Here is a 144,179-nt window from a genome sequence, read left to right on the forward strand (position 1 = left end):
TGAGTCAAGGCCAAATTTGCAGGGATTTCCACTCCTGGGCAGATTGCCAACTGTCTTGAATATGTTCCACTCATGAATAATCTTTCTTACTGTAGCAACAATTCCTTCTCTAAGATCTTTACTGGTGTCTTTCCTCTTTGGCACTGTGCTACCATACGCCTGAATGCTACAGACCAAACCAGCAAAACTTGTGCTTTTATAGAGCACAATCTGAGATTGTATTTAACTAATTACATGACCTTCTAAGGACCGGGTTATCTTTATTATGTCCTGATACATAAAACATTACAACTGAAAGTGGGGGTACTTTCTCATGACTCTATACTTCAGAGAAATATCCAAATTTAAATGACAAGGCCAATTTTTCCTACTGATCTTTGATAATTTATTTTTATCTGTTAATAGAGGTAAAGTTAAGTGAAGCTTTAGCTTTTTAAAACAAATTGAAGTAAATTTTAGTATGTTGCAGGAACTCTACAGGGAGTGCAGAATTATTAGGCAAGTTGTATTTTTGAGGAATAATTTTATTATTGAACAACAACCATGTTCTCAATGAACCCAAAAAACTCATTAATATCAAAGCTGAATGTTTGTGGAAGTAGTTTTCAGTTTGTTTTTAGTTTTAGCTATTTTAGGGGGATATCTGTGTGTGCAGGTGACTATTACTGTGCATAATTATTAGGCAACTTAACAAAAAACCAAATACATACCCATTTCAATTATTTATTTTTACCAGTGAAACCAATATAACATCTCCACATTCACAAATATACATTTCTGACATTCAAAACAAAACAAAAACAAATCAGCGACCAATATAGCCACCTTTCTTTGCAAGGACACTCAAAAGCCTGCCATCCATGGATTCTGTCAGTGTTTTGATCTGTTCACCATCAACATTGCGTGCAGCAGCAACCACAGCCTCCCAGACACTGTTCAGAGAGGTGTACTGTTTTCCCTCCTTGTAAATCTCACATTTGATGATGGACCACAGGTTCTCAATGGGGTTCAGATCAGGTGAACAAGGAGGCCATGTCATTAGTTTTTCTTCTTTTATACCCTTTCTTGCCAGCCATGCTGTGGAGTACTTGGACGCGTGTGATGGAGCATTGTCCTGCATGAAAATCATGTTTTTCTTGAAGGATGCAGACTTCTTCCTGTACCACTGCTTGAAGAAGGTGTCTTCCAGAAACTGGCAGTAGGACTGGGAGTTGAGCTTGACTCCATCCTCAACCCGAAAAGGCCCCACAAGCTCATCTTTGATGATACCAGCCCAAACCAGTACTCCACCTCCACCTTGCTGGCGTCTGAGTCGGACTGGAGCTCTCTGCCCTTTACCAATCCAGCCACGGGCCCATCCATCTGGCCCATCAAGACTCACTCTCATTTCATCAGTCCATAAAACCTTAGAAAAATCAGTCTTGAGATATTTCTTGGCCCAGTCTTGACGTTTCAGCTTGTGTGTCTTGTTCAGTGGTGGTCGTCTTTCAGCCTTTCTTACCTTGGCCATGTCTCTGAGTATTGCACACCTTGTGCTTTTGGGCACTCCAGTGATGTTGCAGCTCTGAAATATGGCCAAACTGGTGGCAAGTGGCATCTTGGCAGCTGCACGCTTGACTTTTCTCAGTTCATGGGCAGTTATTTTGCGCCTTGGTTTTTCCACACGCTTCTTGCGACCCTGTTGACTATTTTGAATGAAACGCTTGATTGTTCGATGATCACGCTTCAGAAGCTTTGCAATTTTAAGACTGCTGCATCCCTCTGCAAGATATCTCACTATTTATGACTTTTCTGAGCCTGTCAAGTCCTTCTTTTGACCCATTTTGCCAAAGGAAAGGAAGTTGCCTAATAATTATGCACACCTGATATAGGGTGTTGATGTCATTAGACCACACCCCTTCTCATTACAGAGATGCACATCACCTAATATGCTTAATTGGTAGTAGGCTTTCGAGCCTATACAGCTTGGAGTAAGACAACATGCATGAAGAGGATGATGTGGACAAAATACTCATTTGCCTAATAATTCTGCACTCCCTGTATGAGGCTTTAGTAATCGCAGCAGTGGCACTGCACTCATGTGATGATGTTTAGTATGCTAATATGCTAACATGTGATGATGTTTAGCATGCTAACATTGACTACTTGGAACCAACACAAAGCATAGCTGAGGCTGATGGAACTAACATTTGCTTTTCAACTGCAAGACTTGGAAGTCAAGGCATAAAACTCAAAAACAGCTTTATTGTAAGCTCTAACAAAAACACAAAACAATAATACTTGATAAAAAAAAACACAGGACACGGAGGGACACAACTAAGAGGGACAACACAGCAAAGAACAAAGGAAGAGTAAGACTATATGTAAACACCAGGTAATTAGGGAGATGGGAAACAGCGGGGAACACAGCTGAACGGAATCTGACTAACACGACGAGGGAAGCAAAACTAAGAACTCATACAAGACAAGAGCCTATCAAAATAAAACAGGAAGTAACAAACACCAAGACAAGGACTAAGAAACCAAATAGGGACACGACTGGGTAGACAGAGAGGTAATGTTCCATAGCAGACGCAGAGAACAAGACACCGAGACAAAGTTGAGACTGACATTATAACACAAGAAACTATGATAAAGGAATCTAGACAACAAACTCAGAGGCACTTATGAAGCACTAACTAAAGACTAAAGAGTACAAAGTATAAACTTGAATCATCTCTTAATGCAGAAGAAAGAATCACAAGATCGCAACAAAACTCAAAACATCCCAAAACTATGATATTAATATGATATATTACCATGATATTAAATGTATATAAAATTGTGGGAAAAGTGATTTACAAAGAGCAGGTTGAAAGTGAGCTAAGTGAGGTAAGTGATATCACATATAAAGCTGACAGAAGGAGGCCAGAACATTTCATTTTAAAGGTCAGTCCTGTGAATCCAGTCCGCGATGACTAATCTTTTGGGAGGTTTAAATCCGCTGCAATCATGCAATAATGCTTTAGTCATGTGTATTAAACCACAACTATTTCCTTTGTAGACGAGTCAGTTGGTTTCAAAAAGGCAAGTGAGGATGGTGGACGTCAAATTCAGTTGGTGCTCTGCCATGTTAACTTACTGGAAGTGACCTAAATACACTTTCCAGTTTTCTCCTCCCACTTGCCCATTTTTGCGTCAATGTATCATCTACTTCAAAAACAAAGTATTTCCATCTGCACTATGTTATTTCTGTAATACAAAGGAGCAACGTGGAGTACATATTATGATACGTACCATCTCAATACATTACCAACAATGGGACTTTTTTTGCATCTAGCACAACTAGGCATCAGCAACTATAGGATCGGCTTGGTATGACCTCTGAGTTTAAAGGGAGATTGTCGCATGATGGCAAATCCAACCAAGCTGTGCTTGTGAAAAGAAAAGAAAAGTGAACAAAGCAAAAAAGAAGAATCTGTTTAGTGGAATATGTCATATAAATTATCCACTTTTCTGTCTGGAAAAGATGGGGAAAAATTACCTTTATATACCACAAATATTTGTTAGAAAATAAGACAGAAAATTGCATAAATACGCTTAATTATGGAACAGGTCTGATTTTGAGTCTCTCAACCTTGTCTTTTAGTTTCTCTAGGTGAATTTAGGTTCCTTGCCTCATTATTATTAATAAAAAAGTGCCAGGCTGTTTTCATTGGACTCTCACACCAATTCAAACCAGCAACTTTATTAGAACTATATAAGAAGTCCACTGAAAAAAATCCCTTTTTGTTATTTTCTTTTTAATTTTCTTTACTGTAATATTTTTCTTCTTGCTAACAGAGAAAGTTTCTACCAACAAAGGATGACTCGTCTGTTTGAACCAGAGTAGAAAAAATGCTTTTTTCTGAATACTTTTTTTTTTTAAATCAAGCTCATGGTTACTTTGCTATCCTTACTGTTAAGCCAACAATGAAGGATGTTTTAAGAAGTAAGCTAAAGTGAATGTGCAGGTTTAGCAGGGTTTTATTAGGACAGGGGTGAACAAAGATATTGTTATTACCCACATTTTCCTAAACCTGCAAACCCGGTAAGTTCTGCTCCAACTCGCAACTTAAATATTTAGACTAAAGCAGATATCAAATGCTTTTATTTAAATATCTGAAACACTCTATTGCCCAGTTCTTTTTCTAGACCCCGCACACAAATTTACTGATCAGCCAGAGAAGTTTTCAGTGCATTAGGAACAAGTCATATGCATGTGATGAAGATTTTCCAATTAGTTTTTAATTTAATTTTATTTTGACATTTACTTTTCAGTTCAATTCATTTAGGTTTAGCTTCAGTTAGTTTCCAGAGTGAGTGCTTGCTTCAGTTTAGTTTCTAATTGTTTGAAAATGTTTAGTTTAAGTTAGTTTAGTTTAAAATCAGCACAGACAATAAAAACACAGACATTTTTGAAAACAGTTGATTCAGAGTCTCAATAAATACATACACCAAAGCCTCATCGGGCAAGTTTTCATAAAATCGTTACAGAATTAACAAATATTAAAACCAAGCATATTTACACATTTTTTAATTAGTTTTCCAAGTTCACAAAATCAGTCCAGTTAGTTTTAACCTTTTTTAAACTTCTACTTTTGAGTTTTATTTCAGTTAACTAAAATCTTTTTTCACATCTTTTTAGTTTTAGTTTTCGGTTTAGTTTTAGTTAACTATAATAACTTTGACAAGAAACTAGGAAATATCTGAGGAAACTGGAAAGAAAGCAACTGGACTTTTGAAAAGGAACCTAAAAAAACTTAAAGAAGACAAGCTGCTTTCTTTCCAATTTCCTCAGATATTTCCTAGTTTCTTGGAGTTCTTGGTAGTGCACGTGCTGGCTCACTGGATTGTTTACAGTTATAAAGAAAATGATTCATTGTGAATTAAATTAGTTACAGACATGCTATCCCTGCAATGACGCATCTGACTTACAAAAAGTGTGTTCTGTTGCAATTTCTCGCTTTTTCGGTTTTAAGCTATTGTTGTGTGGTACATAAAAAGAAGTATAGGTATATTTACAGGTATAGAGAACACAATTCATTGTGAATTAAATTAGTTACAGACATGCTATCCCTGACTTACAAAAAGACGTTCTGCCATGACCTGAGAACTTAACTGAGAACCCAAAAAGACAACCCAGAAAATAGCTTGTCAACATGTAAAATAGCTATCAAAAACGAAAACAAACACTGAAGCAATCAGATAAAATGGTCTATTTACCTCGACGGTACCCTGTAAAGGTTTAAAATCCAAGATTTTAGTGGTTTTCCAGTCATCGGCAGATTCAAAGGTTTCAGTGTTCAAGGGTCTTCCACACAGTTTTACTTAACTCTCATGCCGTCACTGGTTTTTATTACTGATCCCATTTCTGATCACGGCTAGTGAACTCTCAGTGAAGTGAAGCCCTGACTGAAGACAAAGTCTTATATTCCTGATAATGGTAAAATGAAAAGAATGAACAGAATGTACTCCCACACACGCAGATGAGTCACAGTAACACCAAGACAACATTCAAAATTCAAAATCATACCGATATACCGTTCTTTGTTTCCATTTAAGAGGTTTACTGCATCAAATTTTTTTCCAGCAGACATTTTGCAACTCATAACTGTTTATCACAAATATTAGAACAAGAGCTGATAAGGATGACTCACTTATACTAAACGAGAAGAGTTCAAATAGCACTACATACGTATTTTCTTTTAAACAGCTGTACTGCATGCACTCTGCACAGTCTGCCTACACATTTTCCAGTACCTCAAAGTTAAGATTGAAGTGTTACATTAACAGCTGGCTTATACTAACATTATTAATGATCATCTTAGGGGGAAAAAAAATAAGAACACATGTGTCTGAGTCAGAGGGATCTGTTTTCTTATTGACATTTAATGTGAATTTCCTTTTTAATCAGTGCATGTTAAGAAGTTGACCTGCAAGGGTCAGACTTAGGTTTAAGATGTATCATGGGGGGGATAGAGGAGGAGAACAGACCGAGGCAAGACTCAAGTTCAGGGCAGACTATTTAAATGTTGGAAACTTGCAAAGAAGCCAGTTAGAGGAGGACATTTCAAGAAATACAGGTAAGAGATTTGATTTTTTTCCCCACACTAAATGCAAAGAATATCCAGAGGAAGACATTATTTAAGTTATACTTTATTTTTTTCTGCATGTTTTTATTATGTCTTTGTTTATATGTCTTTTTTCTTTTTGTCTATTTAATGAATTCATTTTTCTTTTTTAGAATGCGTAACATTCTGGCCCTTCTCTGCGTCTTTCTTATGGCAGCTGATCAGAACACTATTCTTCTCACAAAGGGAGAATCCATCAAAAACACCATACACAACATTATAAACATTGCTCAGATAACCCTTGTCCACATTAAGAAACTAAAGGTACCAATATATTGATTATTTTTATGTTAATGAGATTTACTGTTTGTTTTCATTGCATTGTATACTGTTTTCTGCCTAAATTTTCTCATTGAGGAATGTTTTTATTCAATATTAAACTAAGCTTACGTATTATTTTTTATTCTTAGTTGCCGGCTACACCGACAGAGGTTCCCACTCCTTCCATTGATGGACTAAGTAGTATAAGCCATGATCTTGGAGTTTTGGATAATGAACTGCAGCACCCTTTCCTCATCCAGATTCAGGCTGATGTCTCCAGCTTGGAAGGAAGGGTGCGCTCCTTCGCCTTATCAATGGAGTGTCCCCTTAAGCCCAAACCAGCAGTACAGACGGATGAGAGTGTGTTCCCAGACAGCCGCCTTTACATGACAGTGGCTAAGGTGCAGCACTACCTAGAGAAACTTATTCTCAACAAGGGCAAACTCAAGCTCTGCTAACAAATTTAAGCTTGATGCATATATAGTAAGCCAGGACTTGCTATATATCGGGACAAATAACTCAGTGTAGGCAAAGGTTAATTTGTCTTTGCAATGCATATTTTCTATATATATAATTACTACATGGACAACTGTCACAGTCATTAAAAGCATGCAAAGCGGCAAAAAGAATTAAGTTTGGTTTTTATTATAAAATGTAGTTTTCAGCCATCATGGTTTTATTTTATTTTATTTTATTTTATCACATCAAGCTGACTACTAGGATAATAATATATTTACAAAAAAAACCCCAAACAATCCTTTGCTTAAACTTTAAAGAAAAAAGTTTCTACTAAATTTAATTTAAAAAAACAAAGAAACAAACAGAAAAACAAAATTTAACCCTCTAATTTTACTGCTATTAAACCACACTAAGCAGAGTATGCTACACGTTTTGAAAATGTTAAAAACTCTGTACCTTATAATGGAAATGTAACACAAGTCACCACAAATCGATGATGAATAATCACAGTGCCAGTGTGTGTGTGTAATGTGAAACACTAACATATAAAAGTAAACAGAGTTGAAATTCAAGAACCTTGATAAGGTTTTACAAGGTAAATCAACAGTAAATTCTTACAGATCCACTCTTTTACATTCTAGGGAGTCAGTTCTTCATACTATTTAGACATGCAATAAAATATTACTACATACCTAAAATGATGGCTAAACACACAAGAGGCGGTGCTTGTAAGCATTTTACGGTAAGTCTGCTTTTTGTGTATTCCAGCTGAGTTACATGAGATTCCAAAGAAAGTCTAATGATAACATTATAGGATTAAGATGTGTTTAACATAGATTTGTTGGTGTTCCTCGCCTTTACAGTTATCTACACTTGGCCTTCCTCTGAAAGACAAATGAGTGCCAGAAATATCTGTGTGATATGGAGGTGTTTTAGAGCAGTTTGAAAGCCTGTTTATTCTATTATTTTTTTAATTTCCATTGATAACTTAGTAAAATTCTCTTTTTTTGAATCATACTGTGCTAACAGAGTGTTTAATTGTTATTTCCTGGCGTGAGAGAAGCTACTGTATTTAGAGAGGAAATGCAGGGTTATTTTTGTGTTAGATAACAGTGGCAGGGAGGAAACCGTGGCTTACTACTAACAGCTGTACTGAAATGAGGTATATACTGCTGTGGACCTGTTTTTTAGTGCTTATATTTATTTTAGCATTCTTAACTTTACATTGGAGTTTCTCAGTTATCTGGTCTAACGTGCCTTTGCTACACAACAACAGCAACAACTGTAAGCTACTAAGATCATACTACAATAAGAGTGAATAACATTATGACTATTTATCAGAGAACATCTGGGATGATGTAGAACATAGTTTTATGAACAATGCCAGGAAATTACCAAGCACTTCTTGTTCACTTCTTGTGAGAGTGGCCCCAATACAGTGGCTTGCAAAAGTATTCGGCCCCCTTGAACTTTTCCACATTTTGTCACATTACAGCCACAAACATGAATCAATTTTATTGGAATTCCACGTGAAAAACCAATACAAAGTGGTGTACACGTGAGAAGTGGAACGAAAATCATACATGATTCCAAACATTTTTGACAAATAAATAACTGAAAAGTGAGGTGTGCGTAATTATTCAGCCCCCTGAGTCAATACTTTGTAGAACCACCTTTTGCTGCAGTTACAGCTGCCAGTCTTTTAGGGTATGTCTCTACCAGCTTTGCACATCTACAGACTGAAATCCTTGCCCATTCTTCTTTGCAAAACAGCTCCAGCTCAGTCAGGTTAGATGGACAGCGTTTGTGAACAGCAGTTTTCAGATCTTGCCACAGATTCTCGATTGGATTTAGATCTGGACTTTGACTGGGCCATTCTAACACATGGATATGTTTTGTTTTAAACCATTCCATTGTTGCCCTGGCTTTAGGTTTAGGGTCGTTGTCCTGCTGGAAGGTGAACCTCCGCCCCAGTCTCAAGTCTTTTGCAGACTCCAAGAGGTTTTCTTCCAAGATTGCCCTGTATTTGGCTCCATCCATCTTCCCATCAACTCTGACCAGCTTCCCTGTCCCTGCTGAAGAGAAGCACCCCAGAGCATGATGCTGCCACCACCATATTTGACAGTGGGGATGGTGTGTTCAGAGTGATGTGCAGTGTTAGTTTTCCGCCACACATAGCGTTTTGCATTTTGGCCAAAAGTTCCATTTTGGTCTCATCTGACCAGAGCACCTTCTTCCACATGTTTGCTGTGTCCCCACATGGCTTGTGGCAAACTGCAAACGGGACTTCTTATGGTTTTCTGTTAACAATGGCTTTCTTCCTGCCACTCTTCCATAAAGGCCAACTTTGTGCAGTGCACGACTAATAGTTGTCCTATGGACAGATTCCCCCACTTGAGCTGTAGATCTCTGCAGCTCGTCCAGAGTCACCATGGGCCTCTTGGCTGCATTTCTGATCAGCGCTCTCCTTGTTCGGCCTGTGAGTTTAGGTGGACGGCCTTGTCTTGGTAGGTTTACAGTTGTGCCATACTCCTTCCATTTCTGAATGATCGCTTCAACAGTGCTCTGTCGGATGTTCAAGGCTTGGGAAATCTTTTTGTAGCCTAAGCCTGCTTTAAATTTCTCAATAACTTTATCCCTGACCTGTCTGGTGTCTAAATCCAATCGAGAATCTGTGGCAAGATCTGAAAACTGCTGTTCACAAATGCTGTCCATCTAATCTGACTGAGCTGGAGCTGTTTTGCAAAGAAGAATGGGCAAGAATTTCAGTCTGTAGATGTGCAAAGCTGGTAGAGACATACCCTAAAAGACTGGCAGCTGTAACTGCAGCAAAAGGTGGTTCTACAAAGTATTGACTCAGGGGGCTGAATAATTACACACACCCCACTTTGCAGTTATTTATTTGTCAAAAATGTTTGGAATCATGCATGATTTTTGTTCCTCTTCTCATGTGTACACCACTTTGTATTGGTCTTTCACGTGGAATTCCAATAAAATTGATTCATGTTTGTGGCTGTAATGTGACAAAATGTGGAAAAGTTCAAGGGGGCCGAATACTTTTGCAAGCCACTGTATATTAACAACTCTGAGTAACTGCAGTACATATCATTCCTCAAATGTAACTCACACAGAAGTGAATGAAAAGAACTCAAAACACCATTATAAGCTCATTTTCAGACAGAAAGGGTTGCAGACTGAAATTTTAAAAAAGAAATTCACCTAAAAATATTAAAGTTTTACAAATGTTTATCTTTGTGTTTTCCTAAAATAAACAGCAAGGGTTGAAAACAGACATACCCACTTCAAAGATGGTTGGAAAGAAGTTAAATGACATAGGTTTTTATGGAGTTTATGTTTTACTTACCAAGAGTGATTGTGCTTTCATAATGTGAGTTCATGTGAATGTTTGAATTACACTGAAAATAAAACAGAAAAGACTAGAAAACAGGTCTAATCCTAAGCAAAAGTTATTGTAAGTCCAAATTGCTAAAATAGATTAAAAGATATGGTTGGAATAAACACATGTAGATAAGCTAAACTAGCTGAGATGATAAAAAAAAAAATCAAATAGACTAAATATCATTATAATAAAAATAAACTAAACAAATGTATATGTGTATAAAAGTAATTAAAATGACTTAAATGATAAACCAGTTACAAGACTTCCAAGTAATTCTTTTTTAACTTTATTAGATGGACACAGTGTAGAGAGGACAGGGAGGTGGGGGCAGAGAGAAGATATGGGGCAGAGAGAAGATATGCGGCAAAGGGCCGCGGGTGTGACTCAAACCCAGGCCGGCCGCTCTCAGCCGTATGGCATGTGGCCGCCCGCTCAACGCACTGAGCTAAACCGACTTTCAAGAAATTCTTAATAGAAGTGAGACCATGTTGGTAATTTTTTACATGGAAAAAACCCACAAGTAAAAGTCCTGTTTCAAGCAGCGCAATTGAAATATTTTATTTCACTCAATGTGCAGCAACCACATCTCTGGTAAGAGTACCAACAGTTTATCAACTAAAGCTTTTGAATTGTTTAAAGTGCAAAATAATCCATAACATAAGCACACAGGTAAATAACATCGGTTAGTTTTTTGTTTGTTTGTTTGTTTTTAAATAACTTAAAATACAACCTTACTTAACAGCAAGCAACAAAAATTCAAACAATGAATATGCAAAAGAGAGAAAAAAATACTTTAAATTTTAATTAATGACAAAGCTAAAGGAAAAAAATCAAAGTGCATTCTTTTTTAAATCATAAAGCTTATTTTGTTTTTTAATATTTGGTGGTGGTGTATTTTTACCTCCCCACTTATTTAGATTGTCTTTTTACAGGAGGCAATGGGCAGCGAGTTCAAAAAGTGTTGCAGGGTGGAGAGGTAATCATCTGGGTGGCAGCGCAAGTGGGCCGCATGTATCGACTTCTTCCACTTTCTGCTGTGCACGTCCACTCCTCTCTGTCTCCAGACGTCAATCAGCTTTTCCATCACTGCAGTGTTGCACATTGCATCGTTTTCACTGAAGAAGAAGAGAGCGGGAGCGGTAACTGGGCTGTTGTGGAACACTTGGATGCTGGTCTCGTAGAAGTCTGCCGTGTGGGTTTTGAAAAGCCAGAAGTAAAGCATGGCAGTGCTTTTGACGAAGCTCTCAAAACGTGGCACCAGAGTTCTACCAATGCCTGAATAAAAAATGTAAAAAAACCAAAACAAAAAACATAAATAGTTTAGAGTTTTAAAGCTTCACATATACACACTCTTATGTAGGGTGTGTATCAAAAATCACCAACTCCTATCTAGACCTATGTAGCGAAGTCCTAAAATGGCCAGCTGTAGGGCAAAATCAAATACTATTGCTAGAGATGGATCGGTCCGATACTGACGTAAATTACTGGAGAGAAATAAAAAATGTAATCCGATCCATTAAATATCAAACAAGCACCTCACAAAACTTGCGACACGGCGTAACTCGGCTCATAACCGTAGCAGGTAGGAGTAGTGTGCGTCACGTGCTAGAGCGGCTGTTTGTAGCCTCGCTAGCAATCCGGCATTTCATCTCCGAGGAAGTTATCCCAAGTAAAGCAAGTGTGTAAGTTCATCTCTGAATGTTTGTAAAGCATTCCCACGTTAAGCTTAACAACCGATATATGGAGCGACTGCCTCTCTCTCCCTCCGTCTCCTGCTGCTACTTTAGTCATGAAACTGCTTAATGATCAGCTGATCGGCTTTTCTGTCGCGAGTCCGTCTCTCTTCTTTGTTTTTGGCCCACTTTGCACCAGAAAGAGGAAACCAGCGGCTGAACAACAGCAGCACGTTTAAGCTTGATAAGCTGTTGTTAGAATTTATTTAATATTACTTTCTAGACCAGGATCCTTTTCTACATAGCTGACGGCTGGTAACTGTGCAGGGGCGGATCTAGCAAAGTTTAGCCAGGGGGGCCGATAGGGCATTAACAGGGAAAAGGGGGCACAAAGACATACTTTTTTTTTTCTTATTCTTATTTAAAATGTCTAGCTTTTAATAAATAATTATCTGAATCTTACACCCAAAGTTTTAATCTTGTGTAAAATATATAGAAGTCCATTACTGTATATAGTAACTATTAAGTCTAATATACCCTAGTAAGCTAGTACTTTTTCCTTTGGGAAGGTACCATCTGTGCAGTCTGCAACTCTGTTGAAGAAAGATGTTGAATCTATTCAATTTTTCTTGAAAAATAATTTATTTCTGTGCATTTTTTTTTCACACTGCATCAAATTAAAGTTGATTACATCGATTAAGCATCATGAGGCGGAGGGTGGGGGGTGGTTCCCTATTTTTTTTTTTTGCTGGGAGTTGGCAAACCTATTAGTTAGGTTGCTTAATATTTCTGCTAAGTACTCTTTAAAATACCAGAATAGGAAGGATGGAGTAGGTTTAAGTTTATTAGATTGATCAGTATTGCTGAACTATGAAATATTTTGGGTGCAGTGTATTTTTTACATACAGGTATAACAGAATAGCTTTAGTGTTTTGTTTTTTTAACTTGAGTATGAACTTATACAAAATGCAGCAAGATATTAAAAAAACAGTTTTATTGATTGAAAAACACACTATATCGGATTCATATCGGTATCGGCAGATATCCAAATTTATGATATCGGTATTGGACATAAAAAAGTGGTATCGTGCCATCTCTAATTATTACCTCCTTTTGAGTGCTTTTGTTGTGTTGATGATCCAATCCAATACCTGACAGGTAATGTCATGGCTTACCCTGTAGTGAAACACACCAACAAGTCTGTGCTCCAGTTCTTCTGATTGTAATTCTAGCATTTTCTTTGTAACCTCTCTAATCACCAGGTGCTTTGTGTCCATGCTGTCAGAAGTTTACATGCATCATGGGCATGAATTTGATGGAAATTTTGCACTTCTAAAAGGCTTTTGATTTCTTCAAAATGTTCTTCTTCCTCTTTGGAATGATTGCACAGCATACATCTTTAAGGACTTCAAAAAAACAAAAGAAAAGAATTGGGTGCACATGTTTGAATTTATTTTAATTTAAATAAATGAGGTTTTAGATGGTAGTACAGTAACTACACAGTGTGAATGCCAGTTTATTTTTAGAAAACTAGACGGAACTAGCGGTTTAGTTAGAACCTGATAAAAATGCCAGATGTTGAATGGATAAACTGTTTGCAGACACAGCCCTAAAGCAGATTAAAACAAGCAGCTAGAGAGAACTCCTGACAAACTGGAGCAGTGGGTCGATCGGCTAATAAATTATGTAAAGATCTGACACACGTATCCAACACAAAAGTGAACTGCAACCCAATATACTGGATCACTCTCACTCACCTATGGCCATGTGCTCCAGAGTGCCGACCACTAAGCTGTCATAGATGTGCCCCATCATCCTCTGTGCCAGGCCTGCATGTTTTTTTGGTTCTTGGACAATGTGGGTGAGGATTTGAGTGAAAGTGTAGCCACCGATGGAAGAAGCATGAACCAGCATCACCCTCCCTGCGAAGGGAGGGTTCTCCAGAATTTTCAGAACCTCCAATCCATACTCGAGCCCCCATCGAGGCCACAGGAAGTGCATCACACTGCTCTGAACCAGGAGGACATCCATGCCACGGTCCAGATAAAGGTCCCGGTACTTAGCCATTCCCCCTGGTTGGGCACCAAGCCAGGAGAAGAAAAGCAGAAGTGGACGAGAAGTGGACGCAGAATATGATTGGTTTTGGGAGGAGACAGATGTGTTTGACGGTGAATCTGAGAGGAGTGTAGAAGAGGAGGCCCCTGCAGATGGTGAAACAGGGAACGTGGGGCAAACAGCTGCAGAGTCTTGACATTTTTTGGCAAGACATTCTGTACCGGTGAGTGGAGTGTAATAATAGGTTATGCCATTGCAGATCGTTTTGGCTATTAAATGTCGTCTGTTAACTTGATCCGACTTGGTTGCATCAGTCCTTATGAGGCTGAAAAAGAGGCCAGATTGAAACATGAATACTTTCCACAGTTCACCAGAGAAACAGCACAGAACAGACTATAACATTCGCTTGGCTAAGGATTTGGAAACATATCCTCCGAGGACCCAGAGAACTTAAAGACTGATTATTGTCATTATCTCTTGTGACTGTCATCACAAACAGTAATTCAATGGAGAATTCTTCAAGCTTAAACTAACTTTAATTCCCATCGTAGGACTGAAATTATGGACAAACAAAATGACTATAATAAAGTCATCAGTATGGTTTTAAATTTGGAAGGAAGTTTATTTATTGTGCCAGATGGCCATTTGTTTAACTTCAATGTAAAATCATTTTACCTTATTTAATGCCATCATTTCCATTTTGATGACATTATCTTACATAGCCTGTGAGTGCAGTGGTTCACATGATCAATTTTCCATGCATTAGACTCATCAGACTGTTTATTAACATGCATTTTTAAAAAGACTTAATTTATATTGGAAACATGTTTACTGTGTTAAGTTTTATTTCTTGATGATGGTGTTGAAGCCATGTAATCATCATTAGTGGACTACATGCAGCTGAGATGCATAACAGGCCAAGGTTTTTGCGTGTCAGTGTGCACTTCCTATTTAAGTCTGGCCCATTTTATGTGTAAAATTATGTAGTTTTAAAGGAAATAATACAAGAGAACAAATTCCTTATTGGAGGTTGTTTGCTACTGTGGATGATGGAAAGGAAACGTCAGCTGTAAACCATCTTCTCGCTTCACCTGAATCAGTGTAACTTTACCATCTTGTTAATTTGACCTACACAGAAAACATCTGATTAAAGTGACACATTCACCCCTTTATTTCATCAATGGATCCATTTCCGTGATCACAAAAACTTCCCGCATGGCATTTAGCTACATATCTGGCTTTATTGTGTCACTTCCTTGTAGTTGTACTTTTTTTCAACACCTTAGACTTTTATAAACAGTAGTTTAAGTCAATAGTGCACCATCTTTCTTGGCTCTTTACTGGTGGTGCTCTATAGCGACACGCTGGCAAAACGAACGCGTGACCTTGGTTGTTAATATTCTTACTGCGTTCTTGACGCACACCTAGAGCTCCACGCCGATCCACTGATTACCATATTGTTTGAACATGTGATTAACAGACTTTCGGAAAAATGAGATGATCCACACATAGCTTTACAGCTTGCTTTATACCTCTGCTGCTTTTACCCACGCATGCACTGAGTGAAGTGAATCCTGGGGGATAATTTCAGAGCATTACCGGGTCACGCGAGGACACGTCACATCTTCTGTCTACCTTTGTTTCAGTGGATATTCATGCAAAGAGCAGAAAGCAGGGCATGCACAAGCAATGCCAAAATAACGTGATGTATCTGTCTATATACACACATATGTATATATTTATATTTTACCCTGTGGAGAACAGCAGGTTTCCCATTCTGAGAGACTTAGGTGTGCCCGTCTCCTCCTGGTATTCTGAAAAAAATTACTTCTGAGAGTCGTTTAGATCCGCTAAGGCGTTATATCGTAGCAACGGATAACCCCGGATGTTTGACTGACAGTCAAGAGTCCGCCTCTCTTCCACCGGCTCTCACCGCCCCTTTAACTCCCGCAGTCCTCCGTGAGCGGTTTCTTGACCGCGTGCTGCAGTACGTCTGCTCGGTCCCATCAAACAAGCTGAAACAAAGCGCATAAAAGATCGCCTAACGGATAAGGCACAATGTGAAAGCAACAACTGTTAGTGATGAATAATATAAAACGAGGTGTTCAATAAAAATTCTTGTTTGACCCTTTAACATCGGAACACGGAGGTATTTATAGCGTCAAGGGCTCAGTGCACCTGGATCCCGTGGCGATAACGCATAGGGCCTGGTGACCATGCTCTGGTCACACTGACCCGACAGGCTTCATGCGGCTAAATAGGGAAGCACAGAAATCCACGAGGTTATTTGTTCTGACATACCAACCAGTTAACTCCAAAACGTCTGAGGGGCCACGAGATGGAGCCAGAGAGCCACATAGATTTCAGAGAATCAACTTTGGGCTGATGCACTGACAGCAAAAATATTAAATATATATTAAATATTCCCCGCCACTTCATGTTGTGCACGCTTAGTTGTATGTGCTGTGTTTTTCTATTGTGTGTATCATGATGTTAGTTTCCTGTTCGGTACTTTCCTGTTTAATTTTGTAATTCTTAGTCCATTTACACGCTTGCCAGTTTTGCTTCCTGTATTTGTTGTGTTTTTCCCCCTTTTCTGATCGTTTGTCCTCAATATCTGTCACCTGAGTTTAGTCTCCCTCACCTGTTCCCTATCAGCTGATTGCTCACTTGGGAATAAATGTACTCCCAGTTTTAATTTGTTTACTGTGGAAACTCCCCTCCCGTGTGTTAATTTTTTTGTGTGTGTGTGACCTCTGGACTATGTCAGGGAGTTTACCTTTTGCCTGCTCATCATTTTGATTGTTTGCTACATTATATGATTCCCCGTGTATAACCTTTGCCTGTTTTTTTTTTTTTAATTATAATTATTTGGACGTTAAACTTTAACTCTGTTCTCTGTGTGCCCTGCATTTCCATCCTCTTCCTCCATGTCTCTCAGAATAACCTGCTATATATGTTTATTATGTGTTGTCGTCTTTGCCTTTCTTTACGACAAATTGTTCTTACAGCAAAATCTAATTGTGTAGAGCTGTTTTAGACAGTGGGGAATTCCAGAATCTAGAAAGCTATGCCAGCAACATGTTTCAGTACTTTTGATGTAATTCATCCTTTAAGAAGCTTCCAGATTAAAATTGTTTCATCCTGCACAGTAAGACAGTATTATATATGTTTTATCTATACCAAATATAACAGATATACCAAACTCAGGCATAAGTGCCTGAATTCTAAATTATGTAGAGTTCAAGAATCTGAGTCTGTGTTCTTAACTTTAAGTTTACATTTGAGATCGTCTCAATGGGAATCGCAGAGAAAGTGAGTCATGGCTGTGCTGACAGTGTTTTATATGTAGGTAATTTTAAAATGTCACATTTATGATCAAATATTTCCATTCTGTCAGGCAGCAGTGAGTTTTAGGTAATTTTCTACAGTTATTACCCCACCAACACACACACACACACACACACACACACACACACACACACACACACACACACACACAACCCCGTTCAGCTATCTCAGTGAGGACCTTCATTGACATAATGGTTTCCCTAGCCCCTTACCCTAACCCTAACCATTAAAAATGGATGCCTAACCCTAACCCTAACCCTTACCCTAAACCTAACCATAACCTAATTGTAACCCTGACACTAAAACCACGTTTTGAGCCTCAAAAATGGCTTTAAATGCCTTCAAAAATGTGAGGACCGGGTTGTGTGTCCTCACAAGTGACTGCTGGTTCTCACAAGTATAGTAGAATGCAGATTTCGGTCCTCACAAAGATAGCTAGACAAGAACACACACACACACACACACTCACCCCTACAACACCTTTAAATTTTCCAGGATTTCTGCTTATGTTTGAAACCCTGGTTTGGGTGTGTTTACTTGTGGATTACTCTAATATTCCCATTATTATTGTCCCTTTGAGCTAACTGACTATGAATGGCATGTAACAAACAATGTGAGAAAATATTGCCTTAACATAACTGTAATCAGTCAGAGCAGGGTGGTAAATATAGTCCATGTAAATAGAAAACAAATTCATTCATCCTCAACTACTGGAATAACTTCCCGAATGGCAGAAACACCAGAAATCTATTCAATATTAAAAATATAAACACACTCAACTAAATACCTGAGTTTCTCATCTGATGGCAAAATATTAATATAGGATTTTTGTTCACTTTTACGGACAGCTTTCTTGTTTTTGGCAAACAAGTAAGCAAACAGTTGTCTGCTTATACAGAAGGCAAACATGGAGCAACATTAGTTTCATTTTGCTAAATATATACCTGTGATCAGAAGCTAGTCCCTAATTTTCCCAATAGACTCTTTATTCCTGCAGCAAGTGGTTTCATTAGAGTTTGTTTGTTGAAACGAAAGCTGCCTGCTGTGACTGGAACTGAAACCAAAACAGTGAAGCTGTAGGCCACAAAGGTCAATGAGCTGAAATATATATTTAAATTCCAGTACATAAGAAAGAAATTACCTTCAGGAGTCATCAGGAACAACAGATTGGACTTATAATTCTCTACTCAATTAACTGCACTGACTTCAAATTACTCACACTCAATAGTTAATATAAAAATATTGATTAATGCAGTTTTAATTTCTGCTCTGTGTGTGAAAACTTGTGTGCAACAGAAAAAGGCTGCATTGCTTTTCCTGCCTCAGCACGATCACTTTCAGGCTCAGTCAGGCAGAAAAATGTTTGAGTCCCACAAAAACATAACCCTCACCCCCTAGGCCATGTGTCCGTGGTATTCTCATCACTAGCTGGCCTCCATCTACCCTACACCTCTCGTTCCCATCTAATGACATCCTCTCAGGACCCCACCCCCCTATTCCTGCTGATTTTCTATAAGTTCCCCCTCCCCAAAACTCTCCCTATACATAAAAAGAGGTTTGCTAGGACCACCCCCTATTGCAGCCATACAGATTCCCGGCCTTCCCTTTCTGAATTGTTTCACCATGGGCTCTATTGTCCAAGCAAAGACAGAAAGTTGGGAGGAAGAAAGAGAGTGAAGAAAGGGGAGAATGTGCCCTCTCTATTCTTTGGGTTGGAGGCGTCCACCCACATCAGGGTGTGGAAATTCCGTTTCAGCTTCCTGCTTTCTCTCCAAGCCCTTTCCTTTTAGTCCCCTCACTCAGTCATCTCTGTCATGTTTTCGCTTGGTTTTGTGGAATGTCCAGATTTTAATGGAAAGCATTCTCTGAGGATAACCCAGGAGCATTTTTACTCTGAGTAGGTACGAACATGTGGCAACATCATTCAAAGCTAAACGATCACAACAGAAAAACAACGCAGAGTTAAGCAAACTGAATACTTATAGGGAAACCTGTATTTTTCATATATACATATATAGATATATATATCTATATATGTATATATATATATACCTGTCTGGAGCTAGCAGGTGTAACACATCATCATAACCCCAACCCAAAGTTGTGTAGTGTTGTTTAATGATAGCAACAAGATAACTACAAGTCCTTTTTTATTCATAAACCCTATGTTGTATTAACTATAAATGATCATTTTTGATCAGATTTTCAAAAAAACAGCACAACCTCATTATTTTCGGATAGACATGTCTGGTCTTTTGGCCAATATTCACTCTCATTTTGAGTCTTTCTTGGCCACTGCCAGCCTCCTAGGGAAATATCCAGCTCTTTAGTTTGTTTGGTTGCTAATTTTGTCTGCTCTTTGGTACAGGGCAGGCTGCGGGTAATGAGTTAACGAGTAATAAGGGTGAAACAAACATTAAAGTTATGGGCAACAGAACCAATGAGCTGAAAGATGCTAAAATGTTCTATAGGCCTGAGGGGATTGGTGTAATGATCATATTGGTTGCTACCTCCGTGGTGCAAGTTTTGTTACTTAATCCATGATTAATTTTGCCAAGAAAGCTGTGTTAAACAATATGAACCCGTATTTCTCATTCCTTAATTTCCATCAGTCTCACTCTCCCACCCAGGCCTTCCGGCTTTCAAGATTCTTGAAGACTGTGATTTGCATTCACGCCATGCCCAAAGGATGTTATGGTCACGGCTGTGATGTGAGACACCTGTCCTCATTAACCAATTACATACCAAGAACCAAGGACGTTTGATGGGTCTTCCTCGCTGGTATGGAAACCATGTGAAATCTTCAACACTACAGTCACTGATTACAGATACCCAGCAAACAATGAGTACAGCAAAAAATATTATCCATTTAAAGCTTCTTGCTTGTGGTTTTTTTTTTTTTTTTTTCAATTTAAATCAGTACTATATTGTTAATTTAGCTGCTAAAAACTATAAAGTCAAAACATTAACAGGAACTCTTCCAAATTCTTAATACTACCGAATACCTAGTATGAGGCAGTTGCAAATGATAGTGAGTTACATGAAGCTAAACTTGACCCCTATCAGCAGTCATTACCTTTGAAAAGTAATCTCTCACTTTCCCCTCCTGTCCTGTCTTTCAGCCATTGTAAGTTTGCCTAGCAGGCATACTGTGAGACATGCTGCACAGAAACAGTTTGTGTTTGCTTATACTTTATATTACTTCACCACTTTAAAAACATACTCTCTTTATCTTCAGACAGGTTGCTAAGTGTTTGCTAACATTAGCCTTGTTGCAGTGCCTTCAAGTGTCCATAAAATCAGTTGTCGTTAAATGTAAATTGAATTCTGGAATGGATGCGACTGCATATGAAGTCTAAAAGATTAAAAGTTGTGAACAGATGGGGCATGGAGCTATATGGCTCCAGGAGGAAAAGCAGTCTGGTTGATAATGACACTAAAATGGGAGAATTAAAAGTTCTGGAAACAGCCTGAGTACAGACTGTATATAAAGAAGTACAAAACACCATGATAACAGCAGCTGCTGTTTTCAAACCTACAGTTAGCATCTTTGGTTGCTTCCATCTTGCACTTTTGAAACCAGATGGTGCATGAAAGAGTAGACCTGATTAGCTAATGCTAACACAAGCTAGATAGCTTAGCTAGCTGTCGCGGTAGACGTCAAGTTTTGGCTGGTAAAAATGAAACATACCCTGTTTAATGGGAAAACTGTAACCATGCAGAGAGCAAGCAAGGCTTAATCTGACTGACAAATCAAGCCTATGTAGTAACACATAGCCTGCCTTATTATCTATTTTACTTGTTACAAACTAAACACTTATTAAATATGACTTGAAACTACTTACTGCGGCCATAAACATTAATTAGTTCTTTAATAAAAAGAAAGAAAATAATAATTTTAGCCATATATGCAATGAGCACTTGGGGTATTTTCAAACTTCTATCCAATCAACCTGATTACACTGGTTTCACCTCCAGTCCTTGGGACTACATTAGTCTTTTGTAGACATCACACTGGCACAAATTGTTTGCTAACTAGTCTGCCCCAACCAATTTGTTTACAATAAATACGTTTTTCAATTGCTTCACTTTAAGCGATCTTTAAATTGTTGATGTTCTTCTGATTGTCCCAAATGCTTTGCCAAGGGCATACATTATAATTCTGTGAGTGCCCCAGTGAAAGTGAAGATAACACATTATTTATCCCACAGGCTTGTAGCAAGGAGTGATGATTTGTCCGCCAAGGTCATCTCCAATGCTCATCTAACAGCTCTAATCAGCCATATCAAATCTGGAGCAAAAACTGTGAACATCATAAGAACACACATGAGGATTGCACACAAGCACACACACACACACACACACACACACAGAGCTTGATTATAGGTTGTATTGCATATTGGGCGGCTTTATATTGGATTTTTCCCTCAGTCAGATTGTCTTTATGGATTATTTCAAAGGTTGTACTTCATCAAGACTCCCGCTGTTCCCCACATTGTCTGTTTTTTAATTTCAGCGAATCGCTGATGACAGTGAGAAAAATGTGAAGCATTATTATCAAAGACGGGGTAAAAACATGCTAACAAAATACACATAAAACATTCTTTTAGCAGATAAGCTCAAAATAAGCTCTAAATTCAGTAATTGTTTATGTGACGGTTTAGGGAGCTTTAAGATCTTGACCTTGGCGTGTAAACACACCAAGGAACCTGGGCTGGGTCTGTGCAGATGGTAGAGCCTCTAAACTACTCAGAGTGTCAATTGTTTTCTTTTTTTATGAGACAAAGAAACTTTCTTTGACTCTCACAAATAGCTATTGTCCGGCATTTTCCGCCTGCTGGAGCCAGCAGACTGGTCAAGGAGAGGACCTCAGTTTGCAGTAACATGCATAACACTCTGAATTTTGAGTATTTTTAAAACACAAGCTAGGCTTGGAAAGAGACAAACCAGTCCCTTTAACACACTGAAGGTCACTATCATTAGCACAGGAATATGTGTAAAAGTACATGATGCTGAGAGGTTATCTTAAATTGGAAAAGGAAGAGTATTTCGGTATCACAACAGGATACTGACAGACACTTAAAGATGCAACAACAATGGACAAAGCGGGAATAAATAATCTGAACTTACACAATTTTTATTGTTATGAATTTCTTTTATCAAGTAATTTTCTGATTACAGTTAACTAGTAGCAAAATTGTAGAGTATGGTTAAGAATTCCTTTTAAAATTTCCTGGCAGGCAGAGAAACATCTTCACGTCTTATAAAAAATATGGTTTACGGTCATATTAGTTTTATGTTAGACCTTATTTTGCCTTTGCTTGCTTTAATTCTTTGTCATTTAGATTCAAGAAGCATTCCTCTGAGATTTTGGTTCATTTTGACATTTTTAGAACCTCATTTAGTTGCTGCAGTTTTGTCAAGATTTGCTTTGTATAATAATATAATAATAATAATGTTTCTAAGGGGCCCAAAGTATGCCAAGAAAATATTCTCCCTGCCCTTACATTACCATAACCAGTTTAAACCATTGCAACACGACTTACTGTTCTTCGCGGACAGGACTGGTGCAGGTGTGGTCTTCTGCTGATGTAATTCATCTGCTTCAAGGTTTAATGTGAGATGGTGTTCTGGGAATCCATCCTACCTCACAAACCATCCTACCAGTTGTTTCTGTGCATGTGCTGCATATGCGCACAACGCAAAATTAGGTGGCAAACACTTCTTGTCAATGTAGCTTATCTTTGTGAATATGAGCTACAAGTATACTTTGATGGGTAAAACTAAGTGGCAAACCCTCCTGCCTTCATTAATATGAGCTAGAAGTATACTCTGGTGGGTAAAGTTAAGTGGGAAAGCGTCCTACATACTTAAATTTATGTTGGAATTATTGTGTGACAGCAGAAATGTGCATAAACTGCGTACGGTTGGACAGTTTGCCGAAGTAGGATGGTTTCTGCAAACCTTGGGTGCAATGAGTTTCTTTTTTTGTTGTTTCTTTTAGTTATTATTGTCTTGCTTTGAGCTCAAAGCTGTTTATTTGCATGATGTAAGAGAATTTAAAGGAGATATGACACAACAACACAAACACGTGAATGAATAAAGGCTGAAAAAAGGAAAAACTATGTGTTAGAATGCACATACATGCTTGTTAAAGCTGCCCCAGACACAGTATAAAAATCAACTTAAAGGAGAATTCGGACTTATGCATTCAACATTTTGGCTTCTTATTCACTTCAAATGTGCTGACCTCAACTTTTAAAGGTCCAACACAAATGTCAGACAATTTCTGTGAAGCAAAACCTTAAACTGCACACTACATAGCACTAGCATCTACAGTGTTTACAAAATGATTAGATTGTATGACATGAACCCATCTCAAAAGTGTGTATTAGTACTCAGTATACAGTGTGCTTATTCTTCTTCAGTCCGGTTTAGCATGGAAGATGCATTTGCTTTGTCAGTTCATTATACACACAGTACAGTAGGCTAAAAGTATATGGTCAGGAGGTCAGAACAACCGAGTACAGAAAAAGATATTTCATATAAAAATAGAAACAATGCAATTCTAAGTAAAGTAAGTAGTTGTAAGGAAACTGGTCTTTGATCAAACCAGGGTAAAGTAAAGGTGGTTAAAAATAGCAAGGAGAGCCAAGGTCAGATATGTTATTAAGGCTTTCTTGCCCATGCTGGTGGGTGACACTGGGGATGGGGCTTCATCACAGGCAGGACTACTCAGAAACTGTTCAGGAAATTATGTTTCCTAGCTCTGGGACTGGGCAGATTGTTCCTATTTTTAGGTACTTCCTGGGGATCACTGAGGCAAAGATCTGGGGAATGCTGTACCAAAGGTAATGCACAAGAGTAGCATCCTCTCTTTGGACACCATAGATGTCAATGGAGATTTAAAAAAAGTGGAACCATTTCACAAAACGATGTGCTAAACTGGCTTAAAGGTCAAATCTAGTCAAGTCGTCAAGTCAAGTGCCTTTATTGTCATTTCAACCATGTGCAGTGGTACAGTACACAATGAAGCGAGACAACGTTCCTCCAAGACCATGGTGCTACATATAACATGTAACAGGCAATTAGCAGAGGAGTAAATAAAGTGCAAGCGTGCAAAAATTGCAGAAAAACAAAATAAAGGTGTGCCGTCCCTTACCTTATGTAATGATGGTTACTGATAAAAATTATATATAAAAACTTAGATTTTAATGCAGAATTGCTGATATAATTTAGATTTAGCGATTTAGAGTTTTTGGGACCACCCTACCCTTTTCCACCCTACCACACTCATACATAGAGCTTAAATTTGCACTTATTATTTACTTTAAAGAAGTTGTAGATGGATAAAGACACACAAAACCACAAAATTTACTGCAATGCCTGCAATTAATTAACTGTTTTATAGGTTTCAAGTAGCCAGGTTTGCCGTGTTAGTTGTTCTCAATTGATATGCTAGTTCTTGCTCAGAGTTTGAATGGGAATTTTTAAACGTTTAAAGAGCTGCTCTGTCGGTATTCTAGCCTGGCTTGTAAGGTGGTAAGCTTTACCTTTTGGACCAGGCAGGCAGAGCTGGAGACACATTTGTAAGGATGCATGAACCAAGACTTCCCACTACAAGGGAGCTACTGCACACACTTGAGCTTTTTATTAAAGCTTCATCAGTTGAATGTCAAATCACCTGAGGGTGCTGAAGCCCTACACTGATTAAAATGGACACAGCATAAAACACAGGTTATAGGTAGGTAGCTTGCAAAGGGGCTTGTAGAGCTAGCACCAATTGTAGGTATGCTAAAGCAAGTAAAATAGCAGACCCTGTTTGAGATTTTTTGAAAGGATGTGTAGAATCTGACCGAGAGCTAAGCTTGACTTACATCACTAACACTACACATCTGTTTTTGGCAGTCTACAAATTGTGGGCGTTGCATCGATATGAGACAATGATGTACTTTAGGACCAATGTCCAATGACAGCATGCACTCCCAAAACAGACCTGCAACAAAATTTAATTAAAACAGTAAACATCTGTTTTAGTTCTTAAGTTAACACAAACAGAATCTTTCAAAGCGCACATATTGAAAGAGGCTTTGGACATAAACATGTGATTACAAGCCAAATCAATTGCTGAGGTATGTGGCTGAAAATGTGGCAATGCTGGGGGAGAGAAAAAGCAGGGAAACGAACAGATGTGAGAGTTTTGTTGGCATTTATAGCTCACAAATGTAGGGTAGAAAATAGTGGCAACTTCAAAAACGTTTGAGGAAAATGTGGTAAACTGTTTGACTTGTTTACAATTTGTATCCGCCTCTCTCGTGTTTCTGCACAAGTTGTATTTTGTTAAAGCAGTGTCATTGTGTAACCAGGTGAGTTTATCCTGCCAAGAAATGATATAATACTTAAAAACCGTTAAATACACATGTTGACATTAAAGTGTCTATAGAGAGCAAAAGAGGAGGAGGAGGCCAAAGTGGTTGAATGGGTCAAGCTGTTACAAAGGAGACTGCTGTAATCCCACTCACACCTTAAACCTCCTCACACCTTAGTTACAAGGACGTCAGATCACATTTAGGTTTTACTTGAGGACAGCTTGAGGACACTGAGAACTTAACATAATCTGAACACGTGCTTTGAGTCTGTGTGCTTGTGATTGTGAAAAAAAACATCCTCATCAGCACCATCAGTGATATTAGTTCTGGCCTTAAAAACTGCTGCAACTGGATACCGGCAGCTTTTTGCCCGTGTGTGCGCATGCATGTTAAAGGCTGCGTCTGTCATTTTTAAGCATGTGTGTTTGTCCACGGCTGCGGGTCATCTCCGCTGATGAACAATTTGCCCAGTGAGGTGTGACCACAGGCATTGTGATGGTGGCCACACAGTGGACTACAGATGCAAAGAGTGAGAGAGATAGAAAAATACAGAGAGACAGAGAGAGAGAGGGAGAGAGGGAGCGAGAGCAAGTGGGAGGGAGGGTGGGAGACTGGAACTCTGTTCCACACAGGCAAACCTACATAGGCTCAGAAACACGATCTCGCCTGCAGCACTCACACTCGAACACCGCTGGCTGTGGATCTTATTTCATACATCTGCGGGTAAGCACCTGACATGTTTTCACCGTCCTTTTCCTTTCTCTGTCTCTCTCTGTATGTGTATTTTAATCAGGTAGTCTTGACCAATAATAAGGGATGTGTGGGTATGACTCCTATAATGCAGGCAGTTGCATGCTGATATACACACTCTAGCTGCAGTTTTACACACTGATACTCACAAACATACTGGATTTCATCAAACATATATAAGAGGAGTGGTTGTGGTTGATGTTGGTGTGCAGATTCTTATAAACATCTGGATTTCGAAGATGAGTAAGGGCTAAATATATGTGTATGTGTGTTCCTGTCAGTGAGGCATCTGGAAAAATCTGACATATAAAGATGTTGGCATCTGCAATTTCACTCTTGTGATTTCGTTTAGCAGTTGTATCTATATTCACTCCCTTCGTTTTAGAAGGGTGTACAGATGTATGTATGTGCGTTTTGGAGTTAGCAAACCAGCAAATGCTCTTGCAAGAATCGATTGTTTTTTTTGAGTGTGTGTGTGTGTGTGTGTGTGTGTGTGTGTGTGTGTGTGTGTGTGTGTGTGTGTGTGTGTGTGTGTGTGTGTGTGTGTGTGTCAGACTGCCCATTTACATGTGAGAGCAACACGCTCCAAGAAGCCGAACAGCGTAATCCAGAAGGTGCTCAAATTCCTGGGATTAACAAGACGTCTTTGGCTTCAGCTGTCACCATGGCAAAGGCAGCCTGTGGAAAGCCTGTGTTTGAAAGCGTCCTCTATAATAAGCGGGTTCACTGCATTCATCAGCTCTAGAGCTAACACAAGCATTAACCCACTACAATGTCATTCTCAATCAAGAGATTGATGAGATCTATCTCAGGGCTGGTCAAACTGGCATTTTTTTTAAAGAGGTGGTATTTAGAATACATTAGAAAAAATACATTAGAAAAAGAATGCCAGAACCAAAAGATAATGCCATCAGAGTACTCTTGCACGTGGAAGTGGATGTTGAAGTGGAAGCCCTGCAAGTGAAAATAGCAAGGAATTAATCTTGTTTGTAAATACAGTGACTCAGGATGTTGTTTGGTTGTCAAGCCAACGGGACCCGGTTGGGAGTCCAGCTTATGATGCTGCCTATTTGGACACATGTGGATGGGTTTAGCTATTCTTAGACATGAGAACAGCTCTCATTATGGTCAATAATGTCCAGGCACTATTGACTGGTTGCACAATTCCATTTGTGCGCATGTTGCTGCGAACGCATTAGTTACAGTGTAGGACAACAGATGGAGAAATTATTTTAAAATGATGACAAATGAAGAAAGATTAAAATTAAACAGGGGCAACTGTAGCTCACGAGATTTGATGGTTTGATCCCTAACTCCTGTAGTCTGTATGTCCTTGAGCAAGATACTGAAGCCCACATAAGCGCTTGCTTATAGATTTATCACTTCTCTCCCTGTGTTGTTGCAAATACTGAATGATTGTTTATAATGTCTATATTAGGTTTATCACTAGGAAAGTTGTCTTACTTCCTGATCTAATAGAAATAATGCAGATTTAATGCTACTTCCCACTGTGTCTGACTTCTTTGCCTCTTCCAACAACAGTTACTCTGGTTGTTTAAGTGTCGCCCATTTCAGCTGCCTAAAGAAAGCTGCCAACAGCTCTCAGAAGAAAAACAAAAGCATCATCCCCATCCTGTACTGGTTGTGTAATCGACCCTTCAGTTTGGTAGAAGATCACTGGATTTTATAAAGGTTGCTGGAGCTTAGAGGCAACCAGTCTCAACACAGGTGTTTTGTCACTATTCTATAGGCTCTGTGCAATCAGTAATAGCAATTGACAACAGTTTTTTAAAAAATTGTCTGGGAATCTTAATAAAATTCTCGCTTGTGCTCTTTTGTAAACATAAGACTACAGTCAGCAGGTGGTTGACCTAGGTTACTGCGAAGACAGAAACTTTGCTTTGCCTAAAAGGTTACTATTTCACACAGTTAAATAGTTTGCCACAGTTATTAGCCAGTCACTGCTAATTTGAATAAAAACACAGTAAGGCATCATGGCGACGTGACCACATGCAAGATGTTGAAACGCTACTATGGAAGCAGAATTGCAAGTTGAGTTAACTGAGTCATTTCCTTTTTTTTTAGTTTGCAGTATTGTTATGGCATTTAATGCCACACAATTATTATTACACACCATGAGCAAAGACAATATAGTAGTTCTGAAAGATAATAAAGGAGGGTAAAGTATCAGAATATTTGCATATGAGGCTCTAAAGCACAATAACACAAATTTTTGATAGTCACACATTCAAATCGTCTTGGTTGTTCAGTGCCTGCTTGATATGGAAAGCCTTCTAACTCCCAAGATTTTAAAAAATCCTTTCAAATATCATACTTAAGTTTGCTCTTTAGATGGGAGATGGAGTTGCATTTGAAAAACAGAGGGCCCAAAGGCACGTGGGAGGACGCACGTGCACTTGTATGCTATTGCACCTACACATAACCATGGAAATAATACTAGAGTGAAAACTAGGGCTTGTAAATATGTACACCCACACAGCAGACTCAGAAAAAAACAACTATCACACACAACAGTAGCCATTTGCAGGGAGGTAAATTACTCCATTATCCTGGACTATGTCATTGATCCTCAGACCTTCCCGTGCTCATAGAGGGTTTGTTAAATAGTAATGACGCTGGCTGCAGTCAATTCATCTCTATTTGCGACTCCCCTCGCTATAGAGTCTCTCCATTTCAATCACGCTAGAAAGACCCAAGCCTCTACTTCAGTTACAAGGTTTATATTTCTTGTTTGACTAACTTAAACAAAATTTTGAGTGCACTGATAACAGAAGGGGTTGTCCTGCGATAGTTCCAATTAATTTAGAAACAGCATATGTTTCATGGAGAAACGTGCTGCACCACGTTGAAAGCTGACTGCGTGTCAGGTAGCTAATGGTCCCAGAGAAAATATGAGGTATGTGCTTTCTTGTAAACACAGGCACGCTGAGACTAAAATGAAAGCCAGGAGTCTGTTGACAGAGTTAATAAAAGAGGTTCTGGGCAGCAAACTAAAATGAGCATCAAGGAGACTGCCGCAGAGTTTGCTCTCTTGGACTAACAATGTCACAATTGAATGTCAACACGGTGTTGTTCTTCTCCTCGCCTGCCCTTGTCTCTTGTTCTCGGTCCATCTTTCTCTATCTCTGCTCCGTTGAGCACACTACAGTGCCAGGCTCCCCACCATCTTTGTCAGGAGCAGTGAGACAAAACGGCAGGAAAATAATAGAAGGGACTTGCATATTCCCCACAGCCACTTTTTTATAGCTCCTTTCCACTTACTCGACTGCCTGTCAAACCAGACAATGCCTACAGCAGGCGTGTATTTGATGTGGGGAAGAATGGTAACAGGAATGTTAAAGGCAGTGGCATTAAAGCTCAAGCTGAATAGGATTTTGGAATAATTGGTGGTTTGTAGTAAGATTATAAGATTGTTTAAATTTGACTCTGACAATTTGTGGTTGAACATTACTTGTAGGCTGCTTTGTTTACATTTTAAAGCTTCAGTTTGGCATCAGTTTTTATAAGGTCATGTGAGAACATGCACATGAAATGTGTCACCCACAAAGAAATACTACATGACTGAAGTTACCCTCACCTGTAAACTGCTTTATGCTATTAATTATTGCTTAAGTATTGCTTTTCTGTCACCGCTCTCATCTTTTTTTCTTTTCTTTTTTTGGCTCTGACAAACCTATTTTCTCACCACAAACCAAACTTCAGATGAATGGAGCGGCCCATCTAGCATCTGCCTCATTGGTCCTTTAAACTTTAAGGCACTTTAAGACTTCAAGACTTTGTTGGAAAGAAAATGTTTATTTTGAAACATAGTTCAAAACGAGGAAACACAGTTACTGGAAACACAAATCCAAATGCATGCAAACTTTGCTGTGTATCTCCTGGACATCCTCTGATATTATAACTTGAAAGGTAATTTAAAAATTTTACGTATGTTGGATACAAGAATAATCCTGATGTTGACGAATATGCATGAAAAATGTCTTAGTTGTTTAATCCAAGATCTAGCAAAGTATGCTTTGAAATGCACAACTGCTTCCAGTGAATGCTCTGAAAAGGCGATATCATAGGAAATATCATGATTATTCGAGAGCTGTGCAATCGCTACGCTAAGGGAAGCGATCATTTTGCACTCGACATGAGTCTACATGAGTTTCCCATTTACCACACTGCAGGATACTAAATGAAAGTGATACTGAAGTGAAATGTGAGAATGTTAACCAAAATAAATTATACATACTAACCCAGTGTGTAAATAATTGATGATTTATACATCAAATCAACAAAAGGGCAACTAGGGATGAAAGATAATTTGCCCCATGCTTCAACTAGATGTTTTTCCCTTTTTCTGGGCCTTTAAAAACTGCTGTCAGAATGTCTTGAAGAATTCAGGAGAGTGCAAGCGTGGGTGTGTGGATCTACTACAGTACAGTACATGTAGGCGAACAAGTTGTACTAACATGCAGAGTCAGATCCAAATTCATCTACAATCGTATCACTCATATCACTGCATGCATGAAATGCGACTGTATGCAGGTTGGCTGGGGCAAGCTCGAACACACAGCCATCTAAAAACATTCTCACCTCCTTGGAATCGGATTTTCATGCGGTTCAGTCAAAATGCTAAAAGTGGGGAGTGTGTGGGAAGCTTCATGTTTGCCCCCCCTTCCAGTTCTCAGTCTTCATGTCTAAGCATCTGACTGTGTGCTCTGGCTGATTTCATTCCTTCAGGCAGGGAAGAGAAGGGTTGATGGCTGGACAAAGCCCTGCTTTCCTGATCACAGGAAATAATCCAGAGACATCAGGATAAGCAGTGGCTTATTGATCTAAATTGTATGCGTGCTAAAGAAAATGGCAACACTTGAGAGATCAAAGTTAACAGGCAGTGCTTTGGAAAAAAAAGAGGGATTTAAATAAACTTGTCATAGCGAAAAAGAAACGCTGACAATGAAGAGGAAGTGTGACATGACTGATAAAAACAATGAGAGCACGGTGGAGAAGCTTGACTGTGATAGCAGTTTTCTGTGAATATTGATGCTTTTGTTTAACTCCCACACAAAGAGACCTTTCTCCACTGCTTTAAAGAACAAATAAATCTGAGATTGAAAGAGAGCAAGACCAAAGCTGGGAGTTATTGAGGAGGGAGTTAAGTACAGCTATGCATACAGGTTGTTGTTCTCACAGGGGAAATTCCTTGGGTGCTCCAGTCTTTTCACTGAGGCAACAGGCTAGTGACTTTGAACCATTCAATGCTCCACAAAAGAATAAGTGGTCTCTCTATTCTTCTCAGAGTCTAACCTCCCCCCAACCCAACTCTTATACATTATTTCTCAACCACTCCTTATAGAAGAGGATGTATATGAAAGGAAGTTCCTTCTCTAATTCATCAGTCCATGTAACAGCCCAACCGCTGCGACACAGTAAGCATGTGAGCAAGAGCATGACATAAATACTGACCACGGCATCTGACAGAATACCACTAATTGTGGGGTGTCCATAATACTTAAGGTCTTGTTGTGATTTGTGGTGGCTGACGTATTTTTTAAGCCTGCTAACTTCAGCAGTCATTTGTAATGAGTGGCATCGTTTCTATACTTTTTTTTTTTTTCAAAAATTTGCTTTACGGCGTGGAAAAACAGCTCAGAAGCTGGTCATGCTCTAAGACACGAAAACTGAAAAGTGAACAGATGCAAATTCGATCAAGTTTTCATCAACTCAAATTTAGCCGCCAAAGAGTGGATGAAAAGTGTGTCACTGATGTCCTCTGTGTTCTTGTCTTCTAGGCCATATTTGCTGGCAAGCCAGCCAGACCCATCTCAGGGAGCAGGAGAATGGAGAACAACATGTGACGGATCTGCGCACCACTGTCGAAAGCATGCTTCGCCTCTACTGGACCTTGGCCTTCTTCTTTTGGTATTTTTTGTTACTTCACAGAGAGGCTGCGGCTGACGAAGAGGCCCCCTGGGGATCGACGGCATCAAGTGAAAAGCCACCTGAAAATAAAGTCAGCTCGTATTGGTGGCTCCCTTCCCTTCCCAAACTGCCGTTCGAGTTCGAGAATCCCTTTTATAGGGGTTCACATAGTAAAGATAGTAAAGAAGAGGTAGCTGCAGTGACCACACCTGCCAAAGGGCTGACAGAATCAAATGATCAAGTCCAAGAAGGCTCAGGATCTGGAGACGAAAGCATTTTTGAAGCATCTCAGTCACCCACCACTTTGACTCAGGGGCTCCTAAACAGCGTGAGTAAGATAAGAAGCGAATCACCTCCCACAGGAACATCAGATTCTCCACACAGCAGCATAGTTCTGAGCGACAATGATACTCTTGTTTCCGACTCCTACTCTCCCACAAGCGTCTCTATCAGAAACACTCTGTTCACCAACAGTCCCACCAGCACTAACGCAACACATACCCACCCACCATGGGACACAACATGGGTAGCTGAGCCCAGCATGAATGCCACCGCACAACACCTTCAAGAGAAACACAGTGTTCCTCTGGCGAATGAAGATTTTTCTGCAGAGATCTCTTCAACAATAGCACCAGAAACCACAGTTCCCACTGCCTTGACATGGGCAGTAGCTCAAACCACAACAACAAACCCAGGACTCGTGGAGACCGCGCTGACCATGGGACACAATCTGGGGCCGGCTGCTCACACTGCTACCCCAGAAACAATATTTAGCAGAGAACCACAAGATGCATCTGTTAGCGTTACCCTCCAAGCTGGAGACTTCACTACATCAGAAGTCCACACAACTCAAAGCAGAACTGAGGCCAGGTCGTGGGCCATGGCAGAGGAGCCAGGGGTAATGTCTAGTGCCCCGGGGATCGATCATAAACCAGTTCTGGAATCCACAACAAGCACAACTCAGATCCAAAAGGTTAACTTACCAATTGGAGGTAAGCAAAGTTAAATCAATAGTAGCTGGATTGACTTGAAAGATGTGATCAATCATGTGTTGACAGGTCTTTAGTGTTCAATAAATGGCTGTCAAAAAGGCTGCAGACAGACTGGCTTGATCGATGACATGTTTGACATGGCAAGAAGTCAAAGGTCAGAAATTTGCATAAAACCCAGATCCAGAGGAATCCTTGTAAACAGTCACTGAATACGAGATGGAAATCAGCATTAAAATTATTACACACGATATTCAGCATTTGATAAATGGATTGAATCTAACTGCCAGCGTGATGATGTGTCACGGTTCCTGGGTCGGTGACCCAGTGTTTTCAGTTTTGTTTCTGTTGTCATATCAATGCTTTCACTTCCTGCTTTTCCTATGTCAGCTCACCTTGTGTCGTTAACCTTGTGTCGTTAGCCAGATTATGTTCAGCTGTGTACTCACCGGTCTCTCATTATCATCTTCATCAGTATTTAAAGTCCTTAGTTTCCTCCCGTTCTTTGTCGTGTCATTGATGTTCGTATGATGTTCCTGTGATGTTACTGTCGTATGTCCAGATCAGTCAGCCAGCCTTTCAGTTCTTCAGTCAGTCAGCCATTTCAGTTCGTGTCCTGTTCATCCGGCCTGCTTTGTTCGTTCACCTGCTCCCAATAAACCCACTTCATTCCTGCACCGTGAGTCCAGCGTTTGGGTCATCTCTTCCGCGCTCCACACACACCCCTGACAGAATGACACGACCCGCTTTTGACCCAGCGGACTCGGATCTTTTTGAGCGGCAGGAGGCAGCGCTCTCCATGTGGACGGAGACGCTCAAGGAGAAACAGCGGCTCTTCGCGGAGCGAGAGCATGTCTTCAAGGGAACTCGCCTGGCTCTGGGCGGGCCTCGGAGACGCCGCGTTTCCCCACCTGCTGCCTCACCTGCACCGGATCATTCGCCGCGGAGAGTGGGCGTTTCACACCGCGCTGCGGCCGCTTCCTCTCTCGCCTCTCCGCTCCTCGCTCACACACCCGCCGCCTCACTCGCCGAACCTCCAACCTCGCCACGGCACAGCGGCTTCGCCTCCCACCTCGGCTCAACGGAGGCTCCCCCGCCGGAGGCTCAGCTGTTCACCCCGCCCGCTTCCTCTTCCCGGAGAAAGGGGCGCACACGCCGCCATAAAACAAACTGTTTTCAGCAACTCCCGGTAGGGAGTACCAGTGACTGTTTTTCATCCTCCTCATTTGATTCCTCACTTAAGACAAACAATAGACTTATCTCTGATCCGTGGGGTGTTTCCCTCCTGGAGGAGGATGTGGACTGGGAAGAACTTTTCAGCCCTGCTCCCTCTGAGCTGGGATTTATTCAGGACAATATCCGCACTTCATCACCCCCGAAGACCGTTCGATTAAAGACTGTAAATGGTGCTGGCAGAAAGGCCAGCGCAATCTCTAAATCTGTTACAGTCCCGGTGTATGCAAACCCTAGGCCTGCTCACTCTAGGACTGTTTTATCTGAGCCTGCTCCTTCGTCCACCTGTCAGCCTGTTCCAGTTTCATCAGCTCAGGCCACTGTTAAAAACACCCAGCCACCTGAACCTGTCAGTATCGCTCACCCTCTCATTATTTCCACTCCTATCAGCCAGCCTACACCCACACCTGTGCCAGCTCCCAGGAGGAGGGCAGCTGCGACCCAGCCTACCTCCACACCCGCTCCTGTTTCTCGGGTGGGGGTGACTGGTATCCAGCCACCTCCCGTGCCTGTCCCAGCGCCTAGAGTCTCGGAAGAGCTAGCTTCTCCATCTACTACTTCACCTCTTCATCCACCTCCTGATTCACCCTTCCACGCCCTCGCATTGTCATTGGTTAAGCTAGCTGAGGTTTCTCCTGCTCAGGCACCAGCTTTACTAGCCCAGGCTATAGCTTTATCTCCCTCACTAGCACAGTCTATAGCTCAGCCACCAGCCACATCAACCACAGCTCCGTCGTCAGCCTCACCCACCTCTGTTCATCCCTTAGCATCCCCACTCCAGCCAGTTCACTCACCGGCTGTTCAGCTTCCAGCCCAGTCAGTTCACTCACCTGCTGTTCAGCCTCCAGCCCAGTCAGCTCCCTCTCCTGCTGTTCAGCCTCCAGCCCTGCCAGTTCACTCTCCTGCCGTTCAGCTCCCGGTCCAGCCAGTTCACTCCCCTGCAGTTCAGTCACCTGCTCTCGTCCAGTCACCTGTAGCTCAGTCGCCTGCTCCACTCCAGTTAGTAGTACAGCCTGCTCCACTCCAGTCAGTAGTACAGCCTGCTCCACTCCAGTCAGTAGTACAGCCTGCTCCACTCCAGTCAGTAGTACAGCCTGCTCCACTCCAGTTAGCCCCTGTCCAGTCAGCCCCTGTAGCTCAGTCTGTCCAACCGCCTCCAGTCCAGTCCTCTCCAGTCCAGTCTGTAGTCCAGTCCTCTCCTGTAGTCCAGTCTCCTTCTGTCCTCCAGTCCTCTCCTGTAGTTCAGTCTCCTTCTGTCCTCCAGTCCTCTCCTGTAGTTCGGTCTCCTCCTGTCCTCCAGTCCCCCGTTCTCCAGTCGCCTCCTGTCCAGTCAGTCCAGTTGCCCCCCGTAGCTCAGTGCCCTGCTCCCCGGTTGCCTCCTGTCACCCAGTCACCTGTCCTCCAGCCTGTCCAGTCAGTTCAGTCTGTCGTCCAGCATCCTGTTATTCAGTCATCCGTTCTCTCACCGTCTGTAGTCCACTCTCCTGTTCAGTCCCCAGACCAGCAGCCACAGCATCCAGAGCCAGCTGTGAGCTCTCCCGCACCTCAGCCAGGGGTTCCCGCACCCGCTGGCCCGGCCGCACCTCAGCCAGGGGTTCCCGCACCCGCTGGCCCGGCCGCACCTCAGCCAGGGGTTCCCGCACCCGCTGGCCCGGCCGCACCTCAGCCAGGGGTTCCCGCACCCGCTGGCCCGGCCGCACCTCAGCCAGAGGCTTCCGCGCCTCCTGGCCCTGCCTGTCTCCAGCCAGAGGCTTCCGCGCCTCCTGGCCCTGCCTGTCTCCAGCCAGAGGCTTCCGCGCCTCCTGGCCCTGCCTGTCTCCAGCCAGAGGCTTCCGCGCCTCCTGGCCCTGCCTGTCTCCAGCCAGAGGCTTCCGCGCCTCCTGGCCCTGCCTGTCTCCAGCCAGAGGCTTCCGCGCCTCCTGGCCCTGCCTGTCTCCAGCCAGAGGCTTCCGCGCCTCCTGGCCCTGCCTGTCTCCAGCCAGAGGCTTCCGCGCCTCCTGGCCCTGCCTGTCTCCAGCCAGAGGCTTCCGCGCCTCCTGGCCCTGCCTGTCTCCAGCCAGAGGCTTCCGCGCCTCCTGGCCCTGCCTGTCTCCAGCCAGAGGCTTCCGCGCCTCCTGGCCCTGCCTGTCTCCAGCCAGAGGCTTCCGCGCCTCCTGGCCCTGCCTGTCTCCAGCCAGAGGCTTCCGCGCCTCCTGGCCCTGCAGGTGTAGCTTCACCCTCTGCTCCGCCTGGCCCGGCCTCGGCCTCGGCTTCTGCTCCGCCTGGCCCGGCCTCGGCCTCGGCTTCTGCTCCGCCTGGCCCGGCCTCGGCCTCGGCTTCTGCTCCGCCTGGCCCGGCCTCGGCCTCGGCTTCTGCTCCGCCTGGCCCGGCCTCGGCCTCGCCTGGTCCTGCGGCTGCCACGCCGCCGCCCGAGCCTGCACCTCGGAATCGCTGGCCACCTTCCAGGCCAACAGCTGGACGTCATCGCCTTCCTCGCGGCCGCCCGCCGGACCCTCTCAGCGGCCGCCGCCGCCTTCCTCGCGGCCGCCCGCCGGACCCTCTCAGCGGCCGCCGCCGCCTTCCTCGCGGCCGCCCGCCGGACCTTCTCAGCGGCCGCCGCCGCCTTCCTCGCGGCCGCCCGCCGGACCTCCTCAGCGGCCGCCGCCGTCTTCCTCGCGGCCGCCCACCGCATCACCTCCTCAGCGGCCGCCGCCGTCTTCGCGGCCGCCCACCGGATCACCTCCTCAGCGGCCGCCGCCGTCTTCGCGGCCGCCCACCGGATCACCTCCTCAGCGGCCGCCCACCGGATCACCTCCTCAGCGGCCGCCGCCGTCTTCGCGGCCGCCCACCGGATCACCTCCTCAGCGGCCGCCCACCGGATCACCTCCTCAGCGGCCGCCGCCGTCTTCCTCGCGGCCGCCCACCGGATCACCTTCTCAGCGGCCGCCGCCGTCTTCCTCGCGGCCGCCCACCGGATCACCTCCTCAGCGGCCGCCGCCTTCCTCGCGGCCGCCCACCGGACCACCTCCTCAGCGGCCGTCGCCGCCTTCCTCGCGGCCGCCCACCGGACCACCTCCTCAGCGGCCGTCGCCGTCTTCCTCGCGGCCGCCCACCGGACCTCCTCAGCGGCCGCCGCCGCCTTCCTTGCGGCCGCCCACCAGCTCATCTCCAGCGTCGCCGCCTTCCTCGCGGCCGCCCACCGGACCGACTTCAGCGTCGCCGCCTTCCTCGCGGCCGCCCACCTGAACTGTCCGGGCTCAGCCACTGGCCGCGTGGCCGCCCACCTGAACTGTTTTTGTTTTGGACTCCGTCCCTCCGTCCTGGGCCCCCTCCGCCCTCCCTGTTCTGGTTTTTCGCTCTTTTGGCCGTCGGGTGCCGGCCTTTGAAGGGGGGGGTACTGTCACGGTTCCTGGGTCGGTGACCCAGTGTTTTCAGTTTTGTTTCTGTTGTCATATCAATGCTTTCACTTCCTGCTTTTCCTATGTCAGCTCACCTTGTGTCGTTAACCTTGTGTCGTTAGCCAGGATTATGTTCAGCTGTGTACTCACGGTCTCTCATTATCATCTTCATCAGTATTTAAAGTCCTTAGTTTCCTCCCGTTCTTTGTCGTGTCATTGATGTTCGTATGATGTTCCTGTGATGTTACTGTCGTATGTCCAGATCAGTCAGCCAGCCTTTCAGTTCTTCAGTCAGTCAGCCATTTCAGTTCGTGTCCTGTTCATCCGGCCTGCTTTGTTCGTTCACCTGCTCCCAATAAACCCACTTCATTCCTGCACCGTGAGTCCAGCGTTTGGGTCATCTCTTCCACGCCTCCACACACGACACCCCTGACATGATGGTTTTGAGAAGTGAGAGTTGCTTAATAAGTAAAGCAATCAAAAACATGTTGAAACCATTGACAAAATGACACGTCTTTATTATATTTCCAAAGCATCAAGGGAGAAGAAATGATCAGAATGTGTTGAGTAAAATGTTGTGGGTGGTTAAAATGATATTTCAAGTGTTGTGTTGTTGTTTACTGGTTCCATCTATACCCCAAGTTAATTTCACGTTGCACAATTGCTTCCAGTGAGTAATTTGGGCCACCCTACTAAAAGAAATTATCTCTTTAACCACCTATAATGTGTTTTCATCAGCAGATCAACTCCAGCATTGCTTATACTAAAACCAGAAAAGGGAGGTTATTTTGTTTAAATATTGTGGGGGTTGCTGGGTGAGGAAGGGGGAAGAGGAGTTGCTCTCCTCGTGCGTATAAAGCAAAAGATGTTAATCTGAAATAGCTTCTGGTAGCCTTTTTTGTCGCAGGAGACCCGGACGCGACACTGAGGCAATACTTTCTTATCCCTGTCCCATCCCCCAACCACTGGTGGCAGTCTGGGGTCTGAATACTTAACGAGCCCTCGGAGGGAGATCCTCCTCCAAGTACAGACACATTCATCATGTGGGGTCAAAGGTCGGGCTGGAAAATGATGAGTCGATTATTCTCAGCAGTTGTTTGGTGGATGGGTACACACAGCAGTGTCCTAGCTTGTGTAGGACACAACTATTTTGTGTTTCTGCAAATACATCAGATATATGTTAATGTTGGAATTTACTTCAAATATAATTTTTAAGTTGTTTATAAAATACAATTCGGCAAAGGAGTTACAAGATTAATCGGGATGAAATCGTGTTACTTGATGTTCTTATGTATTCACTGTCCCAATGTCATTTTTTGGATTTAGTTCATTTAAATCACTAACTGAATACATTTTCAACTCAACTTTAGATACTCACCAATTACAAATATATTTAAATGCTGCTGTGTTTATACTTACCTATTAAAAAAACATCAGACTTGCCATTTGAGTAGTTTTCCTCCAGTTTTTGTATTTTTTGTGTTTATCACAAAATTGTAAATGTCTTCATTTGCAATTTTCTGAGCACTTTGGTTCTCTCAAAAGCTCAAGATCAGCCTTCGACCTTGAGATCCAATTGTTTTGCCATGTGCTGTTTACAGATTTGAGAATAGATTTTTGAGCTCCATCAAGATACTTGCAGTTTATAGTGTTGTTATGTTAAAATCTTGAGATTACAGTTCCTCCATGAATGTTTTTTTCTGCAACAGCAGTGTTGGAATGCAACCATTCCCAATCCCATATCACCCAGTCTGCTTTGGCTGCGGGTATTGAAGCTGACAGTTATTATGTTTTGTCTGCCGTGATCAGTGTTGTCTGCACTTGTTTTTCAGCTGTGCGTGGTGTGGTGAGATACAGCACAGAAGGTGGGTGGGGAGGGCTGCTGTGTTCATGTATCAGTATTCTAAGCGCACGCTCAGCGAAACCACCGCCTCTCCTGTGGGACCATCCGCTCGCCAGTCGCTGTTCATGGATGCTGAACATGCTTCTTGCCATTTAGTCTCCTCCCTCCTCTCTTTTGGCCATGTATTTTCTCTCTGTACAGACACAAACCCCTGTCACCTCGTTTCATGGATAAAAATGTCGGCTGTTGCTTTAAAGGTTGAAAATGCCCTGATGAGAAGCTGAGAAGCTTCTGATCATTCACAAAGAAACGTAAACCAGTAACATAAGACTAACTGATGTGCTACTGGACTGGAGTCATGCAGTGTTTAAATTATTACACGTTACCAAAGGACACAAGTGGAGATTAATAGGAAACTGACAGCATAGCAGCTCTGTGTTATCATACTTTATCCTGATGCTGTAATTTATTTGAAAGCTGCATGGGGTGAACTGTTTCAGGTGTTGGACACCTTCGCCACAAAAAAAAAGAAAAAAAAAGGGGGGGGGGGAGTTACATTGATTGAGGGAGCATTGCCCTTGAGGAGGCTGTCAGGTGTAAAAATAAAACAGTGATGAAAACAGCCATAGCAAGGTCAATTATGAGAAGAGAAAGTGGGGGAAAAAAAGGAGTGGAAGCGAACTGAGGGGTGAAAATGTTGGTTTTCTCAAACCACTGCTGCTAATTTTCATCCAAGCATCTGTCTTTTACCCTGCTCTCTTTCCCTTCCTCCCTGTTTCCATTACTGCACTAATAGTCATTGGTGAGACTAGACCCTTGGCACACTCCATTAATACCTGCAAGGATATATTGTCTCTGTGATCCAAGCACTGTACCCAACTACTAAAGCGTGGCCAATGACAGAGTAATTGATTATGGAAATGGATACAGAGCATGTGACATGAATATCTGATGGCCTTTTATAGATTTTACATGGAAAATGGGCTTTAGTGCAAATAGAGAAGACTGCTGGGGCTTACATATTATGCTAATCTTCTCACAATACTTGCTTTACCAGCCTGGTTTGTTTTTAGGATTTGACACACAATTCTTAGGCTGAATAAACTTCATGAAAAGAACTGGCTGAGGAACATATATTAAGCAATAGGGGTGATTTAATACTCTAGCTCAGACTGATTTTAAAGTAAGAGGTGCTCTGAGTTCCTGTGTTGCTGCCTTAAAGATGAACCAAATTAGCAACAACGTGATGCAATTTTGCGCAAGTAAGTCACATTAGAAGCAAAATTCAAGATGAGAAACTTTATTGCGCCACTGTTATGAAACTAATTATCAGTAAATTTCTTACAAACCATTGCATTTATTCGTTTCATCAACTCACACAAGGTTTTTTATAGATAGGCAAAGAGTAATGGAGTGCAACATCATCTCCTGTTTATCATTTCTGGTAGCTAAAGATAAAGGGGAGCTCCATCATCACTATACACTGTGTTGTTGTGGTACACTTAAACTCGCCACTGCCGCTAATTGTGTTTATTTTTATTTTGGGTGGCCATAAATGAATTGAATTATATCAAGCTATAGCCTGTGGTGAGGAAGGCACTGAGACATTCCTTTTCTGCTGTGACTGAAAAACAACTGAATGAGACTTTAAGGTCACGGAGACCAAAGAAAATTATGGATGTACTAATTAGGTAGAAGCATAAATGATAAGTCAGCAGAGGTGTGGAAAGTTGAGCTGTTCAATAAGTAAAGTGGAGAGTTAGCACATCCATATTTAGCTCATACATCCCTGTCAACTGTCTACTGTTTTATTTTGCAATTTCAGCAGTCTCTTTAAAAAGCTGGTCATCAGTTTGTGATGAGCTACAGATATGAGTGAGTGAACTCTCTCCTCACTCTCTCTTTCTCATTTTTAGCAGATCTTGTTTGATGTTGTAGTTTAATCGCTGCCTGCACTGCAGATCTGTAGTGATTTAGATGTGGCGTACACACACATAACATTAGCTCCCTAAAAAATCGAAATTATCAGTTGAACTTAACTGTGGAAAATTTTACAACAATCAGAATAATAACAAAATTGCAGTGAGAATATATTACTTACATTTCTGGCAACACAAAGTAATTGCCCGCTAAACCTAATAACTGGTTGCATCACCTTTGGCAGAAAAAAACTGCAATCAAACATTTGTGACAACTGGCAATGAGTTTTTCACATCGCTGTGGAGGAATTTTGGCCCACTCTTCTCTGTAGAATTGTTTTAATTCAGCCACATTGGAAGGTTTGTTGAACCTCATGCCAAAGCACCTCAGTCAGATATCAGCCTGGACTTTGATTAAGCCACTCCAAAACCTTTATTTTGTTTTTATGAGGCATTCAGAGGTGGACTTGCTGGTGTGTTTTGGATCATTGTCTTGCTGCATTACCCAAGTGAGCTTGAGCTTCAGTTCATGAACTGATGGCTGGATATTCTGCTTCAGGATTTTCTGGTAGAGAGTAGAAGTCATGGCTCCATTATTACAGCTAGTTTTCCAGGTTCTGAAGAAGCAAAGCAGCCCCAGACCATCACACTACCACCACCATGTTTGACGGTTGCTATGATGACCTTTTTATCAAATGTTTTATGCCAGAAGTAATGGGACTCATCAGTCCACAGAAAATATTTTCCAAACATATCACGGCTATCTAGATGTGTTCGGCAAATGTCAGATGAACCTTTGTGGGGGGGGTTTGGGACAGCAGTAGGAAAACCTTGGAACTTTCCCATGTATACCACTTTTTTTCCCCAAACTGACCCTAACTGGAAAATGAGGAAAGTCTTTAGATGTTTGTGACCTCCTAGATGAGTCACTGTTGCAGTCCCTGAGCCTGGTTCTGCTGGAGGTTTCTTCCTGTTAAAAGAGAGTTTTTCCTTCCCACTGTCACCAAAGTGCTTGTTCATAGGGGTTCATCTAATTGATGGGATTTTCTCTGTTTTCTCTGGATCATTGTAGTGTCTTCACCTTAAAATCTAAAGCACCTCGAGGAAACTGTTGCTATGATTTTGCACCATTAAAATAAAACTGAATTGAATTGATTTGTTGTTCCTTGCCTGGCTTCCACAAACAGAGCTAGACCAGAGAAAAAGCCCAGAACAAACAGAGTTTTATACTATTATTTGAAAAACTGATCCTGTTAAACATTAACAAGCATAGCAAGCATATGTAATGAAATAAAAAGGAAATGTGTAATATGCCCTCATCAAATACAATATTTTTTCCCTACTAATCGTTTGTTCAGATAGACTGAAATATAATAACATAAGCAAAGAAGACACTTTAATAGTATTTTGAAATTTAGCTCAAAAACTTAAAATACAGACTTGTAGTGTGAGATTCTGCTGTGTGGGTGTCTACATGAGCTATATTTGTCTCATTTTTTTTTTCTTACTCTTTTTGGCTGAGCTGTAGCTCTCGCTGTGTGAAACCGATTTATTGTGAGACTTTTTAAACTAACAGATGACTCGGGTACTATCTGCTTGACCTAGATTAGTCTCTAAGATAGAGGCTTGCATTGCTTTGTAGCTGTTCTGATTTTTTTCATAACTCATTATCTTCCACTTTATTTGGTATGTTTTTTCATTAATATTAATTCTGAACTTGTAGCCTAAAACTGTACCTTGTATCCCTGGCTTCATTACACAGTCAGCTCATCCGGTTTTCCCAACAGGTTCATTCAGCGCCCTAAATCTTTTCTTCTGTCTTTGTGACTGTTGTAACACACAATTCCTGTGTGGGTGGCTAACTATGAAAATATTTTGTGATTCAACCATACTGAGCTAAAGGGAAAAGAACAGTATGGCATTTTTGTGTAGTTGTTAACATTAACATTCTCTCGCCGCTTTCTTGCAACATTTTTCCTCTTTGTCTTCTTTATGGAACGCAGCAGCTCTAGACACAGTCTGGATTTGCAGTGGACCAGGATGTACACACCCATGCACATACACATAAGGATGTCAATGTAATTAGACCACACAGGCCTATTCCACTGTGCTATGCTATGGATGACTGAATACAACTAAGTGGGTGATAGGCCGATCCCTGACAGAACTGGGTTAAGAAATGTAGTTCTTCCATTTGCTACAGTGTTAAACCTCAGACATGCTTTGAGCAGAGAACAGAGAGGGTTAAGTTTTCTTTGGGTAAGCTAATCTCTTTAACTCAGACTACTTTAAAGATGCCAATGCTATTTAAAATGCTATTTTAATTAAATTGATCGCTTTGAGCTCTTGCCTAGGTTAAACTGCACGTGTCTCCCCAGATCTTCCAGGCAAAGAGGATAAGGAGGATGAGAAAGGTGTGGTTCCGTCGACTGCAGACGATGATGTTGACATAAGTTTGGCAGGCACGCCGTCCACTGAGCTGCGACAACAGACAGGTGAGCAAACACATCCCTCGAGATGTAAACAAACACTAACTTCCTTGAAAACTCTAATCCATTTTAGAAGCATGTGTTTGCACTATCATACTGTTAAGAGGACAAGCAAAAGTCTGCATGCTGTTACTTTCAGAAGCCATCCTCTAAATGCTTGCGTATGTATAAATCTGTCAGAAGACTGGGAGAAACAATTACCTGCATCTATTGCCTGAGGCTACTAATTGCTTCCAATAGGAGGGGAAAAAAGTGCTCATCCAAAAAATAGGGAGCAATGCCCAACCACTGAACAGACTTCTAAGTACTGCTTCTAAAATACATAATTATTGATCCAATGATAACAGTTTCTATTACAAAAATAAAACATGCAGTAGTACGAATCTTGCTGGCCAATGACTATCATCATTAGTCATCTTTTTGCATTATAACAAAGCAATATCCACTTTTGAATTAAATAAAGAGAATGAAAAAAATAGCAATAAATGCATTAATTGCATTCTACTTGGTCGATGTGGATTTTTTTATAATACAGTTGTCTGGAACCATGCTGTCAACAGTTTAAAAAAAAGTAATTTAGAAACATTTGCATCTTCTTCAAACATTTCCACATGTCACTGGCTGAATCTTTACAGCTCAAACAGGCAAAGTCTGGTGGAAGCATTTTGGCAAGCGAGTACACATAGAATAGTACTCACTAGGAAATCCAACACTGTAGGTGCATTGCATCTCTTGCTATTAAAAAGAAAACAAAATCAGATCAATTGTAAGAATGTGATACAGTACAAATGTGAAATTCACATATTAGTCTAATTATTTGTAAATCATATACAGTTGATTTCTGATCAGATATTTGTTGAAGAGATTCACTTTCAGCCCACTTCACAGAAGCAGCTGTAACCCACATTACCTCACCCAGAATAGCAGATACTGTCAAGTGGTTTTTCCAAAAATAGACTTCAAATGTGCCACCTGCTGAATATGGCTCACAAGTAAGTAAATGAAACAATAATATTACTAGTGTGCGCATCTGTTATTTAATAGTGTTGTCCCTAAAGCATAAAAAAAAACAAGAGAGAAAAATAAAATAAAATAAATGTGCTGATGAGAATGTCTGTTCCGCATAAAGTTATCCTAAAATCTCTTCTGTTTGTGTAAGCAGGCCCGCTGCATTGTGCAGAACTGTTTAAGTGAGAGATAAAACCTCAGTCGTACAGGTCCCAGCACAACTGGCCCCTCCTTAGTATGCATCGGATTTCTCCATGAGCTCCCACGAAATTGCTTTTTCTGAAGTGAGCCAAATTGAAGATGAAGGCGATCAGAAGAAAACTACATGGGTCCTTTAGTTTAGTGATACAGAATCAACATGCAGTGAATTAAAGATGGGTGTGGGGTAGCTGGAGTCCATGTATCATCAGAAGAACCCTTCTACTTCATTATCTTAGCTGGCAGACATGTGAGGCACCTCAGGTGAGACCTTTGAGGGTTTATTAGTAAGGCTGAAAGCAATGAAGACATAAATACAGCACTGTGTACCAATATTGTTCCCACTGGGGGTTTGCTGGCTAATTTGTTTTGTGGCTGAACTGTCTTAAGGAAGCTCTAGGACCTTTTTTTATCTACCTTGAAGTGCTGGTAGTAAATAAATATTAGCTGTACAAAACAGGATTTTTATGTTTTGTTTTTTTCAATTTTGTGTGGCTACAGAGATGCCAGTCAGTGGATTGGTTGACTCCTGAATGAAATGCTAATAGTCTAAAAAGTAGGAATCCTCTAAACATTTGTGACTTTCCTCTACTTTTTTCCCAAGCCCCACCTAGAAGTTCACATCTGTGGATTTGGAACTCGACTGGATGATTTAAGTACTTATGTTGCATAAAATCCTGAGTGTAAACCTCCCCCACTAGAGTTCAGGTTAGAGAATGGCAAATAAATCTGAACTCTCTTCTCCCTTGCGGCACTGTCTTGTGACAACCATAAGCAACCTGCACTGTTTCACAAGTAACTATAATGACAAGCAGCTTGCTGCAGTCACATTTTCGAAAATCTGTTGTTGCTACTGCAATGAAGGCAAATAATTATTGTTACATAAGCTGTCACATAAACGGGAGAAGATGCGAAAATGATCTATTCATTCAGATTTGATGCCTTGTCTTTGTGCGGAGGTTTTGTCTGAGCTCCAGAGGTGACACAGCTTTATTACTAAACGTTGCCATGCTAACACAAAAATGCTGAACATTGTGAAATATGGGAGCACTGCCACTGTAAGCATTTTACAGTAGTGTGCTACCATTAACGGCGAGCTCAGAGCACCATCGTATGTCTCACAGAGCTGCTCATTTTATATCTGTGATCCCAACAAGCAGAACAATTCTCAAGTAATTAAAAGATTACACTTTGTTTTTGATAGTTCTAACCCCTCAGAGTCCACAAAAGACCTCTTGGAGTCTTTCTGTCTAAAAGGTTCCCAGCATGAGAGGCAAGAGTGTGTCCGAGTCAAGAGTGAGCAGCCGCCGGCACATACCAAACCCTCCCGAGGCCGCTCAGTCGGCCAGCAGCTCAGATGGGACTCTTATTGACATGAGGAAACAAAAGAGGGCGATCATTCAATACCCATCAGATTTTCCACTCGGCCTGCCTCAGTGGAATCCAAGTCATTGCCCTGGAAAGCAGACAAGTGGGCACACAGGTCATTGACATAATGCATATACTAAAACACACCTACTTTATCAGTGGCCCCCACATTCAGAATGTCTGCAGCCATGTGTTTGTTTAATACTCGAACCACATTTCCCACACAGCTACTGTGTGCTGTGATAAGATGACATAGTTGGAGTCGGTGAGAGTACATAGACTGTTTCTATGCTGCTAGTGCGATAACTTTTACAAGATTAAACGTAATTTTATCTTATTTTTATTTGAGAATAATCAAACTAAGATTTTGTTTGTTTGTTTTTTGCATTTTGCACTGATGCAACGTGGAGTTTGAATTAACCAGTTAACCAATTATCATTTCATTATACTGGAGAAAGGTTTACTGCTGACCTTGATTAATCTCTAGATATTTATTTATGCTTGCTGCATTGCACCAGTGCTTGTCAGCCCACCACATTTGTCCAGACTTGAATATTGTGTTACAGACATTACACATTCCCAGACAATGACTTCTAATGACACTAGTGAGCACCGACTTTTCCTATAATGGCATCATGAGGTTGACTTTTGCAGCACTGAGTGCTGCACAACTAATATTGCATGTCTTTAGCATTCCCGTTTTGTCAGACTAGCAGTCCAAGGTACTGTAAATATAATGAAACAGAACAGGGACGGTTATGAAAGTAATAAATGTTTGACCACTTCATGTTATTTGTCAAAAAGGTGGTTTAGTTTCTGTCATTTGTTTAGGCAGGTAATCAAGATTTGCTTGGAGCGTTTTCAAATTTAAAGCATGTCTCTGTTCCACACCCATCAGGGCTTGTGTTTATAATTCAGTCATTCTGAATTATGGCAAATTAAATGTCAGCATGGAACAGGATGTTTATTCCTATTTTGCTTAACAGACTTAATGGTTGCACAGCGTGTACTTAGCAGAGCAGAATGTGGTGTGAATGTGCTGACTGCAAACTTGCACATCTAAATCTCTTTCCTGCTCTTAATAATCCAGCATCATCATGAGAGAGAGAGAGAGAGAGAGAGAGAGAGAGAGAGAGAGAGAGGATGTGTAACAGAGCCATGTTGAATGCATCTTGCTGTTAAAGCTTCATCAAGACTTAAGTGAAAAAAACAAAACAAAACAAAGCCACTCACAAAAATTGATCCTTGCGTTTCCTCCCGCTGCTCTGGATCAGCTCAGGGTGTGAAATAAAACTGCTGCATCACACTGAGAGATGCAGAAGTGAGCCTGCGGTGGGCTCGTATTTCCTCAGGCTTGATGTTTTCATCAGTACCTGGGGCTGTGACTCAGCACTGAGGTCAGGAGATAAATGTGAATAATGACAAAACAAACACAGGCAAACAGCAGAGAGGTGCTTTTGCTAAAGCACTTGTGAAAGTCCTTTTCTGCTCATAGGGATCTAATGATGGCTTTGTTCACAAGTAGCTTACAAATCCATGTAAATGCAATGATAAACACACCAAAATGAATACACATATAGACACGGGCTTCAAGGAAAGCACAAAATAAAGGAGTTTTCACATTAGAGCACAAAAAAAAAAAAAAATGAAATGGCTATTTCCATCTGGAGCTGCTGCTCTGGGCATATTAAACATAATAGAAACTGCAGCTGCCATACATTGGACCTATATACTTCGAAAAACACCAGGAAAAGCACAAAACATAAAGCATGGGAAGAGACTTGTAAAACTCAATGCTGTCAAAGAGAAAAGTGGATTTGGTAAAGAAAACTGTCACTGTTCAAAAATAACAAGCCCACCTATGGGAGTTTCCCTTTTTGCAGGCGGGAGTTGAAGGAAAATCAAAAACAAAAGAATGAATTAGGTGACCAGGACAGGGTGGGATGGGAAACGCAAGAATATAACCCATAAAAGACATGTGAGAAAGGCTTCAGAAAACCACATGAATTCCGCTTTTATTTTTACTCAGGAAACAAATTAGACATCTTCAGCCTATAGGCAAAGATTTGGGGGGTTTGCGGTTCTAAAGTCTACACATTCATGTTCTTAAACAGGCATTTAAGATTACCACCGGATATAATGGATTCTCCAGTTAACGCTAGATGCGTTTCAATTACTGTTGCAGACAAAAGTAGTGGGAGTGCCTTTTATCTGCACTTGGGCAATATTTTAATCAATAAAAACATCACTTTCTGACATGTAAATGATTCCAAAATATATCTACGAGTGTACACTTCATTAAATCTGCCTGCTGTGTGATTTAATAGGCTGTCAGTTTATCCTGCCCGTTTGTCCCTGTCTCTGTGGTCTCTTTCAGCACCTGGATTTTTATGGTGGAGTTATTGTCTCTGATAAGCCTGCAGCAGAATGACTAATGATCCTGGGTGTGTGTGCAAATCCCTGATATGCAGTTAGAAGCTGTTTCTCTTCAGCTGCATTTGAATTCATATTCTTTATAAGCTTCCATTGTTAGCATGGGTCCTTCTTTTTTTGTTGTTGTTTTTGCTCTTTTTCATGGTAATTGCAGTATCGGTTCTGCTTTATGAAAAAGAACAAGCACCAGGATGTGGAGCACAGTGATGCAGAGACTAGAAGACTGAAAAATCTTTGTCTGATTGCCCATCTGTGAGGCATTATGCTGTGTGAAGTGCCTTATGTACATCCTATTCGAGTAATTGAGGTGCATAAACATGTATAGCTTAGATGAGCTTTGCAGACATCTCTGTAAATTCTGCACAAACACACATATGCATGGCTACTCCTTAATTTACAAAGCCAAGCCACTTCCTTTGCAGTGCTAAAACATGTCTAACAAAATCACAATTAACTATAGCTGCATGGAAACACCAGATGGCTTACGTAACGCAAGAACTAGCTCTTGTGGTTCGGAGTGGGCTGATCTCACTCACACACACACACACACACATCACACACCCACACTCAGCCACACATGCATACCTCTGCTTTTGGGCCTCGCTTGGTTTGAACTGCTTACAAGATTTTACACAGGATTAGCACATTAGGAGAACTTTCACCATCCTGGGCCTGAGCCCATTTGTTTTCTGACTCAGATAGTTTTACTATTAAATGCTTCTGTGTATTCTCATTAGAACTCCATTTGTGCATTTTCAAGTGATATAAAAGTGTCAGTACATGTTTACAGCTACTGTCAATTCAAAGTTTATGCATTTTCTTTTTCTCTGTTTTTATGAATACTCATTCAATTATTAATGTTCCAGAATCATCTCTATGTTTTTTCTTTTTGTAGACCTTCCCTCTGAAACTCCACATATACTTCTGTATACTGAAGACTGGATGTCCACCTCAACCAACGTCGCTAAAGAAGGCTGTAATCGCTCCACCACCACGTGGGATTCCATAACCTACTTGGACATTAAGCCCACAGAAAACACCACTGCCATCAACCAGTCAAGCAGCCCCTTTCTGATCCCAGCTCCACCGATGTTGGTGCCCTTGTACACAGACTGGAACAGCGCCATGGCCACGTGGGGCCTGGCCTGGGAGGCCCACATTTACGGCGCTGGTTGCGTCTTTGTGATGCTGACGATAGCTTCAGCACTGAATCTGCTCTGCTTACCACTGCGATGCCCATCCGGTTGTGGCTACTTTGCTCTGGTTAGCCTGTTCCTATTAGCTGCTGGTTGTACCAGGTCCTTCTCACTCCTGTATGATGCCTATGGCCACGAGGACCGCCTACCCTCCACAGAGGCCTCACTGATGCTCTACGAAGCACCGTTTCCCTGCCTCACTGCAGCTTTCGGTCTGGTTTTCCTTCTCCTTTCCATGCGCTCACGGATGCAGCTTTCCTACTCGGCCTTCCAGAGACCCTGTTTCCTGGCCTGCCTGGTTGTCCTGCATTTTGCCGCTGCGTTTGGTCCAGTTACATTTCTGAAGTTCTACCAGCAAAAGCCTCCTCTGTGCCTCTTTCTGTCACTCATCTCCCGGGGAACCTTTGTGGCTCTGGCAACTTTTCTATCAGCTGCCTATTTTGTGTTCTATATCTACGTGCGGGCAGACTCAAAGCACATCTATCACCTGAATAACACATCTCCAACGCCTGCTGAGCGCTACAACCGCTGCCCTTTTGCTGAAAGCAGGGAGTGGGATCGTGCTGCTGCAACGGTGTGTCTTTCAGCATTGTTTTCATTGGCGTGTGCAGGACTTCAGTTATACGCAATGCTCAATGCAATGGGTGTTGCGGGTGGAGCGGAGGTCTTCCATCCTTGGCCGTGGTGGGCGTTCCAGTTTAGCTGCAGACTCTGTGAGCTCGGGGTTTGTCTCACCTTAGCCTTAGTGGTTGCACAGCCAGTTTATTGTTCTGACCACCTTCCAGCTGCTGGAAGTTGTTGGACCGAACTGTTGGCATCCAAGTCACCCATCCTGCCTGGAAGCTACCAATGGACCCTGAGTCAGCAAGAGAAGCTAGCTATTGTTGACACTATCGGACTGGGAGAGACTGAGAGTCTCCCGCTTTACACTCTGGTGGACGAAAGACTTGGCAGCAGTCTGAATGGCCTGGACCTCCTCTACCACAGTAACCGGGCTTTGGCTTACCGAGACCTGGACATGGATTTACAGAGTTCAGAAAAACCTGAAGATACAGGTGGCAGAGAGCCTTCAGGTGCATCTTCATTCACCAGTGACTCCACCGCAGACTTACGTCCACCTTCACCCATCAACCTACGTCGCAGCATAGATGAGGCGCTCTTCAGTGAGGCCTTGTTTCCCATGAGCCTCTTCAGCCCTGCTAGGCCTTTTCAGTGCAGTGACCAATCAGTAAACAAGCACTGGACACTTCCCAGCAATGGACTCTGTGATCCTGTCTCTGCCGACGCTGGCCTTTATCGGACCTCCTCCTGCGTGGAGATAGCCTCTCAACCCCAGCCACCTGAATCTGAGGGTAATGGTGTTGAAGGTGCTCCACCATCTCCCTCCCTGAGCTCTTCCTCCAGCTGTTCATCACCTGAACGATGGAGGGGAAGCTCTTCCTCCTCTTCGCTCTACCGAGCCTCTCTTGGAAGCTCGCTGGTCCTCTGCGCAAGCCCAGAGAGACATGCACGACAGCTTCTCCAACAAGGCGGCACGGGTAACGTGGCATCCACTGGCCACCAGGGCCATGCAGACCTGCAGAGGCACTATCACACATTGGGAGCAGCCTCACAAGAGAGCCTGGACCTAGACACGTCGACAGAGGCAGACCGATCTGTCCAGGAGGAATTCATCAGTGTTTGCAGACAAATCGATGCTTTGAGCATCTGCAGTGAGACTATTGATTTATGAAGTAGAGTCTGGTCAAATGAGGGTTATACTGAGGACTTTAGGGTGACTACTATGTGCAGCAAGCTGACTGTCCAGGAGTTTTACAAATTGATAGTGCATGGTTAGTGGTGTATACACTATGGAAGAGCTACAGCTGCCAAAATATAGTTTTTGAAAGGCTTTGTTATGTGGTAAAAAGATAAAAGGGTCTAAGTGCCAAGAATGTCAAAAGCCAAATGGTAATTTGTAACTTTTACATGTTTGATAAAAGCAAGTGACATTTGATACAGTCGTGTAGTGAGTGGTAATCTAACAAGAACTGATTTGTACAAATAATTTTATCGCATTCCAACATTCCAATAGATAGTACTGTGAGTGAAAAAAGCACTTATTAAATACTACTGAAGTCAGACTCTTTCCAGTTCTACAAAATCATCAATTCTCATGTCAAATGAATGGAAGTATTTCAAGCTTAAAAAAAAAAAAACCCAAAACAACAAAAACATACCACTAAGCTACGCATTTGCAGTTATAATGCAGCAGTGCCCTCTACTGGTATTAAGCACAAGCTATTTATCACATGCTTCTATATAAACAATCCAGACAGCATATTAATGACCAGCTTACTAACTTATTTATGTTCATCTATAACTTTGTCAACATATTGTTTAATAAAGATTTGTTTTTATAGTAAGTTCGCTTCTTTATATCTTGAAACAAATGTGGTTCATACAAAAAGACAACAGCCCATACATGGTTTTATTCATTTATTCTTTTTACTTTGATGAACAGCAAAAGCAACGTTCCTCTGTCGAGTGTTTTACTGTAAACATGTTCTGACACAACAGTCCTCAAATTCCCCTAAAAGATTTACTAGATACAAAGTCTTCTTAGTCCATCTAAAAAAATAAAAAATAAAATTGGAGTTTTCTTGCCATTTAGATTCCAAGTTGCATAAGCAACTGCTGTGTTTTGGCAACGCTTGTGAGGCTGAAAAGGCAAAAAATACTTCAAATAACTGTATTTGTGCCTTTTTAGATGGACCAACAGGACTCTGTACTTGACAACTTAAGACGTTTTAAAAACCTGAATTACAACTTTAGGTGGGGAAACTGAAAACAAGCAGCAGTCATTTCCAACTACAGGTATACAAGTCTCCATATATTTTCCTGTACTTTTTGCAATTCAGCCCAGCTGCAAGATCATGTTAGTCAAGTGAACCCTGCGCAGGGTGTAATACATTAGCCAGTTAGGAAAACAATTCTTGCTTACACTCTGGGCCACAAACACAAAAACATAATTTTGTATGAAAATGTTAGAAAATAAACCTACTCCTACATAAGCTTAACGATAAAAAAAAAAAACAATGAGACTGTTTCAAAGCAAGAAATGGAGTCAAGGTCTGTAACATGATGCATTTCAATGCATTTTCACATAGCCGTCTTACAGCTGTTATCCACCCCCGTTTCAAGGCATATCTCCAGTGAAAAGACACTTTAAGAATCAGATGACATGAACTCCGAGAAACTATGCCACAACGTGAAAAGAGCAGGAACAAACAAGTGAGAAGCAACTTGTTGCACCAATTTTGACTTTTAACTTATAAAAGAAGTGTCAAACGAAGTGTAAATACACTTGGCAGTATGTATGCAATTAACGCAGAATATAAATACAGCCACGTTTGGCTTAGTGAAAAAAAACATGCATATCAAAAACCCTTCATGCTCATTTCAAAGCCCCCCTCCCCGAGACTATACAGGTTTAATATAAAGCTTTTGTTGTTTTTAATATATCTAAAAGTATTCAAAGTACGGGCAAAGAAACTCATCAACTACTTTTGATTGACACATTTTTATTGTTTTTTTCCTTTAAATATACCTGATCTTCGGATTTTGGTCCTCTCCTTGCTCAACACATGAACACTACACATCGAGATGGGACACTGGTTATTCGGCTCAGTATGTCTAAGGGGTAAATGAATATCCACGAAGATAAAAGGGTTGCAGGTCTGACCTCCATCTACTGTTGACACTGGAGGAGACAAACTTGACCAGATGACTACCATGGCCGTATATTTCTGACTCCATGATACACCGAGTGAATGAATGCTCAACTATAAGCGGCTACTCTTCGTGTAGCGCATACCTGTAATGAAGTTTGCCGTGGTCGACCGCCACGCTGCACAAATACAGCAGAAGTGTTTCTCTTGTTGTCTGCACACGTGTATTATTCTGGTTACAAAATGGGATGTTTGAGGCAACTCACAGGTAAACGTCAGGGAGAAAAAAAAAGAAAAAAAGAAGGATGCTGATGGGACCTGCACACAATGACTGTTGTCAGCTCACTAACAGAAACAGGACAAATAAACATAGCGCACCTTCACTTTGTCTGTCCCCACACGCACAAAAACTATATCACACATTCAAGCACACTACTCTTAATTCAGCCACTTTGTTCTCTCACTGCCATCAACAAGCACATAACTGGGATCGGGCTGTATAGCTGTGATACAGGTGTGTGTGTTTTTCCAAAGACCCTGATGCTCTGCTTCTGAAGTGCAAAATCCAAGGTGTTCAGAGAGTTAGGTGTCAGTCTGAAAATTCCCACTTCGCTACGATGCCTCCCTCCCCCTTCTTTTCCTCCTCCCTCTAGACCAGCCGGGTAAGATCAGAAAGAGCAACAGTGAATATGATGCTGCAGCGGGCAGAGGGGGTGTAGTTGGTGGCATGTGTTCTAGCAGAAGTGGCGATATAACATTTGGTCACTGTAAGATTGGGTAGGTCCTGTGCACCGGGTGATCCACATATCACACCCCTGTTCAGTAAAGCCTTTTCTCAAATCTGTGGAGGCAAAGAAACCCCAAATCAGCTAGTGGAAACCAGTTCATGAAAGGATGCATGGGCACCGTCTGTGCTACCGTGTATCATGCTTCACCCTCCATTTCTCTCAATGGGCTCACATATTACAAAATGAAACTCATGTTTTCTGAGGTAACATCAGGCAAGCAGCAGCACAGTTTCTTACAGACTTCTATGATTTTTTTTTCCTGTTTGCTGCTCTTTAGAAAGTAGAAAGATTAAGAAACTGCTGCCCATCTTTTACACACAGTCTACACAGCGTTTATATCAAGTAGCTAAAATATGACTAAAAGAAAAGACATTCTTTTGTGGGTTTTTGTACTTACGAGTGGAGTCCATGAACGCCACCCTCCACCTGTGCAGACAAGGTGCGCTTCTCAAACTTCAGCTCACCAGAGTACATCATGGAACTGTAAAAAAAACATACAAGCACCATCATACATATTGCTCATAAAAGCATCTCATAACCTTAACAACACACACACACAACTCACCGAAGGACGGAAAGACTCTTTGCCCCTATATCTTGGCACCCATGTTGGATTCCTGCTATCAGGTATGGTACAAACTTGTGAATGGAGCCCTTGTCCTGGACTGAGCCCGACACACCCTGGGCTACCTTCACTTTGTCACCCTCACTGTGGACAACATATCACCAAATTCATATACATCCCAGTGGTTCACAATATTACAATAGCTGTACCTTTTAATAACCTCATACATACCTAAAATAGCGTTTCTGACTGCTAGTGCTTTTCTCCATTGCATCCAGTGAGCCCATACCACGATACTTTTTCAGTCGCACACCGTCTGCGAAGAAGTACTCTCCAGGAGCCTCGGTTGTGGCTGCTAGCAAGGAGCCCATCATAACTAGAGTAGGAGCAAATTTTTTGTGAAAGACAGCTCCACTTTATAGAAATCTTGACATTTCTTAAGACCTGTATGAAATATTAGCTTGAACAAACTGCACGTCACCATCTCTTAAACCTCACCAGTTGATGCACCGAGAGCTAAAGCCTTCACCACATGCCCCACAGTCTGAATGCCACCGTCAGCGATGACTGGCACACCGAAACGCCTAGCATACTCTGCCACCTTGTACACAGAGGTCCCCTGGGGTCGTCCACATGCCATGACTAGAAAGTAGAAAACACAACAAACGTGACTGCCACGTTGTTTTAAAAACCACTAAGATGATGCACAACTTAGGACTGGAAAAAAATGGCCAGATTTCTGCAACACCTCTGATCTGCTTTTGTTCGTTTGTTTTTTCGGTATAAACATGACCTAGTCTGAACATGAGACCGGTCCCCATGGCAACACAGAACAGAGGCCTCGGCAAATCACCATGACAACTAGGAGTGGTCTCAGGGTATTTGTTTCCACTAGCAACTGATGGCCTTTTCGTCTTAGCATGGCTCATGGCCGGAAAAAGGATCAGCACTTTTTTTTTTTTCCTTTATAAATACTTATCACTACACTTAATTTCTATCATCATATCATGGTTTCCACACTGAATACCTTCTTGTGTGATGCAGATGGAGCCGCAGCCCATGCCAACTCTCAGAGCATCCACGCCGGCATCAATCAGATTTTTGGCCTGGGCTGCTGTGACCACTGTAGGAAAGGTGGAAGAGTGAAAACCGTCAAGAAACGTGTGCAAAAAAATGTATTTATTTATTTTGTTGTCATTTATGTCACTGTTCATAAAAGGGACAGCCATATAATACTCACTCCCCCCACCAACAGACTCACCGTTTCCTCCCACCACTTGTAATTCTTGATACTTCTGCTTAATATAATTTATCATGTTGATCTGATACACCGAGTTTCCTTGTGAAGAGTCCTACAATAATAAAAAAAAAATATATATATATATATATATATATATATATATAAAAAAATAATGTAAACAGAATAAGTTTAAACCATAAAATAACACCTAATGAGTCTAAACAAACATTTGAATACAAGTAGAAACAATACCAACAGGTTCAGTCTTTGAATTTGATGACTCATTCTGAATGTCATGAAGTATTAAAGCAGTTAGAAGATTATGTAATCTGCTTGAGAATTTTACTCTGTAATAATTAACATTTAGGCTACAATTTAAAAACAAAACACAGCAACAGGAAGTATGATTTGGGCTATAACATCAGTTTGTAATTTACCCGCAATACTGAATCTCACCACAAGGTGGTACCCATTCCATTTAGCTTGTTTAGCTACAGTAGAGTGTTCTACACAGAATCTGACAGTTTCTCATCATGCATGATTAGTGCCTGTACTCTTTTTCGAGATCGGCCATTATATGGCCAATATTAGCAACAGCCACACCGCTAGGCTCTTCAGTGAAACCAGAATGTGTTACAGGTTTCGTATCCTGTCACCATTTAATACTAGAGTCACCAACAGGCTTATTTTGACCCTTAGCATTTTAAAATTGATGTCAACGTTAAAATAAAACCCCATAATCTCATTGCATCTCATACTAAATCTCAGTTTCTGTTTAGCACACTGTAGTGTCAGTTTTAAAATGCAGACAATGACCAGTTCAATTCCTTTCAATGTAAGTGCCCTGTTTTAATACTTTCTTAATGTTAGTACCTCTTACTAACAAATCAGTTTTTCAAGTTTACTACAATAGTTTTTTTTTTTTCTTTTCAAGGCTAATTATTCAGATGTCTTATTGCGCTGTTTATAGTACGGTTTGTTTATCAATTCTAAAATATGTAAAAACATTAAAAAAAAACTTAAAATCATTTTCAAAACTATTAAAACTAATAAAATATAATCTTAAATATTTCTTAATTTCTTTCAGAAATTTACTTGATGAGAAAATTACACAAAAACGTTTCTTGCAGGACCGGGTCATGTCACGTGGTCGAGTCTCAATGCCTGTTAACGAATTAAGTTGTCTTAATTCTGACTACATCATTTAAAATCCCCACTAAGAAGTGGTTTCATTTATTTTTTTCAAAAATGAGTGAGTGCATGAAGCAGCACACTACCAAAAATATATGAACATCCCTTAGCCATGTGACAGTGGCCGCCATTTAGATACAAGCTGCTCTAAAATTTAAAATGAATCTTCTACAATACATCCAACTATGTGACCGATCATTATTAATGCACCAACCACAATCTAACTTTTTAAAAAGCACCAACCAGTACAACGACATCAACTCCAGCTTGCACCAGCAGGTCCAGTCTGTATTTGTCGTCCTCCCTGGTCCCGATAGCAGCACCACAGAGAAGCTGTTTGCGTGAGTCTTTGGAGGCGAGGGGGTACTCCCGGTTCTTCTTTAGATCCGTTCTGGCAATAATGGCCACTAGTTCATCGTTATCATTTACAATGGGAAGCTTGCCTGGTTACACAGAAAGTTAAAGTCGAGCTATTAAAATATGATAACCAGAAAGAAGTCCAACATCTATTACACAAATACTTTTTCTTTAATTCACCTTTTTTGCTGCGCTGCAGAATATCATTGGCTTCTTTTAGTGTAACACCAGCAGGAGCCACTACCAACTCCTCCCTCTTAGTCATAGCCTGAGAGAAGACAGGGTCAGTGTAAAAATAATCAAGTGAGTAAAGCCAAGTTTTTATAAATGACAGAGTCTCTTAAAAGCTACAAGAATACACACCTCCTCCAAAGGCTTGCCATGGTCTTTCTCAGAGAGGAAGTCGATATCTCTGGAGGTGACAATACCCACCAGTTTGCTGCCCATTTTTCCTGTCTCTGTCACAGGAATACCAGAGAAACCATGTCTAACTTTGGCCTCAAACACATCCCCGACTGTGTGGCGTGGACTCATAACAACTGGGTCTGTAATAAAACCCTGTTCGAACCTCTGGAAGCCAACAGAAACCAAAACAATTACTTTCCACTGTACATCTGTAATGCGGCAAAAAACAGCAAAAGCCAAAACACACCACACAAAAAAATTGTTGTGAGCAGAAGCAGCAGAAAAACAGTAAGTAACACACACACTAAAAAATAACACACACGTGACACCATTACCATAGCCTATATAGGGACAAAATAACAAGAAAAGTCAAGAGCATGGCTCACACGACAGCTGAATTATATTGGTTGAGGTAAAGGTTAGCACCCTTTAATGTGTATAAATATTTGTACACAGTCACAGTTTACCTTGACCTTGCGGACCTCGTTGGCTTGGAATTCTGGTGTGCAGTTGTGGTGAATAATGCCAATGCCTCCCATTAGCTACCAAATTTTTAAAAAAAAAAAAAAAAAAAGAATGAGATGTGTGCTTTTCAATTAAACAGTTACAGAAAAAAAACTGTGTCCTTAAGATGCTAGTTTCTTACCGCCATAGCTATTGCCATGGCCGACTCTGTCACAGTGTCCATGGGGGAGGAAATGAGAGGGGTTTTCAACGTAATCTTCCTGGTCAGTGCTGATGTTAGGTCCTGAAAGACAAGAAATAGGGGATTGGATATTTTGCACGTGGTCCACCAGGGGGCAGAATGAACTAGATAGCCATGTAGGACTTCACTGTAAATATTCTTTCAGATCAGACACCAGAAGGACACAACAAGGTTAATACAAGCAAACTTTTATAAAAATGGGAGAACAATGGAGCCAATGTTAAGTTTAAAAAAATGTTTTAAGCTTTAGATTTAGTTCATATTAGATATGAAATGCCTCCAAATTAAAAACAAAAAACACTGACGTAACATACTGTACGTAGCAACTGTTGTTTCTACCAGGGAGAGAAACATGACACTGTCTGGAAAAAACACAGGGATGAGCCACACTACAGTGTCTAACGACCAGGTTTACTTTTACTTATCGCCGATTCTCAAAACAACCAGCCTATTTTGTTTCAGTCCACTGAAAGTGAAAATAATAACATTCCACTAACATGGGAAACCAAGAAAGTGGCTCAACACTATCTGATGTAGACAAACTATGGCGGGTGCTTGCAGGTTTTTTTTAGAGGTTCATGGTGAAGGCCAGAGAAAATGCCTAACGCCACTTTGCCAGAGAACACAACTGCACCAACCTGCTAAATTCTACTGTGAGGTATTAAAGCATGTGAGGAAGGCCACGACTGCAAACAATGTCCCAAAACACCACCACCCTACACACACACAGCACTACTTCATGCTTCTATCCCTCAAAGTATTTAGACTTATTTACTATTCAAGGTTGTGAAAGCATTTGTGTTATTTAAGCATGAATAGGTTCACTATCCTGAGAAAAACTAGGGCAGACCAAGACTGTGGAGAAAACAACTAGAACATAAAATGGCAGCCAGGCAAATATGTCCCATAGTAAAGAAAGCACTCTAAGTCTTAAGGAAACAGAAAGAGATTAAAACTAAATTAAACCCTTCAGATAGACAAAGCAGAGGAGAGAGATTTCCCGTAAAGCCCTGAGATTAACTCCCCTTTTGCCTGCTGCAAGATGAGCAACTAACTGGACACAAATGTGAACACGAGGGTAAGAGAGCAGCCAGTGGGTGACCACATCGAGGGGAAAAAATAGCAAAGCAGGAAGAGACCAATTGATGCAGACTGTTTTAAAAGGGCAAAAAATATGACTCGGATTCCTCGTTTACATGTGTACGCTACTCACCACTTCGTCAGAGGTAAAGTCGATGAAGCCAGGTAAAATCAGGAAATCGCTGAAAGACATAAGCAAAATGCAAAGTAAGGGGCTAATAGCAGCAGTTTAGCAGTATTGTGAGGTGTAAAACTCCAAAAACACTTCAGAAATATTCCAGGAGATGGTGTTCTACATGTTTCAGTGAAAGCTTGCAATGGCATGCCTAAGAAAACCAGATGAATTAAAGGATTTCACAACTTTGAGGAGTATCTCAAAGCAAACGGGGTGTACTGAACAAACAAATAAAAGTACTACAGATCAAAAATGGGGAAAAAAGGTTAAAGTAAACTGTAGTGATAACAGAACTATTTAGATCAGCAAAGAATGTGAATAGACTTCTGATTGTGATCAAGGCCTTGTGATAATCTGAGTATTTTTTTAAGTCAGAGTCCTTCAGAGTCACTCCTCTCCTTCTGTGTAATATTTTAAGCAAGGACAACAACCCATTTTTGGACGCTCTTGCACCTCATCGTGGTTTCCAGAAAATTACAAAGTGGCATTGTGGCTGAGTACAGACACTAAGTGCAGCTGGGTGCGTCCTCTACTTGGTAAAAAGCTACAGTTGACCTCTTTTCAGCTCCTGGCCTGTATAAACACAATAAGAGGCAGAAAGATGAGTGAAGCAGCGAGCGCCAGACGTGGGAATGATGTGTTTATTTTTCAGCTTGAGTCTGTATGTATTTTGTGGGTTTTTCGAGACGTTTATGGAAGAGAGAAGGGAAAAAAAAGCAGGGGACAAATGGAAATAAGGAAGAATAAGTGAAGCTTTATGCATCTAGTGAATGTTGGAGGAAACTATGAGGTAACAGTACACAAACATGTAAAGCGGGTCTAAATGAGAACAGGAGTTGAGAAATCTGGTAGAAGGCTTTGCCTACCCTCACTTTAAAGCGCAAAACGGGACAAGCAAAAAGTCCAAGGAACATCTGCTGTCATTTAGCACAAGCCACAAACCGCAGCTGCAGCACACAGACTATACTGTCTGGTTACTGCTGACTTGGGGTCAGCAGTAACCCAATTGCCGTGTTGGCTTTGACTCCTAAAGAAAACACTGGCTCGGCCATATCTCACAGGTTTCATTTGAATGTTAAATGTAGACAAATCTACCATGCTAATGATTTCAAAGTAAAACCAAAGGCCACAACTGGCCTTCACCTGCCAGCTTTTTTGCTGGCACTGAAGTTATTAGTTTTGTGTATTGTCACAGGTTTTAGCTGCATTGTATTATTATTATTTTTTGGGCGGGGTTTAGTTAGATTTCAGAGCTTGGTTGAGGGTAAAACAAACTGATTTTGAAAGACAAAGCACAGAAACGAAGCTCTGGAGGTATCAAGGTTGGTACAGAACTATGTACCCACATCCTAAAATACTATTATTAACTATTATTTAAGTGAATTGGTACAGGTTAGATCTCTGTATCCGAGTCACCTCCCTTTATTAAAACTGGCTACCAAAGAAACATTTCATTACTATTTAAAGATCATGTCATGCTTAAAATATTTCCGCCCTTAGCCTGAGGTAACTTTGGCTAAGTTTTACCCTACGCCATTATCAGGTTCAAGGAGAACGCTTCCATGCAAGTTCCGCTTACCAGCTTTAACATTTAAAACAATTTTGAAAGTGTACACTCGGCTCCAAGTCTCAAAAGTTCACACATTTATTTATATAGCTTGAATTAAACGGGTTAATTAAAGCCTGCAGCTTTGTGTGGATGGCAGTGACCTCATATGCAACCACAGTAAACACCCTGTTTATGTCAGAAAGCTGCATTAGAACAGAGACATGTACAGGAAGGAACCTGTAGATGTACTGAACAGCGTCAGCATCTAAAACTCTCTTTTGTGTGCTCTTAACACCGCCTTTAACGGACAGTCGATATACAGGCAGTCGTGCAACGATACTTTGAGGGCCATTACAGGAAGAAAAGGTGTGAAAGTAGACTTGACTGGGGCAAAATGTTGACACATCATATTCAGAACAAGGTTGCTGCATCTGGCATAGCAGGAAGCTGCCACTCACAGAAATCTGATTCTGTCTTCCTGCATCTGTGTATCAGTTTCCCTGTGTGACTACTTCCTCCAAGAAAAGAAAATAGTTTGTAATCAAATATTTTTTTCATTCAGATCAAAAAATATTAAGGCAGACTATATATATATGCTGAGTCAGCTATCTGCATTGCGTTAATTAGGAGGTTGAGAGACTGATCTGAATTTCATTCTTATCAATTACCCCTAAAATTCACATGATATCGATTCAGGCAGTCACGTTTGCAACCTTTCCCTCCACACGTGACGCTCCTGCTTAAAATGCACCATAATAATTTTTACTCAGATTCTACAAAGCAAAACTGGCATGGTTAGAGCAAAGAGTTCTAAGATGTTCCGCTGATAAAGCCTTCCAACGACACAACATCTAATGGTCCTAATGATATAACACCTTAAGCATTGATTAAGCACCAATTCTAAGAACAAATATATAAATAAAAATATATACATAAAAAAATAAAGCACAGCACTATAGGGAACTTATGAATGCAGGCAAGATTAAATTGGTTGTTTATAAGTGCCAAACAACCACTACAGCTTGCTTTGTTCATTTATGGCTATGAAAATAAAAGGCTATTTACAAGAGTTAATGAAGGAAAATAATTCTACACAAAATGCAGCATGAGCATGTCTATACAGCATGTCATCAGAATGCCAAGCAGAGGAGTGCAAGAATTGCAAGAGGTCAGAAATGAGTGCTTAATGAGCGCTTTTATCAGAAGTATTCATGCTAAAGAGCACAAGCTGCTCCGTCATGCTTTCTGCATTTACAGGACAGGTCACACACTTTGATGATTAGTTAAAGTTAATAAAGCAGCCATGTCCCCTGAAAGCAATTTTCATTCCCATGACCCAAATCAAGTTAAGAATTTCACAAAGCCCTATATCTACCATCTGCCTTCATGCACCGCGGTACATGGGATTTTTGATATAGTTTGTTGCAGTCAAAATAAAGTTGCTGTAGAAGGACTATTTGCTTCTCCTTTATGAATTCGCTATTTAGATAGATCAAGGATTTTCAGTTTGAAGGTGACTGTTTTTTTTCTTTTACTCACTTGTAAGTCAACCCATCTCCTTTAGAGCATAGCTCTTCAGCCGTTTGACCATCGGAGACAACACACTGTTGGTCAGATCTGCCGGTTCAAAACGTGTTGGCCATTACAAAGCACTGGTGCTTACACTCCACCCACCACTTCGCAAAAGTTTTTTTTTTTTCTTTTTTTAAATGAGGAAACCTTACTTTGAAATTAATGAAAACATTTTCAAGAAAAACAAATGAAACAAAAACTTTGCAATGAAGGGAAACTTACTTGTATGTTAGACCACCTCCAGTGGAGAAGAGCTGCTGTGCCGAGAGCCCATCATCAGGAATGTAGCCTGTGCCACCACTTATTAGGTAATCTGCCATGCTGTCAAATGACCAAAACAAAGCCACTCCAATCAGCTGTTTTAACGCCAACACTCAACATCAGGGTGTTCATCTACAGACAGTGTAATGACGCTCTGCAGGAAGACTGCACAGCCACTGTGCAGCCGGGCTTTGGTGGGTGACCTTCTCACAGGAAGGTATAACCATGGCAACATCAACATCCCCCGCCAGCCAGGGGTCAGTGCGCCTGCGTGACAGGTGCTTCCCCCATAAATAATCCTTTACTAAACTTCCAGCCTTGCTGGTGGTACTTAATATGATATAACCTTTTAAACCCAAAACAGGGGACACTCGGAAACCCACAACACTTCTACGGGTAAATACCACAGCTTTGCCACAACTCACTAAATTAAAAACTAAAATAAAAATCGAGTCTCTGCTGAAGGGAGACGTGTAATACAAATATTAAACACGTTATTATTAAATAACTAATCTAATGCCAAACAAACCGCACACGAGGCAGATAACGGTGCACTACTCCCCACACCATCGCGTGTGAAGGAAAACATGGCCGGGTGACCCACTAACATATAACGGCACCATTCCATATTAGCTAATCATGCATGCTTTCGATTTTTAAGGAATTAAATGCAAAACAGTGGAGTTAAAAGATATGGATTAAATGTCAGAAGAACACAGTAACCTCAAAACGCCGTGTCATCTACACTTGCGCGATAACGTTTACTCCCCTAGTGACCCACATTGCATTATCAGTTGCTAGCAAACATTAGCTGCTTACGCTGCACGCCGGGAGTTAGCAAAAACATGGCAGTCAGACCTGCCTTTGTTTATACAGAGATGCGACTACGCATCATCCGTGTAACCTTATCCATGCTATCGAGGACCCCCACATCTCTCATTTTCCAGAAGCTATAACGGGTTATTTCATTTTAGCAACAGACCACCCGCTGCACATCGCTCACATGCTTATGAATTACCTTGGGTTTCAAATCAGTACTCATTAAGAGTTAGCAAACGTTAGCTAACAGGTGAACCTTACTCCCAAGGTTGGCGTTTGAGTGTTTAAACCACGTCGAATTAAAAAAAAAAACGCATTCTAATACTTGGTAAATATTTTGATCCATTTTATATGGAATAAACCCCCTGGTATATCAGGCGATCGGTGATATTTCATAAGACTTTTTGAGCGAGTTTGGTGCTGCGTTCAGTGGCATATGTTGCATCTTCCTAAAACATGTGGCTGCATAAAGGTTGCAAGACCGTATCTAGCATTTCCAGAAACGTAAAGTTTAGTTTGTTTACTTCCACTTGAACCAAGTTCATTGCTACTACTGATATTAAAATTATGTGAATAACACCGTTATAATTTAACTGTTCAAAAATACATAATCACTCAATGAAGTCAGTCTATCGAGTCAAGCTATTAGCCTAAAGTAATAGTAAACCATTACCAGCTATACGTAGGACTGAAAGCCTTATCACCACGAGTGTTTTAACAACCAGCTTGCACTTGTACTAAACACTAAGAGGTAATTATAAGTAATAAATTAACTGATAAGCTGGCCAAGTCAATCAGTCGTTAATGTTTGACACAAATAATGTTTGACACAAATAATGATGTTTTCCCAATAGCGTCACAGATTCAGTTTTGGATACTCTCGTGGATATTAATATTGCCCCATTAAGAGTCATGCCTGCACGAAAAAAAATAAACATCCTGCTCACTTAACAATAAAACAGTTATTAAAAAAACAAAAAGAAAAAAAACCGAAAAACAAACATCCCAAAGTTTTCACGAGCTGCATCCTGGTTATACGTTGGACTATACGTGCAGACATGTGGGAGAAACCGTTAGCATTTAGCATTAGCTATTCTGTTATTTTAGCTTCGCTTGTGGGGAAAAAAAAACAAGGCTCCCGACACTCTAAAACAAGCTTCTTATATCTTTAAACCGGTAAGCGAAAGCAAGTTAAACTACGCATCTTGTCTGCTATGGTAAACTCTCAACATCTTTTGCTGAGTACGGTTAGCTAGCTACCTCATTGAGCGGATGCCCACGCTGGCCAAAAAGGAGGCAACTTTCCAGCTGTAGACTGAGAGCAATTAAAAGAGAAAGCAGTTTGTTCCCGTTACCTCGAAAGACAAACTGGATTTTTTTTTTTTAAGCCAAAAAAAAAAAACAGCAGTCTTTTGTGGCTCTAAGATGTAAACGTCAGCGGTGAAGCCAGTCAAGAAGTGATTGCCTGTCGCTGTCTTCAGACAGTGCGTGTTGGTGTTATATATTAGCAGCAGCGTCACATCCCCTCTCCCCTTCAGGCGAGTTTAACCCTGTGCTTCCTGCGACCCTGAAATCAGGACCAATAACTGGAATCAAAGTAGCAACACGGGCTAAGGTGAAACGTTTACTACACGGAAATGCAGCCAGACTAGTTTTATCACTAACATTTTGTCAGCCTGCCCACAGCATAGTGACAAATCACAGTTATAACCATGCAGTCTTTATATTCAGCTTTAAACACTGGCAGTTTTTCTTTCGCTTAAAAATGGCCCCTTTTTTGTATTGGTTGGTGAAATCACTAATGTGTAAATGTATGTGTAAATCATCCTCATGTGTTACTACTAAATATAGGTTATATTGGTGTAAATTCAACGCTTGGTAGAATAAGGCAGAGAAGCCTGAATGGCGATTGATCCTACATAGTGCATGAGTATGAACTTTAATCAGAATCAGAATCAGAATCGTGTTTATTGGCCAAGTATATGTGCAGACAAATACAAGGAATTTGGTTCCGGTAGATGGTGGCTCTCAAGCACAGCAATGTAAAACACACACACACACACACACACCTACACACACACACACACACGTGTCTATATATACATTACACATGTATACACATACATACACAAAGCTGTGTAAACCAACTATAAATAACAAAGTGAAAGTGAAAATCTGGTGGCTATAGACAGTTCTTTCATATCAGGTTGAAATACAGATGAGACTTTTAAGGCTTAATGTCCTTAACCTACTGAAACATTGCCTTGAATTTAAATTTTGGTCACATGTAAAGGTTCTTAACAAGATTAAGTGCAATGAAAGGCCAGCACTAACCACATTTCATTCACATAACATTTGAAGGAAGCTTACAAATAAACTGTATATACTTTAACACACTGTAACTCGGGCTGGCTATGCTGACTTAAGGAAAGGACCTTTTTTGAACAAATGATTTGATCTTTTATTTTTACTTAAAAATTTTTATTAAGAATGCAAAATTCTACCGCTGACAAAATTCAGTCTTTTCTAATACCTTACTCTATGTGACATAGTCTTTAAAAGTAATCATAGAAAACAGCTTCCTACTAGATACTAGTAGGAGACATATCTATAGGTGTTCTGATTTCTAACAAGGCAAGCAGGTTCAACTAGTATGGGATGTCTATTTTAAGAAACAAGAAATGCAGAACGCTAACCTAATTAAAGCTAATGTCAAATAGTCCCTAAAACTGTTCAGTACACACCCAGTTATACTGAACTGAAATTATATGGAACATCAAACTGCTCCATACAGTGTATGCATCCATACACTTCTTGACAATTTGTTAAGAAATGTATTGCCAGAGAGCCACCAGGAGCATAAATGTTTGGCATGGAATCACTTTCATCCAGTTATATATATGATGCTGGTTGTCTTGTATTCTCTGAAAGGAAAGAATGAAGCACTTTAACAATAACCCAAAGCAGGTCTGGCACAGTCAAAAAGGGTTTTGCACATGGATGATTTCACCTACGTCAAGTATGTTCCAGTTTATTATTGGATATAAATCAGACTTTCAGGAAACAGGCTGAGTTGTTCATTTATGCACCTGACAGCCAAATAAGTGGCTAATTACCAATAACAGGGTGGCTGAACTGTGTCACAAGTTAATGCTTTGTTCACTTTAAACTTGTGCATTCAACACAAATGTCCATGTAACATAACAGCATGTTTGCTAACAGCATTTCTTACAGATTTTGTGAAGCCTGTAAAAATGTCTTTATTTCTGTGCAAATGTGACCTAAACCTTCATCAAACTAGATGAAAAAAGCCTAATGGGCACTAAAAGGAAAATTTCTTACACGTGACTTGCTTGTGAAACAATAGCTACAACCAAATGTTTGCAACTAACTGTTGATTAGTCTCCACATGAATAGAACAGCTTCAGCTCTGAGATGTTTGGAGTTGCCTTAACTGGCTCGCTTTGGGTCCCACCCTAAGCATTTCTGTTGACTTGAGATAAGGATTTTGGCTTGTCTGTTCCATAAAATTACCTTCTTTCCTATCTGAGTGTTTTTTTTAGAACACCGGGTTGAAGATTCAGTTCAGATGCCTTTACGTTCTTTGTTCCATCTATGACAACATGCAGAGCTCATCCATTCACACAGCATTACTCTGATAGCCACGTGGCTTGTCCATGTCATCTTTTGCAAACTGCAGTGTTTGTTTTAGAGGGCAGTTACTTTCTCTTTGAAGCCCTGCCATACACACTATTGTTGTTCAGTGCTCTCCCGATGGTGGACTCTTCCCATTCTGATCCATCACACCATATTGTCATATTGACAGAAAACACTTTACTCTAGATTTGCATTATTGGTTTCACACTGTAACATAAAGTTAGTTGATATTCTGGGATATCAGCATAAACCATAGTGAATTTCATCTGCTTTGGTGCAAGTGAATGTCACAGGTACACTGGAGAGGCAACCCTCAAAAACAGAGTGGTTTTGCAGGTGAATTTCCACAGAGCATTGCTCTCTGCTTATCCCTCCTTACTTATTTCTTTTTAGTTTTGCTTTTTACCCGTATCTCTGTCATCAGTACTAATAGCATGAAATGGTAAGTGGAGCCCGTACATGCTGTCACAAGAATGTTTGCCTTGCAAGGAGTTGATCCATCGCACAAGGAGAGCTGGTCCGGGCCGCAAAACGGCTTGAACTCTGTCTGTTGCTTTGTGCGAGGAGGAACAAAGCAAGAGCCTCCAGAAAGGTACTCATACATTTTTTCTGACCAAACTGTCAGAGACAGACATATATGAGCATGCCATAAGGTCCTGATGTCCTTTAGTGGCACCTGTGCTCACACCCCATCACTGTGCAGCTCTGATAGTGCTCCTTCTGTTCCTCCTCACACAAAGAAGCAGATGGCCCTGTCCAGCCCTTCTTGTGTAACAGCCCATATCCCAATATCTCTTTCACACTCTTGAGACTGTGCTGGGAGACAAATCAAACCTTCTTGTGACAGAACGCATGGATGTGGCATCCCGGAGGACCTGTGTAGCCTGAAGGGGTGGCAAGTACTACTACCAGCACTGACAATGACACTAACAAAAAGAAATAATTGAGAAAAATCAGCCATGAGGGATGAGCAGGACACAGTCTTTCGCCACTTTCTGCAAAACCATTCCCTTTGTGAGCATTGTACTTTTGCAGAATCATAGAAAAAGGATGACAAAGTTTAAAGCACCACTGTAAAGAGTTGTTTCTGATCCACATAATATTTGAGACCAATATTATCATTAGACAATATTCAGAATCACACTTTATGCCCTTAAATCCACAGTCCTTCTTTGCTCTGTGTTGATCCAAGGTGAGAGTTGCTAGATATGTTTGCAAAGGTGACTCAGGGGGGATCCGTTTCCCTCTCTGTGTTGTGTGTCAAATTAAATGTGGGTCATTGCAGATATGGGTCAGTGGTTCCTTTATGCACTGTAGCTATTCTAAGCGCTTGCTTTAGCCTTGTTTATCCTCCCTGCAGCATGCTGCTCACTCCTGCCTTGACGGTGCATCAAAGAATTGTGAGTGTGTGGGTGAGTACAAGGGGCAGAAGGACCAGGTTAAAAATAGCACCTGACAACGTATGACGAGCCATTTTTGTTGTATTAGAGCCTGCCCATAAACTCAGTGTTATTGTCTGCATGGGCTTCAAACTACTAAGAATGAAGCACATCATTCAAAGCATGATGTAGCCTCAAGTACATTTGCAAAGTGTGTGTGTGGACATGTAAACTGACCCAGGTTCACAAAGGTAATTTACATGAAGTAATCTTGCAAAGGTGCAGCTGGTAAGAGTGAGCTGAGCGCACATCACCAAGAGTAGTAACTATTAGCAAGACATAAATTTTCTCTTGCAGCTGAGAAATTTGCAATAACAAGAGCATTATAAACGTTATTACAAAGTAATCTTTTTTTAAAGGTAAAAACCAGCTGTATTTGAATCAAAATACTGTTTGTTTGATACCTGAAGGTGTTTCTTTTTTCATATTCTATCCCAGTAACCTACCTCTCTGGGCCTAAACCAGCCTGGATCCGTGTGGCATTGTATCGCTGAGCTGCAGTTTCGTGACCGTGTGAGCTTTGCCGGACGTAACGTTCTAATTCCCGGGATAAAACATTGGTACATGAGCGCTGAGTGTCCCCTACAAATCTTCGATAGTCCGCCTGCTGGCTCTCGTTCTCTCCTTCTCGAAAGTGCTCATGCCCAAACCCCTCCATTATTTGTCCAAGATCAGACTTGGAACAACAGATCCTTGCATTGAAATTCAACTTAAGGATACCAGAGAAGATATCCAAGAGCTGAAAGCAACATGCAGGCCAAAACAGAGAAGATTGCTTTCTTTAAACCCTCAATTTCTTCACCCATGTTCAGTAAAAGTTAGTGACTTCCAAATGCAAATTCTTCATTTGTTTCTTAATAATCTAATTTGAATTCCACTTTATCTGCTCTGTTTACTCTGATGCTGCTCTCCAGCCAGGTTATGAAGCTACACATAAGTATTCCCACAGAGATAACAGAAAAACCCTTCTCAGGCTACACCATCTGTCTGTCAACAGGATGCACCTGCCTACGAAAAAGGCTCCAGCCACCTCTAGGCGTGTCAATAGAGGGCGTCACCTTGGAGATTCTCCCAGTGAGAGGGTGTTGCTGTGGAAATGCCAGGAACTGCACTTTGTTTTGGTGAGGCTGTTGTGCTCATGTCTTGGAAATCTTAGTGGAGGTTTTCAGTCATGAGAGAGGAGGGGAGTGGAAATGATGGAAGAGAATGGCAACAGCCCCATATTGTACTCATGTGTAGGATAAAGCAGTCATTGCCCCGAGCGTTGAATACAGGTTGAGTGGAGTGAGTGGCACTGTCCTGCTGAGTACTTCATGGAGCTCTCTTTATGTCTTGCCCGCTCTCTACGCATGGGTTAATCCTGCTTTCTATCAGCACGTCACGTTCACAAAGAGGATTTCAGAATTAGTCGGAACAGCTAGAGTGAAGGTGCTCTGCAAAGAGAGCAACACATTCTGCAAAAACCACAAACACGAAGCAACATTTATGGAAATATTTGGCAGGCAGCTTAAACTTGCATTTAGCTCTTCGTGCTGGAAGGGTATGATTTTTACAGCTTCTCCAGCTTTGTGACGACCTCACAGAAGGTAATAGTTTGCATTCCAGAGATATCAGTCTGTATAAAAACAGCTTGGGTGTGATCATTCTTCTTACTACTCAAAGGCCGAGGTCAGACCAGCAATTGGAAACAACTTGTATTTGTACTTTAACACTGCAGAGCATTTATTGCAAAAGTTTAAGTGTTACATAATTGCTCTGAATTTCACTTTCAAGTCATAATCCCACATAGCTGCAAGTCCATTATGTTTGTCTTGTCATGTCAAATTGAATGTTTATCGCAAAGCAAAGGGCAAATCTCAAATACATTTAGCATCACCAGTCTAAATGTTGTTGTGTATTCAGTGAAACTTTTATAAAGCTGTTTTATCCTTGACTTCAAGGAAAAAATAAACATACCAATAACAATAACATAACCACTTCTTTCCTAGACCTAACCTTATCCTGACATGACCACTTTAAACTGTGTGATTTTTATCTTAGGTGGACTTCGACTGCTCAACTCAAACCCCCTAAAATAGGTGGATAAACGTGTCACAGATGGCGATAAAAAGCATTTTCACAGGATTCTATTTAGCCCGTGTTGCTTCAGTTGATTGAGGTTTGTTGGCATTCATTTACATACAGCTTTCTTGAGGTCCCGCCACAGCATTTCAATCAGGTTGAGATCTGGACTTTGACTGCAACATGATGATTCTTCTCTTTTTCAGCTATTCTGTAGGTTGCCTACTGTGCTTGAGATCATTGTTCTGCTGCATGTTTCAATTCTGGTTACATTTTAGCCTAAAACTAAATGGCCTAAATTTGACTATAGAATACTTTACAGAGAAGTTCATAGTCGACTCAAAGACTGAAAGGTGTCCAGGTCTTGTTGTTGGTTTTGGACATGGCCACTGTACAATACGGTCAGACATCTCCACTTTGGTCTCGTCTGTCCTCTTTATGTCTGTGTACTCTATAATGTAACTGTATAAACAGTTTGAGGTCCACTCAGCGTGACTGGTACCTGGGACAAACACACATATGCAGGTAGTCTCCTCAAAGGATCACCTCCAGGTGGCTGTCTGTTTGTAATAGTTGCTGAGACGTTAAGATGGAAAATCCTCTTAGCATGTTCTCTAAGTTCCCCCTCCGTTTACAATTCACACTCATTTTTAACACATGGTACACATCCACATGCTTTTCCCCTCAGCTACCCCCAAAATGATATATAAAAGTTCAACAAATTTACTTTTATAACATATGTTAAATATATACTGGTTTCTAATCCGAATGAATTTGTGCATTGATCCCGCTTCCGTCTTTGAGTGTAGCCCATTGCTGCTGTAGTGCCTGAAAGTTATCTAATCTGGCATTAAAGGGTTAGTGTCACATGCAGGAGAACTAGAAGGATCACACTCTTAATTTCACATGTGCATGCCCTTAATTTGTCCCTCATAATTTGATTACATTTATTGTAATGGACATCATGTGAACAGTGTGGTTAGTCATTGACTAGCTGTGATAAATCAGAGTCATAAGATTTAACACGTGAGTAACAAAAGAGCGCTCCTTGTAAGGCTAAGTGTGTATGTGTGAGTCTCTGCGGATGACATATTCTCTCAGATGACCTGAATTCATTTCAGTTAGAAGAAACTAAAATTAATGTTCCTGTCTACTTTACATGTTCTGAAAAGATAAATATAATATCCATCAAAATGTTATTTTATCTTAAGTGAATCACAGTTTCACCATTTCTTCATTCTATTAGTTTTGTTTTACAGTAATTAGAGTAAAATGAATCTTATATAAATATACTGTAAGTGGTCAGAGATAATATGAAATTGTTATATGTACCGTTTCAAAGAGGCATGGAGTAAGGTTATTTTCATGAAATCCAAAATTTGTCTCAGAGCTGACAAATGAACAGCTCATGCAGCACAGACAGAGTACTACTGAGGCATTTTGTAAGGTGTTTAATTGCTTCAGTGAGCCTATATCCTGTGATTTTATTGTAATGTTTCATATTTAAATCTCAAAACATAAATCTCAGAAAATGTCAGCAAGTTAACACAATGTAAGTGTAGACAACATGTGGCAAAATCCACAATAATGAAGAAATACACAGATTTTAAGCATGAATAAAAATTGTGTGTATTTGCATAATGCTTTTATTGACTCTGGTGCATGCTTTATAAAGTAAAACGGTTACAAATTAGGGGAATGCAGTGATAGAGGTGAAGTTTTTAATCTATTTATTTATTTTAAGTCCTGAGATCACCTGATCAGTTACTGTACTTACCCAGTGAAGTATAAAGACAAATGTTCAGGTTTATTATCTTCTTTTACTGTTGCTCCATATGTTAGGAATCAAGCAATAAGACATAAAAGTGGACTTTTATTTTGCCCAGTAGGAAAAAGAACAAAGCAGTTGCAATAACTGACTAAAAGAAGAAAATAAAAATGCTAAAATGTACAAAACAGAAGTGACAATAAAGACAAATGAGACCCAAGTGGAAGGTAAATGAGGGAAAACACTGTGCTTTCACCAGACACCACAGGTTGGCAAAATACATTTAAATACAAAAACTACGAAAAAAATGTATCAAATTATCTTTAAAAAGAAGATAAAAGCTTAAATGTAAAATCAATAATCAAAAATATAAGTACATGTAAGTAAAAGTAAACCTAAGGGAGGGTTAATATGCAAACTTCCGCAAACTCAAACAAATGCAGAACCTCGACTTGACTAAATGAAATGTGGTGCCATTGTTAATAACTGCATACCTTCACCTTTTCCTGTACTGACATGCTGATATCTCTATTATGTTACAATATAATAGATTATATTAAAAAAAATAGACATGCTAAAGTGCAGTAACCCTATTACAGTATCATAAAAGTAAAAGCACAAATGTAAACAATAAAATGAATAATAGCTGAATTACATTTAGCTGCTTCAGTAAGATGCCTCGGTACTATAAATACACACTAACTGCAATAACATACTGTTTTATATCCAAATAGAATGGATATATTGTTAATGTTATGAGTAACAACACTGTTTTTTCCTCTATGGGAAGTTTACAGTAAAGATCCCTGTTATTATGTAACACAAGACTGTTGATACAGTGTTAAATTACACCTCTCACTCATATTCAGTGCCTAAGTCTTCAAGCCTTTCAAGATTACTTTGTTAACTGTAAAGCGCTGCCATCTAGTGAGTGCAATGTGTAATTACATCAAATGCCACCATTTCCTTAGCAAGGTTTGTCTTCCTGTGTTTCATGTGTTTTCTTACACATCTGTTTCTGTTGATTCAACGATATTCTTGCAGCGGGGAAATCAAAATCTTCTTCCAGTCCATAAATCCTAGAAATTAAATCCTAAAGGTGATGGTTATAAAGTGAGTCAGCTGTAAGACGTTGTTAACCAACATAGTTACTTCCTGAATTTTTATGATGACCCAAATACAGTTGGATGAATTCTGCGTAAAACAACTAATAGCTTCTAATTCACAGTCTCGTCTGGTTCTTTCCCTCCCATTGTTTCATTTTTTTTTTTTTAACAGTTGACCTTTCAGCATTGAGAATAAACTCACCAGTGAGTCATAGAGCCACAATACATTTAGCATTGGTTAAAAAAAGAAGAAGAAAAAAACTACTTATGGAGTCAAGCTATGAAGGAAACAACCATTTAGTTATGGACTAGACTGTTGCCCTTTGTTTTAACTTTTTAATGATTGATTAAGGTTATGTGACGTGAGGCATAAGCTTTTTATGGCTTCTCAAATGAAGCATGACAGAAAAAGTTTGAGAATCATTGGCAAGAAAACCATCCTGACCTCTAAAGAAATAAAACTGTATTGAACTCAGAGACAAAAGTCTAGGCTTTAAAAGGGAAGCCAGAATTATTCATTAACAGCATGTATGAGCAATCTGAGCCTTTCTACTTTTGCCAAGAAGTAAGAAATTATGACATCAACTCACAGGGAAAACTATTTTCAATGTTATTTGAAAGTACATCTTTGTTTTAGTTACTGTAATATGTTACTGGTAAACATACTCAAGTGACTAGATCTCGAGTACAACTGGAAGCTTAGACCATATAAAGTTCTGAGCTAAGATAGTGAAAAGTATAAAGTGACCTCGATATATGTTTTTCTGGTATCTCATCTCAGTTTTAACATGAGTAAAGTGACAAACCTCTTGATAAACAGGTCTAAACTAGTCCCTCAAAGTAGGTGCATAATGATCGTTTTGAAAGTGGAGTCATTACTCAAGTCCATAATAATTTCTCATCTTGTGACTCAGTGAGCGTGTGGTAAATAGATTGAGCAATGATTTCCCTGACATTTCCAAATGTTGATCTAAGACATAAAACCTCACCGTCTAGGAGCCCTAACAAAATGAAGAAGTGAAAACATATGTTTGCTGTTTACTTAAGTTTTGCTTAAGTCAGAATGGATGTCTGAATATGCTGGACAAGAGAACAAGGAACATATGTGCAGTCCATACATAAAGTGGGACACACAGTCACTTTAAGGGTCAGCTAATTGCCAAATGTCAGCATGCTAACATGCCATTCTTTAACCATCCTACAAGACGTTGGAAAGTACAGATTAGGCTTTCTAAACATCAGCATTAGCCAGATAACTTTAGCATTTAAGTTACAGTAATTAGCACTACTGTTAACAGTCACACAGGTTCTGTCCTTACACCAACATGATGACTTGGCTTTGGGAGGTTAATAAACTCATTTTCATTGTAATCCTAATTGTAGTATCTTGTTATACTTGGAAACAGACTAGAAAACGCCACAAGTATAAATGGCTATGTTTATTAAGCAAATATACACTCACTGGCCACTTTATTAGGTACATCTTGCTAATACTGGGTTGAACTACCTTTTGGCTTAATTCTTCATATATAACAGTATATTCAGCTGGAAAGATTCTGGTCCATATGAATATGATAGTGTCGCAGTTGTTAGCTGTACTTCCGTATGATTACAGTGTACTCATAGTCATGTTCCAAAAAAAAGTTTGACATGTTTTGAGCTTTGTGTCATGGTGTATTGTCTGGCTGGAAGCAGCAATTAGAAGTTGGGCACACTGTAGTCATAAAGTCATGCACATGGCTCACAACAGCACTCAGGCAGGATGTGACTTTTAAACAATGCTCAGTTTTAATGCCAAACATCCCTCTCACCATTACACCACCAGCAGCAGCCTGAACCATTGAAACAAGGCAGGATGGATCCATGCTTTCATGTTGTCAATGCCAAATTCTTGGTTTTTGGTAGCCCCAATGGGACCCCCAGTGTGATTTTAGATACCATGGCCCAGTATATTAAGCCAACTGTCACAAACCTGGGGGCCAAAGTGGACTCTGAACTGAAGCCTATTTCTTTTAGGATTCATTTTAAAATTCGTTTACTTTTAAAGCCCTCCATGGCCTAGCCCCATCTTATATCTCTGAACTGCTATAGCCTTATGCACCCACCTGCTCTCTCAGGTCAGCTGATCAGCTGTTCCTGAAAGTAATGAGCGTAAACTTAGAGGAGATCGTGTTTTTGATATAGCAGCCCCCAAACTGTGGAACGATCTCCTTTTAGAGATTAGACACACTTCTTCTCTACCTGTTTTTAAATCACGCCTGAAAACCCACCTCTTTACTCCGATCTTTGACACCATGCGAGATGTTGGTTTTAGTTGTAGTTTTATTGTAGTCGTTTTTAGTTGATTCTATGCTATTGTATCTTATTTTTATTATTATAGGTCTGTTTTATTTTTTTCTGTTTTTGTTTTTAACTTATTTTCTGTGCAGCACTTTGGTCCTGTGCTGGGTATTTTAAAGTGCTTTATAAATAAAACTGAATTGGATTGGATTGGAAATTTTGACCATTGAAAATGTAGCAACAAAAATCGAGACTCATTAGAACATGCAGTGTTTTTCCTGTCTCCTATTGTCCAGTTCTGGTGTGTAAATTCTAGCTTCTGTGTCTTTTGTGTTGTGCAGGACCCTGTTGTGCATTCAGAGATGCTCTTCTGCATACTTTGGTTGTAAGGTGTGGTTATTTTAGTAACTGTTGCTTCTCCTTTTCCCCCCTGAGAATTGCTACTCACTGGATTTTTGTCACAGATCATTCTCTGTAAACTTTAGGGACAGCTGTGTGGGGGAATTGCATTAGATCAACAGTCTACACTGAAAAAAAGGGATTGGCCAACTCTTGGATTTACGTAAGCATCTTGCTTGTATTTAACATAAGTGCCTCATGCTTTAAAGTTAAGTGTAACTATATAGTGTAGAAACTACATGATATGCAGAGAGGCTAGATTAAATTGTTCATATCATGTTCGAGTGAAGTAAGTCAATAACTTTCAATCTGGAACGCTTTGGATCGTGGTTTCAGGAAGGCATCCATCTCAGTCAAATCGAGCAAATTGGGTGGTTGTTACATTAAAAAAGTCTAACTTGTAATTTAAACACAATAATATCATGTTTCTATAAACGTAATTAAATCATGAAGGATCTGTATGAAATCCAACAATTTAATTTGTTCTTGTTGAGATGACATGATACAATCTAGTAAGAGTGGTTAGTTGCTGAACTCATGAAATTCACAAGATCGCACGAGATGTCAAACTGCAGGAAAATCACTGGAGTTATAAGAGGCAGACAATTACACACACACCACGTGTATGCTATTGCTATTTATTGTGGTTTAACCTGTCAAGGACAAAAATGTACAAAAAAATTCTGCATCAAGCCTTGAAATCATACACTGAAAAAAAGGCCATGTTGGATTTACTTGATTCAATAGTGGACATCGGTTGCACACAAATGTTTTGCTTTGGCAGAAACTTAAACAATTGAGTTCAATCAACACAACTTTTTCATATTCAATAAACCTGTGCATTTTGTGTTCATAAAACGCGATTGAAACATGTTTAGATGAAGTAAGTTGAGCTCTTGGAATATTTTAATCCTTCACAATTTTGTCATTTTATTTCAACACTATTCAATAACTTTTACCCCAATACTACTTGGTCACTTAAATACTACATGTTCTCTTCATATTATGTAATGTTCAACAAAGTCTAGATCCTGGTTACCATAAAAATTGAATGGATGTACAACAACTACCATCCTCCTATCTTTATCCTGGTTGCAGGGGAGCTGGGAAATAACCCTGAAGTGATAGGTTACAAGGCAGGGTACACCCTGGACACCTCATAAGTCTATCACAAACAACCATTTGCACTTACATTGACAGGTAATTTAGAATCACCAATTAACCTAACTCTAACAACTGCATGACTTTTAACTGTGGGAAGAAACCAGAATACCCAGAAAGAAACCAGTGCAAACTAGCCAGATTGTGGATTTGAACCCAGGATCTTCTTACTGTGAAGCAACAGCACTAACCACCATGCCACCAATCCAGACTTAACAAAAGTAGGAAAGCTATGATTTCAAGGCTTGATGCAGAATTTTTTTGTACGTTTTTGTCCTTGACAGGTTAAACCACAATAAATAGCAATAGCATACACGTGGTGTGTGTGTAATTGTCTGCCTCTTATAACTCCAGTGATTTTCCTGCAGTTTGAAATCTCGTGCGATCTTGTGAATTTCTTGAGTCCAGCAACTAACCACTCTTACTAGATTGTATCATGTCATCTCAACAAGAACAAATTAAGTTGTTGAATGTCATACAGATCCTTCATGATTTAATTACGTTTATAGAAACATGATATTATTGTGTTTACATTACAAGTTAGACTTTTTTAATGTAACAACCACCCAATTTCTTCGATTTGACTGAGATGGATGCCTTCCTGAAACCACGATCCAAAGCGTACGAGACTGAAAGTTGTTGACTTACTTCACTCGAACATGATATGAACAATTTAATCTAGCCTCTCTGCATATCATGTAGTTTCTACACTATATAGTTACACTTAACTTTAAAGCATGAGGCACTTATGTTAAATACACGCAAGATGTTTACGTAAATCCAAGAGTTGGCCAATCCCTTTTTTTCAGTGTAGCTTTCCTACTTTTGTTAAGTCTAGATTGTTGGCATGGTGGTTAGTGCTGTTGCTTCACAGTAAAAAGTTCCTGGGTTCAAATCCACAGTCCGGCTAGTTTGCACTGGTTTCTCTCTGGGTATTCTGGTTTCTTCCCACAGTTAAAAGTCATGCAGTTGTTAGAGTTAGGTTAATTGGTGATTCTAAATTACCTGTCAATGTAAGTGCAAATGGTTGTTTGTGATAAACTTATGAGTTGTCCAGGGTGTACCCTGCCTTGTAACCTATCACTTCAGGGTTATTTCCCAGCCCCCCTGCAACCAGGATAAAGATAGGAGGATGGTAGTTGTTGTACATCCATTCAATTTTTATGGTAACCAGGATCTAGACTTTGTTGAACATTATATAATATGAAGAGAACATGTAGTATTTAAGTGACCAAGTAGTATTGGGGTAAAAGTTATTGAATAGTGTTGAAATAAAATGACAAAATTGTTAATGATTAAAATATTCCAAGAGCTCAACTTACTTCATCTTAACATGTTTCAATCGCGTTTTATGAACACAAAATGCACAGGTTTATTGAATATGAAAAAGTTGTGTTGATTGAACTCAATTGTTTAAGTTTCTGCCAAAGCAAAACATTTGTGTGCAACCGATGTCCACTATTGAATCAAGTAAATCCAACAGGGCCTTTTTTTCAGTGTACCGAATCACTCGGACCCTGCCTACCGCCTTTCAGCCCAGTTTTGATGCGCGATTTTAACTTCACCCGGTGGTCTTGATCATGTCCACAAGCCTAAACGCATTTGGTTGCTGGCATGTGTTTTGGTGAATTGGAGGCTTACATTAACGAGCGGTCGAGCAGGTGTTTCTAATAAAGTGGCCGTAGTCATTTAAAGTTGTTACATTTTCCTGTTTGGTCATATCAGAATAGAGGAGTCGAAATGAACGTTTACTCAGAAACGGTGTCAAACAAATGAGAAAACGAACAAGTATAAAAGTCTGTCTTCCTCAAAGTGACGTCCCTCTCCGTCAAATACCAGCGCCGCACGGAAGCGATCCAGTCGCTCAGTGGTTATAACAGGGGGCAGGAAGAGTATTTCGGCGTATAAGAGAAACCTGAACATTAAAATGAGCAATAAATAATGAACTATTTCTTTGCTGTGGTTGTCGCACAGCTACCATCTTGCAGAGAGAAGCTAGAGGAGCTATCTAACAGCCGAGCTTCTGGTAGGTTAATTTGCCACTTATTTTCATTGTAATCCCTGTGCTTTATCGTAAAAACAATAATAAAATAAAACAAATAAATAAATAAACGTGATCTTCCAGTCTGTGGTTCAGTTTTGTGGTCTCGGGGCTCAACTGATAGGATTTAACTGACAAAGTGACAGTAGCAGAAATAGTTGAGATTACACACACACAAAAAGATTTTTTAATTAAAAAAAAATTCAAAAATGGCTGGTGGGGCTGTAAAAATGTATTTATCGCTTGATACCCTACACAGATTAACTAATCCCGTTCTCCCCTTGCTGCAGGCATCGGTTGCTTTCACGTCTGCAGCCACAGCCATGGTGTTAACGGCCCTCAAGCTGTATTTTGTTGGAACGGCTCTTACTGTCCTTGCTGTCCTTTATGAAATAGCGGACTCCTGTGGCGGTCTCATGTACGCGCAGAACCATCATCTGCAGGACGTGGAGCATCGACAGCGGTCTGCGAACAACCAACAATGACGAATGTCTGTGACTGAGAACATGACATTTTCATGATGGCTCATTGGAAAATGTCAGAGGTTTTTTTTTCATTAGGCACATTCGCAAAGAAAGGACACGATGGTGATGATGAATGTGTTTGTTCTTGTTTGGAACCTACTATCTGATCCCCCAAAACCTGTAGCAACTAGTCACTGCTGAATGCTACTTGCACTGAATGTTTGACGGTTTTTTATTTTTAAAGAGTTAAAATGTCGACTGTTCTCTGGAAAGAAGTCCTTGTCAAAACAATGCCCCTGGACACTTTTTGGGCACTTATTTTGCATTATATAAATTCCCATTTATTCAGTGGTCCTTCTTGATATAAAATTTGCATGTATAAAGTCACTAATCAAATCTTTTTTTTAAGATATAAGCTTATTTTTTTTTAAAAAGGCTTTAATTTTTTTCCCCTTTGAAAGAAGTTGTTAGTTATAGTTTTACTGCGTTATTGCCCCATTGATTTTGCCCTATTATAATATATCCAGGCTAAGAAAGTTCCAGATGTACTAATAATTCAATAAGTATTGAAAACATTTTGGCAGTCAAACTGACACCTGAGCAGTATAGCAACAAAAGCTCAAAAGCCAAGCATGTCCGGACAAGGTGAAAGCTCTCTGAGAAACACGAAGAGGCAGATTAAAAAAAAAGGTTTTGTTCTATAATGGAGACAGTTGCTTAAGGAGTTGAAGAGTACAGCTCATAAATATTTTTGACAGTTTTCTGTGTAGGCCTACTTGCTTGTATTAGGAACCCATTTTTCTCCAGGGAGCTAAAAAAGAAAAAGTAAAACCAGACAGTGAATTCAAAGTACTTTCATCAAATAGAGGTGTTTTTCCCCCATGATATGTGAAGAAAATCTTGTGAAATTACTGAATCACAGTTCAAATTTATCAGCTTCTGCACAATGAGGAAAAGACTGCTCTCTCAGTGATGTTTGCTAGGATGTTTAATTTCTTGATAAGAACGTTTTCTCCATTTGAAGGTACACAAGGTATTTAGAGTTTGGTGCACAAAGAACACCAAGTCCCGAAGAGTAGGACAGGTTGGCTAACCCACACGTTAATGTGCGTGCGTCATTAACCTTTTGTAGCTTCAAAAAAAACACTTAAGGTCATTTTCATGACCTTAAGTGTTTTTTGTGATGTTTCCTTTTTTATTAATAAATAGTTAAAACCCAGGACATAATTAGGACAAAGTTTGTAATTAAATAGAAAATGCTTTATTATCATTTTTTTTTCAGAAAAATCTTAAATAAAAAAGTGCACAAAAAACCAGTAAACAAATTAAAACAAACAAGTACTGTTGAGAAACTATAATAAACATAAAACAACGACTTGTGAAAATATAAATAATATGTAAAAAACTTAATTACCCCCAAAGCGTCTAAGTCACATCACGTGATGGCGCAACATCTAAACACAAGAGGGGGGAGGGGGAGCAAAGTGTGCCTGCTCTGCGCTGACACAGGAGCGGCGAGTCCGGTGACCTGGCTGTTTCGTCTTTGCCGAAAGCAGAGCATTGGAAACAAGAGCGGAACTTAAAGTGAAGAATCGACCTCACCAGGCTAGTGTCGATCCGATACCGATGCCGACTTGGTATCGATACAGTCGATATTTGGATCGATCCCCCCACCACTACCAGCAAGACAATAACTTAAAGCACACAGGGTAAATCAACAAAAGTGTTGTGGCACTGTGTGCTCGTTGACCAAGACATCCTAGAGGTACTGAATGGGGAGGAATGGTTCCATGTCATAAAAAAATGTACACATGGTGAAATCTGAGCAATTTATAAAGTATCAAAATATTGTAACTGAACATGTGTGATAATGACATTTTTTAATATACAGTGCTCTATAATTACTGTAAGAATAAGTATTTAAAGGTTCGGTCAAACAAAGTTCAAATTAACCCCTTTTTGTTTTTATTGTAAAACAATGCTTGTTTTGGCATTTTGAAGCTGGATGTGATAAGCCAGGATTGGATCTAACTCCAAAGCCAAGCACACCACACATTTACTGGCAAATGACTTGGCTGACGAGTCCACCTTGGTCAGTTTTCCTTTCTGCCTTTAATAATAATGCAGAATTACAAAATCACCTCGCTTTACGAACATGTGTTATCCACTATGACCTAAAACTAACTGAGCCAATAGAGTCACATGAAGGCCTTTACTAATTTGACACAGAAACAGAGCTAGTGGCTGTTTCCTTCATTCATTATTTCATTATTGCAATAACATACTTGACATAGCATCTTGCCGTGTCACAGCAAGGATTTCACAGCAAATTTGCTTCCATCGCATTCAACCTTTTGCCAGTTCACACACTTTGTCAACTGTGGTGTGAACATGTTTCAGCTGTTTGTGCTGGTGCAGATCATAAGAAGCATCTGTAAGATTTTAGAGCATCAAGACTGAAAGGTAAAATCTGATATTGCCGCTTTAGGCATGTAGACAGGCAGGATCTGGCATGTTGGGTTTCAAGCAGCAAATTCTCGGCAAAGCAACCAGCCTCAATTTTGTAGACCTGTCCACATAACCTTAGTTCATTTTGATGAATCGGGGTTGGAGTGGTTGGTTTGGTGGAACAGCACTGATGGACGCAGGTGTTCTTAAGGCGGTTGACCAGACTGACACCCAGGATTTGGCACAGGCACCTTATCTGTGAGATTTCGAGCTTGTCCATGCCCTCATTCAGTAGGATCCAGTACTTAGAGCCATACAGAAGTGTAGTAATAATGAGAGGTTTTGCAGTTGTGTGGCTTCTAACCACATGATGTTAACTTGTAAGCCATTTTGGATGATCATAGTGGAAGTGTAGGGTCAAGTGAATTTGGTCCCTGTCACACAGGCCTAGATAGACACTGGTCCACAACCATTGGTTGCTGAGGAAAAATTTATATTCCCTAACGTTGGCAAGTTGGCACGCACTTTGCCAACCTTTACTACCACGTGTCAAGTAGTCAAAGAAAAGAGAGAGTAAAAAAGAGAGCTTCTAAAAAAAAAAAAAAGAGTTGCTACAAAGAGAGTAGCAACCAAAGCAATCATGAGGTTTTTGGTGCTGCATACTCTTTGCAACCGACTTACCCAGCAACCCCCAAGAACCACTGCCAACAAATCTGGGAATGCACGTTTCCCCCCAGCAGCTGGTGGCTTCCCTAGCAAGTTAAAACCTTTTTTAAGGTTTCTCACTTGACATTATGCACACGTTGCTCAAGTGATGTTCAAATATTAGATATAATGCAACCAAAAACATCCTATTGATTGCATGGCTGCCTGTAGTTTTTCATGTTTGCAGCTTACTATCTATCTCTATCAAACTGTGATGCAGAGCAGAAACTACACCTTGGAGAACAGCTAGACAGATTTTGTAGACAAGTTTAATTTGCTCAACAATATGCTAAAAACCAAGGCAATTACCAAGAGGCATTTAGATGCCAGTTTCTCTAGCGACAGGGTGTCACTGAAAGTGGGGCTGCGTGACTCGAGCTTTATCAATCCTCCCAGCAACTACTGGAAACTAGTTGTGGAATCTTCATTTTCCCTCACAACCGGCTTGCCTGGTCTCTAAGCCCGAGTGTCACGATTCCAAAATGGCACATTTTTGCAAAACCTCAATATAGTCAAGAATAGTTAACAATTGCTGGTCATTTAAAAAAAAAAGAAAAAAAAAGAATTTAGATTTAACGAACTTAACCACAGTCCACACACTTAACTGTCATTTTTTTCACTAGAAATCGTTTACAAATTTCCCATATCCTTATCAGATAATGTGGCAGTCGTTAACTGACTATTGACACAACAATTAGACCGAAAGTGATTTGAATGCTGTTAAAACAGGAAATTAATCAACAGCCTGGAAAACCCAGAACTCTCCTTCGTGACGTCGTCTATCATACCACAGCAGAGAGTGCGAGTGGAAGAGTCAGAGGCAGACCTTGCGGGCAGAGCAGCTGGTTGGATGAAGAGTTCCTCACCTCGCACGAAGAAACACCGTGTGAACTAACAAACGGACAAAATAACCAAACAACTTAACTGGTTTCTTTGCTAATCTGTGCCGTGCCGTGCCGTGTCGTGACCGGTGGAGAAACAAAGCCTGCACAGCTTCGAGAAACGAGAGAGAACAACAGTTTACAGATCGGTGGATAGTCTGGTATGTTAATGTGCCATTAGAAACCATGTCCCAGTCTTTAAGAGCCTTTCGGTTAAAGTACCGACAAGCAGCGTTTAATGTCTGCGTTTTATCGCATTGAAAGCCATGTGTCTTTCGCTTTCTGACTGTTGCCTTCAGAGTCGTCCCTTACTTTTTATTTATCGCAGCTTTTAAGTAAATTTGAGCACAGTGAATAACTGAAACTATTACATCCGCATTGAAAGTAACAGCTGCATCGTCGAAAATGTGTAGAGACGTAAGGACTTCAGATTATTCCCCAGGGTAAAGTTGATTCTTCCAGAAGTTTGCAAACGCAGCACGAATTACCTTCCTGTTGATGTATGCCGGTGACTCAAGCTTCCTTCCTAGATCATTTCTTTCTAAAACAGAACACTTTACTTGTTTACTGTGTCTTGTGGTGAATTTTGTACTGCAGTCATCTAACCCTATCGAGGCATAACCACTGATCAAAATGCACATGAACTGTTTCAAAATTCAGCTACCTGCTTGGCTTCAAAAATCTGTAGGCTGGTGACAAGCTATTTGTCAAAAATGCATAGATCAATGCATGTTTTTGTTTAGGTTTTTTTGCCTCAACTTTTCTTACAAATCTTTTACCTGATTTTTTTTTTCACATTTTTTTTGAATCTGCTGTAGAATAGGATGACCAACTCTCCTTTTTTGCACTTGTAGACTTGTAAAAACCTATATGACATTTTTTATTTCACCATTCATTAACCGCACAGAGAAGGCTTCGTTTAAATATGTTAAAGTTTTCTTTAAGCAAACAGTATTATTAAAGTTATTAAAGTTCTTCATGACTTTCCAAAAAAAGTGTCCTCTTTTTTTGGGAAATCAAAATATGGCCACCCTGCTGTAGAATTAATGTTTGTCTGTCATCAAAATCTGAATATTTACTTCTCCTTTTGCAGGCAGCTCTTCCTCACACAAACCATGGTGGCGGCCATCCTGAAAATGTATTTCTTTGGAACAGCACTTTCTGTCCTTGCAGTCCTTTATGAAATAGCGGACTCCGTTGGTGGTCTCATGCACGTGCAGGACCATCACTACTTACAGGAGCTGAACCAACAGACAGAGAGGGACATTTCTTCAAACAACTGGAGAGGGCGGCCCGTGACTAAAAACATTGGCTCATGAGAAGATCGTCATGTTGTAGTTTTTGGACATGTTCCTCAACTGTCTGCAAGGACATGGAATTTTCACTGATGTGGATTTATGGTCCAAATGGATCTCTCTGTTTGGGCACTTTTTTGTAGCCCATTGTCTGCTGTGATATCTTGTAGCAGCTATTCTGTAAAAAGCACTACTGAACACAGAACACGTTCCTTGTGTTAAAAGTACACATTTTGTATATAATTTTCTAAACAAAGTGAATTAAAACTGTTTTTTTTAAGGGGGGTGGGGGGATTTTTTTGATGAATGCTTTTGATGTGTGTAAGTTTATTGCAGCATGTAGAAGTCAGAGTACAAAGTGTGCCTTTTGGTTTGGTAGTGATCATGCAATTGAACTTGGAGACAAAAAGAGAAATGCAGGCTGCCATAAAACTAACAGGCCTTAACAAAACATGACTTCTCTAGAAAAGAGAGAAAAAAAAAAAAAACCTTCAGGCTGCCAGCAAAAATTGCGCAACAAGGTCCCCACTGTGTAAAGATCTGTCTGCCTTTTTGTTGTGAGTAAGGTTTTGTGAATCAAATATGGGTTGCGCGACAAAGCTGGGAAATGATCTGTAAAACATGAAAACCATGACTCTGTGCACGATTTCAACATGAATAAAGATAAATTGTTATAAATAAACCTGAGTGTTGCTCTTATCAAGCGCAGATACCATCTCAGGCTTTTCAGGAGACAAAATCAGAAAATAGAAAGTGAACAGTGAATTACTGTTGGGAGCTAAATCCGAAAACCTCTGGTTCCAGAAAAAAAATCTAAATAAGAAATCATATTAATCAAAGAAACAGCATTTTGGGGGCATTTTGAGATGACGTGAATTATATAAGAGTGGTTTACCACTTCATGATCTCTAGTTCTTTCAAGTGGACAAAATAACCACTGAAGCTTGAATGGTTTCACCGCACAAAAGACTTGGCTCTCAGTCTTTGATTATCCCAAGGGCTTTTAAAGTGTTTTGACAATCAGGGTTGCAGTTGTGGGATTTGTACGTAAGCAAACCCAAGCACAAATAAAACCAAATCAGAGATGAGTCATTACAAAAAAGTATTTTGTGTTTCTACACACCCTTAAGTTCACTTTTGTGGTTTCTGCTTCTGTGCCCTAATAGGATGTGGGATAATACAATTAAGACAATTTCTTTACCTTTAAACCTAATTGGAACCATGTATTATTCTACCTATTATAGAATTCAGTTCATTCATCCAACCATTTTCTTCCACTTTTCATGAGACAGGCAACGAGCAGCAGCCTAAGCAGCAAGGCCCACTCCTCTCTCAGAGGAAAACTGAGGACTTCCCAGGCCAGCAGAGAGATATAATCTCCCCAGCATGCCATGCGTCTGCCCAGGGGCTTCCTTCCGGTGGAACATGCCACTCAGTTCAATTCAATTTTATTTACATAGCGCTAATTCACAACAACTTTTTCCAAAAGGCACATTATATTGTAAGGTACATTAAGCTACAATATTAGAAAGAAACTCCAGCAATCACACAACTCCATTTCAGCAAGCATTTGGCGACAGTAGGAATGAATTTTTTTTAATTCCTATTATCAGGAAGAAATCTTCAGGAAAAGCAGGCTCAGGGAGGGGAATCCATCTTCCGTGAGCAGTGAGGGGAGGGTAAAGACAAGAGAGCAGAGAGAGACAGGACAAAAGGCACACTACAGGAAAGAGAGACAGTGTGAAATAATTGCTAATGATTAAATATTGTGCTGTATAAACATACATAAAGTGAAAAGATAAGACTGAAGTACAAACACTTAGTGCATCATTGGGAAGCCCCCAGCAATCTAAACCTACTATAGCAATAATCAAGGCAGCATTCAGGAACATCTGATCAAGCCATAACTATAGGCTTTAACATTAAACAAAATTTTAAGCCTTATTGTAAAGTAGAGAGTTTCTATCGCCTGAATCTGAACTGGGAGCTTTTGGAGCGAGCTGATAACAATGAATTACAATAGTCCCCCGGGAGAGATAAGTTCCTTGCCAAGTGTCTTAAAAAGCTCAATCATCATATCAGCAGTTATTATAGTTCCTTTGCTTAAAAACACAACGTTATTGGGGAGGCACACCAAAAACAGAATTTCTGGTTTTAATATGCTGTTGTCAAATATAGGTTACTTAAAATTGGCAAAAATGAGAAAGAAAGGAATCATAAGCCTAGTTAATTCCCTGCTATTAAAGTTGATATCACTGAAAATAGGCACATATGAAAACCGAAGAAGATTTTGAAATCCATAATAATCAGTTTTAATTGATTGATTGACTAGAAGTCCAGCCATCGCTTTTATTTTCCAGCAGAGCTAGGGAGAAGCAGCTTAAGGCTACGTTCACACGTACACGGGTATTTTTGAAAACGGAGATTTTCCGTTTTCGTTTTAAAAAATAATCCCGTCCGCACGTAAACGCAGAAATGAAGGAAAACGCTGCTAGGAACATGCCAAAGCAACAGGTGGCGATATATTCCTAACCGTGTAGAAATGTTGGCCAATCAGAAGTCTAGAAGCCTCGGTGGGAAATAGTAAACAAAGATGGGGCATAGAAGCAGAACCGAGTCCTATGTGTTGAGGGACAGTAACTGTGTGTATATGTAAGCATTTAAACACTGCAGAGAGTACAATTAACAGTAACAGTATTGTAGAAATTCATTTCACCTAAACAATAACGTGGCGCACAGTGTGACGTCAAAAAAGGCGCACACCTTTGACGCCATGCGTTTCTCCGTTTTCCTTGTCCACATAAATGCAAAACGGAGTTTTCGAAAATATCCACCCTGGCAGGCGTTTTTAAAAATCTCCGTTTTCAGTGACCGAAAATGCCGTTTACGTGTGGACGAAAGGTGCAAACGCATAGAAAAATCTGCGTTTTCAAAAATACCCGGGTATGTGCGGACGTAGCCTAAGATTCACTCTCCCACAAAGCAAATTTTGGGTGGGTGGCCAGTGCCCCCCACTGACCACCCATTGGTGGCGCCCCTACGTGTTGCTGTCAGTTTTCCAATATCTCGGGTGCTTTTTCACTATAAGGGTTGTAGTTGTACCTAAAACCAAGTCATTAGAGGTGACTCATCAGAAGATTATGTTTTGTGTTTTTAACTAATGTGCCACACTTCAGTTCTCACAAATTATTAGATGTCTTGTTTTACCACTTCAGTGGTTTCGGTTTCCCACCCTTAAATGCATACAGGACCATTATAATAAATTTTCTTTACCTTTACTCCTAATTGAAACCAATGTATTAATTCGCTTTCTATACATGTTAAGATGAAAGTTCCTGTAATAGCTCAAATGGTCTCTTTCAAATGAAACTTATCCCAAAGGGAAAGCCTGTTACAGCTGAATCACCCCGCGGTTAAAGCAGCTGTGTAATTCTCTGGCACCGCCCCAGCCCTCTGATTCCTTAGATCTGACTTGTTCAGGACATGACCATGACGTCGTAGCAACTTGACTAGATGAATCATAGCCATAATTCCCTCAAGTATTTTGGCCACCATAGCCTATCATGTACATCTGGGAGCAACACAAGTGAATACATGTCGACCTCTTGCGTTAACCTGCCCATACTACTGCGATTTTATGTCACATTAACGCCTCTTATTTCTTTCAAAGCTGTCCTTAAAATGTCCTTAACTTCTGTAAATGTGAATTCCAGTTGTTTTTTGTTGTTGTTAATTCATTTGTTAATTTATTGACGATAAGTGAACGAATCACGAATTAATTTGTTGTTTTAAGACAAACACCCCCAAACTTTTTTCTCCCTGCAGTTAGGTTAGGTCACCAGGATGCGGGCAGAAGCACCTGCTGGTGGTGAAAGTGCCACTTAGCGCAGCACTTTTTATGTTAATGACCCGTCCAAGCACTTACTTTTAGAGTACAACAAGTGAGTCATTATTACCAGGCATATCGGTCAGTGGGACGCTTTTTTTTTCATTGCAGTCACATCACTGTCGACATGATCTGGAGACTTTTGGTGCTTTTGGGGGTGTCCGTCGTTCTTCTTATGGGAGTTGAATGCAGAATCAGGGAGGGAAAGACGCTGACTTTCCGCCGGACTCAGCATAGTGATAGCCAGGGCCGAATGCGCCGTCGCCCCAGGAGGGATGCCAGCAGCTCCCCAGGTACTTCCAAGCCTTCACGTGGTCCTCCCTTTACCTCCTGTCGGCTCCTCCTCACCCCCGCCGAACACGAGGTTCTGGATGACAACACACACGAGGTGAGCTGCACTTCAGATATTCGACATTGTTCAGATGCTGGGAAGAGTTTGGTCAATATAGGCAGGTGCAATGTCCGTCGTGCCTTTTATTAAATGTGAAGAAACAGATTCCAGGACTTTGAATGTGGTACCAGTTTTTATTTGTGTTTTGCAATGCTTAACAGGGTTTCTCAAACAAGCGAAAGTAATACAAACACGTATAATGAACATTATAATTATGTAAGCCCGTATACACATTTGACAAAGAGTATTATTGGGAAAATTACAGGAAATTGTGAGAAGAGATCTAATTTAGCTTGTTAGGTGTGTTTTTGTGATGTGTGAGTTTTTTTCCTCTCTCTTTATTTTAGACAGGTTTTAATGGCGATGATGGTTCCTATGTAATTCTCACATGGGTTGGTGATGATACAGGGGTGAGTAGCTTCTTATACAGAAAGTTTATTGCATATAGCCTCTTATATATCACAGGGGCACAATAGAATTCAAGGTAGATTTTATAAACGAAAAAAAGTGCCACAACACACAAATATGCATCAATGTACAATAATGAATTAAATATAATTGAGGCTGATTTTAAACACAGCAAATTTTCCTCATTCTTTAATATCCATGGGTATGTAATTTCACAATACCCCTGGTTTTATCCTTATCTTACTAGTTTTGTCAGTGACAACTGGAATATAGTAATGAAGTGTTAAGGAAAAAATAAGAAAAACCTACATTTCATTAGCTCTTACAGAGGTCACAATCTCTGAGCTTTCCATCTTGCACTTAAAGGATTTGTTTATAGAATGAAAGCACAGACTTGACCAGATTTTTGCGCAGTAAGAGACATGTTAGACAACATGCTGGTTTAAAATAAAAGTCAAATTAAAGTGTGCTATAAGACTGGATCGTCTTAATCTAACTGAGACTTTTTAACCCAGTTTTTAAAGTTGTAACTATATTTCTTCACTTGATAGGTGGTCTTGGTGCTGTCAACAATCAGTGGTCCTGTTCATCCTTTAAATGAAGGAGGCTCCACACGACTCTACAGAAGGTGAGTTAGAATCTGATCAGCAGCTACCGTGGGTACCTCAATCAAAACGTAACCGTCTTTCCTCTCTCATCAGCACGGATTATGGCAAATCTTTTCGTGACATTTCTCAGAGCATCAACCATACCTTTATTAAGGAGGAATTTGGAGTCAGTGTTGGACCTGGGATCTCTGTAAGTAGCACTATTTTACACTCTTACTAACACTTTTCTGTGGGTGTGTATACTGACATCTAATCGGCTTGAGTCTTAACCACTAGTGTTCTTACAGTTTTGTCCACAGACTGATTATATTGCACGGAGCTATGCAAGCAGAATCTTTAGCTGAGAAAGTGGATGGTTTTCGTCTTTCTTTTTTTTCTTTCAAGTTCATGAAATCACAAGTACAGAGCTTGCATGCACTGAAATTTAAGCAGAAAATTCTGCACGAAACTCCCAAAAGTTATTGATGAAGCTAAAATTCCTAATCAAATTTCCATCTCTGAGCTGTTTTCCATTGATTTTCACTAACAGGTGATTTTAACAGCCGACACACCCGTGCTTAACAATCCAGGCGGGATTATCTTCACCTCCACGGATGCTGGTGCAACCTTCAAGTTCATTCAACTGCCCTTTCACCTGGCACAGCCTATCGCGTACCACTTCTCCAACCCAGACTATCTTGTGGCCCTAAGCATTGATGTGAGTCTGTTGAACTTTTAAAGTCCCTTAGTGGTTTCCGTTGCTTTGTTTAATATTCCTTGCTAACACACAGACACACATGTTTATCATCCACACAAACACACATCAGGAACACTCCTTAAAGTGTAAACATTGCTCTGTTTCCTGACTTTCAGGGCGGTCTTTGGCTTTCTCTGGACTTTGGGGCCTGGTGGACAAAAGTTCATGATGGAGTGCATTCTTTCTCATGGTGAGAATAAAGAAGGAAAAAGAGTTACTCATTATATCATAGAGTGGATAGCTCTGTAGCACAAATATAGTAACAGCACTGGAAAATGCATAATGACATGCGTAACATGTGGGACTTAGCTTTGAATAAACTGAGATGATATGAGCAAGGTTTTTCTGAAGCAATAAATGCTTGTTGAAAAAGAAACAGGACCTATTAAAATTGTGAAATTTTGAGGTGTTTGTAATTTTTTTCCCTTCCTCTTTCCATTAGGGGGGCTGGCATAAACTTGTTCTTCAGCTGCAGTCGAGTAGATGCAGGTAAGAACCTGTAAAGCTATTAAAGGGTTTTGTAAAACTGGTGCGATTTAAAGATCAGACACTTTGTAATACAGGCTTGTCTGTATTCTAGTGTGTTTATATGTTTTTATTTTGTGTGAAACAGTGTTTGCATAGTCATAAGAATTCTGCTTTTAATGTTTAATCTAATCTGCATCTTTATGGTTTTTGCAGCCAAGTTAAAATCTTTATTATCTCACAGGAAAAATCCTTTGATTACGGGGTGGCATAAAAGCAATTAAAGTACAATAAAACAATAAAGCAACTGAAGAAGCTCAAAACTGACATGCTATAAGCTCACTGCAAAACAAGTAAATAAATTACCAAGTTGTATGAGGAACTGAGGGGTAGAGTATAGTGTATTGAGCTTGAGTTTAATTTATAATTGCTAAGATGACTAAATCTGTAAGTAGAGCAGTGCTTATTCTTAGACAGCTATATGAGAAAACACTATTGCCTTACCCTCCACAGCTTTTGATTTGGTGGATTTTTACACTGAAATCCTTCTTGACACAACCCCAAAAGGATCTACGTCTCCTTCCAGGATCAAACCAGACAACTTTCACTTGTCCGTCAGATGTGTAAAACACTACTTTTGTGTATATCATAGCCTAATTTCTGAAACGCAAGCTCAAAATAAATATAAGTACTTTTTTTCACTCAAAACATTCATTGCTTGTGAGGGTGCATGCTGTATGCGGATGAGCAATGAGCTTAAATGTGTTTTAGGCAAGTGCAAATTTCTTATTGAACTTATTTGTATTACTATTGTCATTTGTCGATACAGTTGAGGCAGAGGAGAGGGGAGATTTAATCCTGAAAAGAACGAAGGACCTGGGGAAGACTTTCACCATAATCCATGAGGACATCTACAGTTTTGGCTACATAGGAGCGTTTCTCTTCTTCTCCGTTATGGAAGACCCGGTGAGATGGCTGGACCATTATTTATACACTTTAGTTTATCGAGTAGTATATATTCGATCTATATAGTCATGCATTATTTTTCTCCTAGAGATCTCCTCGAGTGATGTATTTCTCATCAGACCAAGGAGATACTTTCAGTCAAGCACTCCTGCCTTCTGCATCCACTGAGCAGGTGAGAGAAAACATCAACCATGATTTCTGTTGAGTGTGTTAGCAACAACATCTAATAATATTCTACAGGTAGGTCTTAAACCAATTATATTTGGTAGTATTCAAAATGTAACTGTAGCACCCGGCAGTCAAATGTATGATCTTGTTTACTTCTTAAGCGCTTGAAATGAAGGCAGCTGGATGTCTTTTTTATTTATGAAGTCATTTTTTTTCTCTCATCCAAGAGATTTCATAAGTTCTAAAAACTGACGGAGAGGTGGTACTGACAGCCTAGATTCACTCCTTACCTCATATGACCCCCATACCCTCATGCAGCCTTAGTCAGTAACTCTTGGGACAACCTCCAGGGCAATGATCTAACTCATCAGTTTTTAAAATTAAAGAAGTCTCTTGGATGAGCGGCAAAACGTTTTCACAAACAGAAGTTAAGTTTACTTTATTTTAAGTGCTTAAGATTATCATGACCCAGACAACCGAGGATGTACACAGACAGATCTTGTTTACTTATCATTCAAACTAAAAGATGATCTGTTCTGCATGAATTCGGCTCCATTTTTAATCTTGGGCTCTACTAGAGCAGCTTTGTTTGACTCAGAGTCAAAAGTATTTAATATTTATCTTTGTGCAGATCCCCAGTGGTAAAATCCAAGAGCCTGTGCAGATTTCCTTGGCTTTAGTGTTGTTAACATTTCTATACTGCATCCTCTGTATATAATTTCATGTATATATTAAATACAATATAGATGCACCTCTGTAGTGTAGAGGTTAACACATTCACCTTACATGGTAAAATTACCTTGTTCAGTTCTGGAAGAAAACACAAGCTCAGCCTCACAAGTATTGTATTCCTAGATCTGATCCAGAGTCTGCATAAAAGTGGAATCTGTGCCAAACCACACATGTGGATCCATTTGCTGTACATGGGAAATACGTGGGCAGCTGAAAGTACTTAAAAAAGTAACTGTGGCACAGAACTCATAAAGTGTTTTGTTGAAAGCAACATTATGTACAATGAAGCCAAAAAACCTCTTGGGAGGCAACAAACAGTATGAGACCTTATGAAAGTCACAGTGAACACTGTGGAAGTTGTAGTAGAGCTAATTAGTGCCTTCAAAGAGTTACTTTAAACTAATCAACCTGGGAGATTTTGAGGTGTTGCAAAGCATAGTATAGCACTCTCTTAATGAAAACGGTCTAATGTGTTAGTAATATTTTGGTGTTGGTACCAAAATATATTACCAAAATTAGGGAAGTTTCTCAAGGGTCGCCCAGCACGGTAGTGCAGTAACAGGCTGAAAATTAAATCAAAAGTGTGGCTGATGATTTTTGGAGTCACTTGACTCCGTACACCATCAGCTTTTGCCCTCAGGCAAATCTGATGAATATACAGCAACGTTTTCGCTTTCTGGTGAATCTCCAGTAGATTCATCACATTTGTCTGAGGGCAAAAGCTGATGATGTGTTCCCTCAGGCAACTCTGATGAATTTACTGTAGGTAGATTCGGGCTTTTTTTTTTCAGATCTAATTAATCTACTGTAGGTAAATTCATCAGAATTGCCTGAGGGCAAAAGCTGATGATGTGTGAACTCCACGCATCATCAGCTTTTGCCCTCATTATTAATCCCCTCCTGCACTGAGTGTTTAAAAACAGATTGTCTAGTCAACACCGAAATGTAGCCTTCCACTAAAGTGCACAACCATTTGTCTGCTTTTTTTTATCAGCACATATCACTGACCCTTCAAACATATAGTATTATTACTGCTCTTAGTTCTTAGTAAGTTATTCTAAAGCAATAAGCAAGATATGGCTCTACCTTTTTTTCCCCCCAGCACAACACAGTAGCTTTAAATTGAGTTTAATTGGCACTTGTAAGGAATTTTTTAAAATGATAACTGAGATGTTTATCGCAGCGCTCCATTTGTGTTCGTGTCAGGTTTATGGGTGGGGAACATTAAAGATAAATGCAGATACTTCTGTTGGCTGGGATATTAAGGAAGTTGGTTGATATGAGGAAAAAACATCAGTGACAACATCTTCCCTTTCAACACCAGCTGCACACACACCTGCTCTGATGAAACACCCACACATCTTGTTGACAGCACAAACACACATTCTGTCTCATGAAGATTAGACAAGATTTATTGCAAAAAATTCAATGAGTCATCTCTTTTGTGTGCGTGTGTTTTCTCGTCCACATCTGCTCTCTACTTTCATGTGTGTCTCTGTTTGCAGTTTTATTCCATCCTGGATGGAGATGAAGATATGCTCTTCCTGCACGTGGACAACCCGGGAGGTATCAGACAGATACATAAACCCGCATATGGGACCTTTTAATATCTTTGGAAATGTTTTCCATTCAAAAAGCCACACCTATAAAAATTAACCCTATGAATGGCACATATTTGCAAACGTGTCCTCACAGCATATCAGTGTTTTTTTTTCTGTTGTAATGGAAAACTTCAACTGTAAAGGCAAGACTGGTTTCACAAGTTCTTGGTTTTGCTGACAAATCAGTCCATAATACTGAGTGTGTGTTTGTCCATGCAACTCTAGATCTCGTGGCTTTGTTCCTTTCTTTCTCTGTTTTTCTCTCCCTCTGCACCTCGTGCCCTCTTTCTTTTCCTTCCTCATTCCGTTGCCATTTTATTCACTTTTTAGTATAACATAATTTTGGGGCTCACACCTGCGTGAGATAGTGGTGCATGGGTGATGTGGGGTGACTTTGTCTTTTGCTGGCTGAAACGAGGAAGATTTAGGTTTCACTGCAAAAGCTGATAAGCATATCTTGGCATCGGGGTGTAACACAAATACACATGCACACACGAGGACACACATTCAAAAGCTTACCTCCCTCAGGTGATGGAGAGATGTTTTATTATTATAGAATAGAATAGCTTTTTATTAGAATAGAATAGCTTTTTATTGTCACTGTTACAAGAACAGTGAAAGGCAGTTTGGCATCTCTCCATGTGTGTGGAGTACACAATAGCGTAAGTATTTACACAATAACAGACAAATTTACATTTACACAAGAAAGATATGTACAAGTTATACATACACCTGCAAACATACACGCACATACATACATATATGTATATATACATATTTGCATCCGTACATGCATACACACACATATTTCCACATACACGCTTACATCTATATACATACACATACATGCCATCTAACTAGCAGGTGCATTGAGAGGTGCAGTGTGATCAGTGATATTGCACATTGAGTGTGTGGGGGGATGATATTGCACATTGAGTGGGGGTGCTGTTGGAACTATACTAAATAATGTTATAATAAATACAGTTTAAAGAGGTAAGGGTGTTGGTTGCATTGAAGTATAAACAGAAATATGATTTATAAATAAGGTGTAATGTCCATGAGTGTTGGCAGTGCAGTTATCCTCCAATCAGGGTGGAGGTAGGGCATGTTTGACAGCCTGTGGGTAAAAACTTCTGTTGAGTCTGTTTGTCTTCGACCTGATGGACCTGTAGCGTTTACCAGAGGAAGGGGGGAAAAAGTGAGTGTCCAGGGTGCGAGGGGTCTTTGATGATGATGCTGGCTTTCTGCTGAAGTCTGCCAGTATAGATGTCTCTGAGGGGGTTAGTGAAGTGCCGATTGCCCGCTCTGCTGCCCTCACCACCGCTGCAGTTTCCTCTTGTCCTCCGCAGTGCAGCAGTTGAACCAGAGTGTGCAGCAGTAAGACAGAAGGCTCTCAATGGTGGAGCGGTAGAAGTTTACTAGCAGTCTTTGGGGTAATTGGGCCTGACGTAGTTTCCTGAGGAAGTACAGCCTTTGTTGTGCTTTCCCTACCTGGTGGGAGATGTTTGTGGACCAGGTAAGGTCGGCCGAGATGTGGACTCCGAGGAACTTAAAGCTTTCTACCCTTTCTACCTCCTCCCCATCAATGTAGAGGGTAGAGTGCTCAGATCGCTTTGTTCTTCTGAAGTCGATTACCATCTCCTTGGTCTTGGCTGTGTTCAGATGCAGGTTGTTGTCGTCACAACAACCTTATCATTTGTTTTTTGTTAAGTCACTTAACACTGGCCTATGAATCATTCAGGCACAAGAATAGCACCTAACTCAAGGTATTAATCAATGCTTTTAACACTATCAGCCTTGGTTTAACCTACTCAGAGTCCAGACAACAAGATCATTGCAATATTGGCTTTCAAATGTGCTAGAACCCGTTTTCTTCTGCACGTGCTTCAATAAGTAACTGCACTGATTCACTATTTTTCTAGCAAAATATAAATTCGTGACGGGTGGCTTGAGATTTTTGCAAAAATTCAACTCTTTACATAGGAGAGGTTAAAATACGTTGTAATTTTGTGAGATACATTCGTGCTTTTCTCCCCTTTCCGTTTTATTTCAGACACCTTCTTTGGGACCATGTACACCTCAGACGACCGTGGGATCTTGTTCTCTAAATCTCTAGAGCGCCACCTGTTTGATGGACATCGAAAGAGTGACTTCACCAACATTACTTCACTGAGAGGAGTGTACCTCACTAATAAGCTAGACGTTGGTAAGATTCCCCATACAGGTATTGTATGGCTCTTCTGTCTTGTAGCTTTTCCTACATAATTCTTGTAAAAAATGGCTTTACGCCAAGAGCTTTTGATTTCAACCCCCAAAATGCAGCCCCCAGTTGTCTGTTTTGTGACACTTTATGAGTTATAAGTGTTTTAATTGAGGAGTTTGGACACGCTGTCATGTTGCTTGCAATTTAGTGCTCAACCAATAACTGTGAAGTCTGTGGTTGACAACACTATCATCAGCAATATTGCAGTGCGGTGCTAAGAGAACAAAATATTACCCAACATTATCGTAACTAAGGAGTTGATTGCTGACATGAGGAAACAACAAAAGCCAAGATAAACACCCCTGTTTGTAACACCTAGAGTAGGTGGACTCCACCCTGCTCATAAAAGCTACAGAAGAAAGAAAGAAAGAAATTAGTAGGGAAACTTACTGAACTTTACAGAGATGTTGTCATGGCATGTTCATGGCCTGAGCAGAGCACAAAGAGTGCATAATGACAGTTATATCTGAATTCCTGATTGAACTTACTGAATATTGACGGGAATACTTTGTTTTTCTTTCAGATGGCCGTATAAAATCTGTCATTTCATTTAACAGAGGAGGGACGTGGAGACCGCTTAACAAGCCCGAGAACACAAACTGTGGAGACAAGATCAAGAGTGTATGTTACATAGAAAATTTTTTTTTATGTGTGTGTATGTATGTGTTTTCATTTTGATCTTTTTTTTCTTTTGCCAGTGCAATCTCCATATACATGGGGAACACAGTCGTAATAACCATATAGTTCCCATGGTGACCCTGTCTGAGCCGGCTGCTGTTGGTCTGGTTATTGCGCATGGTAAATGATCTGTAGTTACTTTCAGTGGTTCAGTCCAAACCATTGCATCAAATATTGTGTAAAATTTACACATACAGATGATTTCCTCTTTTTAACAGGCAGCGTGGGTGACTCTCTGTCGTCATCGCAGCACCCCGACGTGTTCGTTTCCTCAGATGGAGGTTATAACTGGAGGGGGACGCTGAGGGGTCCTCATCACTACACTATATTGGACTCTGGGGGTCTAATTGTGGCTGTGGAGGCCCATCGTGAAGGACAAGTCAAGACTATCAAGTACTTTATTCTCATTTAAAGACCACAGGGAAGTGACAGAAAGTGTTTTCTTAGATTTAAAATTTTCTCTTTTTCTACTGTTTTTCACCACCAGATTCTCAACGGATGAGGGTCAGTGCTGGAAGTTGTATAACTTTACGGATCAGCCCTTCTTCTTCGCAGGCCTGGCGTCTGAGCCAGGGACCAATGCCATGACCGTCAGTGTTTGGGGCTTCCGACCCGAGGAAGACGGCCAGCCCATGTGGGTAGCAGTCACCATTGATTTCCAGAGTCTCATTACCAGAGAATGTAAGTCTAGTAACATCTACGACTACACACTGTACAGTGCACTCTTTGTTGTTCGTTTTTATGGCGTGTTGCCACCTGGTGGTAGATGCGTGTGAGTTGTTGCCTTTTAGTAGCTGTTTTTCCATTACAGAAGCAGGGATTTTCCATAACCTCTAAAAACCTGTAAAAACACATTCCTCTTGTTTTACCTCTGTTTTTAAGGCAGGTCTGAAGAAGAAGACAGACCTGTTTGCATTTTGTTTTTGCTTTTTTCTCTTCAATTTGTGTGAGATAGTGATATTCACATTATTCATTCACATTATGCTGTAATTAAACCACACCCTTTTATCTGGTGGTGAAAAGATAGATACTTTCAAGTTTCCCAGGACTTTTGATATTTCCCCTGTGGCATTTTGCTTTGTTGTATTGCAGGTGCTGTTTTGCACTTACATTAGTAATCTGATAAGCATTGGGACAGACACATGCGTCACTAGTTTGACTAACATTGCCTAAAACTGCTTTATTTACATTGTAGGTTTGGTTTTGTTAAACTTGCATTTTTTTTAAAGGATTGTTAGCGACAGTTAAATAGGTAATCACTGCATTCATCAGGTAATGACAACGACTATGAAGAGTGGTTGGCTCATTCAACAGAAGGAGGGGGCTCAGAAAGAAATGGATGTGTCCTGGGTGTTAAGGAGACCTACAGGAGGTTAAAGAAGCAATCTGTATGCCGAAATGGGCGAAGCTTTGTGGTGAAGAAAAAGCAAAGCCCTTGTCTGTGCACCAGAGAAGATTTCTTGTGGTATGTTGGATTGTTTTTTTTAAAATGGTCCTGTAACGTAATACATATTATTGTATTACTATATATATATTACAGTGGGAAAAAAAAAAAATCACGAGCAAGATTTCTGGTGTGTAGTGCAGTTATAAAGCCCAGTCTGAGGTACACAGTACAGAAGTCATCAGCCACCTTTAATTTCATTATATTTTGCTTCCAGTGAGCCAGACTGTTTTCTTTTTTTCTTTGTTTTTTTAATGACCTTGAGCAATAGTTCTCAAGGCTTTCTGAAGGTCTTTCTGAATTTTTTCTTTGCACACTGGCAGCTTTTCCACTCGTTTCCAGTCACCATTTGACCATTTGTCAAGCCACTTAAAAAAGTGATGAAAGTGGGCAGGTTTCAAAAGAAGACTTAAAAAAATGCTATCTACAGTATAGATGAACAGTATATGAACATCATGTTCTTAAGATGTACCTGAGAGACAGCCATCTGTAAAGCACAGTGGATGCTCTGTCATGGTTTAGGGTGAGGAAAGCATTTGATTGCCAGTGGCTTAAATTTTCACCATGTCAGTGATCCAAAACACACAGTGAATGCAGTAAAAGCATACCAGGATGGAAAAACACACAATGGAACACCATCAGTCATGGATTGGCCTTCCCAGAGCCCAGACCTCAGTATTATTGGAGCAGTGTAGGATAATGTTAAAGGACAATGGAGCAAAAGGCAGAAACATCCAAAGAGCTTTGAATGTCTTTCAAGGAGCCTGGAGATTTATTCCTGAAAACTACTTAAAGGAATTAGAAGAAGGTTTGCTGAAGAGACTTCAGGCTCTGTTTAAGACTATGGATGGTGTTACCAAATTTAACCTCGCCAGAAGTGTACAAACTCTATTTCCCATTTTCCTATAAAAAAAAAAAAAAAGAAATGAGAGGTTAGTCAAGACATTTGCTCAATAAATAATAATATAATACTTTATCTTAACTGTGCAATGATTCAAAATTCCATGGCCTTCACTCATATACTAGAAGTTCAAGATCAGCTTTTTATTTTTCATTTACATTTTCTGTTTGTTTGCTTGTTTTCCTTTTTAATGAAGAAAGGCACCATTGTTCGGCTTTTGGCATCTAGTTAATGGCTGTGACTTTTAAATCAGAGTGTAGCAATGGCAAATGTGACCTGAGTGTTTTCCTTGCCAGGGATGAGAAAGCAGACGATCATGAACTTCTTTTTGCAGCAAGCAACCAAGAGAGACCAGTGTTCTTACAGTGTGTAAAACACAATGCTGCTCTGTCTGGAAAACGTGTGAATCACTCAAGCACAAAAAAGGCATCTAACTCAAGGGATGCTGTGTCTGCACATAATAGACAATAAAATTAAAACAAAATTAAAACATTTTAATTGAATTCTTAGCCAAACCCAGCATAACTGTGTTCTTTTTTTCTTATATACTACATTTTTATGTGTCTTTGCACATGTTTTAATAACTTGCTGCACCCATTTTATTGCAAAATATAGATAAGGACTTTTGCACAGTACTGTATGTGAATTTAAGAAGAGAAAAGCATGTTGTGGTCGCACTAAAACTCCTTTTTCTCCTTTACTACAGCGACTTTGGTTACTATCGCCATGTGAACACCTCAGAGTGTGTGAGACAGCCAAGCACTGCAAATAAAACCTATGAGCTCTGTTTGAATGGAGAGGAGGATGAGCTTCTGACAGAAGGGTAATTGCCATCATAAAACAAAAAGAAACACCACCTTTATGCCCACATGCAAATCTTACTCTATTCTCTTTTGTCTTTGTAGGTACCGCAAGGTACCCAGTGATAGGTGTGAGGGGGGGTTCAGTCCTCAGCTCATAAAGCAGACAGTCAAAGCCTGTGGTATTAAACCTAGTCCTGCTCCTCCTGCAAAGTCCACATCTTCAGTCACACACTTTGACACACCGGTCAGTAGGTTTGATTGATTGTGCTCTGTCAGTCTTTGCTTCATTTTTTAAAAATTGTCTTCTTTTGGTTAAATATCAACCTTTTCGTGTATTTTCCAGCGAGAAAAGCTGGTGTTGATCCTGGTGTGTGCAGGAGCAGTCATCATCGTCCTCATAGCTATTGTTTCCGCTGTGATTGTTGTCAGGAGAGTGATTTATAGAAACAGGTGAGGCACGCATACGGTATCTGCTGCATGTTCAAATTTAAGCACCCAGAAATCTCTGACCGTGGTGGTCTCCTACTGTCTGCTACAGGACGCCAATCTATCGTTTCGCCAACCTTCGACTCCAGGATGATGAAAACTCCACAACAGTTGATCATGAAAGCGGCACGAGCAGCAATAGCACAGCCTGCCAACAGGACTCAGATGATGTAAGTGTTATTTAGCACTCCCAAAAGGTTGATTGATCTCTTCTTCAGACTGAAGGAGGAAGTCACCTGGATAAGTGACGAAACGTTTCTCCCACTGAAAACGCTACATCCAGATGAACAGAATCAACTTTTTGGGATTTCCTTACCAACATGATTGAGCATGCATCGAGACGTTATTTAGCACTGTTTTATAATGTTTTCCAGATGATATAATTTTTCTCACACATACATTTTGTGTTCTCGTTTTTCTAGGATCTCATTGAATGACACAGCAGATATGATTGACGCCAGCTGCACTAAAGTGGACTGCATGTTGCCTTGATTTTCTTTTTTTATTGAAGCTCCCCAAATGTCTTGAATGTCTTAATTTATTGAGCTCACTTCCTTTTTTTTCCTTTTTACACATGTATGTTTTCTTGATTTACATGTTTAACACATTTTACTTCTGTACAATGTAAAAATAAAACCCAAAACAGAATGTACATTTAAAATGAAACAAATTCTGCATATTATTGAGTCTACATAACAATATTACAGATTAAATTATACTCCAAGAAATTTCCGCTTAAAACATGTCCATTTGATGGCGCTGTTGACGCTTTTATCTCTCCCATGTAAAATGACTGAAGAAGAAGATTCAACAGGAAGTTGATGTGACATAGTGAATATTTTGACAGATGGCTCACTACTAAAAATAAACTACAACGAGGCATGGCAAGGTAAACAGTTTCTAATATATATATATATATATATATATACACTTACCAAAGGTTGTCTTGTTGTTGTCAGGAATACCACATTTTCAATCATTACTCTTTCCAAATCTAGTAAGTTATATTGACATTCAATCATTTAAAAAGAAATTATATAAATTGCCTGTTTAATAGTAGGGGGGGGGAAGACAACCTGATAATAATTACGGAAGCTACTCTTTCTTGTACTCTCAAGGCGCTTTATTTCCGGTTCGTCTCTGCTTTTTCCGGAGGAGTGGCGCCTCGCTTTCACGGTTTGCGCCTCCTCCACAGTCCAGCTGTCATGACGCGTATCAGCACCACCATCATAAGTTAGTCAGCCTGTCCTAAAAGAATCACACCAGAGCGTCCACCGCTATTTTGCTACGTAAACAGGTAAGAAAGTCGTGAACATTTATCTCAAAGCTCAACTAGGGATTTTTCTTTTGTAGAGGCTGAGGTGCAGTCATTCCAGTGTCAGTGAGTAAAACCTGTCAAAGACGAAGAAGTTGTCCACAGGGTTAAAAGCTAGTTAGCTTTTCAAAATATAGCTTTAAAAATGTACTACATGATGCTATGCAAACTTACGCTAGCTGAGTTCATTGTTAGTTAATTCGGTCGTAATAACTAGTTATTAGAAAATGTGCAAGGTCACTGTGTCAACTTTCAGCATTAGACACTCCTATAAATAACACACAGCACAAGCTAACTTCCCTCTTTAGACCACCATGTAAAGCCACGCAGATATACACATGACCTGCCACCTAACACTTTTATTTGATATTACAGGTTGACAGCTGTTTGTAAAATCTTCTGGAGACTCGCAAAGATGGTTAGAGCCAACGGTAAGTCAGATATATTTAGTATAAATATTTAAGCAAACTCACATTTGCTATTTAAAACAGTTTCTCATCTGCGCAGTGATTCAGATGGCTGATTAACCGCACCTCTCCGCTTTCCCTCTCTTCACAGGAATTTTAAAGTTGACAGTGCTGGTCATTGGATTCCTCCTGGCTGTCTTCTTGGCTTTTCAGCTATTCGAGATTAATGCGGATTTTAAACTGGCTAATATGATTTGTGAGTAACGTTTCCTGTAAGACGGGGTTGAACAGCTGTGTAGTTGGGAGATAATCATCTGTAAAGGAAACAGGACAGTCATTTACTTTGTGTACTCTCTGTCCCCAGGGACAGTTTAAGCCAGGCATGTCCTGCATCCTGGTTATTTTTTTATTTATTCATTGGGTCAGCACCTTATGGCTTTAAAAAAAAATCTTTATTTATGTACAGGAAAAAGACAAAAATGTAAGCCACAGGTTTTAGTTTATGATATAATGGGATGTAATGCAGTGTATATGTATTGTTTACTATATATTAATAAATTATTCATTTTAATCGATTAAAGTCAGTTTGAGAGCTGCCAGCCAGTATTTTATCTCACAGGCCCTTCTATTCTTTCCTGGCTCCAGGATGGTTATCTGCCTGTGGCTATCTGTCTGGCACAGTTTTAGAAGAAGATGAAAAATTCATTTATATCGTGAACTCAGAGTTCATTATCATGTTTTGATAGTGGAGAAATTTTTAAAATGCGTCTTTTTAACCTCTTGATGTTTCTTAAGGGTGTGCGTGGGAGTTTCCCCAACAAGTCTACATATGTTTTGTTGACTTGGAGAAGGGATTTGACCATGTTTCTTGGAGTATCCCGTGGGAGGTGCTTTGGGAGCATGGGGTGTCTGGCTCATTGCTACGGGCCATTTGATTTTTATACAGCCGCTGCAAGAGCTTGGTCTTGTAAGCCAGCAAAAAGTCGGACTTGTTCCCTTTGGTGATCGTGGCTCAAGAGTTGGCAGTTCGAGCCCCGGCTCCGACAGTCTCAGTCGTTGTGTCCTTGGGCAAGACAATTCACCCATTGCCTACTGGTGGTGGTCAGAGGCCCCGGTGGCGCCAGTGTCCGGCAGCCTCGGCTCTGTCAGTGCGCCCCAGGACAGCTGTGGCTACAATGTAGCTTGCCATCACCAGTGTGTGAATGTGTGTGTGAATGGGTGGATGACTGAATGTAGTGTAAAGCACTTTGGGGTCCATAGGGACTAAGTAAAGCGCTATACAAATACAGGCCATTTACCATTTACCATGTTGGACTCCGCCAGGGCTGCCTTAAGTCACAGATTCTGTTCATGATTTTTATGGGCAGAATTTGTAGGTGGAAAATCTGAGGCCATGGTCCTCAGCCGGAAAAGGGTGGAGTGCCCATTCTGGGTCAGGGAGGAGTTACTGCCCCGGATGGAAGGAGTTAAAGTATCTCAGGGTCTTGTTCACAAGTGAGAGATCGATAGACAGATTGATGCTGGACCGGTCTGTTGTAGTGAAGGGAGAGCTGACTGTAAAAGCAAAGCTCTTGATTTAACAAACAATCTACATCCCTAACCTCACCTAAGTTCATGAGCTTTGGGTAGTAACCAAAAGAACGAGCTCGTGAATACAAGCAGCAGAAATGAGCTTTCTCCGACGGGTGACTGGCCTCTCCCTTCGAGATAGGGTGAAAAGTTCGGCCATCCAGGAGGGGCTCAGAGTAGAGCCGCTACTCCTCCACATTTAAAGTATCCTCTGCACTCCTGTAACTGATGGTTGTAATTTTTTATGCCTCTAGTTTGTCTTGACACAAAAAATGTTGCACACTTATTACTTATCTGTATTAATTGTTGCAACCTGAATAAACATTTATAAAAATATAATATAAATCTTATTTATATTCTTAATTACAAATATATTATATATTATAAAGTCTAGTTACATCTACATCTTTTTTTTGCTTTTCAGCAAGATCTGTACCAGAAAATGACATTTGTAAGTATTCTCAATTGTTTACTTTTTCTTTTTATTCTCTATTACTCGTGTGTTTTGATATGCCTCTGTCTTTTTTTTTTTATCTATCTCTATAACAGTCAGAACAAAAATGGTAATAAGGAGCTTGTCTCAGATTGTAATGTAGCTAAATCCTTTTGAAAACATCTAGATATCGAGTTTAACTGTGTGTTTTAAGCTTAGCTATTGCATTACATGTGCAAATAGACTCCTTTTAGATGAGCTCAAGCTGCACCATTCCTTGATCACCTGTACTTGTGCCTGTTTGTGAAAAGCCTTAAACAATGTAATTGGACTACCTGTGACCTGATACTGTGCTGTTTGGGTAAATGGAATTTTGTGTTCTCAGCAACAAAGCCTGTCAGGCATAAATGTGGGCTGTCCAAGGCATGTTCAGCTGGACATTTTGCCTTCAAGATGGCAAGTGGTGCAGCCAGTGTGGTCGGGCCCAGAATCTGCCTGGAGGACAAAGTGTAAGTAAGATGTGAGACAGTGTGTTATAAGAAAGAAAGACTCACTTGTGTGGTAGAAAGTGTTGTCTGATTATTCTGGGCTGTCTGGAAATCTACATTATAGTATGTTAAACATGTTATGAAGTGTTATCCTTCTATAAATCACTCATTTCCTTAAGTTTATATGCTTTTATATTTAAATGTATCCATATGTTCTCCCCCTTTCCTATTTTTGGTTGTAGAGTAATGAGCGGCGTGAAGAACAACGTGGGAAGAGGAATCAACATCGCCCTGGTTAATGGTGACGTTATCCACTCGAGTCCCCCACTTTAAATTCGGAGAGTTACAAACCTAATTCTCAAAAACGGTATTTTTGTTTGTTTGTTTTTCCATAGGGAAGACAGGGGAAGTTGTCAAAACAGAATATTTTGATATGTGGGCTGGAGGTGAGTATACTTGAGAACCATTTTTTTGTAGACATTTACAAATCCAGTTCATACAGTTTGTTAACCGTGTGTCAATTTTGCATAGATGTGGCTCCCTTGATTAAATTCCTGAATGAAATTGAAGATGGGACCGTTGTAATGATGGCCTCATTTGATGATTCTGCAACAAAGTAAGAGCATTTCAACTTGCGTAATCAATAAATATGTTTGCTATTTCTAGTTGCGGGGATGGTCATGAAATAATATGTCTTCTTTGTTATATAGACTCAATGATGAAGCCAGGAAGTTAATTGCTGATCTAGGCAGCTCAGCTATTAATAATTTGGGCTTTCGAGATAACTGGATCTTTGTGGGAGGGAAAGGCATCAAGACCAAGAGTCCATTTGAGCAGGTAAGACGATGCACAAAATCCCATATTTAGTAAAAGCTGGAAACTAAATTATTAGTGACCTTATTAACATCTACACCATCTTAATGTGTGTTTTCTTCAAACATTTAGATCAAACCGCAAGGCAAACATCCAAAAAATGCTGATACACTTGCTTTTCTTCATTTCCCCCACCATGTGCTCCTTTAAAGGCTTACAGGAACACACACCTACTCCTTCACTAGCACATTTAAGCATACAGACACACAAAACACATTCACACGAACACGCACCTAATCTACCTCATGCAGGAGATCCAACCATTTTTTTTCCTCCCACTAGTGTCAGAAAGCACTCCAAGAAGTAACAATTTTGTTTTATGCCTTAGTTTAGATTGTACGTAGGAATGGGAACCGAGATCCAGATCTCTACAATTGTTAATCTGCTTGCCTATTGATTCTGCTTATTGGTTCCACTTGCACTTGACTACAATCCGATAATTTCCGTTTGTGATTCAGAGAGGGAACATAGTGACGCAGTCTACAGCGTGGATATGGGTATTACTTTTATTTAAAAAGGGTGAGAGCACAATGGTGAAGTGCAAACTACACCCAGGACAAAAAAAACAACTGGATTATGCTGTGAGCACAACTTCAGCTCTTTGCACACACCTGCACAGATAGCATACTAACGCTAAGCTAGCCACAAGAGTGATGTTTAAAGTGAGGGGATGCTGACCCAAGCTCTCATTAGGAAAGATATTTGTGTTGGTGTGAGCACTTTATTTTAAAAGATCTGTTTTTCTCTTTTGAATATTTATTATTGCTCATTATTAAGACAAAAGGAATTCTTATCCTACTACTCAACTAATCGATGGAATCATCAGTAGAATTCTTGATTAATAAAAGAATCGGTAGCTGCAGCCCTACTCTTTATAGTCTTTAAATTTAAAACTGCCAGCAAAGCTACAGCACATTAGACAAAGAACAAAATGAGAAGGTCCTTTCAGCAGCTCCTTTGTTTGCTAGTGTATCAGCACAACAGATCTTGCCTGTCTATGACAAAGACACACTCAAACAAACTCTACTGTTTATCCAGTCTTGGGACAGGAACTAGGGGTTTGTGACCCATGGGATTTAGATTGTGCCCCGTCCCAGCCTTGAAGCAGGGATCATTCGCACATCAGATGAAAAATCCATACACCACAGAGCCACAGAGCAAAATATGAGGATGAAACAGCTTGACACTTTATTTCTGTTAGGCTACTAAGATAATCTTAAGCAAATGATTCTGCTAAACTGTCAAAATCTCTTGTCAGATTACATCCTGTGGTTGTTTTCTTTGATCTTGGTGGACATTTGTGCGTGCGCACCGCTACACTTTATGGCCCTTTTCCCTTTTGGCGTCACTCTGGTTGGCTGCAAAAAAAATTCAGATATCTGGGGGCTGACTTCATACGGCTGTAGCTTTGGGTTGATTAACACTTACTGAGCAGCTTTTATTGGGCTTACAGTAATGTAATAACTTGCTGTCAACTTGAGCTGTGTTGGCTTCTTGAAAGTGTAAAAGTTTGCAACACTTTGCTAACAAAGGAAGATTAAGTGGGACACTTGTTGCATTGAGACAAAATCCTCATGCACGACATCTGGAATCGTTTTCATTTTAACAGTTACCTGCTAAAAAGCACTCTTCAGGAGGAAATCACAAAAAAGGTTCAAGGGGAAGATTCATTTTTATCTTGGTTTTCAGGAGGATAAAGCAGAAGGCATTTGTTTGCATTTTGCATAACCGATAATGCCAACGAGTATGCTTATACATTGTTAAGTACAACTGTAAAGTCGGGAACAGCTTTGTGAAACACGTGAACTGCAGACTAGAATTGACTAGAACTTCTCTGCCTAAGGGTTCACTCAAGCCCACTGGATGGCTCTGCAAAGTCTAAAACTTGTGTGGATCATGGCACAAGAGTAGTTGCCCTATTTTATGTATGCATCGACATTTAATATAAGTAAGACGGTAAATCTTTATATCCCCAGAGGTTCTTTTCCTGGTTCAGTTAACATAGTTATGCTGCATGTTTTGTTTAGAATTTTCATTTAAAATCGCTTATGGTATGCTCTATGATGCTGAGTCTCCACTGGAGGAATCTGTTGTATACAACCTTCTGAGATGTTCCTTGCTGACACAACCAGTACAGCAGTGCAAACTGTGTGCGTCACGCTAGTATGTTTGTATGCTCAGTCGTAATTTGTAGCTAAATTAATTTTACACTGGTGGAATCACTGGACATCAGTAGGCTTTTTATTACTAAGAATACCTATTGTACACAATCAGTCATTCAGGGATTCATATTTTGCAGTCAGATAACACACAGGTTGTAGAGTGATTATCTTTAACCACAAACCAGTTTTGTTGGTTACTGGTCCTTGTCTTTTCTTATCATAACATTTGACTATTCTCATGTCATTAGCTGTTAACAATAGAGACTTGTATGACTTTAACCTTTAACATGTATCTTATTTTGTTTTCTCAGCATATAAAGAACAGCGCAGAAACAAACAAATTTGAAGGCTGGCCTGAAGTGTTGGAGATGGAAGGCTGCATACCCCAGAGGCACGAATGACCTTTAAAGTGCAGGCCACCTTTGCATTCACTCTTGTCTACCCATGTGCTGTCACCTGCGCTGATGTTCCTATCTTGATGAGACTTTATAGTCGTTGCACTTTTTGTGCTCAGTAAGGCCATTGTACACCTCTTACCCAGAAGCCTTTTATCTGAATTTGTCCACCACAGCAACAATCTCACTAAAGAAGACATTAGCAGGAAAAAGCTGTGATGATGCTTCAGTCAGAGCATGTGAAAGGAAACTTGGACTCCATTGCACTTCTCCTTCTGTTTAGATGCTATTAAATAGATGCTAAATCGGGTTTATGAGTAGACTGCACTGATCAGAAGGCTTTAATCATTTGCTCTTAATCAAACTTTCTATCTTTAGATTCTCTTGGGATTTGGTTGTGATAGTGTTGCATAATGGCAATGCTGACCAAAAAAGACATAGTAGATCAGATTTTTGGGGAGGGGTGGCTAATTTTTTGATAACCTGTACCCTGCCTTAAATAACCATTGTTATATCTGTTTGTTTGTTTGTTTGTTCCAGATGTTTGTTGTTAGAAATTTGATTTTTTTTTTAAATTAGATTTGAAGATTTTATAACCAAATGTACCAAATTCACTGTGATGTTTTGTACATATTTGTTTAGAGAAAGAAGCAGTTTTGAAAGGGATTAATTTAATGAGCATTTGAATACTAATATAATTTCTTAAAATAAATGATCCTGTTGACAATGTTTGCGGTTGATTAAGTGTTTTGTAGCCTCTTAAAGTGGGATGTAGCTTTTTCAGTGTGTACGGCAGTTGCACTGCTATGTGGTTTTTCGTGTTGCCTTGAAACAGACCTTGTTCTTTAAACATTAGGTGTAGATGGATTGGATGTCTGTTTGCTCACCATTTTATCACTTTCAAACAAGATAATAGAGCGTTTGCTGTTTCAGACTGGCTAGGTGTGACATCTTGTCTTATCTTCAGCTTAGCTTCTATTTGGGGTAAGGTTTAAAAATCTTTGGTGACTTTAGTATAACTTAGCCCCTGCGATCATAGCTTTTGCAACGTACTCATGCACTACATTTCCATTTGCATTCACCTTTTACACAATTTCAGATCACACTGTGCGGTTTCCTTTTGTCTCCCACATACAAGAACTTATCGAAAACGTTTGCACAACACTGTTTACAAGTTGCACATTTTTCTTTCTTGTTTGACAAAATGACAAAATAAAGCACTGATCAACTTCACTTTTCACTTGACATAACTTATCTACAAGTGCAAAACAACTTTTAACTCTTAAGTCTCTAATGCTGTCATAAGATTGTATTTTTATATTTTTTAAACCTTTTGTTTTGAAAACAGTTTTAGATACACTTCGCTAGTATCAGTTTGGACCAATGTTTGCTTTCAGAGCTGCCTTCATTCTCTACAGATTCAACAAGATGCTGGAAATATTCCTAACAGTCCTTGTTGACATTATGGCGTCATACAGTTGCTGCAGTTTTACATGATTTGAGCTTCATGGCATGGCGCATTAACACAAGCTAGGTTCATCAGTTAAGCTGCTGTGTTTCTATAGTATTCAACTACGATCAAAAGTGGAAGATAAATATTCCCCACACCAATATATTACCACAAGCCTTAACCGCTGATACGAGGCAGGATGTATCTATGCTTTCACATTGTTTACACCATATTCTGACCCTACCATCAGAATGTGGCAACAGCAATCGAGACTCATCAGACCAGGCAACGTTCTTCCAGTCTTCTGTTGTCCAATTTTCAATGCAAATTTTAGCCTTGGTTACCCGTTCTTAGCTGCGTGGTCTTCGTGCTGCTGTAGCCCACCCGCTGCAAAGGTTTATCAGCTCAAAGATGTTTGGTCATTCTGCTCTGATGTCTGGTATCAACGAGGCTTTTCTGCTGCTCCCTGGATATTTTCCCTTTTGCACACTATTCCCTGTGCACCCGAGATGAGATGGCTACATGGGAAAATCCCAGTAGATGAGCAGTTTCAATGATACTCAGACCAGCCTGTCTGGCACCAACAGTCATGCCGTGTTCAAAGTCAATTAAATGACCTTTCTTCCCCATTCTGATGCTCAGTTTGGACTTCAGCAGCCCATTTTAACCATGTCTACATGCTTAAATACATTGAGTTGCTGTCATAAGATTGGCTGATGAGATATTTCTGCTAATAAGTAGTTGAACTAAATAAAGTGGTCAGTGAGTATATAAACAGATTTTCAATGGCAGGATTCAGCAGCATTGAGATTTATTTTAGTCATTGGACATTCCTTATCGTTATTTTGAGTTCTACTATAGAGGTGTAATTACTAGATCGTCGTGTTTGGAGTCATATTTACAGTAAATAAGCACACCTGTACCATATTGCCCTTTCAGTCTTTAAAAATGTAATAACTGGTCTAAAGAAACACTCTTTAAAGTGACCTGAAGGGAGCGCTATTGCCTTATTTTTTCAGGCGGCAGGCCATATGTTTTGTAGTGACTTCGCTGTGTGGATGTGCTTCAGCTGTACAGTAGAGTAAGTGTCCGTGAGTGGCTTTGCTCCTTCTAGTGAAAGATCCGAGGCCTTTTTCGTACAATCACGTCTTTGTAGCAGATTCCATCAGCACTGCTGGCCTACTTTCAACTAAATATGCAATTTCTTCCCCTTGAATAATTAACATAATACATGAAAAAGTGATAGAAAATGCTGTACCTGCTTGCATGTCTATTGAGGGTGTGAAAATTGAATTGCCTAACCTCTGCTGGGGCTTTCTCTTTGTGTCAGCATCACATTATAGTGGAAAATTTTTCGGTCTCCCTCCTCAAAGCATATTTACTATCTGCATGCTCTGCACCATGGCAGCAAGCCAACAGTTCTTCAATTAGTCACTTTTTTTTTTACACCTTCTGCCACTGAAGTGACCTTCTCATCTCCTCTCAACATAAAAGCTCCCCCAGTAGTGGAAGAAACACAGAGGGGTGTTTTCTTTGATGTCATCTGCGCAGCACACATCCCACATCCCTGTTGTATTTTATATGCACATGTGTTTTTTAAAGGGCAACATTTGTTGTTGCCTGCTATGTTAGGACGTAGTATGTTACTGTTTTTCTTGAAGCAGTTAAAGATGTATCTGCATGATGCCTACAGAAGGCTAGGCTAGCCAGTGCTCCCGTGGGCCGAACCTCTCCAGAGTGTCATGTTTCGTCATGTTCATGTTACATATGAACACAGAAACGTCTAATGCGAGCATGAAGGCAAAACTACAGGAACACAAGAGGACTATTACTGTTTTTTAGCGCGTAGAACAAAACCCTGTTTGAGATTCCTTTTTTGGGGTGTGTTTTTAAAATAAATCTGTCCACCACACAAAGGTGGTTGCCTCTGAAAGAACCTCAGAAGCACTAAATTTTCAGATTGTGACCCCTGACCTCCGCCCTTTAGCCTTTTGACCGAAACACCCAGAGGTTCTCATTGCATCAAAACAAGCTTCGAAACAACCGTCTTCTACTTAACATGAACCTTGTGATTAACATGCATCTCTTCCTGACCTAGTTATGAGACTCTAACATGGTTGTTTTGGTATTTTCTGTAAATGCACATGCTCATACACTCATTTCAGTCCAGTACTGTACCTTCCCTTGACCTCCGTTCTGTGAGTCTGCTGACCAAACATCCCTCAGTGACCTGAACATCGCAGCTCTGGCCTCTTGAAAACCCATTTAGTCTCTGCAAGATTCAAATAAAACAGACGACAAGCAGAAATCACCACTTGGGGTAAAATATGCATTAAAGCATCTATTAAGGTCTATATTTCCTATTATATTTTGCTAATATTGCATCTTGTCAGCTCCTGTCATACTACCAAAGCACTTAAATTGTACCTTTTAATGCCTTTTGTGGCTATGAGTTGAACTTTGTAAATTCCACTTAACATTTTTGCCCTGCACATGACATTTTGAGGATCTTTTTGGCATTCGAATGCTACACGATCTGCTAAGATTTATGGAAGACCTGATTTGTTGCTAAATTTGTGAGTCAAGTCAGAAACCATTTTTTTACGGAAACAATGAACGGTATTGATGTTGTGAAACTAAATACTTTACGAAAAGGTGTTAAGCTCTATCATTATAATTTAAAGGACTTCAGGGAAACTTAAAGAAAAAAATATGAACTAACCCACCGGTCTACAATGGCACGGATTCCAAGAAATAGCCTAGGCCTCATATCTTGAGTCTGATATGGACATTAGATTACTTATTCATCCACTTATTCAGCTTTTATGCGCTGCTATCAGTTAATTGTTCCATGAGCAATTTAGAGTTAAGGGCCTTGCTTAGGCTTCAGCCATAAAGACCTAAAGGTGATCATTTGGCAACTGCTGATTGCAAGGGGAAAAGAGGTAACCTTCTTTGAGATTGCTTTGTTTGCTAGCGCACTGCTATAGTTTTTCAGAGTTTGAGTGGAAGACGCTAATTTATCTGCAAATACTTGCCAACAATTTGCCAAGTGGTAGTGAAACTTGAAAGACTGCAAAGCAAGACAGAAATTGAGAACTTCTGCTTTCAGGGGCACAGCTTTCTTTAACCATATGTGCTGCACTTTTTCCAGCTTCACTGCTGTTTTGCTAGTAGTTAGCAAGTGTTTGCAGACAAGTCAGCGTCTTCCACACCAAGTACGACTGACAACAGCAACCAAAGCAATCACAAGGAGGTTTTTGGTTTGGGTTTTTGGGATCTTCTTTGCAACGCATTGCAACACATAACACATTTTTGCCTAGCGACTGGAGGTGGCCAGGCAGTTGCCAACCAGTCTCTCAGCTTATGTAAAGACCCTTTCTAGGCCCTTTTCTGTTTTGAAGTCTCGAGTTTGACATTTTGCTAGTTTGATAGTCTGCTTGAATGGTAGTCATGCCCTAAAGCATCCTCTGTTTTATTGTCTATTTTGTCCTAAATGGGAACATCATTTCTAAAATGAACACTCTGTTTAATTATAAAAGACCTGAAACCACGTGAAACTAATTGAAACAACAAACTCACAGGGAAAGTGTTTACTGAGGTTCCAGAGAAAGAGAGAAGTAGACATGCTGGGTTTTAAAAGGAATGCAGGTTTAAAGCACTTCTGATAAGACCTTGAGGCTACATCATTTATATATAGTCTATGTTCAACATGTAAACAGGAGCTAATATTGAACCATTAACCCCTGTTATTAATGGACTACCTCTGTTACAAGTTCTAAGCTCTCCTGGGTGACTAAGTAGTTCATTAGGCTACTATAAAACTGCTACTAATACTAATTGTCACTGTTGTGATTGGCCTGAAAGTTGCAAAGTGCCTTGAGCTTAAAAGTTTGATATGTTAGGATGGAAGGACTCGTGTTCCAAGCAATGTCCTGACACTAACTAAAAGTTGGAATATTTTAGTTTATGCCACATTGACCTTGTTTGGTCTTAATCTGTTCTTTGTCCTTCAGTATAACTGAATCACTTATTTGAAGCCCCTTTCTAAGTCATGTTGTTTTTGTTGCTTTATTCCCACCTGACTTTGCTTTTCATTCCCCCCTTAGAAGATATTTTGTTTACCAGAGTGTTATCAGAATATTTGGCATCCCTCTAAAAGTTTCCCAGACTACACCATTCAGCTAGAAGGACCTGAATCGGGGCAACTGCTCTCCTAACATAAACACAGTTATTTGTGTGCTTTTATGTTGTCTGGAGGCTGTAACCACTCCCTTATAATCTCTTATCTGATACTGGAATAGCTCAGCCCTTATGTTTACTACCAGCTCTTTAAAGCACCGAGCTTTTTCCACAACTTTTCTTTCTTTCTCTCTCTTTTTTTTAACTTATCTTGACACCCCCTTTAAACTCATTCCCTTCCCCCCCTCAGTCTTCTCAGTGACCCCTTTGCCCTTCTCTCTACCCCTCCTCCAATCCCTTCAACACACACATACACACACACTCAACCAGACAGCTGTGTTTACACTCAGTGGGCCTGCGGGAACTTCCTGCTGACCTCAGCACAGACAGACAAGCCTCATGCAGACACCCAACCAGATCGATAGCTGATCATATGGATCTTTTCACGGCATTTAGAGATTACTAAGCGGACCCTGGTCAAATGCACACAGACAGTCAAACACATGGGACTGATTGCCAGCACAATCCAGAAGAACCAGATGGAAACCTAAGAACTGTTTTTCCGCGTACTTTAAATTATACTTCTTTGTTGCTGTGGAAGTGGGTGTGTTGTTTTTCTCATGGATTTATATAATCCCAGCACAATTTAAGGGCAGCCCCAAAGCTAAATCAAGTCTTTGCACTAATAACACGCTAAGAACTGAAATAGCAGTAACCTTTTCACCCTCACTAATGGCTAACACAGCTCATACTCAGCTACGCACATGGTCTCTTTGGTCTTCCCTGTAAAACAAAGGTCTCATTCATAGTTGTCATTTCGCTTCCTGAGCTACTTCTGGCTCGGAGTCAGGAAGTCAAAATGGATCAGATCACTGCTTTAAAAAATTCATCCCGACGTACTCCAAACTCTAAGCTCTTCCTCGGTATTGTAACAGCAGCAGCTTTGCCGTATTGTGCACTGCCACTGCCAAATAGGTGAATACTATCTTTCTCAGCAGCTGGATTAGATGCATGTGCTTTTAGGTAATTTGGCTGCACGAGCTTATGACTACAACGTGAAGACCTTCACATACTTAGATTTTCATTAATGGTTTTAGCTGTGCTTCAGAAATGCTGTGGATGGGTTTTCACAAACAAATTGAAACATGTTGTCTCAATTCATTGAATGCACATGAAGAGTTATTAAAGAGCCGTTTTTGTCTTTGTTTTCAACCGATCTCTGATCATTTCCAGCCCAGGGGGATTTTTTTTGTTTCAAACGCTTCTCCAAAATATGCCTGAAATTAAAAGCATAGAAATAAACACAGTATACAGCAACCAAACAAGCATGGATACTAGGGCAATGATATGTTGAGATCATGACATTCTTGTCAGGTACCATGAGTCAAACAACCAGGTATTGACAAAAGCAGTCATGGTAAAAAGAAAGTATATCATCTGTCAAATCTAAAGCTTTATATATCAGGACACACAAACACACACAAATCATCTGGTCTTTTCCAGGGCCCTACACTACGAAGCAAGTTTAATATACCCAAGTGTTTTTCCATTTTTCTGGATTCGCTAACACTTAATCTGGATAAGTGGTCACATGAAGCTGTTTGTCAACTCGCTAAGTTAATCCAGGGTTTCCCCTGCGTGTTTGCATGAAAGGCCTAGTGTTAGAAGCATCTAACCCTTCTAAAAGGGATGCTTCATGAGTCATATGACTCTCCTTCCCAAGAAAATGATCCCTACGAGTGCCACTTACTCCAGCCAGAGACGTGATCAGAAGATGACATAATGGTGACCAACAAAAAAGGGCATGCGATTAATGCTGCAGAAAATCGTTAATCTGGCGATTTAATGAGTAGTAAAATAAAGTTTTTAATTCCAGTTAATTATTTCACGGCTGAGTGTGCTGTCAGTGCTGCTGTTTATTTCTAAGGTGACCGCTGCACAACGTTATACTGGTTCCATTTAAACATTAAAGGTTACTTAATAAAGGAGATGGTGGAAATCACTTGAGTTTCTCTACAGAGGAAAATAGAAGTGATTTGATTGATTGGACAAGTATTTATGGTGTGTGTGTTCTAGTAGCTGCACTTCCAACAGTCTTAAATAGCCTTTGCAGCAGACTAGCGTCAAGTGTAACGGCAATTTATGCATTTTCTGCATTTTCTGCATCACTAAATTAATACATGCAGCACTCCTGTGACAATACTACACACCGTTAGTGCTTTACTCAGTGGTTTTAGTAAGGTACGACTTAACAACTTGCACATGTAAAGTGTATTTCACGTCAAACATGCTGTGCATATAAGGATAGTTAAAAATGTAATGCTTAGAGCTGATGTTGAACCAAAACTCGATAATATAACCTGCTCCTGATAGTTCTGGTTTTTATCCTCTCAGCTGCAGATCTGGTGTGTGCAAGGGTTTGAGAGTAAACAAAGAAATCAAACACAGTCTTAGTTTATGTACAAAATTGATGCGAGGTTTACATGCTGAGATAGCGTTTTAGGATCAGATATTCATGGTTAAAGAACAACGAAAGTGTTGTAAAAATGTGTTGAGCCAACAGGAAAAACATCAAGGAATAAAGCGGGGTCTAAGAATCTATATTTCTTACTGATACTCATCAGGGAAACATTAAGTCATTAGATGCTACTGACAAACTTCACACCCTCCTACTCTCTCCGCAGAGGTCTGTGGGATCTTCCAGGAATAGTGATGCTATTTTCTGGAGAACTGACAGGTCAGTAGGCAGTAATTTCATACCTGCTGATGTCTAATCTGGTTTGGTAAATTCGGTAAATGCAATCTGAGATAAACAGTAATGAAGGACACATTCCACTGCTTCATTATTTATTTGGAAAAAAGTACACCCCGTGATTCAGTAGGTTGTAGCAACAATAACTTTGTTTATGTTTTCAATGTGTGACTTTATCAGGAGAGTTCATAGTCAACCCAGTGACTGCAAAGTGCCCACATCCTGTATCTGCAAAACAAACCCCTCCACCACCATACTTGACCGCTGGTATGAGGTATTTGTGCTGATATGCTTGTGTTTCACCAGATGTGACACTGTAGATTATTGTGAAACATCTCCACACGTCTTATCTGTCCAAGGGACATTGTTCCAGAAGTCTTGTGGTTTGTTCTGATGCAACTTTGCAAACCGAAGTCATGCTGCTGTTTCTTCTTTAGAAAGAAGATGCTTTGTCCTGGCAACCCTACTAAACAATCTATACTTGTTCAGTCTTTTTCAGTTGTACTGTCATGAACATTACATAGCACTGAACATGCTAACAGAGGCTTGTAGAGTTTGTCGTGTAGCACTTGATATTTTTTTTTTTGGTAGTTTCTCTGAGCATTGCATAATCTGTCCTTGGGATGAATTAGCTGGGACGTCCACTCCTGGGAAGACTGGCAGCTGTCTTGAATGCGAGGTGGTCACACCTGCTAATAATTAGTTCATCTCAGTGCATTTGACTAGGGCTGCTACTTACCCTCTTAATTCCTATGAAAGTACTAAGGACGTATATAGTTTTTCACATACTGTTTCTATATGTCAGTATTTATTTACTTTATTTAATTTTTCATGAAATAAATAATGGCATGGTATAATATGTCATGATTTGTCCTAACATGTAAAACCTTAGACTTTCTTTTTACCATGATATTAAATTTTTTTTTGTAGGAACGCTTCCTGTAATCATATTGTTTTTGTTTGCGGTGCTCTTTGGAAAGGGTACCTATATACATATATATATATATATCTACACTTTAAAAAATTCGAAGGCGCTCTTGGCACGATCGTGCTTTACCTAAAAAACCCCAAACTGTGTCAGCAAAAATGTTTTTCCTCGAAAACAGATTTCAGAGAGCCACTGCCTACATATATCGTCACATAAATGTATGAATCATAGCTCTCTATATAATTTTCAATTCGACAATTTCATTAGGGGTACTGCGGAAGAAAAAATAAAGTCATAACACACACAAACAAACCTTTTATAAACACTAGAACATTTGACTAAATTTGCCAGTAATGAAAAGTTTCACTTATCTGCTTTCAATATTGAGTGGTTGCACTTATGGTTTGCAGGTTGTGCCTTTGAGCCTCATGCAGTTTGATTAAAATTTCAAAATGGCCATTTGTGCCTTGTTGTTTTCATCTCCATCAGTTTTAAGTGATTTTGCGCAAGCTGTCGGGAAATATATGGCTTTGACCACAAAGTCTGCCTCATTCATTTTGCAACAGTCTAGACAACACTCCTCACTACTTTTCTTCACTGAGCACTATCACTTCTAAAGCCATCACTCCTTTCCAAACTAATGCGCAGTGCTTAAGGGATTCAACGTGTTTGACTTTCAGTTTAGTATCATGTTTGCACCACTCAGAATAACTGGCTGAATTCATCATATACATTTTAATTTGGATAGTTTATCCTAAAAGTTTAAAGATGGGATTCTTTTTTTTTCTGAAAACTATTTGGAAGGGCTGGATGTTCTTTTTGTCTTCCACCTACCACAATCATTGACTCTGGCAACAGTTAATATACCACTTTATACTCTAATGTCTAACATAACATGTATTAGAATGATTACAGTTACAGAGCGACTGCTCTGCCAGCTATCAGGCTGTAGTTTTATAGCAAGCTAGTGCTGCCTTTTCCCATAAATACAGCTGCCTCATAAATTACACTGCACTTTGTATCACTTCGAATCTTGCATGTCCTTCACTACGTAACATACACTTAAGTACAGCGTACTATAAAACAATTGAAAGAATGCTATTCAAATGAGTTAGTATCATTCTGCTATATCCCTTATGTGTTTGGAGCCAAGCAATGCATTTCTCTGTAATGCACTTCAGTTGGGCTAGATACCATTTGTAGCCTGGTACATCTTCCCTTTATGTTTTGGCACACATCATAACAGTTTGAATTGAAATGATGTGTGTGAATCCATTTTTGGTACAAGGCTTGTATGTATTTTGCATTAAAATGTTCAACCTGTTATTGAAAAATACCACATAAGGCTATCCAGTGCATTTAAATGCCTTGAACAAACTAACATATGAGCTGGGAGGGAAATCTGTTGCTACTTTTGCCGTGATTCAATGTGTTATTGAACAGATGCCAAATTTCTGCATACTTGTTCCCAGAGGCTTTGACACAACTGCAGTGTTTGACAACCAGGAAATGAGAACGGGGTACATTTTCATGGAGACAGGTAAATAGCATAAACCAGAAACACATACATATTTATAGCTTAACCTAGTTTGCTAGGTTAAAATACATTGATATTAATAAAACTTATCAATAAAGTAATGAGGGTAGAATATCATCGTGAGTACTCCAAACTGTCTGAAGTGAACAAAAATTATGTTCATGTAAATTTGTCCAGATTCCCTAGTCTTAGAAAAGGTCTGCCGTGTTTCCACGACGACTATAGGTACAAGCCAAGAAGCGATCGAGCCCCCATCTCATAAAGTCTAAAACAAGCACACAGAGCTAGAAATTATTCAACTTATACCCTGTTTCTGCATCAGCAGGCATGCTCGATGATTCAGAAACAAAACCATGGTAGCTATGAAAAAAGTGTGTGCAAGGGAGGCCCCAGACAAGGGTGAGTCGCTATGGCGGGGGTGGGCACAGCCTTGTGGTTTCAGTGTAAGTCATGTGTTATGGTGGATACAGACTACACACCCACACTTTGATTTTTATTTTTTTCATCACAATGTTTAGTTTGGAAGGAAGGGGGCTTACTAATCCAACTGGAGAGTCCAAGGATGAAAGGGAAGGTGGACGGAGGGAGGGAAGGAGAGAAATGTAAGCTATGTTTAATTGTAATGCTCTTTACAATTACATGTAGATTCTCTTTTTGTCTCTGTAAGCAAAAAAAGAAAGTGCATTCAGTTGATTATATCAACAACCACACAAGTCCACAGAGTTCTTAAACAATCCTATAGACAACTTATTTACATTCTTTTAGTGGGTAGTGTGTACCAGCACCTCATTGAACATGCCACAGACGATGTTTGATTACTGTGGAATCAGTTGCGGGTCCAGCATGGCAAGAATTTACGACTCTGTAATCATCCTATCTGCCATCTTATCAGAAAAACAATATAGTGTAGTCTGTGTGTGGAGACTGGTACTTTTCCCCAGATTAAATATTAAATCTTTTGGAGTAAGTTATTTGGTGTTGTTTAGGATCATGTGCCAGCTCACATTGGCAAGCTGGAATTATCACAGAAAAAGTCATCGTCTTTACAATGCAGTCTTTCAAACATGAATAATTTTATAATGAGCTATCTGGCCTCTTGTAAAAACAAAATATTAACATATAAATTAGTTTTATAGTGAATCTGAATCCATTTTCTACTGTACAGTAAAGTGGTTTTCTATCATATGTGTTGAAAATTCCTCTGGCCGCAGTAAGACAAGGTCATGCAAAATTGTGAGATCTCACTATACCGCTATACAGCAATGCTGTTGAGATGGAGCTCTTTTATAGTGTAGCTCCTGGAAGGATTAATAACCACAAAAATGATGTCAATTTGACTTTTTAAACAATGCATAATTCACAAAGCATAAGCACCAATAAAAATGTTGAATCAAGCCAGAGTCTGGCTGATATGAATTCTTTAGCAAGAGTTCCACTTATTGTATCACTGTCTGTCTTTCTTGAATCGACAGAAGTTGTATTGCTGTCTCCTCTGGGATGAGGTACAAGATCAAATACAGGGCACAAGATCAAATGACCATACAGAAAATTCAATACAACACCATATGGGAAACATTTACACTCTTTTTGCTCTCTAAATATTCTCAAACGTTCAAAGCTATCCTTTACAAATGCTTGTTGCATCTCCTTTGTACAGTATATATTCAGTGTGGTGTTTTATGCTGTGAGAAACAATCTTTTAACATGAAAGCCAAATGGGTTCCATACAACAACTGTTTTGACTGGAAAGACCTCAACATAAACAGAGCCAGAGTCCACTAATGGCAGCTATGTTGCTATACCATTTGTGCATGTGAGCCCTTTCAGGTCCTGCCAAGCCAACTGTATACGCTGTAGGTGACAGCGTGTCACAGTTTACACTGCTGTACAAATGCAGGACTGTCTGCTGTGTGTTTTTGCTTCCATAAAAAGGATGCAGGTGTGTAGGCTTAACCTCCACTGTCACCTCATGGTATGCAAATGTACACACATAATGTAGATCCTGTTAGGGTTGTGTCACTTTACATTTCCCAGGTGAGTCTTGTTAAAAATAACCACAGGCTGTTTTCAACCCAGACGCCCAGCGATTTTCAAGTTGTTTTCATTAAATAAGTTGATGCTAGAGTCTCCTTGTATGCAAACTGGACTCACATGGGCTGCACTTGCAGAAAGTTAAGCAACGAGTGCCGAATATAGAGCATGATAAAGGATGTTTATGTGCATTTTTTGCAGCGGAAGTTTCACTAAGAAAGATCTTTTAGTAAACCTGCAATGTTAGTCAGTGTAGCTGACTGTCCTCTGAGTCATTTGTTTGCTTTTCATAGTGACACAAGGAGTGGAGGTCACTGAACCTTCAGGAGGTGTTGCAATCTCTCTGCCAAGCAGGCCAATGAAAATTCAGAGATACCTGGTGATAGGAGAGCAGGGGAGTGGCCCCAGTGCTTGCTTTGGCAAGACAACTTCTTGTTGTTCTGATATACATCTGTGTAGCAGAGGGTGTGGAAGAAGAGGAAAAACGTTTAACAGGACTGATTAGGTAATTTAGAAAAAACACGCTCTAAAGGTGATTGGACAGATGAGGGGGCGTTGTAAAGTCTGGTTCCACATGTTTTGAGGTTTTGCTTGAGCCAGAGATGTTTGTGTTCACGCTTATCTATAAGTCTGTGTTTAGGTTCCATTGTTTGCATGATATCCACCACCGCAGAACCACATGTGCTTCGTGTCACATCCAACACAGTCCGTCTCAGATCTTTTTTCACAACAGCGCTGATCTCTGGCCCTAACAGCAAATAGCCTCCCATGTTACACGAGCCATGTGGAAATACAACACCATTTGGCCCGAAGCTGTCCAAATATGGCCCACAGCCCATTTGCTCACGCCTGCTCGTGCCTTAAAGCCTAAAGCCTAGCACAAGAAATCATTCATCATATTCTTAATTCAATCAACAGCAATTTCATTACTTGAGCACAACAGAGACAGATAAGGGTGGTTCTCATTTTCCCTGCTCTGTCTCTTCAAAGTATTTAAGTGTTTTTTCAATGGCAAACGTAATTACTAGCTGCACATCTTGTGTAAAATGCTAATAGCGGCCAAGGACAAAACCCCCTCTGTCTCTATTGGTTTAATACAGGGAATGTTTTGTGAGCCATAGAATCAACTCATTTAGGCTCTATTTGCCATTACTATGTGACCTCCGTATCAAGGCTATCATTTTCTCCGGCATTGTTCGAAACCTTCACCGCTGTTTCTCCCACACGCTCCCTCCTCCAGTAATCTGCGTCAGTTTAGTGATAATTATAGCTTACTGGAAGAGATGTGGCTGGCTGTGAGCACTGCCTCTTGTAAGAAAACGGCTGGAGAAAAAAAAGCAAAACAAAACAAGGAGACTTCCATTTTCCTTTTTCCTCTGGGAAACAAAATGCAGAGCCGTGTGGGTGACATTCAGGGGTAAACAGGATTTCTGCTGCTCTGCTCTCCTTCTTGTCTCTGTTTCACTTCCTGCCAAGAAAAGGGGGCTGCAGGGGTGCATGACTGCTGCTTTCATGACTTTGATCCCCTTCTTCCTCACACAAACAGTCAGGAATTCATATACTCTCAATAACTGACTGGTGAAGTGCTTTGAATGGGAGCTGTGTTAATGGTTATGGTTTCTAGTAAGTCTTAGAGTGTGCGTGTACCCTCTTGATACTGAGTGAGCGTCTGCAGCACATACAGTATATGCATGTGTGCACTTTCACTGGCCTGATCCTGTTACACTAATGGTCGAGGGCTTGCTACCCTTTAATGGCATGCATAGTTCACCGGGGACAGCTGGATGACACAGGGAAGAATGAGACACACACACACGCTCACACTCTTGCATTTAAGAATGTCACATGATTACACACAGTGCATATACACATATGTTGCATAAAGCATCAATGGACTGTTACAGTGAAGGCCTTTAAATCACCCGTCTTTCATTTAACAAGGTCTGCCATGCAGCTCCTTTTTCTTCCTCATATCTTTCAGTCCTCCTCCCCTCCTCTTTGAGGCTCCTTTATAAATTACGGCAATCAGTATGTGGGTTTCCACATATGGTAGATCTTGCTAATGTACAACACGTGCAATCTTGCAATCTTTTTCCTCTCAAAATACATACTCATTTTTTGAAATAGATGAGAGACTGTGTAAAATTTAACTAAAATCAGGCTGCAGAGAGTGAAGAAAGTGCATTCTTTGTTGATAGTGAGAGATCCTGGTAGGGCATCTCAAAACCGTTCAGACATTATGATCTCTAATTATTATCAAGAATAAAAGTAGATCATGTAAAAAGTGCACAAATATAAAAGCTCAGTAAGTGTTTTTGCTTCTTTCATTTACTATAGGAATACTTCCCCTTTCGTTCTATATACAGCTTTGTAGCTTCCTTCCTGTAAGGAAAGCAAAGCACATCTTTGTTGTTTATTTGCACAATCCTTAGAGCATTCTTTTGCATACTGGGGTGAAAGTTGCCTACAGGTTTGAAAAAGGGGAGTATAGTTGGCTGGTATCCCGGGATGGGCTGAGAAGATGTAGAGGCACATAGTGTTCCACTCTTCTTTCCTTTAGTAAATAATTTTAGGATAGTTTTGACCTACACATTTAATCCTGACATTTAACATTTGTATATTATGTTTTTTTAGTGTTCAGAATTAATGAAAAATAAGTTTTTGTGTAAATGTTAAACTCTGCAGATATAATCATGTCCCTTTTTCATATGTAAATTGACCTGTGCTTTTTTTAAAACAGGCCCTAGACAGAGGGGAAAGCTCCACTGTCATAAAAAATAGTTTAAACTGAAGGGAAACCTACCAGCTCTTGGTCTAATAAATTTGGGAATTTGGTTACGGCTTTGCATATGTTCCAATGTCAGGTGTCTGCCCACATAGGTCTTGTCTTTCCTTTACAAGCTGAACAAGTGGTGTGAGACCACACATGGAAAAGTAGTGCCCAGTTTTGCATTTCCATGGGAGTAGCTCTCATACTGTATCATGTCCACACCTTCAGCTCTTTGGGATTCAAGTTTATCAGGTGTCAGCAAGCCAGAACTGCATTGCTGTAGGCCAAATAAAGAGCCCAGGCTCACCCTCCACAGCAGGAGGCTGAGCCCAGCCTCAGAATTCACAGCACCCAAGAGAACAACAACAATAAATAATGATAATGAAACAAAAAAAAAGTTATTGTCAGGACATTTTTATTACATAAAAGTTCACAGAGGAAGGCTTGTAGAGCAATTAGGACTTTGGACGCCGAACACTGACGTTTATATTCTGAGTTATGGGGGTAAAGGTTTGTACAACAAAACCTCTTTGTTTATGTCAGGGAGGTAAGGTTTTATTTAGATTTTTTTTATATGTAAAAAATATTAGTCAAAGCTTGTGCTTCAGTCATTTTAAAGTTTCATTCAGTTTTACATATTATTGCAGTACTGCACAGCTAAATGTGTGAAGTGGTGTACTGCACTCTGTAGATCCAGAGGGGCCCACATAAAATGTGATAGACTGTCGCAAGTGATGTCACTTTTATCCGTGTCGCTTACTGATGTAGACCCCAAGGGAGAAAACCTGGAGAAAATCGGATCTCTCTTTAGCTCATTCCTCATCTCCTCTAGTTGATCACAGCTGCTACTTGCATAACACTCCTGAACCTTCAGGATTGCGACTAAAATGAAGCATTCGAAAATTGCATAAAGCTGAAAGAATTTTTTAATTAGAAAAATAACAACTAGTCCAAAAGCAGCACAAAGAAAACACTGACTGCAAGGGTAAATCAGTACTGTAGCCACAGTTAAGTCAGCGATCAATTTGCAGATACTTGAAATATCAGCTTTTTACAACACACTGCAAAGTCAAAGATGGTAATTAAAAAAAATTCCTCATCATGTTGATAGACATCATAATTTAACGGGCATTACGTTTTCTGCAAAATGACTTTGCTTTTGCACATTAGCTTTGTGCAAACAGACTAGGATGAACGCTTGATTTTTTTTACACTTCTTTGCCCTTACTTTTGTAAAAGACAGCACCTGTATGTGTGATGTTTTCTGTAAAGATTTAAAGGTAAGAACTGCTCAGTGACATCTGATAAACTGAAAATGTAAAGCTTGCATGTAATGTCATTATTTTTAAATCAGATATTGGCTCTGTATATGATGTCAAGTTACTTTTTTCAAGTTATGAATTTGAATTTGAGCTGATGATGCTTATATTTAGTCAATGAATTCCACCTTTATGCTAACTGCCTATTACAAAGGTAGTATCAAGAGTATACTGTTGGTGTAGGGGATGGAAATCAGCCACGATAGCTTGAGAAATATTGGGTTACATCTTGTAGAATTCTTACATTTTAGAGCCTGTAATTTTTCATTTTTACTTGAGTATAGAAGAGTAAAGTAAATCAGCTTTTAACAGAATACTTTTTAACTACTGTACTACTTACTGTTCTATGTAAGTAAAGGATGGCTGTACTTCTGATCACATGGCAAAGAGCAAAGCTACTTTAAACAGGTGATCCATGCATGGAAAATTTCTACCAGTTGGACAGCTGTAGCACTCACTTCAGTGACCACTACCTTTGCCCTCGCTAAGTGTGCTTTCTAATTTTGTCCACCTCATGGTCTGCACTGTGGATGACCTCAAAAGGCCCGGTGCATCTTCAAAGAGATACGTTTGTACTATCAGCATCTTTAGGATCATCCGGGACGGAGAGGCAGTCTCTCTCAGTCAGTGCTTGCATTATTTGAAACCCCCACTGCTATCACAACTGTGATAAATGTGTGACTCAATTACTTCTTGTAATGCTTCTTTCTAATCCTGCTACTGATTACTTATCATCCCACTTCTTCCATGTTGCTTGGTATTTTTGTCGAGCGTCAGGCTCTGCAAATTACGTTTACCCCCCACATGCCCCTTCCATTTCATATATTGTATAACAGGTGTGGCTGTTTCCCAGTGATTATGCTGGTAGAACAAACAATGTCTCTCATTTACTTAGGGAAATTGTCTGACCTAGTGGAAAGTGGATGTTTGTCTAGTGTGAAATGTTGGGTGAAAAAAACCCCTCAGGTGCCCAGTTCTCACTCATTCATTTGAGCCTGGAAGACACAGGCAGGCAAATGTAAGTGCACATACTCACAAGAGAGAATACTAAAACTGCAATGTATTCAACATATTAATGTCACGCTTTACATGAATTATGTATTACATAAAGTTTAAGCCACACCAAGAACCAAGTGAATCCGTAAAGGAAGAATAATGCATAAAGACAGTCTGTGTTCAGCTTGATAAAAATAATTACAGTGTTCGGTTTTTGTTGATTCTTTTTTTTAATTTTTAAAACTTCTCCGTCGGCTATGTTAACATCACTCTGGGAGTCAATGAAAGTAATGTTAATAAGGTATGGGTGACATCTGCTTCGTCTTCCCTTTTCCAAATTCTTCCCTATCATCCATTTTTCTTAATTCTCAGTCTTCAATGGAGTGAATCTCAGCGTTGTTAATTACAACCTCACCCAAACCCCCTCCCCCGCAGCTCTCTGTGCTGTCAGATGTTCACAGCAGAGGAAAGGTGCAAAACTCAGATTTGAAACCTTTAATTTAATTATAAAAGAATCCTAAAAAGTACCAAACTTTTGATTAAAGTTTAGTAAAGTTTAATTTTATTAATGTCCTTTAAACTCACTGGAAATAATATAACATGCTTCAATGTGCTATGAGAAACTGAAGACTCTCAGAAGGCTCAGGCTGAAAAGGCCTGATCAATAAACAGGAGATCAATAGCTTACCATTCACTGAGCCATGGTCCTTTTTTTCCCAGTTGTTCCAGTTGATGTTCTACTGTTCTCTTTCATATTTGCTGCTAAAGGGGTCTTAGTATTGTGCAAAGTTCTTGAGCCATCCCTCATATTTTTATATTTTGCTTCTGAGGTGACAGTTTCTTATATTTTTTTAAGTGTCCTTGAGCTCCTCTGGCTTTCTGAAGGTCTTTAAAAGTTTTTCTTTGGACATTGGCTACTTTTTCACTCTTTTGTTTATTTGTGAAGCCACTTAACAATGACCTCTAAATCATTCAAGCATAAAAAAGACACTAAACTCAAGGATGAACCACTGTTGTGCCTACACATAACAGAAAAGCCCTTTTAAATCAGATTTTTAGGCACTTTGTTAGTAGCAGCCTGTCATTTGTTCACATTTCTTTAGTTTAGTAGATGAAAAATGCCAAAGATAATGCCATTTTACAGGCATAAAGAATTTTGCACCACCAAGGTGATTCCCAAAGAGCTATTAGCTAAAAGCCTGGCATATGTCAGGATGCTGCGCAGTGTGTTTTTAAAAAATGAGGAAACTGGACACGTTGAACACAAAAGGCGAAGTGAGAGGCTTAAAAAACATTCTATAGCAGATAATAGTATCTGAAAGTTATGATCTTAAAAAAACAATCCACATCTGGCACAGAGCCTGAGCAATTCAGTCGATCCATCTACTGTTTGCTGAAGCCTCGTTAGAAATGGTTGCAGTAGAAGGGTGGCTGCCGAGAAGTCATTCTCCTTTAAGAATCCTGGAGAATAATTCCTGAAGACTAATTGCTTTGGTCTTATATACTTGATTTCCATGTATGTTTGCCCATGTTTTAATAAATTATTGCATCTATTTTCCATTTTTGCTAGAAACATATAAAGAAATGTTGTATAGTACTGAATATAATATTTATCATAGCCGTGCAATGACTCAAAATGCCAAGACCTTTGCTTAAATATCACAGCTATAAGTTCAGCATGGTATTTTCCATGGTTTCATTTACAGTTTATTTTCTTGTTTTCCATTGTACCAAAGAAAGGAAGCATTGTTAGGCTTTCTGCATCTAGTTAATGGCTGTAAATTTTAAATGAGAGTGTGGCACTGGGTTTTATGAAGCAATGGTAAATGCAGCCTGGATGTTTTCCTTGGCACGGATGAGAAAGCAGACTACTCATGAACTTATTTTTGCAGCAAGCGGTAGCTCCAAACAATACATGGAGACCAATGTGCTTACAGGACATACAGTAAAACATAACCATTGCTCTGTCTGGTAAAAAAAGTCACAGTGTCAGTCAACGTTGCTCGGAATACTGAATCCCAATGTAACCAGAAAAAAAGAAATTCGTTTTTTAAATGAATTTTTTTCACTTTTGTCTTTGTTAAACTTGATCTGACTAAATGGCTGGAAGTGTTTGCATATGAGTAAACAGACATATGTACACAGTTAATACCTATACATAGTCTTTTTTCGGATCGGCTGTCTATTCATTTAAAAGAAACGTGACGCATTTTCTATATAATACCTGCCATCCCCTGAAAAAGCCTCCTGGATTGTTCCTTTTTCTCTGGCATGGAATAGTATCTCTAGGGGACAAATGCAAATATAATCCATACTGTATTATGTGGCAAAGAAAGACAGCGCACCCGATTGCAGACAATGCATTTGACTGACATGCTGTTTTGCTGGGATCACATTTCCACTGCTCTCATAACCAAAGACGTTAAGCCATGAGGCATTCTGTATTCTAATGTATGTAAAAACCTCTCTGGTTCTTACAGAGACTGCCCTTGCAGCAAGGTGAGGAAATATATGAAATCAGGTTATTATTGAGCTCGGATGGCGGTTCGGTCACGGAGCTGATTGCTAATCTGGGCGACAGATTGATTCAAATGTAATTTTCGACATGTGTGGCGTAAGCGGTGATCTGAATGTCTTAAATCAGGTTATGGTGCCCTGCTGGCTTCGATTTCCACATTTGCATGTGAGACTTTAGCTTTGTGGAAAATGATTTTGCGTGGAAGTTCAACCATTTTGTGAATGTGTGCGTGAATGGGTGAATGACTGAATGTAGTGTAAAGCGCTTTGGGGTCCTTAGGGACTGAGTAAAGCGCTATACAAATGCAGGCCATTTACCATTTACCATTTTCATTTCCTGGTTCAAATTAGGAATTATAGCATTATTATTACGATTATGGCATGGAAAGGGGCATCGTAAGTGTTCTGTTTCCTTTTCCGAACCACTTCATGGCATACAGGCTGAATAAGTAGTTATGCATGATGTAATCGACAAGATGAACCAAAATGCAAAACACAGACAATTGATTGAGGGGTAATAAAAGAGTTTATCGCTGGCAGAGTGCCAGGAAGGAAGCTTGCATGATGAGGTTCAGGCAAGCTGATGAGTTGGTGAGTGGACTGAAAGCAGGGGGAAAGGGTTGCAGGTAGGTGAAGCAGGTAAGCGGGCAAAATTGTAGTGGATTAATGCAAGTGACCAGCTCCAAAGCTGAATCCAAATGCGTACGGATCAGGTCGCTGCTAATCCGACCCACTCGGCTGACTCCAGTGCTCCAGTTTTTGGTGTATTTTAATTCTATACCTGCTAATTATCACTAATTAGCAGGTATCTGTGTCTGTGCTGCACTAATCCAATCTATGGCTGTACCTTATGAACTAAGTGAGACACACAAGGGAGCAAAAAGGCTGAGTAAAACAAATAAGACACGGTGAAAGAGTGCACGAAGAGCTGGGCTGAAATACTGCTGCAGGTTACAGAGAAAGATGAGTATAAAGAGTGAGAAGTTAACATTTGGGGTTTATTTTCTCAAAAATTCACCTCAAACACTAACGTGTGAGAAAATAACTGAAAATGTAGAAAATGACTGACAATTTCAAGTTATTTTGTCAAAATTTCAAAATGATAGCTGAACGAATGGCATTTTTTCCATGGCAAAAACAAGCTTCAATACAACTGAGCACATTAGACACGGGGATGAAGAAAACATCTGACAGAGAAGGGATGAATTGGAGATACATTTGTCAAGAAAGCCATACTAACAAATAGGAACAGTACATTGTCTACCTTTCTATATGAGTCTCAACTAGTCCACAGTGCACAAGTATCTTTCCTCCTGCACAGACCTTTTCTCAGTCATATTAAAACTCAAAATCACAACTCAGGAACATGCAGTCAAGAGCATGCCAAGCCAACGGGCAGCATTATAACTTTAAGCCTAGAACCATGCAGGCAAATCAGAATCACTGGCACCTTTCCCAGCCACCTACTTTCTCAATCCGACTGAGCTTTTGAATGGCTTCACCCTGAAAGGGCATCTGTCTTCAGTGACCTAAAACTGCATTTGCTTGCGGACGAAAAGCCAAGACTACGTGTGGACCATACACAGACCTGCAGGACTAATACAGGAGTGGCTATCAATAACAAGACTGGGCTTATCTAAGCCATTATTTAGAAGCCACACCTTGTACCGAGGAACCATGAACGTAAAACATTAGCGCAAACACTCCTTCAACCAACAAAAGAAAACTGTCTAAAACTCACACTGTAGCTACATAACAAACAGGACATGAAGTCAAGATTAAGATAGAAGGCTTGTTTATTTACTATTACATAATATGTATGTGCTGTATAATTAGTAGCCTTCACATTCGGAGAGATTCAAAGAAGCATGTCTGTCATCAGTAATAACCATTCACTACACAGTGGTACATAGTGGGTGTTCTTCATCCATCCATAAGGTTAAAAGGTGGTGTACAGTGGAGACCATTTACCATCTCTGTAAGGATCGGTTGTGAGTAGATGTTTCTTCTTTCTAAAGGTCTAAATGAGACAAAAAGGATAGGAATAACTTTTAACTTTTTTTTAACATTCCCTGAAGACACAAACTTTTTCATATTCTTTAAAGCTCTTTGTCATTTTGCCCTTATAATCCTCCTCTCTTTTGTGCCACCGCCTGAATATTAACCCCACCTCTCCCAGGCATTGTCTAATTAGTGGTCAGATTTTAATAATAGAGGGATGTAGGATAGTCCCATCTAAGGGACCTATTTACGAAACGACTGCCCCTGTACATGTGACCATGAACCCTTGTGTCCTTTCACTGTAACAGGCTTTTGAAGTGCCACTATCTAAAGTCTGGGAGTATGGCTGCATACTTATCAATGTATGCACTTCTTTACGTTTCTCGTTTAAAAAAAATGTAATGTTAAGCATTTTTCTCCTTAAATTACATTTTGGCTATTTTTTCCAAGAACAAAAGTTGCTTTTTCTGTCTTGTGGCGGCAAGCCTGTTGTAGTTTCCTCTTTTAGGGAAGTGTGGGGATTTTTATGTCAGCGTTCCAGCTACGGTTTGTGGTGTGCAAACATTTACAGTAAGAAGAGGGGAGTTTGAGAGACTAAAAGGGAAAAAGAAAAAGGGAAATGGTCAAAACAAAACAGGGAATTTTAGAGGCAGTGAATGTGTCATTTTGTCCAAACAAAAACAAAGTAAACCTTTATTTTTATTTTTGAAAAAGCCCCAAAAGCCTCCTTGCATACTGTAAACTCATGCTATGGACTTATTTCTCTGGCACTCAAACAGTAGCAAATAACATTCTGCAGATTTCTCGTGGCAGCACAAAGGTCATTCAGTCTGCAACAGATGCTAAAAGGCCAAATCACAAGCTGCTGTAAGCTTGCCACTGGTGAATTAGCTCCTGTGTTCGTCCACATCTGTTGTGATCAGCTATGGTCCTGCACTGGCAGAATAAACAGATGAACCAGTGGCCTGCTTAAAACAGCATACTTACAAATGTTATCATGAGCCAGGATAGCATATCTGACATTATTTTTACCTTGTGTGTGTGTCATCACATCAAAATGTGTTTCTGGAGACGCCTAGTTTAGCAGGAAGCACCACAAAGGCGATTGAGCTCTTTGGCAGCATGAACAATGTGGCATTCAGGCTACTTGGGGCTCATCACCTGATGCTTGGCCGCAACAAAAAACTTAGTCACAGTTGTGTGCCAACAATGATGTTATCACATGGGGAGAAAAACATAAGCAGCTATGTTTGGTATGGTGTGAACGAAATCTATCAGAGGTATGACAAACTAACAGGTTCTACAGAAACATTTGCTAATCTTTGTGACCTTTATGTGTTCTTAAATAGCATCCGACATATGAAATTATTCCACAGAAGGCAGAAATCACTACCAAATCTGGACTTTTTTGGAGCTGAGGCCCCATCTCGGTTTAGTGAAAATTGCATTCAGTCTGTCAACTCTAACAATAACTAACACATAGCCTATATTTTAATGAGAAAAAATAGCAGTTTGAGAGTATAAACAGACTTGATAACATTCAAATGAATAGTCTCACAAGCCCTACATATTTTACCCAGTGACAGACATTATACACCCTCTCTCACACAAGCACATATGAACTGAAAAAGACTCCACAGGAGGCATAAAGATTGTCGCTCTTGACTCAGAGGACCTACCAGGCTGCATGGCTCATTACAGCTCCTGAGCCCTCCTCCACAGTCCTGTAATTATAAATCCCCTAACAACCCATCCACATAAAGCCTTTCATTAGGAAAGTATGAACTCATCATTGTCCAAGATATCCATCTAGTTTCCTCTAGGGTTTTGAATTTACATGGGCAAAACGGCCTGTTTGTTGACAGTGCAAGTGCAAGGGGAAGTTTGGAGTGCTTCAGATCTGCTGTGTTTGAAGCGTTTATACATCACATGCCTGTGCAGGGGCAATTTGAGTGTTTAATCTGTGTTTTTCTGTGTGCATAGAGTATTTGCGTGTGTGTGTGCTACAGCTAGGCAGAATGAAGACTGATTGGGTTTGAGAAGGCAGAGATGTAATCAAGGTAGGCAAATGCTACAGGCTGAGAGGCGTGTTTACGCTTATCAGCCACACACACGCAAATATAAAATTCATTTTGAATACACCCATGAAGAAACCCTTAGCATACACGCATAATCGCACACTCGGTCTTCAGGATGGCAAGGATTATCAGAGGAACTTGCTATGGTACACAAAGTGCAATCTAACAGATAAGAAACAGAAAGCTATGCTGTGAAATCCAAACATCATCAGCTTTCATTAGTTTGGCTCTGTTGATTTGCATACAGTCCTTGGTGTTCCAGTCACCTGTGTGCATTTCTAACAGACTCCCTGCCCTTTCGTTTTTTCTTCCATGTCAAATGCTGAGAGCATGCAAAGATAGCAAATCAAAAATCCCATTCATGTGACTTAATGATTTGCATTTACAAGCAGACAGACATTTTGTGACACTGGTATGGGTGACATAATAATAAACAGTCCAACGTGTCTTTGGTGTCTGCATCTATATTGTGATGTGTGATGCTAAGTAATTCTGCAGAGTGAACTTTTTGTGTGCTTTTGTCTATTTTTGACATCTGTATGCTGTTATAACAGTGGATGATCACATTAAAAGGGATAAAAATTTCAAATCTGACTCATATGATGTCTCACATCTCATTGCAAACAAACCTTCACTAGCAAATCTGAATGTGTTCAGAGTCTGCTTTGGAGTGGTTCTTTCTAAGCAATCCTTTTCTGTGGCTGCTTCTAAGTACAGGTCCTCTTCTTGCCTGCATGTTGCCACAGGGTTCTGTTTTGTGGCTTTTATTGTTTCTGTTGTATCTGCCCCATCCTCAGCACATTTTGAGGACTTTTAAGGACATTTATTTTTACTGCTATGCGGATGACATTCACTTGTATATTGGTGTGAAGCACTTAGCAATATTTATCTTGAAAGGTTTTGAATAACTAACGTTTTTAAATCACATCAGATTTAATTTTATTTCCTCCTCACACACAGATGTGGCACTGTTTCCTGTCTGTGAAGAAGAACAATGAGAAACTTCTGTGGCTGTAAATGACAGCAGTTTGCAGCCAAATGACTCTCGCTTTAATCTGAAATGAACCCAGTGCAAATAAATTAGATGAATAACATGATTTTTTTCACTGTATTTATCTTTGTCACTATTTTTATTTACTATTTCAATAATAATAATATCAAAAATTCAGTAAATTTGTATTCCAAGTTATATTATTTTTTGCTTTGCAAAGGTAGGAAAGCTGTTTTGCGTTAAGACTGACAGTTCCTTATAATTAATATAAGACTGCTATTTGAATGTTTTCTGGTCTTTCAAGTGCAACATTTAGTGACATATTGTGTATTTTCTTTAGTTTTTAAGCTATTTATTTTTACTGCAAAGCACCACCAGGTACTACTGATCAAAATTTCTGGTTGTCGAAAGAGTTGTCTAATGAGTAGTTTGCATGTTTTCCCCGTGTTTGCGTGGGTTCTCTCCGGGTACTCCGGCTTCCTCCCAGAGTCCAAAGACATGCAGGTAGTGGGGTTAGGTTAATTGGAAACACTAAATTGTCCCATAGGTGTGAATGCGGGAGTGAATGTGAGTGCGAATGGTTGTCTTTGTCTATGTGTTAGCTCTGCGACAGACTGGTGACCTGTCCAGGGTGTACCCTGCCTCTCGCCCTAAGACAGATGGGAGAGGCTCCAGCGAACCCCACGATGCTGAAAAGGATAAGCGGAAGCGAATGGGTGGATGGATGGATAAAAGTTAAATGTCCTAATTAAATTACTTACATTAAACTATCTCCCTTGGAAAACACACACACACATACACACAACCCTGTTCACCTATCTTAGTGAGGACCTTCATTGACATAATGGTTTCCCTAGCCCCTTACCCTAACCCTAACCATTAAAAATGAGTGCCTAACCCTAACCCTTACCTTAACCCTAACCATAACCTAATTGTAACCCTGACACTAAAACCACATTTTGAGCCTCAAAAAGGCCTTCAAATTTGTGAGGACCGGTGTGTGTGTGTCCTCACAAGTGACTGTTGGTTGTCACAAGTATAGTAGAAGGTCCTCACAAAGATAGCTAGACAGGAACACACACACACACACACACACACACACACACACACACACACACACACAAAAGAAACAATAAAAAAACAACTTTTTAGTATTTTATTTTTTCCCCATTAACTTTTGTTCTCCCTGTTGTAAAATGAGCAGAGCGTTACAGGAGACCATAAAATAGCCTTTAGTCTTGTTCTTCTATCAGTTTTGTCTCCTGTCTGCCAGCTTCCCCATTTAAAACGTATTGTTCTGAATCACGAGATGAGCCACGGTTTGCCCATGCTTTTCCCACGTGCCTACGCTGTTCCCTCTTTGTGCCAGTCTTGTTTGGCACTGGCTGTCTCCCTCTGCAGATATAAGAGGCTCATTGAAGTGGTGAATCCCCAGAAGACAGTTCTGCGGGGGTTGGTGGAGATGCCTAACAACAAGCCGCCCATTATGAATCCAAGACAGATGCAGGTTGTGTAGTATGTTCGCTGGGAAGTGATAGTAGGCCTGTGTGTATGTTGTTGTGAAGACTAATCAAATGACCATTGTTGATTATGTCTGTGATGTAGGTCAATGGAGTTTTCCACCCGCCCATACCCACTGCACTTTCTGACCTCTTGCTTTGTGAGAAACTCCTTTTAGAGCCACTTGGATGGGTTTGCATGTGTCTGTGTGTATAGATTGCCTTGCTGAGAGAATGAATGATGTCACCAATCCCTGCAGTACAATCGGTCCTGTTGATGTCTCCTCGCAGTCTGAAAAGAAAGGCAGTGTTCACTGTCTCGTCCTGTGGCTACACCACACTGTTATTGACCTTTCTGGTCAGCACCCAAGATTAAGATACACTACAAACTGTACTTATCTCTTTATAGCAGTGGACAATGGTGAATTAACCTTAAAGGCACACCATCCCTTAAACCATAATTTGGTGGTAGAGCAGGGTATAGTGACTCATCTAAAAAATTAGCTGTTGTTACACAGAAGTGGAAAATCTAGTTTTAACCAGTCAACTCTAATCATGGTGCACAGGAGGATTTCTAAAATAATAATTTCTTAGCCCTCAGAGCTAATTGCACTTTATGTTGAAATATTTGAAAACATTGTTTTTCCTTATGTGGATTATGGTAAAGTAGTTAGCATAGCATTTATATATTGGTTTGTGCATTGTATTGGTATCGTGCTAAATATCTATGATAAAAGTCTTTAATTTGTAAGGATTGATTTGCAAAATAGGAGAACTAAAGCTGTTATGACCACTTGTGGTCATTTTCAGCCAACATGCGCTTTATTTTTAGGGTATCAAGAGGATCTGAGAAGTGAAAGTATGCACACGATATAAGCAAAAATAGACAAAAGACAAAATAGAGAAAGGGTAAAATACCCAAATGTTGTTTTTTACTTCTAGAATTTTATTCTTCTTGTTATTCCTTACATTTATTCCCAAGTTTAATACTGCGGATGGTATGTATATTTTTGAATGTTTGTCACTGATGCTGCTAAGGCATAATATTAAACACATATGCAGGTTTTGCCAAGTTGTTTGTTATATGTAGACACAACAGTCATACATCAGTTAGTTAGGTGGATTTGTTATGCTTAAGTGATTCATAGGTCAGTGTTAAGTGGCTTTAAACCCCCCAAAAAAACATTCCTCTTAAAGTTGTTTGGTACAAGGACTGCACTGAAAATAAGTGAACACGCAGCTAATGTCCAAAGAAAAACTTCTAGGAAACTATTACTCAAGATTACCCTTTAAAAAATGTACAGGAAAATCAGATTGCTCTGAAGCAAAATGTAAAGAAATGAAGGGTGGCTCAAGATTTTTGCGGAGTACTGTCATGCAACATGTTTACAATTTGCCATTCAAAATTTAAGGATTTTAAACAAAGTTAACGTGCAGTGCAATTATTTCGTTTGTTAACTTCATGCTTGAAAGCAGAAATTAACTTCACCAAGATTAGCTTATGTCTTCTCACAACATAATTACCCAGTTGTGTATTATAAATTCTTATTAACTGATCATTTATCTTAATAGCGAGGGTTCAATTTAAAGTAATAGCTTACTGAAATGAAGCAGATGTATATTATTCCAGGTAAAATGTAATAAAAGAATCAACTGAACCGATCTAACATAATTTGCTTAACATTTGGCTACTAACATCTCTGTCATTTGATACCTGGAGCATACATTGAGATGAGAACAGCCTGGAGAAAGCCTGAAGGGAAGTTTGTCTCAAAGTGCCCTCTTCTACCTGCTGAAAGTAAATCATCAAACCACTGTTATCATGAAGGTGTTCTGTGCACTAAGCTGATTTATGGACTGTAACATAGTGGCCACTTGTTTACACAAAACTGCATGCATAAATCAGGCATGTGTGCACATATGCAATTCCATGAACATAGGGACGTGTTCGTAGTCAAGGAAACTGGAACTTACTCACCATGAAGGTCGTGGGTTTTTTTGCTTTTAAACTGTTCTCCCACATGCAATTAGGCCTGATGAAGTGTGACACATTCTGCATAATACTGTTAAAGGTTATAGGTATCAAAGCAACAAACTCAGTGACCTCTGTGCATGGGGACTAGCAGCACATAAAGTACAGGCTTGCATGCAGTAAGTTAATTCACACACAAACAGACACACTCAAGTCCTCAGCTGTTCGTTCATGAGAGGTCACGGCCACCTTCTCCCTGCTATCAGTGTAAATCCCGTATTCCCTGAACCAGACCCCCAGTTATCCCTGTAGCTAAGACAAGCTGGGTGACATTGGGATGCCAGTAGACTCCTGATCGCTGTAATCTCCGGGCATTGTTGACTCCTGGTTGGCCTCCAATCTAGGCTTTACTGTCAAAATCCACCATAGTTTCACTTGATCCTCTTCCACATAGTTACATAAGTAAAGCATAAGCATCTCCAAACATTGTGCAAGCAATGCTAGCTATGTGAAATGGATGCCTTTCTACACACATAGAAAGTCTTTATTATACACACTCACTTAATGGATACCTTTCCTTCCAATTTTGTCTGGGCGCAGTCATTTATGATGCAATATTATCCTCATAACATTGATTGTCTTGACTGTATGACTCCATTCTCATTCTCGCCAGCTCATTAAATCTTAAACATAAATGATGTGTATATTTTTGTATGCTTATTTATAGTTTGTTCGTGATGTTATGTTTTTGTGACAATCCACATTTGAAAGCTGCAAACATGTCTGCAAACATATTAGCTCACAATGAGCATGCCACTGTTGAAATGCCTGTTATCAGAGCCAAGCTCCAGGGGCCAGTTCACGTCCTATTAAATTTATTGTACCAAAACTGGCAGAATTCACCTAGAGGCCACATGTGACATAGCCCTCAATTAGTAGGAGAGAATGGCTGAAAATAATCACTTGATGTGTAAATGATGTGCACCATCGTGATCTAAGAAGGTATATGCCAAGGAGTCAAGAAAAGAAATGGAATATTTTGGGCAGGAGAAAGAAAAAAATTGAAGGATTCAGTTTTTAAGTTTCATTTTATTTGCATTTTATATTCGATGGAATGATTATACTCGGTATTCCGTGAAACACAAAGGCGCCTGGTGGCAGTTTTTTGTTTGGATTTAATGTGATAAGCGAATACTACTACTACTACTACTACTACTAATAATAATAATAAAGAAGAACACCAGTTACTTTTTAAGATAATTAGCCATCCCTGTAGGTTGCAAGCTTCATCATACTAATCGCTAGCCTTGAAATGCTAATTGTTAGTTAGTTCTTTTTAGATGTTTGGCAGTCATGTTGACAGTGTAGTATTAAGTGAATAAAGGTACAGTCACACAGACCTAGACCGGTCTCAATCATCTGCTAGCCATTAGTTGTGAGGGAAAATTAAGTATTTCCCAACTGGTTGTGAGTGGTCGTTGGATTATGATGCCAGTTGCAGGAAAAATAACTGCTAAAGTTTCAGTCATGCAGGCCTATAGACCAGTCAATGACCACCTGGTAACCATCTGTTGCAATGGAAAACATTTCTTCCCCAACTGGCTGCCAGACACCACCTTGTGTTTGCTTTGCTTGCTAGCATATTGATGCGTACTCGGTTTGACTGGAAGTTTGTACAAACCATGTGCAGCTACTGTCCGAGCTATATTGAAAATATGAGAATATTTACCTTAGGAGTAAAGATTTGCATCTTTTTCGGATGTGGTGCTGAGGTACAACCTTTACTTTGAAGGCAAACCTTCTTATTTCTGGTTTGGGTCGCACTTTTTCAAGTGTTACTACTACTGGGCTAGTAGTTAACAAGTATTTATGGACAAACATTAGAAACTCCAGGCAAAAATGGTAATCTGCTATCATCCAAAGCAATCACTTTGCAACAGGTTTCATCTGGAAACAGGCAACAGCCTCGAGGAACCAAGGCCAACCGGTTGAGGAATACAGATTTTTTTTCCTACCAACTGGTTGCTATATCATGTACAATGCGGTCGATGACTCTTGAGAATGTACACATGATTTCAGATGGGAAACCTCGATAGGTTGCCAGCTTTATTAATAAAGCACCCAACAAATTTCAAAACTCATCCAGTGGGTAGTTGATTCCTCTTTTCCCATCACAGGCCTAGCAGTTACTGATCTGGCCTACTCATTGGTCCTATCATTAGCTTACACTGGCAATGATATATCGTCCTCCAACTTCTCAGAATCATTTTTGTCCATGATGTGTCCTGTGTATTCTTTGTAGTTATATTTGTGTTTATTTAAAAACATATATCATCAACTATATGTAAAATAGGGATATGATCAAAGGAATTATTATCCAGAAACCATGACAATCTTTCTGTTCATGCACCAAATCACAACCCGCTGTCGTACTTCCATGGCTAGTGTGGCTAAAAACACAAGGAACTTGACAATTTGTGTGTAAATCTGACAGAGATTATACAACCATACACGCTCTAAACACATGCTCAGACCATTCACACAACACAGTGATGATGAAAATCTTTTTCAGTGAATGCCAAGATTCCTACTGAGACAAAGCCATGTGCTTATGATGCATTACTCGTTGCTGTTCCATTCACACTCAGTTTTATTTTCAGCACATGAAAAAAGAAAAAAAAGGCACAGACAAACAATGAGCTCACATGCATCCTATCCTCCCACTGGGCCCAGGCATCTAATAGTTGCCTGGGTCCAGCCTGCTCTGAAGCATCTGATGTCTTTATCTCATTCACGTCAACACCCAAGAGTTAAAAGACTGTTAACCCTTTTATTCTCTTTAGGTGAGAGGTGACTCTTTCTTTATATTTTTTGCTTTTTACAAGTCATATCAGCTTATGCTGATTTATCAACAGTGACAACAAAATAATAGCATATGCATGCATGGCTATATGGACCTTTGGCTGATGTATCATGTGCTGATGGGTGTAGGTAGGTGTAGTCATGTTATCCCCCCTGCTGCCTCTTGGTTTTACCCTAGAGGCTCCTGTGGTGTATGATGCTAATATATTTAGCGGAAATCACATCAAGTGCTCCATCGATTGTAAGCATGACATCATCCTCTCCTCCACTCAGACCTTTACATCCCTGATGGTGGAGGGGAAATAGGGCTGAGAAATCTTTAGCACAGAGAGAGATCTGCTTTCACGAGAATAGTGGTCGATGCTCATTTTCACCTGTCTTTCATTTTCTCTCTTACACAACCCCATCCACATGCACACTGATGAGCATCTTCACTAGAGGGGGATTTTTTTTCCCCCACCATAGAAGTTTCCACATTAGTCTGCTACAGGCAGGGCAGACAATCTATGAGACAATTACATTAGAGTGCCAAATGTGCGTGGAAAAGCTTCACACACTTAGGGCGAGAGCTTATGAAAATGAGCCTGTGTGTGTATGTATTGCAAAGAGGCTGTTTGGTGGAGATGTAAAGGGCGAGCTAGCGTGCAGCTGAGCTTATTTTCAACCTAATAAATGTTTTTGCAGCAAATGGGCGTTTGGAACCGACTGGCTGTTTTAAAGTTGTAGGGCTTTCTGGTTGTTTTAATTTTTTTTAATTTACAACTTTAGCAGAACCAATTGTATAAACTCAATGGTGAACATTTAAAATAGCCATTAAATGTTAAATTGCACATCAGCCTAGCCTCACAGAGAAATGTTTACATCTCTAATTAAACATGTGTTGATGTAACATCTATATTTTGATTTTAGCTTCCCATCTGTTACTGTACGTGGCTGTACTTCAGTGTGCCGTGTCCGTGTATTTGTTCATTTTGAGGCACTTGGTGACTCATCCTCAGCGAGCACACCCTGTACTATTCTTCATCATCTCAGGCTCATCCCCTCTACTTACTCAGGGGAGCAGATGAGACCTGCTGCCAAGAGCTTCATGACCATCTGCACGCTGGAGACAACAAAGGTTTGCTAAAAAAACAAAAAAAAAACACTGAAAAATAATCTCAGGTCAGTTTTTAAAGTAATGTAAATATATAAATCATCTCTTCAGGGGTATAATTGCGTAAAACCCAGGCATTTACAAAGCATGAGTCAGATGCAGGGAGCTGGAGTCCATATCAACTTATAATGCCACATATGAAACATTGTCTGGAAATATTTAATTGCCAGTTAAGCAGAAACACTAGTTTTTAGCAAGGATACTGGAGTAATAATTATATAATTCTGTTTGTCCTTTAATCATCAAGATGGAAGTAAAAAAGAGGATTTCATAACTCAGTGATCTGGTGTACATTATGTATCCATTAGGCATTAGAAATAATGAACTCATCAAAGTGGACTTCATGGTTGTTAATGCCTTGTTTGATTTCTTGAAAAGAATGATTA

The 144,179-nt window shown here is 40.1% G+C and overlaps 6 protein-coding genes and 3 long non-coding RNA genes across 14 annotated transcripts; 7 read left to right on the forward strand and 2 right to left on the reverse strand.

Annotated features, from left to right (window-relative positions):
* The first annotated feature begins 6,025 nt into the window (after window positions 1-6,025).
* LOC116334413 (leptin-B-like) lies at window positions 6,026-6,871 on the forward strand. Its single transcript, XM_031757842.2, has 3 exons — window positions 6,026-6,104; window positions 6,266-6,416; window positions 6,563-6,871. Exons 2-3 carry the CDS (start codon window positions 6,267-6,269, stop codon window positions 6,869-6,871), a joined length of 459 nt encoding a protein of 152 aa, XP_031613702.1. The 5' UTR covers window positions 6,026-6,104; window position 6,266.
* A 3,730-nt stretch (window positions 6,872-10,601) lies between these two features.
* LOC116334404 lies at window positions 10,602-16,303 on the reverse strand. The gene is made up of 4 exons (XM_031757831.2): window positions 16,179-16,303; window positions 15,751-16,015; window positions 13,703-14,325; window positions 10,602-11,547 (listed from the first exon to the last, which is right to left on the reverse strand). The coding sequence occupies exons 2-4, from the start codon at window positions 15,774-15,776 to the stop codon at window positions 11,186-11,188; spliced, it is 1,011 nt and encodes a 336-aa protein (XP_031613691.1). The 5' UTR covers window positions 15,777-16,015; window positions 16,179-16,303; the 3' UTR covers window positions 10,602-11,185.
* Window positions 16,304-26,377: 10,074 nt separating this feature from the next.
* Window positions 26,378-53,529, forward strand: prrt4 (proline rich transmembrane protein 4). Its single transcript, XM_031758685.2, has 4 exons — window positions 26,378-26,443; window positions 32,272-33,393; window positions 44,141-44,257; window positions 50,154-53,529. The coding sequence occupies exons 2-4, from the start codon at window positions 32,364-32,366 to the stop codon at window positions 52,184-52,186; spliced, it is 3,180 nt and encodes a 1,059-aa protein (XP_031614545.1). The 5' UTR covers window positions 26,378-26,443; window positions 32,272-32,363; the 3' UTR covers window positions 52,187-53,529.
* impdh1b (IMP (inosine 5'-monophosphate) dehydrogenase 1b) lies at window positions 52,918-66,401 on the reverse strand. 6 transcript variants are annotated; one of them, XM_039601464.1, is made up of 17 exons: window positions 66,228-66,401; window positions 64,015-64,113; window positions 63,760-63,837; window positions 60,630-60,678; window positions 59,357-59,458; window positions 59,178-59,252; window positions 59,046-59,051; window positions 58,669-58,875; window positions 58,486-58,573; window positions 58,192-58,391; window positions 56,779-56,869; window positions 56,545-56,640; window positions 56,016-56,159; window positions 55,749-55,893; window positions 55,518-55,661; window positions 55,350-55,433; window positions 52,918-55,005 (listed from the first exon to the last, which is right to left on the reverse strand). In XM_039601464.1, the coding sequence occupies exons 2-17, from the start codon at window positions 64,110-64,112 to the stop codon at window positions 54,984-54,986; spliced, it is 1,629 nt and encodes a 542-aa protein (XP_039457398.1). In that variant the 5' UTR covers window position 64,113; window positions 66,228-66,401; the 3' UTR covers window positions 52,918-54,983. The 6 variants fall into 6 exon arrangements, with proteins under 6 accessions (XP_039457398.1, XP_039457396.1, XP_039457397.1 ...); XM_039601462.1 differs by having other exon boundaries at window positions 66,133-66,401; XM_039601463.1 differs by lacking the exon at window positions 59,046-59,051 and having other exon boundaries at window positions 66,133-66,400.
* On the forward strand, window positions 64,120-72,082 carry LOC120434048. The gene is made up of 3 exons (XR_005608910.1): window positions 64,120-64,449; window positions 70,966-71,089; window positions 72,009-72,082. It is a non-coding gene; the product is annotated as an uncharacterized LOC120434048 (long non-coding RNA).
* Window positions 72,083-80,566: 8,484 nt separating this feature from the next.
* On the forward strand, window positions 80,567-81,644 carry LOC120434047. The gene is made up of 2 exons (XR_005608909.1): window positions 80,567-80,769; window positions 81,075-81,644. It is a non-coding gene; the product is annotated as an uncharacterized LOC120434047 (long non-coding RNA).
* Window positions 81,645-85,038: 3,394 nt separating this feature from the next.
* On the forward strand, window positions 85,039-87,259 carry LOC116335060. Its single transcript, XR_004200602.2, has 2 exons — window positions 85,039-85,443; window positions 86,376-87,259. It is a non-coding gene; the product is annotated as an uncharacterized LOC116335060 (long non-coding RNA).
* A 3,013-nt stretch (window positions 87,260-90,272) lies between these two features.
* si:dkey-159a18.1 (sortilin) lies at window positions 90,273-104,393 on the forward strand. Its single transcript, XM_031758654.2, has 22 exons — window positions 90,273-90,851; window positions 91,202-91,264; window positions 91,814-91,890; window positions 91,964-92,060; window positions 92,400-92,567; window positions 92,723-92,796; window positions 93,049-93,095; window positions 93,901-94,037; window positions 94,126-94,209; window positions 96,443-96,503; window positions 98,592-98,744; window positions 99,325-99,422; window positions 99,500-99,599; window positions 99,698-99,872; window positions 99,967-100,160; window positions 100,752-100,944; window positions 102,531-102,647; window positions 102,730-102,871; window positions 102,971-103,077; window positions 103,166-103,283; window positions 103,536-104,002; window positions 104,269-104,393. The coding sequence occupies exons 1-21, from the start codon at window positions 90,591-90,593 to the stop codon at window positions 103,548-103,550; spliced, it is 2,481 nt and encodes an 826-aa protein (XP_031614514.1). The 5' UTR covers window positions 90,273-90,590; the 3' UTR covers window positions 103,551-104,002; window positions 104,269-104,393.
* fam3c (FAM3 metabolism regulating signaling molecule C) lies at window positions 104,274-111,484 on the forward strand. The gene is made up of 10 exons (XM_031758640.2): window positions 104,274-104,410; window positions 104,804-104,859; window positions 104,987-105,091; window positions 106,829-106,855; window positions 107,223-107,346; window positions 107,568-107,626; window positions 107,721-107,771; window positions 107,857-107,941; window positions 108,036-108,162; window positions 110,672-111,484. The coding sequence occupies exons 2-10, from the start codon at window positions 104,844-104,846 to the stop codon at window positions 110,759-110,761; spliced, it is 684 nt and encodes a 227-aa protein (XP_031614500.1). The 5' UTR covers window positions 104,274-104,410; window positions 104,804-104,843; the 3' UTR covers window positions 110,762-111,484.
* Window positions 111,485-144,179: the final 32,695 nt, after the last annotated feature.

Source organism: Oreochromis aureus, linkage group 17 (genome assembly GCF_013358895.1).
Source record: "Oreochromis aureus strain Israel breed Guangdong linkage group 17, ZZ_aureus, whole genome shotgun sequence".
Lineage (NCBI taxonomy): Eukaryota > Metazoa > Chordata > Actinopteri > Cichliformes > Cichlidae > Oreochromis > Oreochromis aureus.

Coding starts and splice junctions, on each gene's coding strand:
- prrt4 (XM_031758685.2), top strand. CDS start 32,364: ATGCTTCGCCTCTACTGGACCTTGGCCTTCTTCTTTTGGTATTTTTTG. Junction 33,394..44,140: donor GGTTAACTTACCAATTGGAG/GTAAGCAAAGTT, acceptor GTGTCTCCCCAG/ATCTTCCAGGCAAAGAGGAT. Junction 44,258..50,153: donor TGAGCTGCGACAACAGACAG/GTGAGCAAACAC, acceptor TTCTTTTTGTAG/ACCTTCCCTCTGAAACTCCA.
- LOC116334413 (XM_031757842.2), top strand. CDS start 6,267: ATGCGTAACATTCTGGCCCTTCTCTGCGTCTTTCTTATGGCAGCTGAT. Junction 6,417..6,562: donor TCCACATTAAGAAACTAAAG/GTACCAATATAT, acceptor TTTTATTCTTAG/TTGCCGGCTACACCGACAGA.
- fam3c (XM_031758640.2), top strand. Junction 107,347..107,567: donor ATCTGCCTGGAGGACAAAGT/GTAAGTAAGATG, acceptor TTTTGGTTGTAG/AGTAATGAGCGGCGTGAAGA. Junction 107,627..107,720: donor CAACATCGCCCTGGTTAATG/GTGACGTTATCC, acceptor GTTTTTCCATAG/GGAAGACAGGGGAAGTTGTC.
- LOC116334404 (XM_031757831.2), bottom strand. CDS start 15,776: ATGGGAAACCTGCTGTTCTCCACAGG. Junction 14,326..15,750: donor AACCTGCTGTTCTCCACAGG/GTAAAATATAAA, acceptor CCTCTTTTTCAG/CCTCATAAGGACTGATGCAA. Junction 11,548..13,702: donor TCTGGAGCACATGGCCATAG/GTGAGTGAGAGT, acceptor TTTTTTATTCAG/GCATTGGTAGAACTCTGGTG.
- impdh1b (XM_039601462.1), bottom strand. Junction 58,574..58,668: donor ATGGCAAGCCTTTGGAGGAG/GTGTGTATTCTT, acceptor GTCTTCTCTCAG/GCTATGACTAAGAGGGAGGA. Junction 56,641..56,778: donor ACAAGTGGTGGGAGGAAACG/GTGAGTCTGTTG, acceptor CCTTTCCTACAG/TGGTCACAGCAGCCCAGGCC.
- si:dkey-159a18.1 (XM_031758654.2), top strand. CDS start 90,591: ATGATCTGGAGACTTTTGGTGCTTTTGGGGGTGTCCGTCGTTCTTCTT. Junction 92,568..92,722: donor TTGTGGCCCTAAGCATTGAT/GTGAGTCTGTTG, acceptor CCTGACTTTCAG/GGCGGTCTTTGGCTTTCTCT. Junction 99,873..99,966: donor GGACAAGTCAAGACTATCAA/GTACTTTATTCT, acceptor TTTCACCACCAG/ATTCTCAACGGATGAGGGTC.